Source organism: Schistocerca cancellata, chromosome 1 (genome assembly GCF_023864275.1).
Source record: "Schistocerca cancellata isolate TAMUIC-IGC-003103 chromosome 1, iqSchCanc2.1, whole genome shotgun sequence".
In the NCBI taxonomy this organism is placed as follows: domain Eukaryota; kingdom Metazoa; phylum Arthropoda; class Insecta; order Orthoptera; family Acrididae; genus Schistocerca; species Schistocerca cancellata.
The window spans coordinates 901582655-901709278 of NC_064626.1; the positions used below are offsets into that span (position 1 = coordinate 901582655).

The following is a 126624-nucleotide window of genomic DNA, read 5'->3' on the forward strand; positions in this document are numbered from 1 at the left end:
ATTAATGCATTGTTAGCACTGGACAAATACATTGATGCAATATGGATAAGGTCTGATAACTTGTATGCTTGAGCCCAAATTGCTGGTAATAGGAATCATACTGTTATGTTAATAATTTGAGTCCTTATCGAATTTAGTTCCATTAACAAGTTGAAGTTAATACTGAATCAGTTCATCCTCACTCAGATGCTTTTGTTGTACATGGATTCATGGCTGCTTTATTATTACACTTTTGGTGTTCAGGGCTGCCACATTCATGTATAACCTCGCTACTGTCGGAGCATTTGGCATTACTATTTGACAGTTGGAACTTGACAAATTGGGTGGATGTGTTTGCACATGTTGAACTTTACTATACAGTACAGTCGGTGAATGAAAATTATGAAAAAAATTTGTATAGTGGCAATTATTTTTTATGGTGGTAGGAGCATGTGCTGTGAACAATATACTAAAAATCCTGGCTTTGTGGGACAGCAGCATTGAACACCTTGCCACATGCTTAGTTATGGATGTTTCACCACCTGGCCAGGCATACAAGTATTAAGTGTCAAGCATGTTCTGCTGTGACCAGTTGTTAATGGTCACTTTTAATGTTTTTTCATTGACTTGAAAACAGCAGCTTCTAGCAAAAATGTTTGCCAGTATGGCATTAAACTACAATTTTTTACTATGAAGGTCCTGTTGATTTCTCTAGGATTTATAGTTTCCTCATTTGCATGGGATGGAAAATATCTTAGTTATGAAAAATGTTTTAATGGTATAAAATTGTTTATGGGTAAATAGTGGTTTAAAAAACAATCACATTAAGGGACAAATTGTGTGGAGGATGGGCAGAAGATAACCAGATTGTGGGCATGCACTTCCACCTTTCGTAGGTTTGCGAACAGGAGAGTCCCTATTCTGAGTTACTAACAATAACCATATGGACAGATTCCATGTAATCTGTGCACACTTGTACATTGTGATAGGGGAAATTGTTAGGCATCCTGTACAGCAGTTGTTCTTCAGGGAAAGGCTCAGTTTACAGGGAGTCTGTACCCCAGCATTTCTTCACCAAGTCTTGTTAAGTTAGCAGGCAAAATAACTTCACTGAGCTTATGTTTGTATAGTGGAGTTATTTCCTGTTTATTAGGTAAAACTTGCAGGGTTTCAATAAGCTTTGAAGTAAACAAGCTCAGCAGCTGTAGCTGTCAACGACACTGTAGAGCCTACTCCAGGTGTCATATGCTCTCAGTATGTATTTGACAATGTCAGTTTCATTGTCTGTACTATCAATGGATGAAACACTTCAGAGGCGTATCAAATGCATCAAAACAGCTGTAGTTTCTACCCTCTGAAGAGGCCAGAGGGCTTAAATTGGCTGCCTCTACAACAGAAGCAGGTCAGCTAGGTGTTATGGAACTACACATATTTTAAAATAAGTCAAAGCATTATAGCAGATTAAAATCCTAACACGATTATTCCCATTTCGTCACACACATTCACACCCTCCTTGCAAGATATAATGTGGACTTGGGGTAAGTGGCTCCATTCAAATGCAGCCCACTCTAGAAGTGCCATAGCAATTTCTTGAAGAGATTTATGCAGTCTACCAGAAACAATAAGTGCAGTAACTTTCTAGTCATTAATTAATTCACCACCAAGTGACTGCAACACAGCTACACATGTCTACAATACAGTCAACAGTAGAGGCAGCAAGGTACCACATTAATCCAAGCCACTTTCCCAACAATACTACATAGATCAGACATCACACTTAAAAATTAAACTCCCCTCAGCAATTACTTGTAGGAGTGTCTTTATGTAAGAGCTCAGTTAACAATATAACTTCACTATTGAACACAGTATCTGTGGAGTTATTGCCACATAAGAGAACTGGACAGGAACTGCTGGGGTTGTGCTGTCTGTGTGTAAACTGAAGAGTGAGCAGCGTGTGGGGCAAGGGAAGTTGCTGTTCCTAGAAGAATGCTACATGACTAAGATTAATTTCCCTCCAGCAGAGTAAAAAATGGAAGAAATTTACACAGAATATGCCCATACACTTATCTGGCATTATCATTATCATCTCACGTTCATTTCATTTACTTTTAACCACTTTATGGAAAACACACACACACACACACACACACACACACACACACACACACACACACACACACACACACACACACACACTCTGTGGAAGCATTGGTGTACCTTTGCAAAATGCCTTGTAATTGTAGAAATGTCTTTGGGGTAGAGCATGGGACTCACCTGCTCACTCTTCAGTTTGCAGACCTGTGAAGGGTGGCAGTACATGACCGCAATTTGGTGATCTTCCTTCCCTCGTGCTTCTATCCTCCACCCTCTTTACATACCCTAAAACAATTTATCCTTCTGTGTGATTCTAATGCCCTTAGATGTGGTACACACATTTAATAATTGTTCAACCACTTTCATTTTCGCCATTTAAGGACTACATTAATTTGCATCCGCTTCGTTTCTTCTGGTGTTTCTTCTCATCCAGTATTCTTTTTGCTCGTACTTTGCAACCTCCTCCACTCTTCTGTGCATGATTATTCTGTTTTGGGTCAATTGCTGCCCTCGACCTATGAAAGCTCAATTTTTGTCTTTAATCGCCCTGTTGTGTATCTCTTGGTTTGTGTGCTCTTATTTTTCCCCAATCTATTTTATAACTCTTGGATTCAATGTACCTTGGTCCCAGTGTTCATGAGAAACTGTATTACTTGTTGTAACCTCCTCTAGTACTCTTAAGAATGTGCTCATTTCGCTTATAGTGTCGGAAATTTTATCTTGATTCACTTGTCTTCTGAACTGACAATCTTATGTTCTTTGATGTCCTAATACCCTCCTGTTAACTAGTTCTCGCCTCTGAAGTACTTCTGTTCTTACTATACCTGGATCAGAATAACAAAGTGATTGACAGCGAAGCCCACTTGAGCGTGGAAGGGAACAATGCCGTCGCTTCGCCGGATGTGGTATGGCTGCAGCAGCAACAGCTTTGCGGTTCTTTGCTGCATTATTTTCTCATGTGCAAATATATTAGACACCATTATCAAAAATAGGAAACATAAAAACTAATGATGAATTAAGAAAAAGGATAAATGCCACTTAGTTCAGGATCACTTTCTTCCTCAACACTTGTTAACTGAACTCTTGTTCATGGACAGTCACTGGAATTGCCCAAAGATATATTACTTTCTACACTCACTTCACTTTTCCATGCTTCTGTAACAACCTATTCTTGTAGTGTACAAAATTACAGCACTTCTCTGGCATCATTTGTGCCACAGCTTCCTCTAACAGTCTTTGAATTTCTGTCACAGTGAAGCTTCTATTATTTATTGCCATGTAATGCATAATCTGTGCACAAATCAGTTACATGGTGTTGAAGTGGCAATGCCATGGTCGAAGCACAAGAAAGGCTATCTTCAGGATAGCACCATCAGCTGAAGTTGATGTTCTGGACACCAACAACAGCTGATGGTATCATTGTGAAGTTGGCCCAAGATTAGGCTGAAACTGGTTATTTTAAATAAAATAATCACTGCAATCTAGACTTTGTCAATTTTTATGGAAACTGTCCTGAATTTTCACATTGTGGCATTTCAACCATTAAACACTGTCAGCTTTTTTCATTGCCATCATTGGAGCTTTATCTCTAATAGCTGAATGATAGGGATCATTATCCATTACAATGACAGTTACCAATTCAGAATACTATTGTGGTTCATCTCCTCATAGTACTTACTTGTTTTCCTTGAGTTGTAAATAAGGAGACGCTAGGTAAGAAACCAGATGCTGTCTCAGCATGCAAGACAATTCTTGCACCCTTTTTATATGGGAACAGCAGAACTTCAGCTATCAGTTTTAAAGTTGGCTGTTATTTTCACTCAAGATTTCCTTATGTGGTGGCAAACAGCATCTTGTTGGAAAAGAGTGAAAGATTGTTACTTGTGGTTCTGTTCTCTTTTTACTGGTTGAGTAAAGTTTTGATGAACAAAGCTCTTCCCCTTCTGCACAGTATCTCTTACAAATTTTGACAAAAGCACTGGCAGGTCAATAGACGCACAAACATACACACACAAAATTCAAGCTTTCGCAACAAACAGTTGCTTCGTCAGGAAAGAGGGGGGAAAGACGAAAGGATGTGGGTTTTAAGGGAGAGGGTAAGGAGTCATTCCAATCCCGGGAGCGGAAAGACTTACCTTAGGGGGAAAAAAGGACAGGTATACACTCGCACGCCCACACACACACATCCATCTGCACAGACACAAGCAGACATTTGTGAAGGCAGTGTAATCTGGCTAGGGCGAAGGCATGTTTGCGGAGGGAATGTAAATAAAACTTAATGGGGTCGTTGTGGAGGTGTTGTGAGGGTGACATGGTATTAGAAGGTGGAAAGTGTAACATGAGGCTGAAATGAAAATAAAAATATATGGGGAGAGATAAAGGTGAACTAGAAAGCAACTGGAGATCTGGTGTGAAAAAAGGCGAAAAAGTGTTGGTTAGAGCTGGGCTATGTTGATCATGTGGTGAACTTGTGTATGTAGACAACGATGTGCATAAAGGTTGGTTGGTTGGTTGTGTTGCCGCCAAAACACGTTAAAGGGGGGAGAAATTTGGGAAAATTTCGGAAAAAACTACGTGTAAATGTATTAAAAGGAGTGGTTTTGTGGTGGCAGATTATGAAAATGAGGCTAACAATTGTCTGACGAAGAAATAATGACGTTAAAACCTGTGGGAAGCGGCTACAAATGATTGGTGATGTGAGAAAAACAGAAATGGAAATAAAGCAAAAGTTATTGGAACTAGCCGAAATGGTTGTTTAATAGGTGAAAGGAACTGTTTGTGAACTAGAAACGGTGGATTTTATAGCAGCGGTAGTGTTGAAAGTGGAAAAAAATAATTTTTTGGTTATGGTTTTGAAGTGGGTTACGTATTATTGCCTTTACAAATGTCTGCTTGTGTCTGTGTATGTGCTGATGGATATGTGTGTGTATACCTGTCCTTTTTTCCCCCTAAGGTCAGTCTTTCCACTCCCAGGATTGGAATGACTCCTTACCCTCTCCCTTAAAACCCACATCCTTTCATCTTTCCCTCTCCTTCCCTCTTTCCTGACGAAGCAACCAGGGGTTGCGAAAGCTCGAATTTTGTGTGTGTTTGTTTGTGTGTCTATCAACCTGCCAGCGCTTTTGTTTGGTAAGTCTCATCATCTTTGTTTTTTTTTTTAATATCATCTGCAGTTATTTCAACTACCTTTGTTAGAGGCAATAGAATTCGCATGTCTGACCCCACAAAATATGGGAAAATTGTTGAATTTTCCGTTTGGCAGCCATACTTTTTGCACACTTCAAAGTTTGACGTTCTTTGCTACACAGATAAACAAATCACACAAAAACAGGCTGTAACTGTTTACATTACTGACTGCAGGTGTTGGGTGCAAGTGGCTGCTACCTGCCGTACCAGAGAAAGTTGCTAAACCGAATGGGAGGCATGGGCAAGTGTGCCCTCCAATTTGGCTGTTGCTGTGGTATCAGTCTTGCAAACAGCTAGACATAAATCACTTTTGTGGTCTTGTGACTAGTGTTGCTGCCTGTGGATCGTGGGGTCCCGGTTTCGTTTCCCATCCGGGGACTGGGTGTTTGTGTTGTCCTCATCGTATCATCATTCGTGACAGTGACTTGATTAGACTGAGTAAAAATTGGAACTTTGTACGAATGCTGACGGTACAGTTGAGTGCCCCACAAAGTGACCATCATCATCAGTCACTTTGTTATTGTGATGTGGGGGTATAGGCCGAGTTTCTGCTGTGTGTAAGGCTTCAGGGCTGTCACTGACCGGTAATGTCTCAGTTTTGCTCTGATTAAAATATTCTTCTCATTGTAGATGTGCATAATTACAGCCAAGTCGTAACTAATACCCAAGATGAGGGCACAGTTTGTATGTTAAATTAATTTTGTGTATGAATGTTCCCATTGATTCCTGTTCTGTCAGCCTAGTTTCTATTCTTTTTCCATTTCAGTTAACAGTAAATATTAATTTTGTATCACTGTCATAGTCTGTGATTTTCTTCCCTCCCATGCATTGCGGAAAGTACTGGTGTCAAAGAAGAAATGAGTTGGACTTTTCTGTAGGAAATACAACAGTGTAATGTTGAACTAAGAAATGTTATCACTAGAAGCTGCATTTTTCAGATTGTTCAAGAACATTAAAAAGTTAAAAAAAAATTCGCAACTGCGCAAATTGTACTGCCCTATTTAACTTCGTCTTTGTTGAAAAAGTGTCCATGGCACCTTATCTGCTTGAACTTTCTTTGGATAATGTCTGTGTCATTCCATATATTGTTCTCTCAAACTCTCAGGTGGTGAGCTGTAAAGAGACCTTGTGCTGCTGCCTTATTGCAGAACACTTTAATCAAGGTAGCCAAAAGGCAGGAAGCCTCATGTGCCATCTGTTTGTGAATTGTGTAAACTTTGTTCTGCATCATATCACATTGCAAATGTTTGTGTATGGTATTCTCAAAGACAGAATTTATGGCCAGCCCAGCATTTACCTAAATGAATGAGGGGAACTGCCTAGAAGCCAGGCAGACTGATTGGTGTACAACCCAGAGTTTTTTAATCCACCATGAGAGTTCAATCAGGGCCTGGCTCGCACAGTGTGTGTTATGCTGTATGAGCAGGTTGTTATTTTGCCTCTATTTAAATAATTTAATCCATCAAATCATTTGTCTCGCAAGTGAATGAACAGCAAAATTGAATTGTTTAGGTTTAGTTTTTTTAATGATATGCATTAGTGCATGTTCATACTCAGCACACTGGTAGTAGCAAGAGGCCCAGCTTATGACCCTTAATTTACACATGTTTTCGAAGTAAATTGCAAAGTCTGAACAATCTGGGGTCCTTTCTCATATGACTGACACCCTCATCAACCAAAGTCTGAAAAGTCGTTATTATACAGGGTGTCCATAGTTAAAGTTCCTGTTTCAAAACATTAAATAAAGAAAATCACTGCTCAGAATGACAAGTTAGAACACATTACTGATGAGAGAAATGTCATAGAACAAAAAAGAATTTAACAAAATTTACTAACAGATGGTGCAGTAAGTATATTAATGTAAATGGGGTCAGCTACAAATGACAGATGAAATGCAATGTGACTGCTTTGGCTTGAATTGCACATTACACCATCTATACTGTTCAACGTGCATGACAGCACAAGTCTAGCAGCCAACAGGTGTCATGTTTGTAAGGTAAGCACATCCACTGTGGCAAGGCCTACCACATTGGATGGGAAAAATCAATTTTTAATTCTTGTGAGACTGGCATAAGATACGTTCAGTATGTTGTTGACCATTTTTGGCAACAAATTGAAATTGAGAAACAACATATTCCACTACAGAATCAGTGTTGCGGGGTCATGTTCATAAATGGAGCAGTGAACACATCTTTCAGTTAACCCCACATACAGATGGCCCACAGATTATGGCCAGGCTGTAGGGAAATGATGGCTGATAATTCCAGCATTTCCGAAATGCTTTCACATTAGCCATTTCACGGGTGTGAAAAATGCAGAGTAGTGCCATCTTAAAAATGATCCTGCTCAAACATCCTAGCTATTGAATGGTGAAAATGATGTTGCTGTGTAAGACTCACAGCATTTACCAGTGATGATACAGGTAACAAGACCTGAAGGCTTTCTTCTGAAAGAAATATGGGCCTACTGTAAATGTCAGCCTGCACCACAGTCAGTTTTTCAGAATGAAGTGGTGCTGGTTGATGTGCGTGCGAATTTTCCTTTGCCCGTATTCTGCATATTGACTTGTTCTTGGAAGTGGGCTTTGTGTACAGAATCTTCCATGGCCATTTATTGTCCTAAACGAACAAGAAATTCCTTAGCAAACAGTTGTCATGCTGGCAGATCATCAGGAAGCAATTCCAGAACGTGTGTAATTTTGTATGGATAGCAGTTCAGGACATTTTGTAGGATTTTATGCTGCATCCTCACAGGCATGTCCAGTGTTCGGGAAATTCCACGTGCACTGCATGTTCGTACATCACCGTTCAACCCCTCCTGCAGTACTGTGGTCACATCTTTGACAGATGTCAATCAACTGCTTTCCTTCCTCACACATTGCACTTTAAAAAGAAACTGTCTTTTCAGATTTTGTGATTTTCTGCAGACCCTTAGCAGACAATGGACTTTTTCATACTCTGGAGTGTCCAGAACAACTGCATGGCTGCTGGTGCATTCACCATTCTTGTAAAAGATCTTTACCAGCGACACACTATCCTTCATGGAGACAGACATGTTGGGCACTCGGATTGCAAACTGTAGAACAGCCATGTGCCATGCATCTTGTCATCAAATTTTCATTCATTTTCCTTTTGTTCCACATTTCCCCTTGTGTCAATTTGATGATCAAATTTGACATGCTGAGCATTTGAAGTGAACTAATTATGGACACCCTGTACATTTCTGCCTGTTCCTTGTGTCCTGTGACCTTTAAAGGATCCCCCCCAAAGGGGTCAGTCATCCTGCCAGGAACAGTATTATCTGTGGGTCAGGCTCCATGACATGCAATGTGATTGAAAAGAATTTTCAGTGAAATTTTTCTAGTGACTGTTTCCTGTTGAAAGTATGTCAGTGTTTGAAGAACTGAGAATGGCACTGAACACTTTGAATACAGTGTAATCCCTACAGTGGTTCATTTCAAGTTTAGCACCTACATTGGCAGAAGCATAACACACATAGGTGGTTATAATTAAAGTGCAGCTACTCAGAGGTCCAGGGTGGGCTGTAATTATCATATGGCTGCAAAATTTGACAGGTGCATTAATGCAGAAGTGATTTACACTGGGAAAAAATTAGTTCCAATTTTGCCACCAGGTGCAATCCTGGCACTGTGCAGCATCTCGTTGATGTCTCCGGTTCTCATATTGAACACAATTTGTTTGGTTTGTGGGGCGCTCAGAACACAATTTGTGTAAGAGGTGGTTAATTTAAAAAAAAATCAATATGCCTTTCTCACTGTTTGACCCCTTCTGCATATGCCCTGTTCCTACTCCATTACATAAATCTTTCTTGCATTCACAGTACCAGATTTGCACCTGGTAACCAAAATTGGAACCAATTCTTTTCCAGTGTACATCAGTTCTGCATTAACACATTAGAGTATCTATAGCAAGTTTCGCTGCAATATGATGATTACAATCCACACTGGATCTGAGTAGTTACACTTTAATTATAACCACCTGCTTGTGGTATCACAAAGCTACAACTACAGTAAGCACCAACAAACAACTCAACAAGATCCAAAGTATGGAGAATTACAATGGCAAATCATCATCCACTTAATAAGTTCATGCACTGTAGTGGCTGTACACACACTGTCTCTTCTGGCTTGTTGCAAAGTTTTTCCCTGTGTAGTTTAGAAGTAACATTTCAAAAAGGGGGAGAAATACATGAATTTATAGTTTGTATCACATATCTGTAATGAAAACTTAATTTACCAGTGGGAGAAAGAAGGAAATTGAATCTGATCATTTAATACTAAGCTGGCATTCTGTTTCATGTGTTTGTTTCCTGCAAGGTCATTCTTCTGCTTTTCTTAACAGAATGTAAAACTTCACATTCCACATATTAATGGTCTTCCGTTAAAAGATGATCAGAAAATGAATCTTTCTTCCTTAATCTCCAGCTTCTCAAATGTTCAGATGGCCTAATTTGTCACAGCTCTGCCTAAATTCCTAATATATAATTTTTCACACTGTTCGCATGTGATTTTACGCACGGCGCCAAGTGATGCAATTTTCCTTTGCGATTGAATTAAGAATTTTTTTTATGCTATTAGTATTGCAAAGTTTTGTGTCAAAACTTTTTTTTTTTGCCAAGATGTCTGAAATGTTGCCAATAAATGGGATTTTGCACCAGGCTTTGTAACTATTGACTGACTGCTGTTGGCCAGTGTACAGAAGTGGTGTGATTTTACTCAATTTCTTTGTCCTTAGTATATTATCAATCAGTGCAGAGCTATAGCAATAGCTGTATGTGATATGTTTGATGCTCTGTAGTTCTGTTTGAAGGCTGAGGCAATGCACCATCAAAGGGAAAGCTTCATATTTGTGGCTGTCCATTTGATGATGCAGACTCCATTTTCACTACTTAATAACTTAAAGCTTATGTGTTTCACAGTATAATAGGTAGCAGGTACTGTAATTTCTCACTTACAATGTACTAAACACTTATGGTTTCTAAGCATATGGTTCTTTATTTGTACAACTTTCTGATCGTGTGTGTTCGTAGCCTAAAACTTCGCAGATAGTAGGTATAAAACACAGTTAACAAACACAGGCAGTCCTAACTTACCACTTTTTTTGTGATACATTTCACTGTAAAGTCCCTTTGGAAAATGTTCTCTTTCCTAGATTCAGTTCTTCAATAAGTTCTACTCAAAGACCATTACTTTCATAGAATTTCCTTTAACTAGTTTAAACTTCTTTCAGTAGTTTCTCCCACAGTTATGGAACTCCCCTTTGGTTCTTTCTAAACCTTCTGTGGATTGAGTGTAACTGGTGGAAACATCAAATAACTTATGAACTTTCCATTCTGTTAACACTAACTTGTTCAAAGTTGCCAATTTAGATTCTGTCAAAGCAATTCCCTCTGTTTCTTTGATATTATCTAAAATATTTACCCTTGATTGTATTACTAAGAGTGGTTTGCGTACTTCACCATATTTATTTTCAACAGAATCTTTAATTTATTATGCATCACTATTTCTTGGAACTGCTCCTTAACTTTGTTCTGGACTAAATTGCACTTCTGTGTTGTATTCGTATGTAACTCCAAAGGCTATTGCATTTTGCAGCACCGAAATTTAGTTCTTTATCTTAGAATGGAAGTTCTATTTGATTAAACAGCTTTTCACCTTGGGCTTGCAGACTGGAAGTTATTTCTGTTGTTAACTAGTGTTGGATCTTAGGGTTACATTCAGTTTTTAATCCAGCTATAGCCTTCAACACTTTCATCTTGGCAATATCACCATGCAATGTTAACAGGACTAAATTGTACTGAATTGTAGTCGGCTACTACCATTGTGCAACTTTGTGTTTTATAAATTAAACAAGACACTTTGATCAATCAAATCACCTTCGATCCCACTGCAACATCCAACACTAACAAAAATGTGATTCTAATACAGCTCACCGAAGCTTAAAGGCAGCCCTTGTCATTGTCAGTGGACCAGGTTAACTGCAATGCTAGGTGGTCTTCTGACACTGGAATTGGATTCACTCTGACGCAACTGCAGCCAACCTCCAGAAAGTTGACTTGTTGCAAATGAGGTAATAACAGGTTACTGATGCCATGTCTGCAGATCTTTTGACTTGTGGATTTATTACTTGCTTCTTTAATGTAAAGAAACTTCATAATCTTTTTTGTCAACTACTCTTCTTAACTCAAGTTTTGTGGAAGGAAGGCAGTACAATTATTTAGTTGGTGTGCTGTGTATTAATGGAAGTTGTTGACCTAATTGTCATGAACAAGCTGTTCGTTTTAGAATCATTTACTGATGAAATTACTTAATTTCTTCCAAATGATAGATTACAGCAATCAGTTGTCCTTTGCTTGCAGGTTTTATTTGGCAAATCTAGATTGCAGCTAGTGCCTAGCCATTATCAATGCATGTACTAGTACATCAGCCCCCTTGTTCAGGCTTCTGTCACTGTTCATTAATTTCTTCCTAAGTAACACATATTGTATGCTCTTTAAACATAGTCGGGTTGCTGGCACAAAATTTTGTCATTCTCTGTCATTAATTGCCACATGAGAGTAGTTGCCTGCCTCTTTTTCTAGCTTTCAGGTTTCACAGTCTTTGGCACAGTTGCTATGAAAGAAGTGTTCCCTTAGTTCTGCGTTACCTAATTTGCAATTAGGTTGGGAATTTAAGCTGAGTACAGGAACAGTAGCATGATCGGTGGAAATCAGCTGTCAGTCTTGTAAAAATGTAGTGTCCAGTCCTCAGATTTACAAGCAGATACAAAAAAATTCTCTCACTATGTTCATATTTGTGTTTATTAACTACCTAATGAAATTTCTGCCTGCAGATCGATATCAATATTCATCAGCAAAAGATACATGCAGGAAGCTATCATTTTTGTGAAGTGATGATGGTGTGGGAACTCAAAAACTGGTTTGTGACCAAATAAGCATAATTTTTACAGAACATTAAGAAGTGTTTTCCTATTAATATTATTGTAGTCTGCCTAGCTTTGACAAAATTCACTTGATGACTATATGAAGAGTGTGATGGTTACATGTGCACATATTTCTGTTGGTGACTTGACCGTGTACTCACAACATTAGATAAGTATTTACTTAATTTACTGACTAATAATCATAGCTATTAGGAGCAGCAGGTTTTTAGGTTACTTAGTACCTTGAAGTACATGCAGCAATAGCAAAAATTTCTACACACACACACACACACACACACACACACACACACACACACACACACACACAGAGAGAGAGAGAGAGAGAGAGAGAGAGAGAGAGAGAGAGAGAGAGAGAGAGTGAGTGTGTTTCTGTTTGGAATATTGGTTGAGGTATTGCACATCATGCTTATGTTACTGGGTCGACTTGCCTGCTTCGCTGATGCAAGCTGCAACCCTGTGCCAGTAGATGGCTCTGAACTAGTGTTTTTCACACCAGTGTGTAATGTAACTGTTGATGTTTAAGAAACAGCATGCTGTAATTAAGTTTTGAATTCAGAATTCATCCACACATGGAGCATCCTTTGCTTCAGCATGACAATGCCAGACGACACATGAAGTCTGTGACACCTGCAACAACCTGAGATGTCCCAACTTGGTGCCATCAGATTTTTGTCTGATTCCAAAACTTAAAGAACACCTTTGAGGACTTAATTTGATAGTGATGAAGCAGTGCAGGCAGAGGTGAGGTTGTGGTTCCATTAACAAAGTCAAATTCTACAGTGACAGTATCAACTGGCCTTGTGCTGATAAAGACCTGTTCATTGCCAGGGTGCCTATGTTGAGAAATAAATATGTAGCTATCAACAATAAAGATGTAAAATGTTAATAATATTTGTTATGGAAAGAGCTTTAAGGATATTCACAAAAAGAATTCTGTGAACTATAAGAAAGTGTGCGGCACAGGGTATTTCACATTTTCCAGTCACACTTAGTGCAGGAAGAATGACTACTTAAATTCCTGCTGTAATTAATCTCATCTTCTGGTCCCTCCTTTGGGAGCACTGTGTAAGGGGCTGCACTTTTAATACTGCTTCTTGAAACTTTGTAAATAGGGTATTACAGGATAGCTGGTGTATGTTTCTGCATGTTGTGCAGCATAATTTCATATTTCTGAACATTGAAACAAGATGCCAGTTGTTGCACCACATTGAAATCTTATCAAGAATTAACTGGATATTTGTGTGGCTTTCTTCAGATAGTACTTAATTGTAGATAACAGGTTACTAACAATGACAAGTTACAAATATAAACATGAAAAGCAAGGCTTCCTATACAAGTTACTGTTGCACACCTTAATGTACTTTTCTGTTACTGACTCTTCAGCCAAGGTAACTTGCTGTGTCCTCCCTATTGATAAATCCTCAATTCAGTCTGCTAAAGCTGACTAACACTGCTAGCAAAATAAATTTGCCCTATGGTGCTTGTATTGCACAGAAATTAGCAGTCTCATGAATTTAAACTTGCTGCATGGGGCAAACATCACGACTGTGGTAATAAAGTTTTTTCAAAACCTTGAACTCTTACAGTTACTGGTGTTGTACACATTTGCGTCCATTTTCTGAAGTATTGTCTGTCTTAAGCTATTCTATCACATTTTAGATGTACTGAAACATTTAATTGTACATTCTTCATCATTTCTAAAACTGCAGCCTTAGATCTTAACCTTTTAGCAGCTCTTAAGTCCAACAGTACAAAGTGGGTGTTGGTTTTGTGATACTCCTTGACACTAAAGTCAGCACGACATTGGCAATGTGTGCTTTCATTACCTATTAAACTGAATCTAGCTACTCATTTCACTACCCAAGGATGTGTGCACCGGCAACTGTCACTCAGGAGAGCACTCCCAAGATAACCCAGGGAGCCCACAGCTGCTCCTCACTTTACTGTTGAAGGAGGTGATACAGCAAAGGAAGTGGGTTAAAAGAGATTGAAGCCAGGACAATTACAGGGTGCAAAGGATGTCTTGCAGGGACAACTCCCATTTGTGTGTGTCATAAAAACTTGTGCTGGATCCATATTGCAAAGTTATGAAGCAGCATGTTGTGCTCAGCAGTGTGTTGCACTACTGGATGGTTAACACACTTCTTGGCCACAGTTTAGTAGTGTCCTTTCATTCTGGTGGATTGCTGGTTGGTGGCCATTCCACATAATGGTACACAGAAATTGCAACAGAGATTGTATATGACTTGACTTCTTCCACAGGTGGCCCTGACTCTGATAGAAATGGATAGAGTAAACCTGTTACAGGACTAGTATAGATGTGCTGGTCCTTCATGATAGCCTAAGTACATGGCTCAGTTAATCTAGTCCAGATGAAATGGCAGTGATAGGGGGAAGGGGGAACTTCTTTGTAACTGGTTCTTCTGGGTGATGGGAGGATTAGGGGTGTGTTAGGATATGACATGGGAAATCTGTTTGCAGATTAAGTTCAGGGGTTAGTGCCTGCCTAAAGAACCTTCGTGAGATCTTCAGATACGTGACAAGGGAATCTTCCTCACTGCAGATACCCTAACCATGGATGGGTCACCAGGCTATATGGCAGTGACTGGTGTGGTAGGGATGATAGCTGTCAAAATGCATTACTGTTAATGGTTTCGCAGGTTCGAATCCTGCCTCGGGCATGGGTGTGTGTGATGTCCTTAGGTTAGTTAGGTTTAAGTAGTTCTAAGTTCTAGGGGACTTATGACCTAAGATGTTGAGTCCCATAGTGCTCAGAGCCATTTTTTGTTAATGGTTTGCAGGCTTGATGTGGACAGAGGTGTGGATGGAGCCAACAAAGAAGTGGTCAATGCCCAAGAAAGTGGCACATTGGGCTGAGGTGAAATGAAATGGGTGGGGGAGATGTTGAGGCTGTTTGAGGAATGGGGATAGGGTGTTTGGTGTTGGTTGCAGATCATGAAGATATAATGAACCATAACCAGACAAGAGATTGGGGGTTTTGGAAGGCTATGAAGGTTTCCTCTGAATGGCCCATAAGATAGGCATTGCTGGGTGCCCATGCCACAGATTTGTCAGGAGTGAGGTAGTGGGTTTGGAGTGGAAAGGTGTTAGGGCAGGTAGTGTTCAATAGCAGCAAGGTCATGGGCATGGAAGATGTCAGTGTGTAGGGAAGGGGCATCAACTGTGACTAGGAGGATCCAGTTGATAATTGGGTCCTTAATGAGAGGCTATGCTATGAGCAATTGGTTGGTGCCGGTCAACATGAAAGGATATTCTTTCAGTGAGAGTATAGTAATCAGTTACGATGGTGTGTCCATGACTGTTGGGTTCATGAATACTGAGTAGAATGTAGAAGGTGTTACGGGGAAAGAAGTATGTTATGTAGCTTTCAGTAGATGTAAGTTAACACCAGGAGACAACAGGTCTACATCCACCCTTCCATCATTCTTTACCTCTAAAGCTGAGAAACACTATTTAGGAAATTTAGAGAACTGGCATTTAAAGTTGACTAGAATGATGCTACTGCACCCAGCATGCATTTCACTCATCGACCTCGAAGATAAGATATGAGAAACTAGGGCTCATATGGAGGCACGCAGTTTTCCCGTGCTCTTTTTGCTAGTGGACCAGAAAAGGAAATGACAAATAGTGGTACAGGATACCATTCACCGTGGGTGGTACGGTGTATCTATGTAGATGTAGAAGTGCACAAGCTACTGTCTGGGCAAAATCATTTAATTTGTTACTATGATGGTTCAGAAGCAGGTAAATGTAATAACCTCAATTTGGAAATTACTCAGTTGTTTCCACCAGAAACATGTTTCACAACAGTTTTGTGTTCACCGAAGTCTGAATTAACAAAGTCAATATTTTAAAAGCATATGTAGTTTAAGATCTCTGTGTAGAAGTTTCTGTAGAGTTGCATGTTATCAAACTTCAGATCGACTTACATTTGATGCTACGAAGTTCAAATTGTAATAATAAATGTGTCTTACAGTAAAAAACATATGTAAGTTTGTTCAGCGTTCTCAGTTATTTTAAATTGTGGATTTTGGTTGAGGATATTGTATAAAGTGTAGCAGATTAGCTACTCATTAGAATTAAATGGCACCATGTACTACCATATTCTGGCAATGCAAGATAAAGATGTTCAGAATTACTTGGAAATTAATTCATTATTAAAGAGTGCGACAACAAAAAGTGTAGTTCATAGGACAAAATCTACTCAAAAGTCCTATTCGATATAGCATACAAACTGTATTTAGTGGAATAGATAATCAAGTTATACAGCACATTCTTTAAAAATTTATCTACTGTAGAAAAAAAGGAAGTGTGTGCCAATCCCAAATGGGAATGTTATTAGAAATTTTAAGTGGCAAGGAGGATCCTTTTCAAGCACGGAGTTGGGTGAATTAGTGGCCAAGAAGCAAGCATGTGTATTGTTTGCCACTCACACTGGACAGTATGTTGTAGTCAATCATGTAGTGTCATTCTGTTGGAGCAGTGCAGTGTATTCATTTGTAACAGTGGGTGCAACCTACTGTCACAAATGGCTATATGCAATGACTCTTTAACCTATCATGAGACGGATCATACTTGATCCAAATTGTGTAAAACTGAACTTTCATGTGAACATTAGACTATTATTGCCTGATGTGTTCAGATTTATCAAGTGTTTTTGTAACACTCAAATTCAAGAACCACAGGTCGAGTGGAGCATTAAACTTTCCACTTTTAATGTGACCTAAACTATCTTTGATACATCCAGCTGATGTTTAGTAGAGGCATAATTTGTGGGACAATTAATATGGTGCCTGTTGACTATGAACACAGTGAAAAATCATCTGTGAAAAGAGTGACCTGGATTGGCACAGAGCCTTATGATGAATCGTGGGTAAAAAGAGGCAAAATAGATGAAATAAACAGAGCAAAAAAGTAATAATGTATCCTGAGTGTGGTGCCTTGACAGTGGATGTCATCTTTAATGACCTGGAACACAAGTAGGAGGAGCTGCTATCAGTGCTGAGGCCTTTGGGACCTGGAGATGTGTGTCACTGTGGAATTGCAAGATGACAAGCACTAGCATAACTGCAGAAGGTGATACCAGCACCCTTTGAAGCTGCCATAGCAGCTACTGGTACACCATTCCAGCATCACACTTAGATACACAAATCATAATTTTAGTCAATATTACTTACATTATATGTTGACTGCTTCTAACCGCAACTGGAGTTTAGGGAGAGACACAGCCTGAAGTAGTACCAGATCGTAAAGGTGAGCAGTTTGATTGTTCAAGTCTACAAGCAAGTGCGATAATGCTAGAAACTGTGTTGTAAATGGATGAAATGCAAAGAAGATATGTGGGAGTGTCAGATTGCATCCAATAACTGTGTTCCAAAACTGTCTGGTAATGATGAATTAAAGTAACCCAGCCAGATAAATGCTATTTCCAGGATCTGGGGAGATGCACCACCCCTCAATTGTACCCACCCAGTGGATTGATGAATTGCTGGCTGTCTTGGATATGAGTTTTTGGCAGATTTCCCATAGCCAAGCAGGTAAATTTCAAGAATATTCTCACACTTTCCCATTGAATAACACTAAATGCAAACAGATGGGGATACCCAAATTCCATCTGGGGCAGGAAAAGCATCCGGCTACCCTCTGCCACTAAAACTGCCAAATCCAGGTAAACATGCTGACATGGGATAAGGTCAGGATATAGAAGAATGATGAAGTAAAATAAAAAAAAATGAGTAGCTTGAACTTCAAAATTGATACAGTAAAAAAAAAATTAAAATCTGAAATGAATAGTTTGAGTCAAGACATTGAAAGCTTGATTGCAGTAGAAATGGCATTGCTGAGTAACAAATACAAAGCCTAGAAAAAAGTTTAAAGTTTAGAACTAGTGAACTTCATAAAAAAGGACAATTAATTGTTAGAAAGAAGGTTAACGTATCACTCACATGAGGAATGGGAAGATAAGATTAGAATAATTATTGCTTGTGCATGCAGCACATATTCAAACAATCTTTCTTCCTACACTCCATACACATGGAACTGGAAGAAACCCTAATAACTGGTGCAATGAGACGTACTCTCTGCTAAGCACTTCACGGTGGTTTGCAGAGTATAGATGTAGGTATAGAAAGAAAGGATCACATGTCTGAATTTTTCTCTTATAGAAACACAATAGTAGGTAGTGAAGTCTTAATTTAATTTTGAACATTGAAGACAAAAAGATTTCTTGTGAAGCATACAGTAGAGAAAAGCTGGCTTCTGGTGATGCTGCTACTTCCATTGGATATTGGCAATTTTTACAGTTTGACCCAGACAAGTGCACACACCCACTGGAGTTCTGGAATGATTTTGGTGTGTGCGTGCTGAACATGGAGAATTTCATTTATTCGAGCTCATTTGTTAGGTGATGCATTTCAATGGAAACTGATGTGCTGTAAGTCACACTTCCAATTTACAGCATTATTTTAGAATGAGTTACTTGTGGAGCTCACATAAGAAGCAGCCAAAGTTCGCCTTAAAGTAAATCTATCATAGCTAATAATTTTGAACAGTTCAAATTTTTGGGTGCAATGATAGATGAACATAATCGAACACAAGTATAAGTGAAAATGAGACTTCAAAATACTAATAGTCTGTTACTCTGTACAAAGACTTCAGTGGTCTTAACTACTGACAAAGGATATTAAAATGGAGCTGTGTAACAACCATCAGACCAGTCCTAAACTATGGAGCAGAAATATGGAGTTCAACTAAATTGGAAGAACACTAGTATTTGAGAACAAAGTTTATATGAAAATCTTTGGTCCATATTGTAATAATGTATCTTAAAGTAGGAAGAGAAGCCACAATTCAGAAATCCACATGCTATCATGGCAAGCAACAATTCCAGACGACTTCAATGGGTGGAACATCTGATGAGAATTAAAGAGAATCAGTACGGAGAGTGGCTGCCAGTTAAGAGCAAAAGCATCATTACAAGTCTTATGATACAAGTATTGAGAATAAAGCAGATTGTGGTGGAAATGTAAATTTCAGAGTGCTGGATGTTACATTTTCAGGTGATAAAACAACAGTTCAATAGCCACTTGATTTCATAGATTTAACGAAGAAACGCAAATGAATTCTGTCCCTGTAAGATCAATAAGGGAGCAAAATGCTATATCAGAAACCAATTGCAATTGAGAATAGTGTACAATGGGAAGAAAACTAATTCTCATATATAAGAACACTGCCACTCACAAATAACTACTCATTGGCCACAACTAATTAGTAAAGATGCCCAGACAAAACATTTTGACTGCATGGTAATAAAATCTAGTAATACACAGATTTTGTTTGACCATAGTCATAAATTGACAGTTGTTGTTGTCGTCTTCAGTCGAGAGACTGGTTTGATGCAGCTCTCCATGCTACTATATCCTGTGGAAGCTTCATCTCCCAGTACCTACTGCAACCTAAATCCTTCTGAATCTGTTTAGTGTATTCATCTCTTGGTCTTCCACTATGATTTTTACCATCCACACTGCCCTCCAATACTAAATTGGTGATCCCTTGATGCCTCAGAATATGCCCTACCAACTGATCCCTTCTTCAAGTCAAGTTGTGCCACATATTCCTCTTCTTTCCAATTCTATTCAATACCTCCTCATTAGTTATGTGTTCTACCCATCTACCAATCTATACTCGATGTTAACAAATTTCTCTTCTTCAGAAACGCTTTCCTAGCTATTGCCAGTCTACATTTTAACTACATTCCACTATCCTCGTTTTGCTTTTGTTGATGTTCATCTTATATCCTCCTTTCAAGATACTGTCCATTCCGTTTCACTGCTCTTCCAGGTCCTTTGCTGTCTCCAACAGAATTACAATGTCATCAGCGAACCTCAAAGTTTTTATTTCTTCTCCATGGATTTTAATTCCAACTCCAAATTTTTCTTCCCTTTCACGTGTCCCTCGACTCATAACTGCCATCTGGTTTCTGTACAAATTGTAAATAGCCTTTCGCTCCATGTATTTTACCCCTGCCACCTTCAGAATTTGAAAGAGCGTATTCCAGTCAACATAGTCAAAAGCATTCTCTAAGCCTACAAATGCTAAAAACATAGGTTTGCCTTTCCTTTATCTATTTTCTAAGATAAGTCGTAGGGTCAGTATTGCCTCACATGTTCCAACATTTCTACAGAACCAAACTGATCTTCCCCGAGGTCGGCTTCTACCAGTTTTTCCATTCGTCTGTAAAGAATTCGTGTTAGTATTTTGCAGGCGTGGCTTATTAAACTGATAGTTCGATAATTTTCACATCTGTCAACACCTGCTTTCTTTGGGATTGTAATTATTATATTCTTCTTGAAGTCTGAGGGTATTCACCAGATGGTAGAGTTTTGTTAGGCTTGGCTCTACCAAGGCTGTCAGTAGTTCTAATGGAATGTTGTCTACTCCTGGGATCTTGTTTTCACTTAGGTCTTTCATTGCTCTGTCAAACTCCTCACGCAGTATTATATCTCCTGTTTCATCCTCATCTACATTCTCTTCCATTTCTATAATATTGTCCTCAAGAACATCACCCTTGTATAGACCCTCTATATACTCCTTCCACCTTTCTGCTTAGAACTGGGCTTCCACCTGAGCTCTTGCTATTCATGCAAGTGGTTCTCTTTCCTCCAAAGGTCTCTTTAATTTTCCTGTAGGCAGTATCTATTTTACCCCTAGTGATATATGCTCTACATCCTTACATTTGTCCTCTAGCCATCCCTGCTTAGCCGTTTTGCACTTCCTGTCAATCTCATTTTTGAGACGTTTGTATTCCTTTTTGCCTGCTTCATTTACTGCATTTTTATATTTTCTCCTGTCATCAGTTAAATTCAATATCTCTTCTGTTGCCCAAGGATTTCTATTAGCTCTCATTTACTTTTTAAATTTTCTAACCTACCTGCCCGATTAAGGGATCGGACATTCCACACTCCAATCCGTAGAACGCCAGTTTTCTTTCTCCTGATGACAACGTTGTCCTGAGTAGTCCCCGTCCGGAGATCCGAATGGGGGACTATTTTACTTACGGAATATTTTACACAAAAGGACGCCATCATCATTTAACCATACAGTAAAGCTGCATGCCCTCGGGAAAAATTACGGCTGTAGTTTCCCCTTGCTTTCAGCCGTTCGCAGTACCAGCACAGCAAGGCTGTTTTGGTTAGTGTTACCAGGCCAGATCATTCTATCGTCCAGATTGTTGCCCCTCTTCAGGAACCACACGTTTGTCTGGCCTCTCAACAGATACCCCTCCGTTGGGGTTGCACCTACGGTACGGCTATCTGTATCGATGAGGCACGCAAGCCTCCCCACCAACGGCAAGGTCTCATTGGGGGGGGATTGACAGTATAGTAGGCATTTTAGAAAAATGGGATAAACAAGAACATGAAAACATGGTGGAGAGTAAAAAAAAAAAAAAACACTGGTTGTGTTACCAATGATGTGAGATCTGCAGATGAAGTAAACTTGAGTGTTAACTTAAGCGCATTTTCAAGACTCTGTTAAAAATAAATTTAGCAAATGCTAGGTTGATGTGTTAATAGAACTGTCAATAAATTTGTTTAGTAATCCTCTGGCGATATTGAAACATGCTGGAAGCATAAAACTGGTACTGGATGCTTGTGGTTTAAATGAAATTGTAATGAGGAAAAGTAACTGCCCACACAGATAGAGACACGTTGTTGCAGATATTCAGGGGAGATACCTTTCCCATGTCAATGGATATTAACTTTTGATTACTGAAATTTGTTGTTGGTAAAATAATTGAGAAAATATGCACTTTTATTATATATGAGGGAATCTGCTGTCACTATCCGACAATGCCTTTGTAAGAGCTAGGGATTGGATACTGGGGAGGGAAGTATTAAAACGCGAGTTTATGTACAAAATTATCTGCTGGCAACGCCCACTTGGGAAGGAAAGTTTATTTTACTGGATAAAAAATGTTAGATGCTGTACAAAAAGGCAGTGTCAAATTGAAATTAGAGAAAGTGGAATGCAGATTTAAGTAACTTGTTTGCGACAGTTTTCAGGCTATCTAGCTCATAGACCCTTGTTTCATGGTGGACAATAAACATTAAGAAAAAAAAAGAAAACCTATAACCACTCAATCTGCCACAGCAGGTGTTTGGGAGAGGAGGTTGTTGAGCGGAGGAGGGAGATCAATTCAGGGGAAAGATTCTAGGATGGGCCTAATGAATTGAATAAGGATGGAGGTTACGGTGGAGTTATTCCTCAACCTATAAGTCCAACATACTCTCCAATCCCTACTCAAAGCCTTAGGCCCATCTTAAAATCATTTCCCTCTTCACTCCAACCCCAACCCCCAACACACACACACACACACACACACACACACACACACACGCTCTCTCTCTCTCTCTCTCTCTCTCTCTCTCTCTCTCTCTCTCTCTCTCTCTCTCTTTCCACAAACTCAACAATCTTGAATGCCTCATTGGAGCTAGTTACTGTGTTCCCACAGATAGAATTTATGATCTTGTCAAGCAACACCTCTAACCAATTGGTCATTGCATAGCCTCTCATATTAAAGATACAAACCACTTCCTTCATTGACTCAACCAGCCCCACCCCCTGGATGCCTACTTGTCACTGTTAATACAACTTCCCTTTACATCAACATCCCTCATTCCCATGGCGTTGCTGCCAATTCCCTCAACTTTTCTTCAGACTCCAAACTCACTACCTCATTCCTGTATACATCTAACTACATACATCCATTACATAATCACTTCATCATCGAGGGGAGTTACATAAACAAATCCAGAGTATGGCCATGTGCACTCACAGCACCCTTGTATGTTAATCTGTTTATGGGGCATCTATAGAAAACCTTACCAGCATGACAAAGCCCCAAACCCACTGCCTGATTCAGAACCACTGATGAAATTTTCTTCATCTGGAACCAGGGCCAAGACACCCTATCCTCATTCCTCTTCAATCTCAACACCACCTCTCTCATCTGCTTCACATGGTCCTTCTCAGCCCAATGTGCTGCTTTCTGTCTTGGACCTTGACCTTCACCTCTCAGATGGCTCTTTGATGCCTCCATCCAACCCCTGTCCATATCGAGCCCACTAACCATCAACAGTACCTATGTTTTGACCGCTGTCATCTCTTCCAAAACAAAAAATTACTGTCTGGCCGTCCATAGACAGTGTATCTGCAGTGATGATGATTCCATTGCTCAGTACTGAAGATCTCGGAGAGCTCTTCATAGACAGGCACTGCCCCCAAACCAAATCTGCAAACAATTTCCCACACTATATCCTCACACACCCCTAATCCTCCCACCACCCCCCCCCCCCACCCCAAGACAAAAATAAGCCATCAGAAATTAACAAAAATCCACAAAAATAAAGACACCTAAATTAACCACAGAATAATTTTTTCCCCCTGTCCTGCTCATGGCAGTACATTAGTTTCTTTACCTGTATCCAGCTTCATACTATGGGAATAGAGATATAACTAACTTCTGTGTGTCTCTGTCTAAAGACAAGAATGAACATGATCAAAATAGATTTTGGGAATAAACAAATATTTGAAGAAGTGACTGCTTGCAGTTTTCTGTAGTAGAATTTAATAGAGTCAGAGATGAGAGCGTTAAAATCTTAATAGTAAATTTCTTCCAGCATTCACAAGATTGCGAGTTTGAAGTGCGAGAAGCAGTGAAGCTCATGTAATACTAGATACAGTAAGCTGGTTGAAACCAGAGATTTTTAGGGAAATTTAATGAATATTGAAAGGATGGATATGTATTTGTTGTAATAGACAAAACACTCAAATCCACTTAGATAGAAATTGAAGCTGCATGTGAGATTGTTTGGGCAAGATTCAGTATTGGGTGGGCATAAAATAATTGGATCCTACTGCTGCCCACCAGACTCACCTCCTGATGTAAGCGAAAACTTCAGTTGAGATTTTAATCATATAACAATTAATTGGAAAAACCACAGTTTTGTTAGTGGTGGGTGTGATAAGACATCCTGTTGAACTCTACAAAATCCCATCTCTGAAAACTACCTAGAACATATAGTTAGGAACCCCACTAATGATAGAAATGTATTGGAGCTAATGGCAACAAATAGTCCTGACCTCGAAACTGGTCTCAGTGACCATGACGACGTTGTGGCAACCATTATTCCCAAAGTACAAAGGACAACTAAAACAAGCAGAAAGATAATGTTCAGTAAATCAGATTTTTAAAAAATCAGTAGTGTCATATCTCACTGAGGAACATGAAACATTCAGCACAGGGCAGGAGCATGTAGAGGAACTATGACTGAAGTTTCAAAGGGTAGTTGACCATGCCTCGGATAGATACATACCTAGTAGAACAGTTCATAATGGGAAGGAACCTCTGTGGTATAGTCACTGTAAAAAAACTAAAATTACTGCATAATTGATGTAAAACAAAGCATAGGTATATAGACATATGCTGAATGAAGCAGGTTTGGCTGTCGTGAGAGTGATGCATGAAGCCTTCAATGACTACTGTAGCAGAATGTTGTCAAGTGATCTTTCACAGAACCCTAAGAAATTCTGTGTAAAGGCTGTTAGTGGCAGCAAAGTGTGTCCAGTCCCTAGTGAATGAGACAGGAACTCACTGTAGCAAAACAAAAGCTGAAATGCTTAACTATATTTTCAAATGTTCCTTTACAAAGGGAAACCCAAGAGTATTGACCCAATTTAATCCTCGTACCACTGAAAAGATGACTGAAGTAAGTATTAGTATCAGTTGTGTTGAGAAAAGAGCTGAAATTGTTAAAGTGAACAAAGCTCCAGGGCCTAATGAAATCCCTGTCAGATTCTATACTGAATTTGCAGCTGAGTTAGCCCTCTTCTCTTGTAGGTATCTTGAACAGAATGACCTCACTGCCAACCAGTACCAATTTCAAAAGCATCGGATCAAGGCAGTCAGGTAGATGCAGTATTTCTTGATTTCTGAAAAGCATTTGACTTAGTATCAGATCAATACTTATTGTCAAAAGTACAATCATGTGGGGTATCAATCAAAATTTGTAATTGGATTGAGTTTTTTGGTAGGGAGGACACACCATGCTATCATGAATTGGAGTTATCCTCAGATGTAGAAGTAACATTGGGCGTGCCCCTGGGAAGTGTATTGGGACTGTTGCTGTTCATGTTGTATATTAATGATCTTGTAGTTATCGGTAATGAAGTACTATCTGAAAGAAATATGCAGTCAGATCTGGATAAGATTTCAATGTGGTGCAAGACTGGCAACTTGCTCTGAATGTACAGAAATATAAAATTTTGCATTTCACAAAATGAAAAAAAAAACAACATAGTATCCTATGATTATAATATCAATGAGTCACTGTTGGAACCAGCCAACTCATTCAATTACATGGGTGTAACAATTTGGAGGGATATGAAATAGAACAATCACAAAGGTTCAGTCAGGGGTAAAGCAGGTGGTAGACTTCAGTTTATTGGTAGAATACTGGGGAAGTGCAAAATCCACAAAGGACATTGCTTAAAAATCACTCGTGCGAGCAGTTCTACAATTTGAACTGAAATGGAAGACACTTGAAGATAGATGTAAACTATCGTGAGAAAGTGTTAAAGGTTCAAGAACCGGCTTTAAATGATTACTCCAGGAATATATTACAACCCCTATGTATCACTCACATAGAGATTGTGAGGATAATTAGTGCATGCACAGAAGCATTCAATCAATCATCCGTCCCGCACCTCACAGTGGTTTACAGAGTATAGATGTACATCCACAATGAATAAATTTAATCTGGTAATTGTCATATTTCCCAAAGCAAGTCTGACACTGTCTTAAATATTTCTGGAATGGGGCTTACACAGTTTATTGAAAAGAAAGTATTTATTAGCTAGCTCTTGTTCTGTAAGTAACTAGAAATGTTTACCTATTGAAAGTGTCATTACATATTCACAATATTTCTCTATTATTCCACTCTCTAACAGCACACACAAAAAAAAACTAACACCTATATCTTTCTGTGCAAGCTCTGAGTTTACGTAGGTCAGTGAGGAGAAAGTTGGCAATTGAAATTTCATGAGAAGATTCTGCCACAACAAAAAAATGTGTTTGTTTTAATGGTGCCCATTCCAAAACCTGTTTCACGTCCATGACACTAGCTCCTCTATTACGGCATTACAAAACATGCCATTCATTATGAACATTACAGTGCCAAAAAGAATATGAGATTAAAATGCATTTTTGCACAGATGAACTACATGAAAATGTACGATAAGCCCCATGTATTGCAACCACAGCCTTCCACGTAATTGTTGCACACTACATAATGCAAATGAGGGAGAGTCTGTTGCAAGAGATTTGTACTGTATTTGTCAATTTAAATGTATGTTGACATCTACCAGGACAACCAAAAGCTTTATTTTGCAGATGTCTTACTGAAATGAAGGTGAAAACTTGCATAAGTCACTGACTGCCGGTAGGTTACTAACTATTATATCAAGTTATCATTGTTGTGGATTACTTGCCTTCTCAATTTTTTTCCATTTGATAAGCTTACAGTCTTCAGAGGTCTTGTTACCTGTATTAGATTCTGAAAGAAACTTTATGGCAGAATAATGATCTTGTATGTTGGGAACAAAAGTGCCCCTTATGTGGAACAGCATTTACCAAACAATTACTCTTAACTTGTAGTTCTGCATGGATGATGGTTGGCCAATTGATTCAAAACAAATCATCTGTGTGCACACTTTTTTCCAACTAAAAGCTTGGAACCATATTTTTTGACACTTCAATTCATAGAGCAGCTTCACGTTAAGTAAGGAATGAAGTACATTGCAGTTGACATTTCTGTACCATAATACACGGTATGAGCACTGTTAGCACTGCAAAGAATAAGAGCCATTCAAGTGAATACAGGTGTGCCTAAACTCAATGTAGGTTCTTGTGAATGGGTTGGTAACACAACATGGTCACAAGAAGAATCAATGCAACTGAGAACATCTGAATGCCAGAAAGCAAAATTCGATGGCTTGCAGAAGCGGCTAATACAAGATGCAGGGCACCACACTGCAATTAATCTCAGTGGCAAATACCAGTACAAGGATACAGTGAAGATTCTTGTCAAAGGGCTAAATTTTGCACGCTCTCCAAAAATTTTACCAACAGCAGATTACATCAGGCCTGTGAAGCATATTATAGCTTCACTCCCCCTCCCCGGAAGCATCAAACAAGGTTCCCCGTGAAACCTCTAGAGCTCTTATCTAGGCACCAATGCTAAGATCCACCTCCAAGGGAGAATAGTTCTGCCAGCCAAAAATGGCAACACTACAGTCCTCATGTCACATGTTGCAGACACACAGATATCAATGCTAAAAATGTATACTCAATGAGTGTCTTAACATTAACAGCAGTGTCACCACAACTGTATGGCCTTGCTAAGCTACACAAGGGAGGAATTCCTGTAAGACCCATAGCTAGGAACATTAGTGCACCTACATACCAGCTAGCAAAACACTTAAAATACATTCTCCTTGAGAATGTTGGGAAGTGCAAATATCACTCTGTACACCACCTCAGTCAATTGCAGCTCACGATATGGATATTAGGGTCGGTGTCAATGTAGTCTCCCGCTTTACAAGAATTCCACTTTCCAATTCCTTAGAAGTAATCACAGAAAAGTTTACAGGTTGTTTCACCATTTAGGTATGTTCTAACATCAACTTGTTTCCTTTTCAGTGGAAAATATTATTAACAATCTTACGTGTAGAACTCTTTGAAGCAAAGACACTAGAATTCAGCAAATTAGACCCAACATCTTTCTATTTGTGCTTGGATGGTGTGTCCACATTGAGCAATAAATCGTCAAGACTTTCTTGAACATTTAAACTCTATATAATTCATGACGGAATTTGAAAAGAGGATCAACTACCTATCCTTAATGTGTTAGTCATAATGTTAACTGAAAATCTACTCACTCATCTCAATCTCCACTCCTTGAGCCATCACCATCTGTTGCAGAGAAATTCAGTGCTAAAGACTGGTCCATATAGCTCGAAAAGTTTCAGCCGAGGAAAGCCTCACTGAAGAATTACATCACCTGTGATAAGTATTCTGAAGGAATGGCTACTCAGATCACCAAACTGAGCTGGCAATGCACAATATAATCAAAATCAAGAACGCCTGAGAAAGAGAAGCCAAAAAAATGTTTATTTTATGCTGGCCCAATATCCGGGAAGACTTGTAGACTCATACAGAAACATGGACTCCAGTGTATTTTACTCCCTTCAAGTAAGATAAAATGTATTTTTTGTAATGTTAAAGAGGATCCAGATCTCTGAAAAAATGGGTGTGTATCACATTCCATGAGAATGTGGCATGCCTTACATGGAGCATACTATCACAACAGTTTAGGAGAGATGCAAGGAACATTAGCATCACACCTAACTAAAACAACCAAGCACATCAGCTGTAGCCGACCACCACCTCAAATGAAATACTAGAGCAGTATCATGGTGCAAACACAAAAGTCTCTGGGACAACATAATTGAGTCTATCAAAATAAAAGCATCATAAAAATGTAATAAACAGGGTTGGAGCTTTCAATTTCAGTAACAGCTGGGGTTCAGCACTCAGTTTATTAAAATCTCACCGACATATCGCATTCATGTGAGCAGAAAAATGCTGAGAGAATTTGCTGTTCATGGAATATCAGTGTGAGCTCTGAATAGCAAAGGAGCATCAAAGGGCATAGTGTGCATCGGGAATTGAAGTCCGCTATAAATAGCAGTATGAGACCAACACTTCAGTCTGGACTCCAGGCAACAAACTCGCAGAACCTGAAGGGAAGGGGAAGATTGGTTGTCAAAATATTGTGCATAAAATAGATACAACAACTCCGCAGAACAGCTGGAAGTACATTAATAATCACACCGAGAAAACCTGATTGATCATGTCAAAGTGTTTTTTTTTTTTTTCTGTCCAGTAAGCAGGAGCCATGAGTTCAAGCCCTGGCCATTGAACAGATTTTAATTCATTGCTTCAGCTTTTACTTTTATTGAAGATAAAGTTGACTGATTTCTCTGGAAAATATTATTCCATCAGATTAATAGATAACCTAGGCCTGGGCTACAGGCAGGATTTCCCCCATCGCATACAAAGCTGGCATGTTATTCCAATGTTGGAGAGCCACAGCAATTGTGACAATGGGAGGAGAAAATAGGCTGAAATTTTAATTGATGTTAGGGAGGGCACTGGACTGAGGTAGTCTGTGCAGCTGTGGTAGCCACAATCCTACAGCAGTGTAATGGCTGGCTCATCTCCCTAGTAAGCAGGAGATCCAGGTTCACATCTCGGCTATCGCAGAAAGTTTATTTCATTGTTTCTATCCTTATCAAAGATAAAGTTGAGACTCATATGGCTCAGGCAAAATGTTATTCCATCAAATGCCAAAGCTGTACAGAAGGGAACATCTGACATGGGAAGGATGGCAACTGCCAAAACGTCCAGAACTGTTTGTTTGAAGGTTTAATGCAAAAACTGTATACTGACCCTTGATGAGGATGTGGTCAAGGAAAGTAACATGGGATTTGGAATAGGATCATGTGAAATTTAATTGGGAGAATGCGCATTTATTGATTCAAAAATTTTAGACAATTGGCTTCACCGTAAGCCCATATGGCAAAGATGTCATCAATATATTTATACCAAACCTGGGGCTGACGGTTTTTGGCTTCCAGGAGAGCCCCCTCCAACAGTTTGCACAGAAATAAACCATCTGGGTTCCCATGACCAGAATCTGTTTGTATGTCTGCCACTTACAGATGAGGTACTAGTTTGTAAGTGTAAAGTCAATTAAGATGAGCAGGAAGGACGTCATAAGCTTGTAATGAGGTGGGTGCTGATAGAGGCAGTGTTCAGTACCAGACAAACCTTGTACATGGGGAATATTTGTAAAGAGGAAGATGGCAACAATGATGAGAAGCAAGGTGTGTTCTGGAAGTGGGACAGGCACAGATTTTAGACAGTCTAGGAATGGCTGGTGTCTTTAATATATGAGCTGATTCTTTGTACTATCTGTTCATCAACCAAGGGTGCATATACATTCAGCAGGTGCTTTGAAAGCAGAACTATGTGACGGGCAGGGTGCTTGGGTTTGAGTATCTTAAGAAGAAGGTAAAAGGTGGGAGTGCATGGTTTGGATGGGGTAAGAAGTTCTATGGACTGTATTAGTGCTGAGGGGCCTGAAGCTTTAAGTAGGAAAAGTACGTCAGTTTGTACAAGAGGGATGGGATCTTGATGGCATTTGTTGTACATAGAAGCATCAGAAAGGTGGCATAGACTCTCACTTACATACATTCTCCTGTCAGTGAAATACCACAGCAGTAGTGCCTTTGTCTGCCACAAGGATAATGATGGAGTCATCAGTTTTTACCCTACAAAGAGCCAGGAGTTCTGTGGAGGACAGGTTACGGTCATGCTGTAGGGACCTAACAAAGGGTTGCGAAGCAACACTGGATGTTACGGATTTTTGGAAAGCTTATACAGTGGTTTTGAGGTAGCAGTGGTGATATCAAGTTGGCATCGTGATCGGAATTGTTCACGATAAGGTTGAATATCAGGTTTGCATTGGAAAGGTTTGAGACTGGGTTGCAAAGTAATACTTCCAGTGGACATTTCATGTGAAAGAATGTCAACTGGAAGTATCACTTTGCAGCCCAATCTTGAAACATTCCAACAGCAAACCTGACATTGAATGCTGCCTTGATCTGTTCCAACCATGATCCCAACTTGATCCACCACCGCCACTTCACAATCACACTTTACAAGCCTTCCAAGAACTCCTGACATCCATTGTTGTTTTGCAACCCTTTCTCGCAAGGACTAACGCCTCAATCCATAAAACTTCTAACTCCACCTTTTACCTTCTTCATAAGATCCATTAAACACTATTACCCTGCCAATCCCACAGTTATTAGATTCAAAGCATCCAGTGAACATATATCTGCCTCGGTTCATCAATACCTGCAACCTATAGTACAAAGACTTCCCTTTTACATTAAAGACACAAACTTTTCCCAACAATGGTTCGTGTCTGTACTCCCACCACACATCTTGCATGTCACCATTGATGCCACCTTCCTCTATAGCTATATTCCCCATGTACATGGTCTGTCTGCTGCTGAACATTACTTAACCTGCAACCATCTGATTCCAAACCTATGTCATCCTTCCTACTCACCTTAATCAACTTATGAACAAGTACTTTTCCTGCGAGGGGCACACAAACAAACAGATCATGGGTATGACCACAGGAACAAGGTTGGCTCCTTCTTAAGCAAGTCTTTTCATGGGTCGCTTGAAATGGCTTCCCAGAGATCCATAAGCTTTCGGCCCCTGGTTAGGTTTAGATATATTTATGACATTTTTGCAATATGGACTCAAGGTGAGGCTGACCTGTTAAAATTTTCTGAATCAATAAATATACTACTGGCCATTAAAATTGCTACACCACGAAGATGACATGCTACAGATGCAAATTCTAACCTACAGGAAGAAGATGCTGTGATATGCAAATGATTAGCTTTTCAGAGCAAACACAAAAAAGGCTGGCACCGGAGGTGACACCTACAACGTTCTGACATGAGGAAAGTTTCCAAGCAATTTCTCATACACAAATAGCATTTAACCGGCGTTGCCTGATGAAACGTTGTGATGCCTCGTATAAGGAGGAGAAATGCGTACCATCATGTTTCCGACTTGGATAAAGGTCGGATTGTAGCCTATTGTGATTGCGGTTTATCGTATTGCCACATTGCTGCTCGCGTTGGTCGAGATCCAATAACTGTTAGCAGAATATGGAATCGGTGGGTTCAGGAAGGTAATACGTAAAGCCGTGCTGGATCCCAATGGCCTCGTGTCACTAGCAGTTGAGATGACAGGCATCTTATCCGCATGGCTGTAACGGATCGTGCAGCCATGTCTCGATCCCTATGTCAACAGATGGGGACATTTGGCAAGACAACAACCATCTGCACGAAAAGTTCGACGTCGTTTGCAGCAGCATGGACTATCAGCTTAGAGACTATGGCTGCGGTTACCCTTAACGCTGCATCACAGACAGGAGCACCTGCAATGGTGTACTCAATGACGAACCTGGGTGCACGAATGGCAAAATGTCATTTTCGGATGAATCCAGGTTCTGTTTACAGCGTCATGATGGTTGCATCCGTGTTTGGCGACATCGCGGTGAACGTACATTGGAAGCGTGTATTCATCATCGCCATACTGGTGTATCACCCAGTGTGATGGTATGGGGTGCCATTGGTTACACGTCTCGGTCACCTCTTGTTCACATTGACGGCACTTTGAACAGTGGATGTTACATTTCAGATGTTTTACGACCTATGACTTTACCCTTCATTCGATCCCTGCGACACCCTACATTTCAGCAGGATAATGCACGACTGCATGTTGCAGGTCCTGTATGGGCCTTTCTGGATACAGAATATGTTCGACTGCTGCCCTGGCCAGCACATCCCCCAGATCTCTCACCAATTGAAAACGTCTGATCAATGGTGGCCAAGCAACTGACTCGTCACAATACACCAGTCACTACTCTTGATGAGCTGTGTTATCATGTTGAAGCTGCATGAGCAGCTGTACCTGTACACGCCATCCAAGATCTGTTTGACTCAATGCCCAGGCGTATCAAGGCCATTATTACGGCCAGAGGTGGTTGTTCTGGGTAATGATTTCTCAGGATCTGTGCACCCAAATTGTGTGAAAATGTAATCACATGTCAGTTCTAGTATAATATATCTGTCCAATGAATACCAGTTTATCATCTGCATTTCTTCTTGGTGTAGCAATTTTAATGGTCAGTAGTGTACATTCTCCCAATTAAAATTCACATGGTCCTACTCCAAATTCCATGCCCCTTTCCTTGATGTTGACCCCCATCCTCACCCACGGTCGCTACACATTTCTTTTAATATTAAACCTACAAACAACACTACTTACATTTTGACCATTGCCATCCTTTCCACATCAGATGTGCCCTCGATTACAGCCTTGGCATTTATTGCAAATATATTTGTTCAGATACATAATTTTTACAGCAATACATGGTCCTGAATGTATATATCAGCTACTTCAACAAGACTATGACTTCCTAAAATCATGCCCTGAAATAACGTTCTTGCTGTCCAACATTTTGCCCACCTCACCTAGAATACCATTTTGTCGCCCTCTCAATCCCCACATCTTCGTCAGTCTGCACCCATCTCCCTATCCTATGGTTCCTACCCTGTGACTGTCCCTGCTGTAAGACTTGCTCTCTGCCTCCTCCTACCACCACCTATACCAGTCCTGTAACAGCAAAGCATATACTATCAAAGGGAGAGTCCCTTTAAAATGAGACACCTTGAACCAGCTGCTATGTAACCACTGTTTGGCTTCTACATTGTTATAATTACCAAAAAGTTGTCAGTTAGGACAAATAGTCATAAACAGAGGGTGTATACTGGCAGCACACAATATCCTGCTGCAGAGCATGCTCTACAACTTGACAGTCTTGACCTCTGTGCCTGTTCCGCCACACATGCCATCTGAATTCCTGACCCCCAGCACTAATTCCTCAGAACTCCGCATGTGGTAACTGGCTTTACAACATGTCCTTGGTTCTCACCAACCACCTGGACTAAATTTAAGTTAATTCTTTGGTCTACGCATCACTTTTCAGCAACTTGTGTTTTCTATATCTCTGGCTGCAAAGGTCAGAGTGTAGCAATGTGTGTGTGTGTGTGTGTGTGTGTGTGTGTGTGTGTGGTGGTATTCTGGCTGAAAGCTTTGTTCGACAGTCTTTTCGTTGTGCCTATCTGCTCTCAGCATTTCCTCTATATGGTAAGTGGCAACTAACCTTTTAATAATGTTGTCATTATTCCATCTTGGATTTTCAACTGTTTAAGTTTTCTATATCTCTTATTTTTTGACCTGTCTATCCCCTGCTCCTGTACACCCTCCCCCCCATCTCCTCACCACCCCACCTGACGTGTAATGTACTTAGCTGTCCACTTGGTCAGTAATCTCTGTCTTGCTTTTTACACTATCTTCCACCTATAAGTCCTCGGGTTTTCAAAACTCATCTGGTGTTGCAGTCACCAATAATGAGTCTTTCCATCTCATCCCGTCTGCTAAGTCTCCTATCACCCGGGGTTCTGGCTGATTTTTCTGGAACTCTCCCCATTTCATAAACCTTGCCAGTCCTTTTCCTGCATCCCTCTTCCTTTCTTTTCAACCACTCTTCCAGAAGTAGCCACTAGCTCAAAATGCTGCACTTTTCCATAACTTGTATATGCATTTCTCCTGCGGCCACTTGCTGAGCAGATTTATTAGCCATCCAATTTCATGATATCGTTATTTAGATTTGTTTACAGCATAAACTATGTTCTGTCCACTTTAACCCCTTGTGTCAAAATCATACGGTACAAAGTTGCAGCAGTTATGCAGAGACATAGATGTGCAGGATAGACTTGGCACTGACAGTGGCATCATATTTAGTCTTTGGACTGAAGACAAGAACATGCCAAATCAGCTGTATATGTAGCCATTGAAAACAATTTTTTTCCTCCTCTCCATCCCTAAAGTAAATGCTAGTACTTCATAAAGATTAACATAGCAAAAACAAAAAACCAGACTGTTTTCCTTAGAACAATTACTAGTTGTAACAGCTAAAAGCAATTTGGAATTTGCTCATGTGCCCAAAATCAACCACTTGTCTCAAGTAAGAGAAATTCCCATCGCTTTCAATATCCTACCACAAGCTTTGTATGAGGACTGTGACGTCCATGTTGGCAACCACCAATATCCCAGATGGCAGACATTCAGCTCAGGCTAACCAGTTTGTTTTAAAGGCACCTCTTACCTTTTTTTGCCAGTTATGACTGGGCACAGCATACTGAAATGGCATGCAGCGCTTCTTGATGTTAGGAGCAGTACCTTGGTTTTAGAAATTTTCCTGATGCAGCAGTTATTATTTGGATTAGCATTCAAAAATTGTACATGATTTCCTATGGCATTTAAAATTTTCTCCACATGTTGAGCGACAATGCAAACTCCCCCCTGTATCCACTTCTTGTATACAATCCACTTCTAGTCATTGCTTGCACACATGTGAGGAATGTATTTCATAGTGATCAGTGTGTCCCATTGAAACTCAGGCACATACTGTTTTCTTCGACACTGATGTAATATTATGGCACAAGTCTGCAATACATAACCATGTGCAAGATTTGATAAATTTTTTGAGCGCTGCTTAGAGGGTCCAGCATACTGACATTAATAGAGAGGTATATTTTTAATATGACAAGTGGTAAGTTCATGCAATGAATGAAAATATTTAAAAAATATCAAAATTTATAATTTTCCCTTCAGCATACATTTTCACAATTTCTCACCCAGTCAACATGTGACTGATTATGGTACCCAGTACACACCACACAGTAACTTGGAGAAGATTCACAGTAGTTGGAATTTCAAATCTAAGCAATTTTTGTACTGCTTCTGCCCATTTTTTCCTCATGTTTGAAAGTATCATTCTTATCTCTAGTGTAAAATTTGGTTTAGAAGTTATATCTTGAAGTGGCATGGCTCTGCCCTCGCTAACTCTACTGTAACATTGCAGGGTAATGGTAGATTTTTCCCTTGGAACTTGGAATTTCTGAACAGTTTAGTGACATGGCCACAATTTTGACTTAGTGGCTCCTGTATTTGTCAGGTTTTTCCCTACCACACCTAAGAGGGCAAAAACCTGAAGCTCTCAAAATCCACTTCCACTACAGACTATTGCAATAAATGACACTAAACGGCACCAATCTTTTGTGTCAAACACATAATTAGTTGATTGTTGTGTTCTAGTTAATTCCTGTAAGATGAGCCCTGGATTTGCATCTCAAGTGTATTAAGGTTCGAAATTGGCATTAAAACATGTTTACAATTTTAAGATAATCTGCACTAACAGTCTCTCAGGATGCATCCACATTTGGTAACTTTGGCTAATAGTCTGAAGAGAACATTAGCTCTTTTCCTTTTTTGTAAGAGCTATGATGGTGAACAATGTTAAACATTCCCAGGATGCTGGCCCATTTAAACAGTTAATGCTGCCACCTGAAATTAAGAAGAAATCGACAAATGTAAATTCATTTCAGTGTAAGTAAATTCAAAAGGACTTACAAAATCGTATACTTCTAGTGGACAATTTCCAGACTAAAGACAATGACAAGCATACAAAATCCCAATTACATGAAAGACAACAGCATCTCTTTGAAAACAGCAGCAGCACACAAACTGCGGTAACTTGGTAATGATAAAGGGCACTAATGAATATATGTATTGTTAATATACCAAGTTCTTAAAAATGGAATTGTTCTGAAAACATTATACCAATAAGTTGTGTTCCTCCAAGAAACTAAGCAGAATAAACCGAGTCTAGGCATACTGACTTAGAGGAACACAGTGACCATCTTGTGAAAACCATGTTTTCTTTATTATACATTTCATGAAAAAAGTATTATTCATTTTTAAATTATGTATAGCTGCAAACTGAGCACTACTTATTTCTGATTTCATTGATGAGTAGAATCATTTTACATATTATGGAGTTCTTTGAGAAGTTTGGTATTATATTCAGTGAGTCTCCTCAAAATTTAACCATTCCATCTAACAGTTTTCAAATGTTTCAATAAAAGCACTGGTACAACATTTTATCCTTGTCCTGTATCAACCGCAAAATTTCAACACTGTATGCAGATCATTTATGTACTCCACTGGTCATCAAAGTTCCAACAGAAGGGATAGAAAAATAGAAAACGAGAAAAATCTTTCTTACTGTGCTGTAACAGTACATTAGGAAGACACCACAATTAAAACTTTTCAGATGGTTTGGGAGTGTACAGGGTGAGAAATTTAGTACTTAGAGCTTCCACCTGTGGCAGCAACAGTAGCTCTAACCAAGCTGGGTATTCGGTCAAGTTAGCTTGGTTGACAGATACTGGTATGTCATCTACATCTACGTCCATACTCCGCAAGCCACCTGAAGGTGGGTGGCAGAGAGTACCTTGAGTACTTCTATCGGTTCTCCCTTCTATTCCAGTCTCATATTGTTCATGTAAAGAAAGATTGTCGGTATGCCTCTGTGTGGGCTCTAGTCCCTCTGATTTTATCCTCATGGTCTCTTCGCGAGATATACGTAGGAGGAAGCAATATACTGCTTGACTCCTTGGTGAAGGTATGTTCTTGAAACTTCAACAAAAGCCCGTACCGAGCTACTGAGCATCTCTATTGCAGAGTCTTCCACTGGAGTTTATCTATCATCTCCATAATGCTTTCACAATTACTAAATGATCCTGCAACGAAGCGCGCTGCTCTCCGTTGGATCTTCTCTTCTCTCTCCCTCCTGTCAACCCTATCTGGTATGGACCCCACACCGGTGAGCAGTATTCAAACGGTGGGCAAACAAGTGTACTGTAACCTACTTCCTTTGTTTTCAGACTGCATTTCCTTATGATTCTTCCAATGAATCTCAGTCTGGCATCTGCTTTACTGACGATTAATTTTATATGGTCATTGCATTTTAAATCACTCCTAATGCCTACTCCCAGATAATTAATGGAATTTACTGCTTCCAGTTGATGACCGGCTATATTGTAGCTAAATGATAAAGGATCTTTCTTTCTTTGTATTCACAGCACATTACACTTGTCTACATTGAGATTCAATTGCCATTCCCTGCACCACGCGTCAATTCGTTGCAAATCATCCTGCATTTCAGTACATTTTTCCATTGTTACAACCTCTCGATATACTACAGCATAATCCACAAAAAGCCTCAGTGAACTTCCGATGTTATACACAAGGTCATTTATATATACTGTGAATAGCAATGGTCCTACGACACTCCCCTGTGGCACACCAGAAATCACTCTTACTTTGGAAGACTTCTCTACATTGAGAATGACATGCTGCGTTCTGTTATCTAGGAACTCTTCAATCCAATCTCACAATTAGTCTGATAGTCCATATGCTCTTACTTTGTTCATTAAACGACTGTGGGGTACTGTATCATACGCCTTGCCGAAGTCAAGAAACACGGCATCTACCTGGGAACCCGTGTCTATGGCCCTCTGAGTCTCGTGGATGAATAGCGCGAGCTGAGTTTCACAGGATCATCTTTTTCGAAACCCATGCTGATTCCTACAGAGTAGATTTCTAGTCTCCAGAAAAGTCATTATAGTCGAACATAATACGTGTTCCAAAATTCTACAACTGATAGACCTACGGTACACCGCTGCAAGAAGGGGGGCAAGTTCCTTCGCGAACTCTGTGTAAAATCGAACTGGTATCCCATCACGTCCAGCTTTGGAAAAAGACGTTTAGTATTTTGGCCTTTAGTCTGTCATCCTCTGTTTCAGTAAAATTTTGGTCAGAGTGTATGGTCATTTTGTTTTGATCCACCTACCGCTTTGACATAAGACCAAAATTTCTTAGGATTTTCTGCCAAGTCAGTACATAGAATTTTACTTTTGAATTCATTGAGCGCCTCTCGCATAGCCCTTCCTCACACTGCATTTCGCTTCGTGTAATTTTTGTTTGTCTGCAAGGCTTTGGCTATGTTTATGTTTGCTGTGAAGTCCCCTTTGCTTCCAGAGCAGTTTTCTAACTCGGTTGTTGTACCACGGTGGCTTTTTTCTATCTCTTACAATGTTGCTTGGCACATACTCATCTAATGCATATTGTACGATGGTTTTGAAATTTGTCCACTGACCCTCAACACTATCTGTACTTGAGATAAAACTTTTTTGTTATCCTGCTACAGCTGAATCCTGACATGAGATTTCTGAATCACAGGTGACCTGTATAACCTAGAATATATCATATGCTAAAGAAATGCACAAAATGTAGATGGTGTCTCTCCCACCTACTTTGTGTGATTGTGCTGAAATGCTAGTCCCTTGCATAACCAAGCATGTAGTACACTTCATGCCAATTTGATATTTGTTGCTTGCCACTTTCATGGTGTTGCAATTTTGGTGGCCAGCGGTGTGTATCAGTAACAACAAAGTACCCAAGTCTACTTGCTCTTCATATTCTGAGTGCATACTGTTTGGGGTGGACATGATCCAATACCCACTGTTTGTTTAATGAAGGTAAGGTAAAAACCATGAAGCTGCTGTGTCTGCACAATGAAAATCCTTAAAAAAGTATCTGAATGTTCCCAATAGTGGCGATTTAGTGACTATAATGAATTTTCTGTCGAGATACAAAGTGTTTGCAAGTTTTCTTTTCAGTACTATGTGGTTATGAAGTATCAAATAATATAAGCGTAGGCTTCCGCGGCCGTTGTCATCTTCAATAAAATTCTTCAGGGTATCAGACCACATCGTCATAATTTAAAATGCGCCAACGTTTTGGCCAGCGTTGCAGCTAGCCTTCATCAGTGCAGTGCAGCTATTTAAGGAACCAAGTGAGTTTCATTTAGCACTTTAACGTAAGGCCCTGATGAAGGCTAGCTGCAACGCTGGCCGAAACGGTGGCGCATTTTAAATTATGACGATGCGGTCTGATACCCTGAAGAATTTTATATCAAATAATGTTCATGTTGGAAAACAGCCACATAATACACCGGCTGTAATCATTGCACAGCTTTTTATACTGGTACTCACCAGGGTAAATGGCCACCACAAAACTGGCCTAAAGCTAAGTGGTCCATCCTGTAACACAACATGCAACTGAACAAAACATGCTTGATTTTAACGCCTGCTTCACAACCTGGACCATATGGGCCTCAACCTACAGTAATCTACTGTCACCACACACCCCACACAAGTTTCCACCCCCTCTGTCCTACCACCACCTCCAAATTCTTGTCCCCTCATCCTCATTGTGCACTGCTCTTTGCCAATGCTCCCACCTGTCTTTTCCCTTTCACCTGTCTTTTCCCTTTCTCTATTCCTCACTTTTTCCTCTTCCCATCCCCCCGACACTACCGTATTTACTCGAATCTAAGCCGCACTTTTTTTTCCGGTTTCTGTAATCCAAAAAACCGCCTGCGGCTTAGAATCTAGTGCAAAGCAAGCGGAAGTTCTGAAAAATGTTGGTAGGTGCTGCCACAACTAACTTCTGCCGTCGAATATATGTAGCGCTACACAAGCATGCTTTGTGGGCACAAAGATAAATACTGGCGCCAAAACCTTTTTTTTTTTTCACCGCCCTGAGTGTCGACCACTGCATTTTCATACATTATCCAATGAAGTAAATACAAATTCCGTATTGTTCATCTTCGAATGTAGCAGAATTTCAATGTACTACGAAAATCCGACTGGCAAGACTGTTAGGGATGTTTGTCAATATGGCCAACTCTACGTTCCGAGTTTTTTCCTGTGAGGAGAGATGGTTGCTAATAGGAACCTGATGAAATGTGAATTACATGCAGTATTGTCTTCACCATAAGAATAATACGAATATAAACATTTTGCCATGTATTCTTTCGTGTTTGCTGCTATCTCATTTAAATCTTCATTTAAATGCATGACACAGTACAGTAATGCATTTTCAGCTTAGAATGACGTAAACACCTATAACAAAAAAAAATGGCACTTATCAGACAAAGCAAAATAAGCAATCGATTCAAACCAGACGAAGCACGTGAAAAAGGAAGGGTACCCGTATAAATACGGACGGAGTGCCTGACGCATATCAATGGCTACCTGGTAAACCTTAACTGCTAAGCTTACGACTCGAACCAAACTACTGTAGCTGTATCGTCTTTCATTCAACCTAAATTGTGTCTCATATTACAATGGACCAACTTTGTTTCGATTTGGAGGTGCGGCCTAAAACTTTTCTCTCCCCTTGAATTTCGAGTCTCGAATTTCAGGTGCGGCTTAGATTCGGGAAATATTTTTTTCCTTTATTTCGAGTCTCATTTTTCAGGTGCGGCTTAGATTCGAGTGTGGCTTAGATTCGAGTAAATACGGTAAGCCTGGCAGCTTCCTGCCCCCCCCCCCCCCCCCGCCCCCCCCCAGATAACCTGCTATCCCTAACCATCCCCAACCCTATCCAGACTGCTACTTTTGTTTAACATGACAGTTGCATCCTGGCTGCAGCGGCTTGAGATAGCGGTCATAAGAGTGTGAGTTGTGTTGCTTGTGTGTGTGTGTGTGTGTGTGTGTGTGTGTGTGTGTGTGTGTGTGTTTGTTTGTTTGTTTGTTGTTCTGAAGGAGGTTTTGGCCGAAAGCTCCTGTCTGCAATTCAAACATGGCATTTTCACAGTGAATAGCAATCTAATACTGATGTTTATAAAGTATGATGATTTCATTATTTTTAATACTGGCACTAATTCCTTACTACTGTTTTCTCTCCTTTTTGTGAAGTGGCTTTACAATCTTGTATGAAAGTTTGTTTATGATAATATCACTATGAAAAAATTTGTTACTTACGCTCTTATCACTTAGTATTTTTCAAAATGCAGTCATTAGTATCTGACAAAATGCAGTCAAACAACATTATTATTTTACTAGTGATTTTACCATAACCTCTTAACAGGATGGGCTCTCTGACCCTAGGTTCAGAATGACCTGCCACTCCTTTCTAACATACTCTCAACCTATTCTTTTCCTCCCTGAGGAAGGAACTAATAGTTCCAAAAGCTAGGGTTAGTGTCTTCTCTTTTAGATGTGTGTGGCAGTAGACAAATTTGGCCTCCTCTACAGTAGGAAGCTGAGAAGAATGCCTACAGAAGGTGACGTGGAGAGCAGTGAGAAAGTCTCTTCCTGCACTCCCTTCGACCCTGTGGCTGACTTCAGTATGCAATATTGGCTGTACAAAAAATATAGCTTTGCCATATAGACTTCACTTTCAGCCTTTTTGCATTCCATTGTTCACCTTGTATGGTTTCACTATTTCCTTGCTTTTTTATTTAAAGCACCATTGCCAAAGGGAGAAATTCTAGAAAAATATGCATGCAGACATCACATCCAACTTAAAAGGAATGAACAGGTGAAAAATGAATTGGCAATATTTTAACTGAATAATAACGTACATTTATTGGGACAAAAAACACATTTCTGTAATGGCATGCACAGTGGCAGTATTATTACTATGTACATACAATTGCAGAACTCGACAGATATTTCAAAAGTATCAGTGCACTGAAGGGAGGCTAGACAATGTATGTCATTTAATTTTTTTGAAGTCAGTCACAGTTATAATGCCGACATAACTGTATTAATGAAAATGTTTTAGAACAGCACATACTATTCTGTCTAGGCCATATCTTCCCATTCGCAGCCACATTTCTACTGTACACATTATTCTCAGCTGTGGACAAAAGGTAAGTATCAACTTGGTATCGACATCTGGACAAGGAAGTTTTACCAAATGTTAATTATAATTCTGTTCCAGCCATGGTTTCAATTCTTGACACTAACAATAACTGGTTATTTTTTCTCCCCACATTAAGTTCTGGAATCAAAGATTTATAGACGGAAAAATGGTCTGATCTACTGACAACTGGGACTAAAATGCTAAAATTTTAAAGAATAAAAATAGTTCACACAATCATTTAAATGCACACTTACAGTTTCAAAATTTTATCCTTGCCTCCACTGACTACTCTTAAGCCATCTGGAGACCAATCAACAGCAAACACCTCATCCGCGTGCCCTGGTAAATCAACCTGGAGTTTGCCTGACTTTAAGTTCCAGACTGTGAAGTAAAAGCAGTGCAAGTAAAAATTACAAGATCAGGGAAACATGCAAATTAAAATCAAAACACAATATTGAGAAAGAGTTGGCTGGAATTTTTAATGTAAATATGTCCTGCACGTGTTGCAGCCTTTAATGCTTATTTTTTAACTATAGGAACTACAACCAGTCACCATTCTTCACTACATTTACAAGCCTAAGGTTTTCCCTGAGCTAACTTTTACAGTTTATATGCTTCAGTTCCTCTCACAATAGCTCATCTCTTTTTGTACATGAAAGCAAATTCTCCGGGATGAAGGTCACCAGGGAGCAAGTTAAACATCAGAAAGTATCTATGTAGAGTTTCAAATGACAAGAGTGTGTGTCTAATGACAACCTGTGAAGAATGTAATAAAATGAAACTGCAAGCAGTCACAGCGTCTAATTCTTCTATTTCATTGCAAGCTGCCTTGATCAAGAACAAATGTCACAATAAGAAATTATGAGTTGCTATATCAGAGTGAAAATAAAGGTATAAAACACACACAGTATCAAAGTGGAACAGAGGACAAAAAACACCAAAAGAGTAACTCATATTCCAGTCACATTGTAATTGTGGAAACCAAAATACAGAGAAAATCCATCATTTCAACACAAAAATAATTCACGATAAATTTAATTCAAGTTTTAAATTTTCTTAATTGAATATTGCCAGTTTTTTTCCCCAATGATGCTTTCTCCATATTTTGTGCCTGACACATTATTTCGGATCACAGATTGCTTTAAAACATTGTTATTGGACAGAGGCAGAACAAGAAATGATGATTTGAAATCCTGAAGTGCAATCACAAGCTAGCCCAGTGCTTGAGAATGTGCAGGTATAATGAAGTTCTGGCATGTTTGTGCATTTATGGTTATAAACACACTGTCTATTCACATTAATACATCTGCAATAACCACTCACAGACTGTGGAGGGTATATAAAGCGTGCTGGAGAGATGCAGAAACAGAGTGATTTATCTGACGTCAAAAAGGGCATGATCACTGGCTTTCAGGTCAAGAGTGGAAACATTTTCAAAACAGCTAATGTCTGTAAACTGCTCACATACTGCAGTAGTTAAAGTATACTGTGCATGGCAACATGGTGTTATCCAAAATGGGGCTGAGGCGGATGTGGGGCGCACGGGCCATAGATGACAGGGTGAATGATGACTACAGAGATGTATATATCTGAAGAGACAGACAACTGTTGAGCAACTGACTGCCCAGATGAACCAAGGGGCTACCAACAGTGCCTCCTCAATGACCGTTAAGCAAACTTTGCTGCGCATGGACCTCTGCAGTAGGCACGTGGTTCATGCATCCAAATTATTGCTGTTCATCGGCAACAATATCTGGAATACTGCAACTGGAAATGGGCTGAGTGGCGACAGGTGGCCTTTTCAGATGTATCACATTTTATGCTCCATGAGACAGATGGCTGTTGGTGCGTATGGCATGAAACGTCTGAAAGCAAAAACCCTGCAACCAAAAGAGAGCATTATGGACTGCAGGATGTTTTTGTGGCATTCCCTAGGTCACTCGGGAAGACACAATGCATCAACACAAGTATGCATCTATCCTTGAGGACCATGCCCATCCCTACATCATCAGTTTGTTTTTCCTCAGCACAGTGGTCTCTACTACTAGGGCAATGCATCATGCCACACAGCTCACAGTGTATGTGGTTAAAAAGAGCACCAGGATGAGTTTACCACAATCCCCTGGCCACTAAACTTCCCATATTTAAACTCAATGCAACATGCCACAGCTCACAGTGTATGTGTTCGAAGAGCACCAGGATGAGTTTACTGCACTCCGCTGACCATCAAACTCCCGAGATTTAAACAATTGAGAATCTGCGAGACCACCTTGGTCACATTGTTTACTCCCTGGGTCTTCAACCAATACACCTAGCACAGCTTTCCATGGCACTGGAGTCAGCATGGCTCCACATCCCTGTTGGTGCCTTCCAGAACCTCGTCAACAACTCCAAGAAGTATGGTGTAAATATTTTGAAAGAAAAAACTTAATTAATCATGAAAAATTTCCAATTCTGAGCCTGTTAAAAACCTGCATAAAACCAAATTTTGAATCATTTTCTTAAAAGAAAGTACTTGATTGCACTATTTTTTTTTCTTTCTTTCGCTAAGAGCTAGAGGGGGGCGCCTGGCCCCAGATATGGGCACCCTTGCATGCATCATTGAAAATTATTCTCTCTCATTTTTCCAGATTTTGCTATGTAGTCGTAGATTACAAGACTGTTGCAAGTAAACAGTCCTGGCCCTAATTTGCTTTAATGTTTCTGAATACAGACATAAAGATACAGAAACAGTAATCCTCTGATACTTATCACTAGCATTGTCATATACGAATGTGTCACAGCATTCATCAACTGCACAAGTGACTTGTCTCTTTTTTGGTCGAAATCATAAAGTGCTGTTTGTACACATTTCTTGCACGAAACTGACTGACTGGCTTTATATGCACCATTTTAGGGGATAACAACAAGCTTCATCCTCAGGTCAGCTATAAATTTCTCTATATTATTACCTATTAATGACATTTCCTCTAAACTTTTGGTTGAGGTAAACTTAGTAATTTTGTGGTTTTCTTTTCCACATAATTTCTTGATTATGTTCATCTCACTTACCATTCAGAGCACCCAGTTTCTTAGATCTGACCTCAGTAATGGAGCACTGACTCTTACAAACAGCTCTAAATGTTTTGAACGATTAGGTGTTTCCTCCCTCCTTAAGATGGTTCAAATGGCTCTGAGCACAATGGAACTTAACATCTGAGGTCATCATTCCCCTAGAACTTAGAACTACTTAAACCTAACTAACCTAAGGACATCACACACATCCATGCCTGAGGCAGGATTCAAACCTGCGACCGTAGCAGTCGCGCAGTTCCCGACCGAAGTGCCTAGAACCGCTTGCCCACCATGGTCGGCTTCCTCCTCCTTCATTTAACCAAAAAGTTTAAAGCCTTTTCTTTACTGAAAACTGTCATTCCACATATTTTCTTTGGGCTTGGTAGCTACTCTATCTTTGTGTTGGACTTCAATTCATCTTCATCTACATCTATACCCTGCAAAACACTGTCAAGAGAATGGCATGGTGTACTTTTCAATGTACCAGTTATTAGGTTTTTTTTCCCTTTCAATTCATTTATGGAGCATGGGAAAAATGATTATTTAAATGCCTCTGTGTGTGCTATAATTAATCTAAGCTTATCCTCACAATCCCTATAGGAGCAATATGTAGAGGGTTGCAGTATATTCCTACAACCCTCATTTAAAGACAATTCTTGAAACTTTGTTAATAGACTTTCCCAGGATAGTTTTAGTTTATCTACAACAGTCTACCAGATCAGTTTCTTCAACATCTCAATGACAATCTCCTGCAGTCAAACAAATCTGTGACCGTTCATGCTGCCCTTCTCTTTAATATGTTCAATATTCCCTGCTAGCCCAGTTTTGTGCAGTTCTCACACACTTGACCAATATTCTAGGATGGGTCACATGAGTGATTTGTAAGCAGTCTCCTTTGTAAACTGATTGCATTTCCCTCGTATTCTATCAATAAACCAAAGTCTGCTACCTGCTTCACCTGTGACTGAGCCTATGTGATTGTTCTACTAAATGTTATATCCAAGTATTTGTTTGAGTTTACAGAGTGCGACTGTGTCTCACTAATATTATATTCATAAGATACTATGTTGTTTTTTTTTGTTAGGAAAGTACCCAATTTTATTTTTTTAAACATTTAAAGCAAGCTGCCAATCACTGCACCACTTAGAAATATTATCAAGGACTGACTGAACATTTGTACAGCTTCATTTAGGCTGTACTTTGTTGTAGATAACTGCATCATCTGTGAAACATCTGAGGTTACTATTAATACTGTCTGCAACATGGGCAGCAAAGGACCCAGCACACGTACCTGGGGTACACCTTAGGTTACTTCTACACCTGTTGTTGACTCACCATCCAAGGTAACACGCCATGTACACTCTACCAAGAAACCATCATTCCAGTCACATACTTCGTCTGGTTCCCCATATGATTGAACTTTTGATAATAAGGATAGGTGCGTACTGGATCAAATGCTCTTTGGAAATCTAGAAGTACTGCCTCTATCTGACTGCCTTGATCCACAGTTTTCAGAACGTAATGTGAGAAAACTGTGAGTAGAGTTTCACGCGATTGATGTTTTTGAGATACCTCATGATGTTTGAGCTCAGAATTTGCTCCAAGATTCTACAACAAATGGATGTCAAGGACAATGGACAGTAGTTTTGTGGATCACTTCTGCTACCCTTATTGTAGACAGGTGTAACTTGTGCTTTCTTCCAACTATTGGGCACAGCTTTTTGTTCAAGGGAACTATCACAGATAACTCAGCCACAAATTGGGTGTGGACTATGACAGAGATTTGATTGGGCCCTAGAGCTTTGTTCAATTTTAATGATTTCAGCTGGTTCTCACTGCCACTGATGCTAGTATCTATTTCATTCATCTTTTCAGTGGTACAAGAATTAAGCTGGGGCATACTCCTGTTTTTTACTTTGTAAAGGAACATTTGAGAATAGAGTTAAGCATTTCTACTTTCACTCTACTACTCTCAATTTCATTTCCAGACTTGTACATTAGTGACTAGGCACTAACCTTGTTGCCACTAAAAGCCTTTACACATGACCAGAATTTCTTTGGGTTTTATGAAAGATCATTTGACAATATTCTGCTACAGTAATCATTGAAGCCTTCACGTACTTGTCTCTTGGCTTCCAAATGCATTTCATTCAGCATATTTATACAGGGTGAGTCACTAACTATTGCCACTAAGAGTAACTCCGAAAGTATGATAGGCGCTGAAAAGTCAAACACCTTACTGTTGCACATCATTGGATTCGTCTCAATAGCCGCTATCAGAAAATAAGTCCAATTTACAGCATCCCATTTAAGAATTGCGGTAACATGCAGCAGAGCTGCCCCCCTCAAAAATTAGCAACAAGTATCAGGTGCTGCCCCATATAAATAACACATCTGAGCTAACATGGGATGCCTCATATGTTGGGCCAATAGCCCATTTTCCTGCTAAGTCTGCAGAAGCACAAAGGGTGAGTATGTTGTTCACTGGGAACTACAACGTTAGCTGGGGAACTGAGCTCTCGGGAAAATAGCATACAGATCGGAAAAGAAGGCTACTGTGTACTCAGTATGCTTGTTGGGAGATCTCACTCAGGAAGTGGTGGCAGCTCTACCACTGCCTATTTAATCCAATGCCAATCATAGCTCATGTCAGCATAGATGACTTGGCCACGTGGCTTCTGAGGCCATCCTCAGTCTCTTTGAATGGTTGGCTGAAGGGGTGAATTCAGGTACATTTATTAGAGAACTGACCCATTAAAGCAACATCTTAGACAGCCTTTTAACTTCCTGAACAAGTTAACATACCAGTTGGCATCAGTGATCATAAGATTTTTATAGCGTCAGTGACTAAAGTGTTACAAGGAATGTCACAAAAGGTAGGAAACTATTTTTGCTTAGCAAGTGTGACAGGAAAATAATTAGTGTAGAGTGTATCTGAGCATTCAACATGAAGCTCTGCAGATGAAGATGAGTACAAATTGATAAAGTTACAAAGGATTGTACATTGTGCTTTAGACCCATATGTGCCAAGCGAAGTTGATAGGAAAGACCCACCCGGGTTCAGTAAACAATGTTATAAAGTTAGTATGAAATCATAGGGGGAGGGGGGGGGGATATATTCATCATAGATTTAAGTGAAGTGCAAGCCTTGTGAGAAACAAAGCAAAAATATGTATAAGGAGGGCAATGAGAGAAGTGTTATGGGCAATCACAGAGAGAAGGCTGAATTACTGAATTCAGTTATCTGAATGGGCTTCTCTGCAAAAGATATACAGTTCCACCTTTTCATCATCACTTGAAAGCCAAAATGACAAATTTTCATATACGATATTGCAGCGCATGTGTTATTTTGACTTATGATACAAAGTTCATTTGGACATGCATGCACAACTTTGCATCGTAATTCAGAATAACACAGGCACTGCAATATCGTATTTATCCACCGACATGAGGCAAGTGAATTTTAAGTAAAACGTATCACCTGTACGGGGATATACATAATGGACGTACCAGTACAAGCTGGAGACACATGGTTGATGACATATCAAACTTTAGGTCTGGCCGTGAGGCACGCACAGATAGCCAAATGGTATGGCAACACTCACGATAAGTGGGAAATCTGGATTTGAGTACTGGTGTGACACAAATTTTCATTGTAGTTGTTTCCATTTTACAGCTGATGGTTATCCATATTTGCAATTGTAAAACATTTAATGATTTTCAGGTAAGTGGTCTTGGAACAGAAAATAAAGGAATCTGAACAGGATGAGGTAAGTGTGAAATTCTACAGAAATTAGGCGAAAGGTTGGTTGGTTGATTTGGGAAGGAGACCAAACAGTGAGGTCATTGGCCCATTATATTAGGGACAGATGGGGAAGGAAGTCAGCCATGCCCTTTCAAAGGAACCACCATGGCAGTTGCCTGAAAGTATTTAGGGAAATCATGGAAAACCTAAATCAGGATGGCCGGACACAGGTTTGAACCTTCGTCCTCCCGAATGAGAGCCCAGTGTGCTAAATTATGTGAAAAATATTCTCCCTTTCCAGCAGCAATTTATCACAGGTCACTGGTGCAATGAAGGGTACCAAGCAATTAGAAAAAAAGTGCACTTCATTCCTGTTTATAAGATGGGTGCTGAACAGATGCAAATGATCATTGGCCAGTATTGCTGATCCACTTTAGAAGTAGTAAGGGCAATTTTCAGTCTACAGTGTCCATGCAGACTTACAGTACCATTAGTATGACTCCAGATATTATTATTATTATTATTATTATTATTTATTATTATTATTATTATTATTAGCAAATTCTTCCAATAAATGGAAGATCTTAAGCAGATAACTCAATCAGATTTTCTTAAGGTTCTTATGTTCCAATAGGCTTTCATTCTTTCCCAGGAGACGGCTTGTTTATGTTCTTCTGACCACTTTGTTTGCACTGATATAACTTCCCATTTGTCTACTTTGTGTCTGAAGTTGCGTCTCTCTAAAATGTCAGTTGCTCTTATGTTTACGTTTTTGAGGCTCTTTCGTATTTCATTCAGCCAAGGTGTTGAGTTCTTGACTGATATTACATAGTCTATTATCTTTTTTGTCAATTGTTTTTCTGGTAGCCTGTTGAGTTGACCAAAGACTTTCATTTGCCTTTTCTTAAGGTTAATTTTGATTTTTGAAAACTTTTCTGTTTTGATTGAGTGTAGTCTGAACCATCTTGGGTATGTCTTTTTCCTAATTAATTATCTTTCTTCTTTTTTGATTTCTTCAAGTTCACATTTTCTGCTATGCGACTGTTGCCCCTGCGTTGATCACTTGGTTTCATGATTGTGATGTAGTGCCAAATTTGCTCTGTCTTGACATGGATTTTTTGTTATAGAGGTTTTGGATGAACTTTAACACTTTATCTTATTGTAACTGATTTTACTGTGAGATTTATCACAGGTCTGTCGGTCTGATTAATTCTCCGAGGTATTTAAAGTACAGGACCCTGTTGTTTTTACCATATTTTGCTTTCAAGCTTGCAACTCTGTCTTTGAACATAAGAATTCAGCTTTCTCAAATGAGATTTGTCACCCTACTTGTTCTGCACGTTCTTTAAGTATCTTGAGTTGTTTGATGCCAGTCTCTTCGTCCTCTGTAAGTGCTGCCATGTCATCCAAAAATGCAGCTTATGGTATGTAGAGGCTGTTTCTGGAAAAGCCCAGAAGAATTGGCTCCCAAAACACACATTTCTTGAGTTCTCTCTCTCTATTTGTTCCATTACCTTGTCTAAGGCAACACTGAACAGAATAAAAGAGTCCATCTCCTTGTCTCACACCTATTTGAATATCAAAGGGTTCTGAGATTTTCCCCATAAATTTTACTTTACATTTTGTGTCAGTTAGCATTTGTTTTATGAATTCTTGTGTCTTTGGAGCTAGGCCCCTCTCTTCTGAAATCTGGAATAGTTAGGATATGTCTATGAAGTCTTATGCCCTTTTGAAATCTACAAATGCGTGTACTGAAGGTTTTTGTCTGAGACCTTGCATTTGGTTTCAAGGTAAAAAATTTGTTATGAGTATGGCATGTTCAGTCTGAATCCTGCTTGATATTCTGCTGATTTGGGTTCTAACTGTGTTTGTGCTCTATTCGAGAGACAAGCTGGTATGGTTTTGTAGGTGACTGGTACCAGGGAAATCCCTCTATAGTTGTTTACATCTGATTTATTGCTTTTTTATGTAGTGGATGCATTAGAGCAATCTCTCAGTCATCCACATTTTTTCAGTTAGGCAAATGTTTTGAATTATTTGTTTAATTGCTTTGAGTAAATTTGCACCTAAATTTTTCAATATTTCAGCTGCAATTTCTTCCTCCCCTGATGTTTCGATATTTTTATGTTTCTTGATGTGTGAATAAAATATTGCTTGTGTCGGTGGTGATAAACTTTCTGGTGTGATTTCTGGAAATGTCTCTTTGGGTTCAGGACAGTTTAAATCTTGTGAAAAATTTTCTTTATTTATCAAGGGTAATTTACCATATTTTTTTCAAAAGAAGAGGTTCTGTGGTGTGTACCCTTTGATTTGGTTCGCAAAGGTTTTGTGGAAATTATTATAATTTTTGAAGTTGTCTTCAACTGACTCCAGTTGGTCATTGACATATTTTCATTTATTTTGCCTTAAACTCTTGGATGTTCATTTGTGAACTTTGAGGAATTTATTCTATGGTTCTTCCGATTATTGCAATTGTAATTTTAAAATGCCTCTAGTGGTTATTTGTAACGTGAGATCAGGTCTTTTGCTGTTTTGATGATATTCCTGTTGTTTTAAAGACACTGATTTTGTGTACATCAAATTTTGCAGTCACCAGTGTTTTTCTGTTGAATTTTTCTTTTGGTGCGAATTTAATTTTGATGCTGGTTAAATAATAATAATCTGGATCAATATTTGCACTTCTGCATGCTTGCACAGCATGAATTTCTTTTTGGTAGTCATACAATTCTGACACTTGATCAATCTAAAATTCTTCTACATGATGGATGGGTAATCGCCATGTTTTTTGTTTTTTGGGCTTTTTCTGAAGTGAAGCTGACATAATTTTTAGGTTGTTTTGTTGGCATAACACAACAAGTCACGTGCCATTCTTATAGGTGAACTTGTATGCAGGATAGTCTCCCACTGTCCTCTTGTATTTGTGTCCCATGCCAATTTGGGCATTATAATTACCAAGTAGAATTTTCCACTCATCTTTTGGAATTTTGTCACCTCTGTTTTTTTCGGGTTCCTTTTTACTATCACCATTTGTTGGCGCATGTACGTTAATAAATGTGTATTTTTTGTTTGTGTGTTTGATTATTGAGGTCATGAGTCAACTGTTGATAGTTGCTGCCTCCAAAACTTTTTTGTTGACAATGAAGGTCATGCAAATTAGTGCCGCTCCTTTGCTAATTTTATCGAATGTACCACTTTTGAAAATTCTGTAATTATTGCAGTCTATCGTTTCTGAATCTGTGATCTGTGGTTCTTGCAGAGTAAGGGTTGGGATTCTCTGCTTCGTAAGTTCTTCTGTGAGATAGCGAGTTTTCTTGCTCGAATGAGTGTCTGAACGTTGACACTGCCAATGTAAGTTGTGTTTTTCGTGGAAGTTTCCCAGAGCACTTTGACTTGCTCTCTCATACAAGTCTGACTCCGCAGAATCTGAATGCTAGGTTGCCACATTGGAATGGGTGGATCATCGACCTAGAGTAATTATGTCTTTACTTGCTTGAGTCATGTTTGCACATCATCAATATTCTAGCTTTTGCTGGTGGTGTAGAACCAGGGATTCTGAATTCCTGGAGCATGTTTACAACCACACCACTTCGTGAACAGATGCTGACCATGCTGCTGCTTGCTCCACTTGCTCCAAGTCAGATGCAGCATGGGTTTTTGTTACCATTTTTGTCTGCAGATTACTACTACTACTACTACTACTACTACTACTATTACTACTAAAACACTGCTGCTACGTGGAAAATAAGATATGAGAGTTCTCCAGTACTGAAATGAAATGGAGCTCCTGACCCACCAACAGTTCTGCATGGATAGAAGCACGTGTTCCTTTGTATGTGCAATAACCATCACATTAGGCATGGCACATCACTTTCTGGGAGAGACTCTGCAAGAGTACATCACCAGAATGATTGGTGTATGACCACTGTAAAATTGTATGCTATTCAATGCAGATCTATATGAAAGTAAATTCTAGTATGACTTGATTCATGAACTATTTTTCCAGATGTGGTATTTTACTTTTTGCATATATTCTTGAGCTGCTGAAAACAGTAATCACAAAAATGAAATTTAAAGAAAATGTATGCTTTAACATGAAAACATTGTCCTAAAGATCATTTGTAAAGATTTTTATTATTTTTCAAATTTATAACTTAAAAAAATCAGCTTTAAAATTAAAATACAACTTTCATTTTTTGCACAATTTTTAATTGAGCAGGTGAGAAAACAGTATAAATTTGGAAAATTTCATAAGTACTTTCAGCTACAATGAATTTTAATATTTTGATGTGCAGTAAATTTCAATCATACTCTGTTTGAGGTGAATGGCTATAATTCAGCACTTATTTTATATTTAAAAGATTTAAATAACATCCATCAATAAAACTGGAAATAAACAAATCACTTCTACTTGCTGACCTATTTCACTGCCACCAGTTTTGCCCTACAGCAGAGTACCAACTCATTTACTTGAGCAGAGCTTGTTAACTGTATCTCTGTTTAGTTCTCATAAGAGATCCTCCAGAGAGAAAGCCACACAAGACCTTACAAACCATATCTTGGCAGAGCTAAACTAGGAAAATAGTCCTGTTTGTACATATTTTTTAAACACTGCCAAAGTCTCTGTGTGAATTACAGAATTATACTTGTCAATCTAAAATGTTATGGGGTTAATAGCATACCTCTTGTATGGACAGTGTCTTACCTCCACTATAGTACTTTATTTATTTATTTATTTATTTATTTATTTATTTATTTACACATCAAGTTCTGTAGGACTAAATTGAAGAGCAAATCTCCAAGGTCATGGAATGTATCGGTACATGAAATTACAACATAATAATAACAGATAAAAATAAATGTTCATGAACCTGAAAAAAGTCAGTCCATAAGTTTAAGTAAACGCAATCAGCAATGCAATAAGGATCAGCTTAATTTTTCAAGGAACTCCTGGACAGAATAGAAGGAGTGACCCATGAGGAAACTCTTCAGTTTTGATTTGAAAGGACATGGATTACTGCTAAGATTTTTGAATTTGAGTGGCAGCTTATTGAAAATAGATGCAGGAGTATACTGCACACCTTTTTGCACAAGAGTCAAGGAAGTCTGATCCAAATGCAGGTTTGATTTCTGCTGAGTATTAACCGAGTGAAAGCTGCTTATTCTCGGGCATAAACTAACACTGGTAACAAGAAATGACAATAAGGAACATACATATTGAGAGGCCAATGTCAAAATACCCAGACTCATGAACAGAGATCGATAAGATGTTCGTGAACTCGCACCACTTATTGCCTGAACCGCCCGTTTCTGAGCCAAAAATATCCTTGCAGAATGGGAAGAGTTACCCCAAAATATAATACCACACGACATAAGTGAATGAAAATAAGCAAAGTAGACTAATTTTTGTGTTGAAGTATCACTCACTTTTGATACCGTTCGAATAGTAAAAATGGCAGTATTAAGTCTTTGAACAAGATCCTGAACGTGGGCTTTCCACGACAGCTTACTATCTATCAGAACACCTAGAAATTTGAACTGTTCAGTTTTACTAATCATATGCCCGTTCTGTGAAATTAAAACTTCAGGTTTTGTTGTATTGTGTGTTAGAAACTGTAAAAACTGTGTCTTACTGTGATTTAACCTTAGTTAATTTTCTACAAGCCATGAACTGAGCTCATGTACTGCACTATTTGAAACAGAGTCAATGTTGCACACAACATCCTTTACTACCAAGCTAGTGTCATCAGCAAACAGAAATATTTTAGAGTTACCCGTAATACCAGAGGGCATATCATTTATATAAATAAGGAACAGGAGCAGCCCCCAACACTGATCCCTGGGGCACCCCCCACTTGACAGTACCCCACTCAGATCCCACATCACAGCCGTTATCAACATTGTGAATAATGACCTTTGGCTGCCTGTTGCTAAAGTAAGAGGTGAACCAATTGTGAGCTACTCCCCGTATTCCGTAATGGTCCAACTTCTGGAGCAATATTTTGTGATCGACACAATCAAATGCCTTAGTTAAATCAAAAAATATGCCAAGTGTTCAAAACTTTTTGTTTAATCCATCCAGTACCTCACAGAGAAAAGAGAATATAGCAATTTCAGTTGTTAAATGACTTCTAAAGCCGAAATGAACATTTGATAGCAAATCGTATTAAATAAAATGCTCAGTTATCCTTACATACACAGCCTTTTCAATAACTTTTGCCAGCACTGATGGCAAAGAAATAGGTCTAAAATTATCTATATTATCCCTTTCTCCCTTTTTATAAAGCAGCTTTACTACTGAGTACTTTAATCACTCAGGAAACTGACCATTCCTAAAGGAAAAATTACAAATATGGCTAAATACAGGGCTAACATGAGCAGCACAGTACTTTAATATTCTGCCGGACACTCCATCATAACCAGGAGAGTCCTTAGTCTTCAGTGATGTAATTATTGACTCAATCTCCCTCTTGTCTGTATCACAGAGGAGTATTTCAGATATCAATCTCAGAAAGGAAAGGCATATATGATTTCCTGTAGAAACTAAATTTTTATTTAATTCACGAGCAATACTCAGAAAATGATTGTTAAATACTGTACATATATCTGATTTTTCAGTAACAGAAATATTTTTACTGCGAACTGACTTTATATCATTGACCTCGTGCTGCTAATGAGACACTTCCTTCACAACTGACCATATGGTTTTAATTTTATCCTGTGAATTAGCTATTCTATTTGCATACAACATACTCTTTGCCCTCCTAATAACATTTTAAGCACCTTACAATACCGTTTGTAATGGGCTACTGTAGCTTGATTGTGACTACTTCTAACATTTTGAAATAATTCCCACTTTGTTCTATATGATATCCTTATCCCACTAGTCAGCCACCCGGGCTGTCCATTACTGCTAGTACCCCATTTCGAATGTTCTAATGGAAGGCAACTCTCAAGGAGCATGAGAAATGTATTATGGAAAGCAGGTTTGAATCCTGCCTCGGGCATGGATGTGTGTGATGTCCTTAGGTTAGTTAGGTTTAAGTAGTTCTAAGTTCTAGGGGACTGATGACCTCAGCAATTAAGTCCCATAGTGCTCAGAGCCATTTTGAGCAATCTATATTATTGGCACTATAAACATCCTGCCACTCTTGTTCCTTAACAAGTTTTAAAAAACTCTCTATTGCTGTTGGATTAACTTTCCTACTTAGTTTGTAATTAAATATGACATTGGTTTGAGTACAAAAGTCTTTACTTTGAGTTAAAATTTGTGCATCATAGTCTGAAAGGCCATTCACACTTTTACGAACAGAATGCCCAACTAGTAATGAAGAATGAGTAAAAATATTGTTTATGACTGTGCTACTGTTCCCCTGCACCCTAGCTGGAAAAAACACAGTTTGCATCAGATCATATGAATTTAGGAGATCTACTAACATCCTTTTTCTTGCACAATCATATACAAAATTTATATTGAAGTCACCACATGTAACTACTTTCTGGTACTTTCTACAAAGTGAATCAAGAACCCTCTCTAGCTTGAGCAAAAATGCCCTGAAGTCGGAGTTAGGGGACCTACAAACAACAACAATTAGAAGTTTAGTTTTCCTAAATTCAACTAACGCTGCACAACTTTCAAATATCTGTTCAGTGCAGTTTGAAAGTCTGTCTCACAACTATGAAAATAACCTCAGAATGGAAGGATACAACATGTGAGGTTCCACAAGAGTTGCTATTGGGACCACATTTATTCTTAACCTGCAGAAATGATCACCCTGTGATTTTAAAGAAGAGTTCAAAAACTTATGCTTGCTGAAGACACACTCTCTCAACCTTAGTAAACACAGCTCAAATGATAGCTAAAACAGGCTTATGGATGGTTCACAGCAAACAATTTAAGTCTAATCTCATAAACACTTATACACTTGTAATGGATCTTTTTTTTTTTTTGTTCTTTTCTTTTCATACATGTAAGCCAAATATAAACAACAGTAAAGTAACAAGTCATTTTGTACCAGCGAAACTGTTGTGAAAAGAAGAAGAAGAAGAAGAAGAAGAAGAAGAGATGCTCTTCAACTGATTAATTTCTGTATATTGACCTTTTTGTTTCTATAAGTAGTAGCGGTCAGACGTATGCCTAGTTCCGCTGTGCCAGTATTGTTTAAAAATGTGTATTACAATTGCGTTCATTATTTCGCCTGCACCGAGAATCCTGCATAAAGAGGATCGAAGCAGACAAGAGAAGTTTGCGTGAGCAGCAGGGGGTCAAACATATATCAGCATTGTCATAAGCAACGCTATGCACAATGGAATTACCGTGAAGAAGTATGCAAATTTAAGTGACGAATATTGATATTAAAAGTATTGTGTTGAAGGTCTGTTGATATTAGTACCAGTTAAAGTTCACCCACGATATGTGTACCTTCCCATTCAAGCAGCAATTATTAATCACTTTCGTTATATTATTTTGCCCACCCCCCTATATGCCACTATTCACACACTAAGATAAAAAGAAATGGCAAATTATGAAGGAATTATCTGAATCCGATGGAAATCAGTAGATTTCATTTACGTGTACATGCACACAAACTAATGATTACAATTTCAGAAAAATTGGATGATTTATTCAAGAGACAGAGCTTCAGAAATTGACCAAGTCAATAATGAGTTGGCTCCCCTCTAACCCTTATGCAAGCAGTTATTCAGCTTGACACTGATAAGGTTGTTGGACGTCGTCCTGGGGAACACCATGCTAAATTCTGTCCAATTGATGTGTCAGATCATCAGAATCCTGAGCTGGTTGGAGGGCCCTGCCCATAATGCTCCAAACATTCTCTTTGGGGAGAGGACCAGTGACCTTGCCAAGGTAGGGTTTGGCAGTAGAAGCCCATGCAATGTGCGGGCAGACATTATCTTGCTGAAATGTAAGCCCAGCATGACTTGCCAGCAAGGGCAGCAAAACAGGGTGTAGAATATGTCATTGATGTACTGCTGTATTGTAAGGGTGTCGTGGATAACAACCAAAGGTGTCCTGCTATAAATGAAAGGAATCTCGAACTGCTGCCCCTGGCTGTCAGACTGTATGGCAGGCAACAGTCAGCTTGACATCCAACAGCTTTCTGGGGCATCTCCAGACAGGTCTCTGATGGTCATCGGGCTTCAATTTGAAGCGGAACTCATCACTGAAGATAATTCTACTAAATTCAATGAGACTCCAAACAAAATGTGCCGGAAAACACTGCAAACAGACTTGTTCGGGTACAGAGGTCAATGATAGATGGTGCAAGAGACACTGTGAGCTCAGGCCTCTTTCTGTGATCTACCTATTACGGGTCCTTGTGGTCACTGAAGCACCAGTTGCACATTGGATCAATCATAATGATGCAAGTGCCTATCTGCAAGGCAGAGTTCCTATCCAACTGAGTACACAGAAAGAAATCCGCAAAGACTTTATGCCCTAGTACTGACACGTCCCTGTTTACTGTCCTCACCAGCTGTAAAATGCTTAATAAATTATAAGACAGAATTGCTAATCAGTACCTGTGTTTCAGGAAGCAAAATACTTAGTACTGCTGATAGAAACACACAAAAGTAAAGTTTAACACTACCTTAGCTCTGAAAACTATAGTTCCTTCCTCTGGCAGGGGAGAGTGATTACAGACGTTTACAACGGCAGGGTAGATAACTCAAATCCCAGGAGGAGGTATTTACAGATCATCTTTTAAAAAAAAACACCAGTTTAATCAAGTAAATATTAGGCTACCAATAGCAGACAAAAAGCAGCTATTTGGCACAAATGAGGAGGTAGGAGCCTTTTTTTAAAGTAGCTGCTTTCTTTCATTATAATTGGATTGTACACAAATAGCATTCACAGTACAGTGAGTATATCTTGACCCATTCCACATCCATGAAGGTTTTCCTTTTTGATGGAGACTACAGAACATGATTAATTATGAATGAAACAGGCAGGAGTATTGTGTTTCTCTAATTTTCTGAGAAACAGCCCTCTGTCAGAAAAAATATACACACACACAGAACATATTTGTATGTTTTTATGAGGGTAATGATATATTTATCATCACCAAAATGAAACTACTGTAAAATATAGTCAAAGAAGTTCTAAATGCCAAATAAATAAAAATTCTATATTTTGGAACAAGAGGTTGCTTCATCTCTGAAAAAGAAGACTGTGAAAGGGAAGGAATAATTGAAGGGAATGAGATTACTCAGAGATAATAAAGATCACCACCTCAGGTCAAGGATGAAGCAGAATAAAACATGAAGACTGACAGTGAAAATAAAACAATGGAAAATCCAGGATGGAATGTAACAATATTATGAGAAGGAAGTTGCTACTCACCATATAGCGGAGATGCTGAGTCACAGATAGGCACAACAAAGAGACTTTCACAATTAAAGCTTTTGGCCATTGGCCTGCACACACACACAAAACTGAAACCAGTTGCCTGAGACTGCAGCCGTGTGTGTGTGTGTGTGTGTGTGTGTGTGTGTGTGTGTGTGTGTGTGTGCCCACACGCACGCATGCGCAAAGGCCAATGGCCAAAAGCTATAATTGTGAAAGCCTATCTGCGACTCAGCATCTCCTCTATATGGAAAGTAGCAACTTTCCTTCTCATGATGTTGTGACAGTGAAAATAAAAACACACTGCACAGAAATGAGCAGCTATGCAAGTGGGAGACAAGGCAACAGAAAAGTAGCAGCACGAAGAGAAATGGAAAACAAGCAACAAAATAATGAACTCCAAGCTTACAATTAATTTGATTCCTTTCTAAATTCCATGCCACCTTCCCCAATGTTTGCTTACACTACAGTGATGACAGAATTCTGCCTTTCGGAAATGAACAAACAAATATCACAGGTTGTATTAATAATACAAATGTGTGTTGTGAATTGACATGTTATGTTGCATATCCTTAAATGAGAGTGCTTGATACAATGCAATGGAGCTGCACTGTCATGGAGAACACAGCTATTGCTGACCGTTTTCCTGTTATGGGAGAAGACAGTCCTGTTCTCATCATGAAGAAAAAGGCTACATGAATACAATGTTGCCCTTACTGCTGCCTTTACTTTTCATAGATTATCAGTCTAACCCGTAAATACATTTCCTGCAGTATCTCAGTTTCTGATCCTTCTTGAAAACAGTAAATGACAGTTTTACCCTTTCATAAAATTCTCCAAACATTATTCAGAGTAGTTTTTGTGTCTTGGTCATTTGAATTTTTTTATATCAATATTTTTACACATTAGTGGCAGCTTCTCAATAATTTTAAGCCATTCATTATAACTGTGTTCACCACAAAGTTACTATGCCCAAGTATAATCTCAAATAATTATTAGAAGAACATTAGTCTGCGAATTGCACTAAGACTTTGAATATTATTTTAATATCAGACAAACAGCAGCTGTTTGGTATAACTGAGGAGGTAGGAGCCTTTTTTTAAAGTAGCTGCTTTCTTTCTAACTGATCAAAATTAGATGGCATCCGCATAAATAGCATTAAGCAGTATAGTCAGACAACAATCAAAAAGTTATTAAAAAGCCACAAACCTTTCAGAGTAGAATCAGCACTTCCACTGACCAACAGCCTCGAATCTGCTGCCCATGCCACCTGATAAACTGCCTGCACATGTCCTCTCAGAGATGTCAGATATCTGTAACAAAAATCATGCTTGAATGTAATAGATTGTATGGTTTGCTGGGTAGTGGGATTATTAAGTATCAAGAGTACTTTGACATACATGATTTGTGAATAAACAATTCTGTTATCTGAGATTTTGAAGTACACCAGTTAACTAACAGGAATGTGATCTAAGGTCAGTGAAAACTTCTGAAAATGTGCCAGTCAATAAAACTTAAGTTTCTACATGGACCACCAATACAGAAACGATCACTACTGAGGCAAGTGTTCACTTTTAAAATCTGACAATATCTCCAACTTCTGTGAGTAGAGATTTCACCTGCACAATGATAATAAATTTTTCCTCTTTTGACACAGAAATTTGATGTCATGAAGATCCTGCCTTTCCGTAGTCCAACCAGTTTCCCACACACTAATCTTTTCCCTGTGTATATTGCACACATTGATGTCAAAAGAACACACACAGCCTTGTGATTTCAAGACTGCTCCACACTATGGCCAGTAATCAATGTGCACAGTTATGATATCACAGTAAAGACAAACCACACTTTCCCAAAGTTACATGCTCTCACTGTTTGTGCACATTTCTGACATTCAGCTACTGGTCAACCATGATGACACAGTTCACAAAATAGCCCTACAGTCCAATATTTACTTTAAATGTAGCATCTAATCTAGACTACCAGTACACAAACAACATAATGTTTTTTTCTAATTTGTACTGTGCCTGGTTGTCAAAAACTACACTGCTTGATACTTAGTAAGGATCAATCAACTGCCACTTGCTACAGAACAATCAACAATTGCTGTGGACCAATCGACCAATTATAGTAAAAGGAAATGTAGAGGGTGAGATGTGTTAACTGCTTTGATGCCTGTGCACAAACGCTCTATATGCATTGGACAGTTCATGTAGTACAATGTTTGCCAAATATTGTAAAACTGATCAGCACAACACTCCAAATGGTATGGAAACGTGTCTGAAAGACATCACTTGCGTGGTTATGATTGTGGACAAGCAGTTGTATGGCTCAAAGCCATCACTAGTGTGGTCACAGTAACAGTTATGTCCAAAAGTGTCATCTCATGATTAAAAAATGCTGCTATAGGTGTAAATGCTATGCGAAAGCATGCTGGTGGTCACAGACATCTCATTCGTAGGCAGATCATTGCAAACCTTGTAACCACTACCAGTACATGCATGTCTACCAGAACCATTTTATGGTGATTAAATCAAGCTGGTCTGTATGCTTGGTAGTCCGTTACATGCATCATGCATCCCACTACAACCACGCCATCATCAAGACAGATCATTGGTGTAGGGAGCATTTTCAAAGAAAATGTTCAAATGTGTGTGAAATCTTATGGGACTTAACTGCTAAGGTCATCAGTCCCTAAGCTTACACACTACTTAATCTAAATTATCCTAAGGACAAACACACACACCCATGCCCAAGGGAGGACTCGAACCTCCGCCGGGACCAGCCGCACAGTCCATGACTGCAGCACCTCAGACCACTCAGCCAATCCCGCACGGCTAGGGAGCATTTTGGTTGTGGTCACCAACAGTGGTCCAGAGTGATGATCATGATCTATGATGAATCCTGCTTCACTGTAGCAAGTGATTCTGGCCACCAGTTAATATGGAGAGAGAGAGAGAGAGAGAGAACACTTTGCACATGACAGAATTTTCACGAGGATCATCAGTAAGACTAGGCATTATGGTGGGGGCAGGCATCATGCCCAATGGCCAAACACCACTGCATATCTTTGTGCGAGGTACCGTGACAGCACAGTCGCACTACAGAAAAAATTATTCTGGATCACGTTTGTCTGTTTAGGTGTGTGACAGGTCCCAAATTTCTGTTTATGGATGACAATGCCCACCCACACAGGACCGCTGTGCTGCCGAGGTCACTGGAAAGTGAAGATACTGAACATATGGAATGGCCTGAGTGCTCACTGGACCTAAACCCTATACAGAATGGTTGGGGTGCTCTGGGCAGAAATGTTTCCCAATGAAAACCCTCTCCCTGAACCACGCAAGAACTAAAAACCACCCTGAGAGAGGAGTGGGACAACATCCTCCGAGGATTTCTCAACAGTCTGGTGCCCAGCATGAGTAACAAATGTAAAACATGCATCAGTGCTGAAGGAGTGCATATTCCTTACTGAAAGTCCAATATTGACTTTTATGTTGGGAACCTGACCTGTGTCAAACTATAATGTTATTTGTGTCTTATTCTGCTTTCCCATGTGGTGAAATCTGTACAACCTTTTGTTGTAAATATACCACTCCACCTGTATTGCCTGGATTATTTCTGTCCAACAGAGTCTGTTCCTTAGCAATTGTCAAAAAGTTTAGTTATAAATACAAGAAACTTTCAAACCGATACAGTTTGTGAGTGAGTTTGTTACAACAGAGACCAATTTATTACATTGATGAACAATTTTATTACGAATGTTTCTGGGCTGGAAACATTTATAATTTGGAGTTATGGTGGTGTATTAATGCGGTAACAAAGAAAACATTTCATGGGGACAGGGTAAAACCCACAGGAGGGGTGAGGAGGGCGGAGGGTGTAGAGAGTTGTTGTCACAAAGGAGCGGAATAAGGGAGATAATAAACAGTAAAAACGTAAACCAATGATTACTCAGCATCAAAGAAGAGCAAAAGTACTCTATTAATACTAAACTAGGTGGCACCAGTTTGCCCTGGAAATTAAGCTTACTCTGCCACATAGCATTGTTTACCTGTTAATGACAATAAATGGGCTGGATATTCAGAGAACAGTGTTATTGATGAGTAAGGAAACCTGATGCAAGCCCTTTTACATGTCACTTTGTGATTTCTACCTCCAGTGTCTAAAATGTATCCGTGTAGTGTAAATGACTCAAGTGTATGTGGAATGGAGTGGAATGCTGCATTTATGTTGTTGACGGCAATGGGAGGGCAACAAGATAATGAATCCTAATGCTAGCAGATAGTCCACTCTACTTGAATGGCACTAAGGAGATCAAGGTTGACACACAAACTGCTATCAACAATGGCCCAAGTCCCCTCTTTACACTGTGGAGAGATTTGTCCTTTTTCCAGTACTTTGGCATCAAGTCTGTTTAACAAGAACCTCGCTGCAAAACTACTTCTCCATCTGCTTGATAAATATTGGTGTGAAAAATTCCTTCCACCAACAGGATCTTTACTGGCTACCACCGAATTTAGTGTGTCTCCACACGTGTTTGCTACCTTGCAGACAGATGCAGGTAGTAAAACATAAGCTGAAAAAGTAGAAAAGAAATGGTGTATGAGCCTTGAGAACAGCAACAAATAATCTTAAAGAGTAGATAAAAACTGTGAATGAAAGAAATAAAAATAGCTGAAGCATCAGAAATGGTTAGAGAAGACAATGCAGAAGCAGAAAGAAATGAAACAAATGTAAATGGACACCAGGCTGGCATTGTTATATGCTTAATAAGATGAATTAAAGTGAATAAAGTATTGTTTGATGAGTTTGATCTGAAGAGAACTGTGGCTATTGTATAGTTTTCGTGTGTGTGTGCGGGCATGCATGGTAGCGCGTGCGTTTGTAATTTTTTTAAGGATAAGACTTCCACATCATTCTCTGAAATTCCCACTTCCAAAATTATACAAAAATGTCTCAGACAAACTGTCAGAAATTTTACAGTAGACATGAACACTTATTCTCCAAAAGACCAATTTATCATCACACACGTTAATGGACAGTCCACCAATTCTGTGTTTTAACTGAATACCGAGCTTGCTTGCACCAATGCCATTCAGTCATTCACCTGAGAACTTTTCCTTCACAATATACGTTGGGAAAAACTGACAATTGGACTTCAGAATTTCTCAGTCCTCCGCAAATAACCTGCCATCTACCAAACCTCTATTCAATTCTCTATATCTGTTTCTGCATCCTGTCACTAATGCACACTGCAATATCATTAACAAAACATACAAAACAAAGGCAGGCGACATGTCACATTATGGCTGAATGAATTTTATACTGGCATTGCTCCCTCACTTTTTTTGTAATAATCTAGTCTGTGTTAGGAACCATGGTTTCTCATTTTCTGTCTGTCTATTGTGATTATCAGCAGTTTATAATTATTCAACTCTAATTTTAATCTTTGTTTTTAGCCTCATGTTGTTTGATATCTCTATGGAATTTCTCTCCTTTTACTGTAAGTCTGATGAAACTTTTTCTGCCTTCAAATATTTCACCTTCTTTATCCTGAGAACAGAATAGCTAAATGATAGATATACAATTCTTTTTAATTTGTGGATCTGTCAACCACATTATAGTTGTTTGCTTCAGCAGTCAATTAGTACACATTTCCACATCCAATATTGTTAAAACAATTTGAATTATAAGGAAAAGAGCACACAAACTTAACAGGGTGAAGTTTTGATTTCCCTCAGTTCTTAAACAATGATTAAGTTCCAAAATATCTCAACATTAGAGATCAGTGCACAAAATCTATGAAATGTAACTTGGAGTAACAGCAAAGATGATATACATACTTTCCGGTGAGCCCATCCCACAACTTTATTGATTTGTCAAAAGAAGCAGAAGCAATTATCCTTGCATCTGGTGAAAACTTCACATCATTAATAAGTTGTTGATGTCCTGTCATGCGAGCTGAAACAGAGTCCTTTTATCAAATAACTATTTTGTGGAATCACAGAATCACATGTCAGAAGTAAATACAGCTTATAAATTATATATTACCAACTGGCTTCTTGTTACTTTCTGGCTGCCACAAGAAAAGAGTGAAGTCATCTGAACCAGATACCAAACGTTCTCCTCCATTTGAGATAACAGATTCATACTTCTGCAGCGCCTGTTGTTGCATTTCAGTTTCTTTGAAAAAGTCAAAAATAACAAATCAACAAGTCTCTTAATATTTTTAAGGTCAAATACTTACAAAGAGTTACTTACTGTTATAAGTCACAGACGTATTGTTCACTGGATCAAAAGGTCCTGTGCGCAACACATAATCTGTGCTCAGAGCTAATGTATTGACCCAATGAGCGTGACCTTCAAGAGTACGACACAGAACACCCTGAAATTAGATATGCTCTGTTAATTTTATTTTATGATCTAGTATGAAGTATTTAGGTTCAAGTCATGACAAAAGTACCGAAAATATACCGATGGGATGGGTGGAGAGGGGTGACCAGTGGGGTGTGGGGGGGGGGGGGGCTGCATAAAAAAAAAAGTTACTTACATCTGTAGCTCTCCAGACTTTTATTGTACGGTCCTGTGAAGCACTGTAAATTAGCCCTGTTCCTCCCCATCTTAATGCTGTAACAGATTTCTGATGACTAGAAAGTGTGAGGACCACATGCCCCAACACAACATCCCATATTCTGATGTCACCATCTTTTGAACTGCTTGCTAAGTGACGACACTCACTGTTTCTGTAAACAGAAAAATAATGGATATGTACTAGAAAGACTTATAAATACATCTCAACATACTCGTCCATTCACCTCAGGGGTAAAGAAAACTAAAACATGCTGATGTGGTGGCATTGACCCAGAAGTAGGCAGATGGATTCCTGGTAGTGCAAGAAATTTCATCACCTGTATTTCGCTGGCAAAGTGAAGAGATACAGTAAAGATCTATATCACCAGACAATGTGTCAATATCCTGGGTTAAATTTCAAACATCTTCACACTGCAACACCGAGTGAGGGTACACAACACTACTGATTTGCATGTGCCTGTTGGATGAGGATGTTAAACCACTGCAGACCCCTAGTGCTGCTCAAGAACAGTAGTCCTATGTGCCAGCATTGTGATACATCCTATCCCTTCCTTCATTCCATGCTCACCCATAACACAAACACAATACTATAGTACACGGGAACTTAAAACAGCCACTCAGGTGTGATCAGCATGTGGCGTCGACAAGTACGAACAACATATCTCCGCCATCGCATGTTCTTCGACTTCGACCCACACCATCTTGCTTGTTCAGTTCACTGTATGATTTGTTATTATGTGGACGTCTGTATGAAATACACTGGGCCCTACAAAAATGTATGTGTTTTCTTGGGCTACAACCCAACCAAAATCCCTCAAACATTTTAACTCCTTGTAGGAAGCTAGCGCCAAATTGCTACCACTATCACCCTGCCCTTAGGCCAAGAACAAGGAATTTCAACAGGGTTCCGAATGTTTACTGACCTGGTATAGAACTGACTGAATTTTCAGTTTCCCTACTCAATTATTTCCACAGTGCTGTAAACTTAAAGATGCCAATATGATGTTACTTACTCCAAATATTTTATCAGATATTAATAAGCAAAGCACTGCTGTCATCAAAGTTCATTTAATTCACATCCCTATTTAAGGTTTAATATGCAATCAAAAAAGACTGCAAGGGACAGAAAGCTTGATAAAGTTTGATGACTGGGGGAAAAAAGTCCGTAGCGGCAGTGTTGACAAATATTCTGGTTTGTGCTTAAAGGATTTTGAGGCATCCATAACCAGACAAAATAAGAATGACAGACCAGTTCCAAGCCAAATTTGGTGTCTCTGGGTATATCATTTTGTAACCAAACAATACACATCAAATTTGAAAATTAAAGAGAAAAAATTGAGAAGTGAAAGCATTCATTTATACTGTGTGTGTGTGTGTGTGTGTGTGTGTGTGTGTGTGTGTGTGTGTGTGTGTGTGAGAGAGAGAGAGAGAGAGAGAGAGAGAGAGAGAGAGAGAGAGAGAGAGAGAGAGAGAGGTATGTTGGCTTCTGTTATCAAAGGATATCCCAGCTGGCAAAGTTGAGAATATGAAAAATTAAGAATATCCAGGAATTGAAGAGAAAAAGTGTTCAGCACTGCAAATCTATGGCAACACAGCAAGAAATGTCAATGGAAATCAACACAGAACACTGCGTTGCATATCAGATAAATTATTCCATCACTTAATTGCAAAAGTTGTTCTTTGTGCATAAATATACCTTTCCTTTCAAAGTGCGAGTGTTGTATATTTGCATTCTTCATTACTTACATTATCAGAAATTATTTCCAATATATCACAGTTCCAAAAGTAATTAACATTATCTGTTTCTCTCTCTCCCCTTTATTTCTGGAAAGCGTTTCACGAAACGTCGTCGTCAATGCGCTGTATAGGTACAATATTACTGCCAACATTTCGTGTGATGAGGTCTTCTAGTTATCAAAGAAAGTCCCATGATTTCATGCAACTATGGAAACCCCAAGTTGTAATATTAAAGATTAAAGGAGACCACTCACTGAAAAGCAGGATGCTGGAACGTGGACTAGACACACACAAAAGAAGGAAAAATTACTAGCTTTTGGAGTTATCCTTCGACAATGTAGAGGACACACACACACACACACACACACACACCTACCTATGCCCCAACATGGTGCCGCCTTCTTCTGCATGTGCCTATCGACAACTCAATACTTCTGCATTTCAGTGAGTGATCTCCTTTAATTCTAAAGTAATTACATTCTACAACAACTTTCCTACAATATATGGAAAAGAATAGATTGCTACTCACAGTAAAGATGAAATGTTGAATTGCAGACACACACAATGAAAAAACTGTTACACATTTAGCTTTAGCCAAAGCCTTCTTCAGCAAAGGAAGCACACATACATTCACTCAAACAAGCAAGCACACCTCACTAACACATGGCTGCCATCTCCGGCAGCTCGGGCAGGTTCAAGCTGCCAGCAATGGCAGTCATGGGTGTGTGAGTTGTGCTTGCTTGTGTGAATGTGTGTGCATTTTATTGTCTGAAGAAGGCTTTGGGCAAAAGCTACATATTGTCGATGAAGAAACAATACCGCGTAACTGACAAATTGCCGATTTTCCGTTTTTCAGTCAGATGACGTCTTGGACCGTACGCACATATGCTCTTAATACCATAATGCCAAATTTTTAATTATTTACCATGAAAAAATTAAATAGATGGCAATACTGCAGAACTGTAGAGAATTACATACTGCATATCTGCAATCTATGGATACTGTAAACAATACCGCGTGAATTATAAAGTGCACGCAGCCACAGCACATTGTTACTACTTTATTATGTATTTAACAGTGCTCGAAAGTGGTTCCATGCTTGTAGCTTCATTCGTAATAATGGACAGCGATATAGATGACAATCTTTTTACTGAAGAAGAAATTGTTTCTCAGCTGAAATCAGCTTATGAAAGTGGAGAATCGTTCCTGAGAGTGACTGACAGCGGTAAGAAAGTTGTTTTTATTATTAACCTTTGAATGTTAGTAGCACCGCAAGTGTCTTATTGTGATATAAATCTGAACGCCCCCCACTTCACTCGTTCTGTACTTTATTCATTTCTGCCAATGATATCCAGCCTGTCCGCTTTCTTGTATGATCTCCCGTAAATGCAGAACAAACAACAGGCGAAAATAGTCATAACGCTGAAGTTACATTTACCAATGAAGGATTAATTTCGTTTATGGGGTTCTCAGTTACTGTTCCTGCAACATCTGACACAGGTAAATTTTCTTGAGATTATTGTTAATAGTATAACTGATGCCATCATTCTCATAAATACATGAATTTGAGCTTCATCTTTGTCTGTTTAAATTAATTTATAAATATTTTTCCATTTATGAAATATTATTTTAAATTTTTTAAAGTTGATTTTATTTTTGCACCTTTTGTATCAGGGTTTATCAAAATTTTAGTATTTATATTACTTATCTCGATTTGGGCTGATTTATAAATAATTTATAGTTAATGTATCATAATTATTGTTAAATTATTTATAGAAATGAGATGTTAACCGTTTCCTAAGATATCTAGTTTCTTAAGAAAAAATTTAATTTTTTAAAGTTGATTGTTTTCATTTAATTTTTTCAGTATAAATATTAACTTATTTATTCTTTAAGGGATAAGTTTCAAAGTTGTTAACCTATAATTTGCTTTTTTTATATAATAGTAGGATTTAAACCAGCTATCTTTAAAATTATGTATTAATAATTATTTTATATTTTGATTTTATAATTATTTTAGGTTTTATATTAAGATTCTTGATGTCGCTGTATCCAACAATATTCAAAATGAAACCACAGTCACAGTTTCCACTAGAGACGACAGTACTTCACACTCATTGCTATGTGATGGTGCTCTCATTGTTTGCCAAACACTCTGGATAAATTATCGGAAGATCACGGGAGCAATAATGATGCTGACGGTGAAGGCCAAGAATTTTATGGTGACATAAGCAGTGACAGGAAAAGGAAGTCTAAACCACATCCTGAAGATTGGAAGAAAAATGCCAATTAAATTCTGAGACTGCGGGGACAGGCGTATATTGTATATAAAAGAAGTCGAATTGGTAAAATCACTCATGATACTCCAAGAGAGGCACAAAAATTAAGTCCAACATGTACTTCGAAGATGTGCCAAAAATCTGTTCAAAGGAAGTGTCATCAGTTTTCTGCTGATGATAGGCAGGCAGTATTTAACACATTTTGGGAAACAATGTCATAGGACCAGAGGAAGGTTTACGTTATCAACCAAGTGGATGTAATTTCAACCAAACATCCAGGGAAGAAAACTGGCGAATCCAGGAGAAAAGGGACGCTCATTTATCATTTGAAAAATGAGCTGGGGGAAACAAAGTAAGCAAAAAGATGTTTCTCAATACTCTTTGGATTAAAGAATGGACTGTCCAATATTAGCTTGGTAATTCCACATATGGAATGAGTCCTGATACAGAATCGTCACAACCTCGAATCAAACAGATGAAGGAGAAAGATGAGGGAACCTTCAAAAAAGAATTCCTGGACTCTCTTCCGAAACTTCCATCGCATTACTACAGGAAATCCTCCTCGAAGTTGTACCTTGAGCCTATTCTACAATCTAAACAACAGCTGTATGGACTATGTGGAAAAATGTCATGCAGAGAAGGTTTAACCATTAAGTTGGGCTACCTTTAACTTGATTTTAGAAGATGGTAATATTAGCTTACTTTCCCCCAAGAGAGACCAGTGCGACTTGTGTTGTAGTTACAGGCTTGGTAACTTGAGTGATGATGTGTGGAAGCAACACACAGAATGGAAAGGGCAAGCTAGGATGCAAAAAGATGCTGACAAGAAAGAAGCCCAACAGAAGCTCTGCTCAGTGTACTCCGTGGACTTGCAGGCCGTGAAAGTAGCTCCATTTTTAAGTGCAAGTGCAGTTCATAACTGTACAATGTATAATTTAGAAAGTCGTGATGCAGTTACTGGTTCAATGAAACGCAAGGTGATTTGGTTTCATTATGTTTTGCCTCATGCATTGTGGACACCCTATCCAGAATGATTAAGGAGTTCAAGTCATTCTATACTCTGATGGCTGCACATATCAGAACAGAAATGTGATGTTATCAACTGCTCTTTTAAGATTAGCAATTGATACTGGAGTATTGATTACACAAAAGTTTTTGGAGAAAGGCCATACTCAGATGGAATGTGACTCAGTTCACAGATCCAGTGAGTACAAGCTTAAAGGGCGTGAAGTTACACTTCCTAGCCAATGCGCTATGATATCTAAAGAAGCAAGAAAAAAAAAGCCACAGCCATACAAAGTCCATTACCTAGGTTATTCCTTTTTCATCAACTACACAGAGAAAAGTTTGTGGCTGTACGGTTCAATGAGACCTAGAAGAGCTGTAAAAAATGAGCCTACAGTTACCGATCTGACGGCGCTACAGTACCGCCCAAATGGTATTATTTACTACACGTGCTCTTTCAACGAGTTGTGGCAGGAATTACTGAGGCATCCGAGGAAAATTCTTGGAGATGTTTGCTTCCCGAAACTATACAAGGAAAGACTGAAAATCAAGAAATCCAAATGGGAGCATGTACAACAATTTAAATCTATTCTTCCTAAAGACTGTCATAGTTATTATGACAACATTCTTTATGAATGAAAATTATCACAGAGGTAACTGTGTGACGAGTATCAGTGCAGTGTAATTCCCTGTTGCTGCTTTGAGTGATGTTTAGGAGTTTTCTTGAAGAAACGTGCAGACATTATCGGAACTACGTAAACAGTATATTTATTTTAAATGTTTCTATGAAATCTTTCAATAAAAATGATTAATGCTCCAAACAAATACCGCATAAGTCACAGCTCATGGCATAAATACCAAGTCAATTCCATGTATGTGCCGTAATTAAGCTTTCTAAAGCGTATTTTTTTTGTTACACATTTTTATTTGATCCAATATTTCCTTGTAGTGCTACGATGCAAATTTAGCACCGCTGTGAAATGTATTAGGCATTTTAGACAGTTTTTTGTCTCTCATGTAAAATTCTTATTTTGCTACTTGTGCTGTATTGTTTCTTCACTGACAATATGTAACAGTCTTTTCATTGTGCCTGTATGCAACTCAATGTGTCATCTTTACAGTGAGTAGCAATTCATCCTTTCTTCTAGTATTGTTTATAAGCAGAAAGTAAATAGAGCTCATGGTCACAGATCTGAGAGAACTTAGCAGCATGCCCTTTGAGTCTTCCCAAATAATGATGCAATGCTGAAGAATCATCTTCCTTCTTCAGAAGGAAAACTGTGCTGCTACATATGCTACAGCACCTCTAATGGGTTCTCACATAAGATGCCAGAAATCTACATGTAGCTGCTAACCCACTGCAAGAATCAAACGCAAGAAGATACCTTGTGGATCTCAACATCTTCCAAAGACAAACCTCTGGTAGCACTCTATGGAATCAGCCAGCTGCACTTCCTGCGAGTACCAGAGTACCACTTAATAATCATACGGTATGTATTTCCAAATCTAACCGATATCACAAGGCAACAGGAAAAAATAGAAAAAATATTTTGAACAATCCAGGCGTGAGAAAAAACAACCCCTGAACTGGAAAAATGCTATTCAGCTTCATTGATACATGTGGTGAAAGGAATTGCAATTTTATCAAATAAAGACATGATTGGGGACCATGCCTGTTAAATAAAATAAACTGTTGACTACATTTTTTTCACATGCCTTAAATTAAAATGTGGCGTGCACAGAAAATTTGTTTTGTGGCTGAATAAAAGTGGTTTACAATGCACTGCAACATTTGTGACTGTGAAAATACAAACATCTTTGAGAATATATTTAATGGCAAGAAAACCGTTTCATGATGAATTGTGAAAAATTCGAAACCAGTAATGGTACTTTTTGAATAAAGTAACCTAAAATCAATTTGTGCTGGTTGCTGTACACCATCAACAATTTAGTTCATCTGGACCACTTGCAGCTAGACACTGCAGTCACTGTGACTGAAGTACTTCATAGAGTCCATGCTGCATTAATTCAGATAATGCACATTTTGCTGCCAATTTAAATTACAGCTGCAGGTTGCCATCAACAATGGGTACAGTGAACCCAATACAAATTACTGCCCATTCATAACCAAGCACCTAAACACTGTCCCTCTTTGTCTGAATTCAGAACACAAAACCTATAATTGGATGAAGATATAACAAGTGCTGTGGGAGAGTATTTGTGATCCAGAATGAGATTTTCACTCTGCAGCGGAGTGTGCGCTGATATGAAACTTCCTGGCAGATTAAAACTGTGTGCCCGACCGAGACTCGAACTCGGGACCTTTGCCTTTCGCGGGCAAGTGCTCTACCAACTGAGCTACCGAAGCACGACTCACGCCCGGTGCTCACAGCTTTACTTCTGCCAGTACCTCGTCTCTTACCTTCCAAACTTTACAGAAGCTCTCCTGCGAACCTTGCAGAACTAGCACTCCTGAAAGAAAGGATATTGCGGAGACATGGCTTAGCCACAGCCTGGGGGATGTTTCCAGAATGAGATTTTCACTCTGCAGCGGAGTGTGCGCTGATATGAAACTTCCTGGCAGATTAAAACTGTGTGCCCGACCGAGACTCGAACTCGGGACCTTTGCCTTTCGCGGGCAAGTGCTCTACCAACTGAGCTACCGAAGCACGACTCACGCCCGGTGCTCACAGCTTTACTTCTGCCAGTACCTCGTCTCCTACCTTCCAAACTTTACAGAAGCTCTCCTGCGAACCTTGCAGAACTAACACTCCTGAAAGAAAGGATATTGCGGAGACATGGCTTAGCCACAGCCTGCTTATTTAAGAACTGGAACACTACTGGAGTAAATGTGAGGAGCTGAAAGAAAAGTCTCCAGTGAGGAAAGAAACATTTGTCTGATAAGGTGAAAATATATTTATAAACCACAACTGACAAGAACAGAGTCCCTGAAATTATTCACTTTAAGAAACAGAAAAGGTGATGGCTACCTGGTATCACTGAACTATGGCTGTTTACACACCTAATGAAAGTTAAATGTTAGCTTACCTGTGGTATGGTTCCCAACTAAGTGCTGTGATCCACTGCTTATGTCCAATTAAACTTCGGCCGACCTGCATTCCTGTCTGTGGATCCCACAAACAGATGTGCCCATTTTTACATGCTGAGGCCAGACGTAGACCATCTGGAGACCAAGCAATGCAAAGAACCCAGTTTTTGTGTCCTGTAAATGCATGTAATAATCAGTTTTATTGTATGAAGTGACTGTAAAATGATTATAAAGTGTCTCTAATGCCAATAAAATTCAGAAAAGTAGGCTGTGACTAAGTAAATGGTAATGACACATGTTGACAAAACACACACAAATCACATGCAACTGTTCATGTCTGGTAAATTTAAATATACTGCTGGCCATTAAAAATGCAACACCAGCAAAAAAAGCAAACTATAAAATTTTACAATCTATGCGTATACAGAATGGTAGAAACAATATATGATTAAATCTGTAAGTCTTTGGAGTTATACAGGATACAGAATTTAGTTTACAGAGCTGCCAACCTTGGCAGCAATGACAGTTCTAATCCAGCTACGCATTAAGTCAAACTGAATTTGGATGATATACAGGTATGTCCTTCCATGCTGTTATGCCAGAGTTTACGGCTGGTGTGGGGTTATATGCCAGTCTTTCAGCAACCAATGGCCAGACAATTTTTACTGGTTAGAGATCTGAAGAACATGACAACTATGACAATGCATGCAATTTCACAACATTCTTTCTCCTCGGAGCCTCCATACATGGAAACATGTTTCACAATGTTGTACGCAGAAATGGGACTTTCCTGAAAAGATGACATTATGCCACCCCAGTCCAGTAATGCCGTTTGACCTGTCACTATCTGCACATATCTCTGTGTTGCCACGTCCAGGGACAATGCAACAATGGTCACTGGACTGACAGTCTGGTGTGCCAGACATCGTCTCACTGTCTATGTGGATACTTATCTTGCTGCACATGAGCCCATTTCCTGACTCAACTAACATGACGTGGCTGTATCGTCGTGCACTGTTGAGCAAAACTTGATCATCAGACACAAGGGACCACTGAAATCCTGCATGGCATCAAGTATTCCTCTGAACCCCTTGATTCCATATTTGCATGGTAGTAAATTATTCTGATCATGGCAATGATTGGTTTAAAGGGACTAAACATTGTGGTTACTAGTCCCTAATGCACTCTAAATTCACCTGAAATAATGTGGAACAAGAAAAAGAGAACTGTCAGCTCAACGGTCTGTAACCTTGTCATCATGATTGAATATCTATGTGACAGTAGCTTAAATCATATGGTTATCCATGTCTGTAAATGTACTGTTTCCATTCTACAACAGTTTCAATTCAGATGTACATCTCGTCCACTTCTGCTTGACACAGTACAATTATTAGGTAACAATTCGTAAGGAAACGTAATGAAACATTCATGTATCACTAAGAACAGTTGTTAGTTTTAACACTTACACATTACAAAATGAAAAGGAACCCAGCATACTGTATGTACAGAACACTACTGGTGCACTATAACAGCAGCTCAATGTGGCGACCACCAATGTTATTACAGGCATCGTACCTGCAAAGCATGTTCTGGTATACCACCTAGCGTCCCTTCAATTTCTAGTGCAGTGACCGGAACTTAAGCCAGCAATTCTTCCTCTGTCTCTACAGGAGTCTTGTAAATTAAACTTTGCACATGACTCCACAAGAAATAGTCCATAGTAGTTAAATACAGCAATTGTGGCGGCAACATGGTGGGACCAGCTCAATCTATCCATCTTTCACCAAGTCATCTGTTGAGATGTTTTTGACCTGCAAGTGAGAAGTGAAGTGGTGCACATCATGCTGAAACTACACTTCCCGAAGGACATTCTGTAGCACAGCTTCCAAGAACAGGTCCAATATGTTTTGTAGGAAGAGCAAATAAGCAGGAACAATTAGATTGAGAGTAGCTGAAATCCCTGAACATGCACAGGATAAAAGTTTTTGTCTGCCCAGACATGGCTGATTTGTAAATTTAGAACAGTTTCTAATGAACTTACATTCATCTGTGAACAGAACTCAATGCAGAAACAGTGATGTGTCGATATGGCAGTGCAGGAACCACAAGGAGTAGGCAACGCATTATGGAAAAATTGGCTGAACCCATAACATGCACCCTTTGTATGTGGTACAGATTTAATTGTTGCAAACACAGAATATCCAGATGATACTTTGATTAACACCCATTGCACACACAATGTACTTGTTAATGGGTTTTCTTCAACATGATGCAGTATATCATATTCAAATTCGGGCATGCAGCATTGCTGTGGAGCACCACAGTCCTGCCTCCTCACAGTGAGGGTACCTGTTTCTGGGAGTCAATTCGTAACTTGGGCAAAAAGTTTGGGTGATGGCATGCTATGATGCAGAAAATGTTTGGGTTACAGCCAACTAGCAACTCTTCCGTTGCCTTGAGCTTCACCATACACAAGAAGCGTGTCTCTGTATTCCAAAATGGGTACTGAAGCATGTTTACTGTATCAGACACATAAAGGCATTGAATAGGTCCCGCAGCAATGCATACATTAGGTGACATCAGGTGACTGACATCGTACACATCATCCTGTCTTATTGCATACCAGGACAAGCAACTCTGAAACTTCTCTCTTTCCCTCAGCAGATGTGGATGCATTACACATCTGAATTGAAGCCGTTGTTGAATGGAAACTGTGTTTCTGGATGTCGATTACTATTCAAAATTATATAGTCACTCCCCTCTAAGTCCTAGAAGCTTGTAATGGGATTGTTGGAGAATGACACAGGGTTATGGTGGAGCTAGGGAGAAGCAATACAGTAAACCTAGTGTGGGTCCCTGGCCACTCACTGATCGGTGGCAATGAACAAGCTGACAGATTGGCCACAATGGGGGCAAAGACTCCATTCATTAGACCAGAACCTGTCCTGACAATCACCAAGGCTATAGTCAAACTAGAACTACAGAACTGGCTCAGAAGGCAGCACATGGAGTACTGGACCAAGGTCTACAAACAAAAACATGGTAAGGTTTTAAAAGAAGCTCTGCAATACTGGGCTTGAACAGGGAAGAGACTAACCTCATGGTTGGACTGATGACCAGCCATGGGAATTTCAAAAAACACCTACATACACTGGGTACAATGAAGGAAACCCTAAATGTAGGATCTGTGATGAGAGTGAAGAAACTGCATCACACCTAATCTTCAAATGCACAGCACTGGAGAGCAAGAGAGAGAGAATTTTTGGGACAACTAGACCTGAAGAATTACGTCTAATGAAAAACTGGTAAAGGGACTCCTTGCACTATTTAAGGGCTTCATTAGGTATACAGGGAGCGATACCTCACAATAAACTCGGTTTCAGTGCAGGCAGTGGCAGGTTAGGCCAAAGCTGTTTTAGCTTCCCTGCCAAAATCAAATCAAGTCAATGTGAACTAAAACTGTGAACAAAAGAAGTGCATTCGACCAGCCAGTTGTGGGCAAGCAGTATTAAATAGGGGATTGGCGGTCATAGTGCATCAACGTAATTGCAGCACAAATCACAATGGAGCTATGAACTCAAAATCAAGTGTTCATGAAATGTTCCAGAATGTTTTGAACAACAGAAAAGTGTATACAAAGTTTGTCCCACTCAGTTTGACCCACTGACAAAAACAACAACACATAGACACCAGCAGCAACTTGACTGAAACGAAAACCAAGGATAGTTTTTTCAAGAACAACATCACAGGTGACAGGACTTGGTGTTATCTATATGAACATAACATAAAACGCAAAATTGCAGACTGGGTCTCTGATGGTTCTCCATGACCAAAGAAGATGCAAATGTGATGTTCAGGTTGAAGAACATCCCAAAGGAGTACTTTTCTCACAGTTTCACATGGATATATGAACACTGTGTGCAATGCACTACATAGAGCATCTGAGAAATAAAAACCATCATCTTAAATTCTCTTTGTGTTTTTATTAATCCAGTCTCTAAACTTTCTCGACTGAAGGAGTATTTTAAGATTTCAAGAAACACTTTGTTAATTTCTTTACCTTTCTGAGACTGCAATTAATGAATTTTTTTGTTTATTTCAACGTCTGTTGTCTTAAAATCTGTTGCAATATTTTCTTATGCATCCTGTTTTATAACCCTGTTCTTAAAATCCATATTTTCATGTCCCACAGTACAGGAAAGCACTCCAATTTCTAAATTAAGAATTATGTTATTTCACTGGTCGATAAGCATTTCTCACTTTTCAATGCTGACATTTTCATATCAGTACTGAACACACAAAAGAGTGAAGAGGAGGAGGAGGAGGAGGAGGAGGAGATAGGTTTTTAATGTCCTATCGACAATGAGGTCATTAGCGATGGAACACAAGCTCGGCGAAAGAAAGGGAAGGAAATCAGATATGCCCTTTCCAAGGAACCATCCCGACATTTGCTTGAAGTGATTTAGGGAAATCACTGAAAACGTAAATCAGGATGGCCGGTCGCAGGTTTGAATCATCATCCTCCTGAATGCAAGTCCAGTGTGCTAACCACTGCACCACCCCACTCGGTGAACACACAAAACTTCTGCAAGTGAGAGAAACACTTAGAGCAACTGACACGTGACTGCAGCAAGATGCACGAAACTGTTTCCATTAACTTGCAGAAACTAATTCTGGAAGTTGAGAGAACTTTCAGAAGTTGAATAATTATTGCTAGTAGTATTTCCACATCAATGGTTTAGCAGAAGCAGCTTCCAAAAGTGACTTGTGGAAGTTTAGCCTCTGTTGGCCACATGCCTCTAAGTAGTACTGAATTCCTCACAAATCTGACTGAATTAAGTTTTCCTTCGCTATCTTGGAACACAATGATAGCATACAAGCACCAGTTGTATAACAAAACACCGGAAACAGCTGCAATTTTACATGAGTAACCACAGACATCAAGGAAATGCTGCCAATTCTGTTACGATTACACAAACGCCCTTAATTTAAGCCATAACACAATATGTACTATGATGATTCAATCGTTTATAATACCTTTACATGTATAATGAGGTGTCTGAGTATGAATATCCCAAAAACGAACTGTTGTGTCTCCTGAACCACTTGCTAAGTACTTTCCATCTGGACTGAAGCTGGCTGATATCACTGCTTCTGCATGTCCTGGTAATGAACTGTAAAAAAAAAAAAAAACTTCAGTTACACAGAAGACAAAATTATAAAAAAATAAATTGTGCTGTGTAGCCTGTTATGTGCGCCGAATTATATTACCTTGTGCATCGTGTAACAGCCCGCACTCTGAAAATTGCTTGCTGTTGATAGACTATGTCTACCACATTCTCTGTAATCTGAATATCATCACTCAATGTATCCTGTAATGATGTTTTAACTTCCTTTTCATTAACAAAGAAAATGTATGGAGTATGTTCATCCTGCAAGAAAATGTCAAGATATGTTATTCTTAAATAATATTTATGTAGTATTTGCAACAGCTTTTTCCATCTTCCATTCAGTTCTTTAATCAGTAAACTGTTTAGTAATTATCTGTCATTCATACTATCAACTACATTATGTCTGTCATTTCCTTTTCTTTACATTCAAAAATAGTTCACAGAATAAAGAACAACTTTTACACTGTTATGTCCAAGAATACACATGATACATTTCTGAACCTATCAACTGCACAACAATCAGAAGTAAGAAATGAAATGTCTCAGCATCTGATATTACAGTGAAAGCATGGTAACAGTGACCCATGCACACTGGACCTTCAAAGGACTGTTCTCAAAAGCAGAAGTCTGATGCCCTGACTTCCTAAGCTAAATAACAATGGTTTAATACACGGAGTAATATTCTGACCCAGTAGGACTAATGAGAGGGAGCCTGTGACTGCCTGTACAGAAACCACAATCTACATCTAGTATGATGTTCAAGAAAAGCTGCCCTCCCTCTTCCCAATTGGTACCCAGATGACTGATATTTGGGGAGAGGGGGGAGGTAGCGACTTGGGAAGTTGAGGCTGGTGATTACACTTTTGGGGGAAGTTGTCAGGGACACACTGGTGATAGGCTACTGAGTGGGCTAACGTAATTACCCAAATTATCTTGCCACCTATGGAAGCTGTGCACGGGCTGGCGCTGGCAACTGCACAGGCCTTAATGCTGGGGCATGCACAGGCTTAACACTGAGGGCTGCACGGGCTTAATGTTGGTTGTGGTACATGGCTGGCAGTGACGGTTGTCTACCATGGTCGTATCTGAGATGAGTCATTCTTTAGTTGTTGTGGCCAGTGTTTATTTTTGTGCCGCAGATTGCTCATGCCTGGTAGCTACTTACATCATCTTACCCCCTCTATGAGCCATGTAAACCCCTTTGGCCCACCCCCATCCATGGCACCAGAACAATGAACCTATGTGGTAATACTTCCAGTTTTCTTTCATATATCCTTGAATTTTGCTTCCCATTCACAATACAACATTGGACTGTAAAAAATTGTTGTACTTTAGAGGATTCCTGTAGTTGAAGCACCTTTTGTCAAAGAGTCAACCTGTTCATTAAAATTTATTCACTTAAGAGTTGATACAAAAGTGTTTAAATTATTCCTTTGCAGTAATTTTCCAGTCTCTTGCATGATGTCCACAATAAAACAGTTCATTTTAGTTTCAACTCTGGATTTTCTGTTGACTTAGTACACCCTTGGAATCAGTAATGGGTAATATATTGAGAAATCCTATATTGCCTCCTCAAAATCAGTGCTTCTTTTGTACCGATAATCTCTACTGCAAATATGGGAGATTTATTCAGAAGTAATCCCAACTATGACATTGACAGCCATCTACACTAAGGAAAATTCAAGTGTATTCCTGCAATAACCGCACAGCTCAATTTAACATGCCTTCAATATCAACATATACTTTCTCTCGTGGATGATCAGGGTTGTGTCCTGGAGCTCACCAATGCATCCGAGCTTGCAAGTGGTTGGAAGGCTTGGACCACATGTTACATACCTGTGTCAATTCCTGAGTAATATAGAATATACCTCATCAACACCATCATATTTTTTATTTGCCTGTCTTTTGGGACTTTATGGCACACAATAGCTAAGGTCATCAGCATTTAAATCACGAATTACAGTGAAGTGTCTTCTAGGGAATGCCTTGAAGTTAACAGACACACAGGATGCCCAACTGTATCAGCAGGTGAGTAAAACTATAGTGCCTAGTAATAGTGAGTCTGGAACACTAGTTAACAAGCAACAAACATAGTGCCCACAACAGAAAATTAAATCTCCTTCACGCTGTTGCTATGGTGAGTTAGGTATCATGTCGCATTTTGAGTACTTTCATAAACAATCCTTAAGATAGAACTGTGCAACAAATTGGCACTACAGAATTTATCTTTGGCATGCTACTGTAGAAGTTGTCACCATAACAGCTGAGTACAAAATACATGCATTTCATGTTTGCATATTTTTTTAGTGGTGGGCCACATGTGACAAATTCTCTTCACATTTGAAGATTTTTGGCTTTATTCACATTATCTTTCACTGATTTTATCAAAAGTTGTGTGTGTCATGACAAAACATGTATTTGCAATTGTTTAAGAAAGCCACACAAAAACATAGTATATTTTCAGTTGCAAACTAAATTTGTGGTTTCTCCAATTTTTGCAACAGTATCTTCATTCACACACATGGTCCCCAATCCCAATTTATAATTATGAGATGAAAGATATATTTCTGATAATTTTCAGAAGCTTACAATTTTCATGCACACCAAACTGTAGTCACGTAGGAATGCACATGTTGCAAGGTCACCTCACCATTGTACTGAGCAGGACATAGCGACTGCTGGCTACTACATCTCCTCTATGCATCGTGCACTGTGCTCTGTGGGTCTGATGCCCACCAGCCTGAGCCAACCTCATATGAGTACAAGCCTACTAATATAAGGGGCAGTCAAACAAAAATTGAAAAAAGAAAAACTTTTTATTATTTCAAAAGCAACTGCCACAGCCCTTAATACATTTTTTGCCACTGTGAGACAAGACAGTCAATGACTTAATGGAAAAATGTTTGCAACTGTCTACAGAACCATGATTGCACCCAACCACAACTATCTGTCACAAAGAAATTTGTGTTAAATACTGGTCCAGAGAGCTTGAACACTTCTGGACAAGGATAGCCTCACCAAAGAATTACAGTACCAGTTAATAGTATTTTGAAGAAATGGGTACTTAAATCATCAAACTGAACAGCCACTGCAATAAAAATCAAGTATGTCTGAGAAAGGGATTGAGGCACAGACTGAGGAAGAGAAGCCAAAAATCTCTTATCTACCTTATGGTGGACCACTACCCGGGAAGATCAACTGCTACTGGAGTGAATTTCGCTCCCTTCAACTAAAATAAAAAGTATTCTTTGTAATGTTAAGGACGATCTAGGTCTCCGAAAGCTGGGTGTGTGTCATGTTCCAGCAAATGTGGCACATCTTATGTGGTGCATGCTATCAGAAACGTTGAGGTGAGATGAAAGGAAGATCAGTGACACATTCGACTAAAAGAACCAAGAAAATCAGCTTTTGCCAAGCCCTGCCTCAAATATAATCAGGATATAAAATACAATGAGAGCAGTAAGGACTTCATCAAAACAAAGACCTAATAAACCAGAATGAAGGTTACAATTTAAGCAACACTGTGTCTGGCACTGAATTTATTACAATCTTACTGGCCATCACATCTACCAGAGAAAGAAAACACTGACAAAGAAAGATACCCCAAGTGTCAAAAAACAATCTTGATGAAACTTGGCAGGTGTGCAGAGGGGACAAAACAATACAAAATCTGAAGTGTTTAACTCCATTTTAAATGCCTCCATTTAATTCTAATACCACTGAGAAGATGAGTGAAATATTTATTAATGTCAGTGGTGCTGAGAAACAGTTGAAATAGTTAAAACCTTGCTACCCTCTATTTCAGTTCACCAAAAACGTAATTTGGCATATTAGGTTTGGTGGGTATATCTTTGAAACTATAATACATAAAAAATGTTTCACATATAATCAGTTCTCTTTGAAAAGACTTACCAATGCAATGAAATATGCCTGATACAAACCACGATATTAAGACGATCACCCATGACAATCTGAATCCTGCTGGATTTTCTTTTATATAGTGTTCTCTGACATGTATATTATGTATAGAAATTTTGTTCATTTTATGTGCATAGTGCAAGAAAAGTTATGTTTTAAGCATTTGTTTAAGGATTATTTTATTGTAATGCTGTATCATAATAAAAAGTTAGTTATTTTCATTTAACATAATACAAATATGAGAGATGGTAAAAAGAGACAAAAATGAAAGTAAAACGTAAAATAACATAGTTAAAACACAAATCAAATATAAGTAAAATAAATATTCAGACTAATAATGAATGTTTCAATATTTTCATCAGGTACGTTGACAATACTCAGGCAGCACAATTTGTTCAGCTTATTTTCCAAAAACGGTATTTCAGAAACCAGGTTTATTATACATGGATGTATGTAGTGCATGTAGCTTGTATGATTCTTTCATTTGTGTTGTAACAAAAGTTTTCATTTTTCAAAATTAATTAATAAAAATGGGTTATACTGCAAAATTTCACATTATTACAAAATTCCACTACATTGGTTTCAAGAATGTTAATTATGTATCAAGATTTATACAGGGTGTTTGGAAATTTCTGTTACAAATTTCTAGGACTTGTAGAGGGGAGCGAGTGCATAATATTTCGAATAGGAACCCATGTCTGGAATTGTATCGTTTCCATTCTACGACAATTTCAATTCAGATGTTTAACTCATCCACTTCTACGTGAGCAACTGAATTAGGCTCATGCGGTACAAAAATTAGGTAACAATTCAAAAGAAAACGTAACAGAGCAACATTTTATCACTTGAGCACATTTGTTTGTATTAACACTTATATATTAAATGTTTACATTATTCCAAAGCAAAAAAAAGCCCAGCATACTGTAAGTTACAAGTCTGCCGCAGAGTGGCTAAAAGTGGGCAGTCCACCAAGAGGTGGACAACTGTCATATGGGAGCCACAGCAACATTGAGGTGGGTCCTTGCAATGGAGGAGGTAACCATGTGTGAGCCATGTATGGCCAATGCAGAGCTGACAAGGACAAATAGAGATTTAACACCCATAACCCCTTGTGGGGTAGCACCATGCGTATTCCACACATTCACAGTCTCCTTAATGACACACAGTTTGTTGTGCATACTGTTATGCCACTCCGTCTCCCACAGCCAAAAAACCCTGCAGTGTAAGATAGAACGCAAGTCAATTCCAGAGACGCCCATCTCCAGGAGTGGTTTCTGCATAGCCTGTTTGGCCAGCCAGTCAGCAAGGTCGTTACCCAGGATTCCGAGATGTCCTGGGGTCCACACAAACACCACTGAACAACTGGACCATACCAGGGCAGAGATGAACTCGTGGATATTCGCTACCAAAGCATGGCGAGGGTAGCACTGGTCCGATAGCCCGTAAGCTGCTCGGGGAGTCAGAATAGAGAAGAAACGATTCACCAGAACAGGAACGGATGTACTGAAGTGCACAAGATATGGCCAAAAGCTCTGCAGTGAATACACTGCAGCCGGTGGGCAAGGAAAGCTGTTCAATATGGCCTTTGTGGACACAGGCAAAGCCAACATTACCATCAACCATTGTAAACAACTTCAGAGCAACTTCAGAGCCGCAGAACACGTCAACAATCGAGAGGAAGTGACAGCGGAGAGCGGCGGGGTCAACGGTGCCCTTAGGGCCATGCAAATGTTTCAGACAAAGCTTCAGCTGTGGTGTACACCATAGAGGTATACTTGTATGGACCTCAAGTAGAGGTGGTAAAGGGAAGGGGCACCACGTGGGGTAGATTCAATGGTGACAGCAGAAGTGAAGGCTACCCAGTCTGCCTTGTTCAACGCCCATCTGGGTAGGCGTCCTTGGGCATGATGCCGTCGGAGTGATGCCAGGGGAGTGACAGGAAGATGGGGAAGTGGTCACTACCACACAGGTCATCCAGTGGATACATGGGAGGAGTACTAGGTTGCAAATTGATAAATCAATGGCCTAGTAAATACCATGAGCCACACTGAAATGTCTGGCGGCCCAGTATTCAAGAGGCAGAGGACGAGTTGGGACAGTAAATTTTTGACATCTCTGCCACAGCCAGTAAGCATGGTGCTACCCCACAAGGGGTTATGGGTGTTAAAAATCTCCCAAAAGTAGGAAAGGTTTAGGGAGCTGATCAATCAGTGCAGCCAATACATTCAGGGGTACCACACCATCTGGAGGGAGATATATTTTGCAGACAGTTATTTCCTGCATCATCCGTATCCTGACAGTCACAGCTTCAACAGGAGTTTGAAGGCATACAGGTTCACTACATACCGAGTTCAGGACATAAACGCAAACTCCACCTGACACACAATTATATTCGCTACGGTTCTTGTAATATCCCCTGTAGCCACAAAGGACAGGGGTCCACATTGCTGGGAACCAGGTTTCCTGGAGGGCAATGCAGAAAGCAGGTGTAAAGCTTAACAGCTGCCATAGCTCAGCCAGGTGGTGGTAAAAACCGCCACAATTCCACTGTAGGATGACATGATTATGAGACTGGGAAGGCATGAAACATTCAATGAGATAGTCTATGCCTCAGGGTCACCTGTTGCCACCGACTTAATTCCTGAGCAGGCTATATCCATTGTGTCTGAGTGTCTGGCAAGATCTAGATCCTCAGCAGATGCCAGAAACTTCAACTCATCCTCAGATGCAGAGTTTGTAGGCAGCAGTGGTGTGGGTGCCACTGCAATTCCCTTGGTCTTGGGGGTCTTCTTTCTGGATTTCTCTCACTGATCCTTGGGTTTCTCTGGCTGGGAGGGTTTAACTGATTCAGTCTCCGGGACTGAGGATAATCGTGAAGCCCTATGACCAGCTGCTTTTGGGCACTTCACAGCCATTGGCAGGTGTCATCTTTCCCACGAGCAAGAACCTGGGAAGCGAGTGACCCAAGGGTCCCCTTCCTAGCGAAAGGTGCTGAAGAAGCTGAAAAGTGGGGACTGGTGTCCCCGATGGTTGGGGGCACAGTGCTCCCGAGGCAGATGGTGCAGGAGCAACAGGGAGGGAAGAGCCTCCCACCATGAAATTGGGCAGGTGCAGTCTTCCAGCAATGAGAGCCAACTGGAACTTGCGGAACTGACGGGGCTACAACTGTTCTTGTAGCAGCAGCATAAGAGGAGGTCATAGCCACAGGATGTAGGCGCTCAAATTTCCTCTTGGCCTTTGTGTACATCAGTCGGTCCAGGGACTTGTATTCCATAATTTTCCTTTCTCGCTGTAAAACCTTGCAGTCAGTGAGCAAGGGGAATGATGCTCTCCGCAGGTGACACAGATGGGAGGCAAGGCACATGGAGTATTGGGATGGGATGGACGTCCACAGTCTCGACGGGAAGACATATGGCCGAACTTCCAACACTTCAAGCACCACATTGGGGGAGGGATATAGGGCTTGACATCATAGCGGCAGACCATCACCTTGACCTTCTCGGGTAATGTGTCACCCTTGAAGGCCAAGATGAAGGCACTGGTGGCAACCTGATTATTCCTCGGACCCCCATGGATGCGCCGACCGAAATGAACTCCTCGTCACTCTAAGTTGGCATGCAGCTCATCGTCAGACTGCAATAGAAGGTCCCTGTGGAATACAATACCCTAGACCACATTTAAGCTTTTATGAGGCGTGATGGAAACATCCCCCAGCTTGTCACAAGCGAGTAATGCCCATGACTAGGCAGACAATGCCATTTTTATCAAAACTGACCCTGACCGCATTTTGGACAAGCCCTCCACCTCCCCAAACTTGTATTCTAAATACTCTAGAAAAAACTGAAGCTTCAACGAGACGAAGGAGCCCCCACCGGCTCTTGTACATACAAGGTACCGGAGCAAATATGGTTTGCTGCCATCCTTAGCCTGGCATTCCTCCAATGGTGTGGCCAGGATAGGGAACGATTTAGGATCATACTTGCATTGTACTGAGACTTGGAACACTTGGAGACTGCTGGCGTTAGATCACCAGCAAGTGATGACGTGGTACACTTCATCGCGCGTCATCTACCCTGATGCCACCCACTCCGACCAGGGGGCCTCCCCATGGGCGTCACACAGCCACAGCAAAGGCCACCTGGCAGGATGGCCATTGCTGGGAGTCCCGATGCCCCAGGGTGACTGGCATCTATTCCTTGGTATACATGGGGAGTTAACGGCGCAGGCATCAGCAGAGCGATCCCTGTGTAGTCAGGATGCTACAACCAACAGGGTACATGGCGGCCCCACCACAACAGACTGGCTACCATGCTGGATAGGTGCAAAGAATTCCATGGTCCTCGTTGGTGCAGAAAATGACACTGCATAAGGTAAAGGAAAATGCACCCAGGAAGGTGTCCTCGCTCAAGAGATGGAGGATGAGCGGGACTGCAATGCCACGACAAGAAAATGGGCTAAGGATCTCAATGCATGATGGACACAATGCACCATGTAAGGCACTCTTCCCCAATTGGCTCGCTCTTTGGGAAAATTTTGAAAAATGGAGGTCAAACCCTACAGGGGACCATGACTTAAAGGCCAAAAGGTGTGAGACTCCTTTTAGACACCTGTTGTGACAGTCAGGAATACCTTGGGCCTATTCTAACCCCCTGGCCAGCAGGGGGGAAAGGGAGGGAAAGAAATGTATACATGCCTCTGTGCAAGTCCTAATTTCTCTTATCTTACTTTCATGGACCTTATGTGAACTATACATTGAAGGCAATAGAATCGTCTTGCAGTCAGTTTCAGAAGCCAGTTCTCTACATTTTCTCAAAAGTGTTTTGCGACAAGAACATTGTCTTCCCTCCAGGGATTCTTATTTGAGTTCACAAAGCATACCCATAATACTCACATGTTAACTGAACCTACCAGTAACAAATCTAGCAGCCTGTCTCTGAATTGCTTTGATGTTTTCCTTTAATAAAACCTGGTGAGGATCACAGACACCAGAGGAGTACTCGACAATGGGTTTCAACAGATGTACTACTACTAACCATAATTCTCTCAAAACACAGTCCACTTCCCTACTACCGTCCTTATGTGCTCACTCCATTTCATACTGCTTTACATCATCATGCCTAGATATTTAATCAACATGACTGTCATGAAGCACGCTACTAATGCTGTATTAGAAAATTATGATATTATTTTTTCTGCTCATCTATATTAATTAAGGAACAACCAGCTGTACTGCATGTTGCCTATGCCACTTTCTATGGACTCGTGGCTACACTGAGTAATACCTAGGCAAGTTTAGTACCATGGAGGGACCTAACAACATTGGACAGGAATTTCCTAGCATTACTTACTACCTCACACTTGCCAGAGTGTCAGGTCCAGCTAGTCACAGCTACAAAGCTGATAAATATGGCTTCGAGATCTGTTCCACACAGAGATACCCATATTATGAGTGTACTTGGGAAGAGATGGCAGGTAAATATGAATGCTTCCTAAGGGTAGGCTCACATTGGCTCTTGTTGGTAGCGGTCCTCGCAACCTTTATCTGCACAATCTATGACCGGGGACATTTATAAAAAGGCTATGGTTACAGCTACAAGTACAAATTCTAATAATCAACGACAGTCATTGCAGCACAACTGGTCCCTCTTTTTGCCAACCTGCCACCACTACAGGAACCACATCCAAGAATACCACCTATCCACTTCCTATCCATCAGACCTTCCTTTCAGACTCCTGCCTAACAACAGGCACTGTCTACTGCCGAATGAAGCAGAGAGTCACACAGATCCTGTCGCTACTCGCCTTCCACTTGGCAAGGCTAGACCATTAGTGTCAGCACCGGTGAGGAAGCAGCTGAGCTGTTGCATACGGAATCCTATGAATATCATGAGTCAGTGACTAAGATAATGTTTCTGAAATGAACTGTGAAAGTCAACTACTTTCAGGTGCAACTGCAGAAAGAATTCACACAGCCAAATTCTTCTGAGAGAGGAAGAGTACACTTTGGCATGTGTGACATTTGGAGCAGTCACTCAATGAACCCCCTGTGGCACATAAAAATACTGGCATCCGGCCAGACTGTGACCAAATCAATGAGTCATCGAGTCTGTGTCCAGTGTTCCACCACCACATGACCGTCATCCTGGCGGGACCATCTGTCAAGAGGAGGAGATTAGCGTTTAACATCCTGCTGACAACGAGGTCATTAAAGAAGAAACTGCCAAGTGGTCCAGGTGCAGCATCGATGGGCAGAAGGTCGAATTGAGGTTCTGCCATCTCACACTGAAGCCATCTACCAGTCAATCTCGTTCAGGGTTGAGTATGACTGGCACAACTCATCTCACAGCTGAGTCAGTGCCACCAGTCGTCTGAGAATGTACACGTCATAAGGTCACCTCACCACAGTGCTGACCTACATGTTGGGAGTGTTGGCTGCATCTCTTTTATGAATCATGCACTGTGGTCTGTGGGTTCAATGCCCACTACCCGCCTGATGAGGGCATTAGCCTACCATTATGAACTGTGAGAAGTAAATAAAAGGTTTCAGCATCATGAAGCTGCTTGTGACTTTCCCTGCCTGCCAACCTCCACCAGAGAACTCCTACACATTGACAGACCTATCTCTATGAGGATCTTCACACTGAAATGGGTACCCATGAGCATGAAACAGTTATAGCTATAATGAATGCTAAAGTGCGCAGGGCAACTAAAACAAGTATAAAGATTTGTATATTAAGTAAACCAGATAAAGAGACAATAGTGTTATTTCTCAAGAAGCAAAAAGAAACATTTAGTGGGCAGGAGCAAATAGGGAAACTCTGGATCAAGTTTAGAAGAATATTTTATTTCAAGCACAAGTTTTCTTCTGCACTATTTATTATTTTTTATTTATTTATCTATTATTTATTGGTAGCGACAAGTCACACAACAAGCTCATTTTAGCATTTTGTCACTATCAAGTGTACATCTTAGCTGATATGACACAGTCCATGCGGCATTATAGAGCGTAAATGTCAGTTGTCTTTTCTTATGATACAATCACATTATTTATATGTTTACTTTTTATTTGCGTGATCTTGTAAAGTTATTTTTTGACAGCTTCAGTGAAAAAACTACTTTTACAGGATCACGCAAATAAAAAGTAAACATACAAATAACAATACTGTATCATAACAAAAAGACAACCGACATTTACACTCCAAGATGCCGTACAGACCAGTCTTACCTGCTAAGACGTACACTCGATATTGACAAATCACCAAAATGAGCTTGTTGTGTGACTTATCACTATGAGTAAATAAACAAAGAGTGCAAAAAAAAACTTGTACTTAAAATAAAACAAGTCATTCTTCGAACGCATGCAAGCTGCCAGCACAATGGAAAGGCAATTTTAAAAGAATAACTGACCAAGGACTTGAGAGAACTACACCTAGTTGTGGGGCACATCATGTTATATGGTCTCTGGAAAGAAACAGCAACTACTGCACGGCAGGGCTATAAGGAGCTGCTAAATGAAACATGTTTATCCACAGAAGAACGACAACCACATCACAATCTTATCGAAATACCTCTCACTAAAACCTAATACATGTTACTGCTATGTAAAGGTTGTCTGGCACCAAAGTTAGTATCCAGATGCTTGTGGTACACATTTCCTATACTTCACATTTGGCAACTGCCTTATCTACCATACACCTGCTATGCAAGCCTCTACTATTTCTTTCTGTTGGATGCACTGAGGGTCCATTTGGAACTTATGTTCATACTAGCTGTCTTCTCCTGGATGTTACCTCACCACTTAATAGCTGGCCACACAGGAGCATATTTCTGGAACAGGACAGAACCATGGGCCATTTACATGGATATTTTTGACAGAACTGGCCTGCCGATCTAATCAGCAGGGACTATCTTTCGTATCTAGTCTCTTAAATCTGCCCAGGGGCCAGGTGTCTTCAAGTATGCTGTAAATCAAAGGATTTTCACGATTCATCCATGGACCTATGACTGTGGTGCCTCACCAAAGGTACATATTGTGGCATCGCCGACAATTTTTACACTATGTATTCATATATTTCTTGACAGAAAAATTGTACGAAATCGGTCAAAAAATGGATTTCCGAAAGACAATATTCCATATATATGGATCTGATTCGGAATTGTGGGCATTCCTCTGAGGACTGTGAAGCTTCAATGTGCTACAAACAGGGCATTCTTGATCCTTTCTAAAGTACAATAATAATAAAGGACATAACACAGTTATGGGTAATACAATAAATGAAAATCAATATTTTATTGGCACTCGCCATACAGTTATTTGATACAATTCATCCCCCCTCCCTTTCCACTTCCTGCATCTTTCTTAACTCTTTTCTGAAGTTCCTGAAGGCAGTTTAAATCTATCTTTCCATTAGAAGAAAATATGTATTTTGTCACCAAATGCGTTTCATTTGACTGAAATAAAACATCATCTCAGTCAAATGAAATGCTTCTGGTGACAAAATATGTATTTTCATCTAGTTGGAAAGATAGATTTAAACTGCTTCAGAAACTACAGAAAAGAGTTAAGAAACAATGTTGGTCTTATTTACTGCACTTAACAGTCAATTTTTTCTCATGTCAAGAAATGTCATCCGCTTGCACATTTTTAAGGTATTCCATCATTAGGCGGTACTGTTTTCCACTTAATCCCACACTCCTTTGCCAGAATTATACATTTCTTGATGTGAAACACAACATGCAATCAGACAGCATTTCCTCATGTGAACGAAAATCAGACATAAGATACCATAAGTAAAATGAGCATATTTTGTAATGAACTGTCTTTAGATCAAGAAAGTGAATACAAATGTAAACTGTTTCATTACAGGTCACTGATGATGTTTTCTTTCAATCAAATAAAACACGTTTGGTGACAAGATACACATTGTCTTGTAGTTGCAAAGATTTAAAATAACTTCAGTAATTATTAAGCAACTACAGACAATTTGGTCACACAAATGAAGAATTTCTTTTCTGAAATTTTATTTCAAACTTTGTACCTTAGATTTTATTATACTTTAGTCCACAGTTGGAATACCACATACAAAATATTCAATCACCTCTTTATATGACTGATTTTTTACATTTTTGTTTGTCTAAGTTAATATTCTATGTGTCAGTTTCCTAAAAGAAGGTATTCTACGGCACAGGTAGAAATCTTTCAATGCTATCATTGGTCCACTCCTTCACTATACTTGCTGTCACATGAAAATTCACGGAATTCTTTCATGTTGCCCACCAAAAAAATCTGCACTTGTGACAAGCTGGAGAGGCACGGTCTCTAGTTCTCAGAGCTGCATGTACAGGCCTGCAGGTCATGTCTCCACTGACACACAGTGTCTGGAAATTTTGCAGAACCCATCAGAAACATCTATGGCCTGCCCCTAAATACTGTTAATGTATGGCCAGCTAATTAGACACAGCAAAGCTAAAACATAAGCAATTGTGTTGGGATTCTTGTTGTTCATGCTGTATATTAACAACAAGACAATGCATTGATGGTAACATTTTCTGCAGCTTTGTGATCTATAACAAGAGTGCTACCTTAAGAATGCTGCACACATATTTTGTCAAATATCAATAAGATCTGTAAGTGGCAAAAAACTGTATGTCCAGTAACATAAAATTACATATTCAGAAAATTTACAAACATAGCATCCTACGCCAAAATACCAGCAAATAGTATTCAGGAGACTAAATTTCCACAGAAACTCAAAGACTGTTTGGTGCGAAGGAATTTGTCATGTTACAGAGTCACATATTACAGAGTGCCTATTAAATTAAACTTTAATATATTGTTCTGTATAGTCAATCTGAGCAACAGAGAGTGTAATAAAAATTGTTGCTTCTCTGCAAATAAGTTATACTTCTGAGAACCACAATCTCCTGATGCACCACACCAAATGGCCAGTAAGTAGCCACTAAACAATGGAGTTTGGCCAGGTGGTGATGGTAACCGTTACGGTTCCATTGACACAAATATCCGAGTGTAACACTTTGTAGGGATATGAAACAGAATGATCACATAGGTTCAGTCATGGGTAAAGCAGGTGGTAGACATTGGTTTCTTGGTAGAATACTGGGAAAGTGCAATCAGTCTACAAAGGAGACAGCTTAAAAATCAGTCACGCAATTGGTTCTAGAATATTGTTCAAGTGTGTGGGACCCATACCACACAGAACTAACAAGGGACATTGAATATACAGAGAGAAGGGCAGCATGAATGGGTACACGTTTGTTTAATACATGGGAGAATGTCACAGAGATACTGAAGAAACTGAACTAGAAGACTCTTGAAGATAGACATAAGGGGTGTGGCAAACCAGGGTATCTGCACCGGATGGCAAATTCAAAGGGTGCCAAATTCACATTCTTAACGAAAGAAACCTTGTTTCACAAAGTGCCTAGCCTCCAGTGAATGTTGGTCTATCAATTATTCACATGATTTTGAAATGTATCCCTGTTGTTTTTTGAACACATTCTAAGTTGATTTCTGAATGAATCATCAGTTGATTTTTTAATGCATGCATAGTGTCTCTGGGAGAGGAATCCCCATCGCATCAAGAAATAAAAAACTTTCCTGCACACAAAAGGGGACAGAGATATACGAGCTGAGCCAATAAACCTGAACGGATGAAGACCAATAGCTGTTTGTTTATGGAATCGATTGGGTGTGCAAATGACAAGCGTTGTTATACTTATTAGTGAAATCCATGGATTCAGACTACCTGGTGGAAATAAATGACTAACAAGAATAGCACGTATGAAAGATTACATATTATCTTCTGGGTGTATCGAAGAAAATGAAATTTTTTACACAGAAAATTTTTGCCAGATCGCTACACTACAAAGTGCCAGTCGTACAGTCCCTAGTCACCAGCCACATAAGTTCTATTCTCGGAGTAGGCATGGAAAACGCATTGCACGAACACACAACAACATCTAACCAGAGAATGAATGTGGGACAACTAAACCGGTGATTTTGGCAAGGTTCGTAACGTTAACTGCAGAATAAGTTTTGATAGCGGCAGCAATAGTTGCAGAATTAATAATGATAAGATTGATTGTTAGAACGAGGAAGAAGTCACTGATGACCGTGCCACTAAAGCACAGCTATCAAACACAGTTTTCAGAAACTCCTTCACCAAAGAAGAAGAACTAAATGTTTCTGAATCCCAATCAACAACAACTGCCAAGATGAGAAACATAGAAGTAGACATCCTCAGTGTAGCAAAGCATCTTAAATCAGTTAATAAAGGCAAGGCCTCCAGTCCAGATTGTATACCAGTCATGCTCCTTTCAAAGTATACTGATACAATAGCTCCATATTTATCAATTACATACAACTGCTCACTCACAGAAAGATCCATACCTAAAGACTGTAAAATTGCTCAAGTCACACCAACACCCAGAAAGGGAAATAGGAGTAATCTGCTGAATTTCAAGCCCATATCACTAACGTCGATTTGCAGTAGGGTTTTAGAACATGAATTACCTCCAAGAAAACGATTTACTGACACACTGTCAGCATGGATTCAGAAAATACAGTTCTTGTGAAATACAACTAGCTCTTTATACTCATGAAGTAATGAGTGCTATTGACAGGGGATTTTTAATTGATACCATATTTTTAGATTTCCAGAAGGCTTTCGACATTGTTCCTCACAAGTGTCTTCTAACCAAACTGTGTGCCTATGGAATATCGCCGCAGTTGTGCGACTGGATTCATGATTTCCTGTCAGAAAGGCCCGAGTTTGTAGTAATAGATGGAAAGTCAGAGTAAAACAGAAGTAATACCTGGCATCCAACATGGAAGTGTTATAGGCCCTCTATTGCTCCTGATCTATATTAACAGCATAGGAGACAATCTGAGTAGCCGTCTTAGATTGTTTGCAGATGATGCTGTCATTTACCGTCTTGTAAAGTCATCAGGTGATCAAAATGAATTGTAAAATGATTTAGATAAGATATGTGTATGGTGCGAAAAGTGGAAATTGACCCTGAATAAAGAAAAGTGCAAAGTTACTCACATGAGTACTAAAAGAAATCCACTAAAATTCAATTATGTGATAAGTCACACAAATCTGATGGCTTTAAATTCAACTAAATACTTAGGGATTATAATTACAAATAATCTAAATTGGAATGATCATATAGATAATGTTATGGGTAGAGCAAACTAAAGACTGTGATTCATAGGCAGAACACTTAGAAGGTGCAACAGATCTACTAAAGAGACTGCTTACACCATGTTTGTCCACCCTATTCTGGAGTATTGCTGTGCGATGTGGAATCCACATCGGGTGGGACTGACAGACAACATCGAAAAAGTCCAATGAAGGGCAGCTTGTGTTGTATTACCACGAAATAGGGAGCTAGTGCTATAGGCATGATACATGAATTGGAGTGGCAATCACTAAAACAAAGGTGTTTTTCATTGTGACGGATCTTCTCACGAAAATTCAATCACCAGTTTTCTCCTCTGATTGCAAAAACATTCTGTTGGCACCCACCTATATAGGGAGAAATGATCATCATGATAAAATAAGAGAAATTATGGCTCGCACACAAAAATTTAAGTGCTCACTTTTCCTGCACACTGTTTGAGAGTGGAATGGTAGAGAGACAGCTTGAAGGTGGTTGATTGAACTCTCTGCCAAGCACTTTATTGTGGATAGAGTAATCATGCAGATGTAGATGGGACGGAGACATCACACAAATTAAATAGAAGAATTTAACGATTCCAAATTTATATACAAATTTTGTGCTACTACCACCACCACCACCACCACCACCACCACCACCACTACTTTTCAATATCACACTTGAGAAACTGGAGAATATGAATGAAATGTGAAACTATTTCTTAACACAAAACATTTTGCTTGTAGTAGGGCTAATAGGTATTTGATACTGGTACTTCGTGAATTACACTTTGTCGTATTAGTTATGTAAGTGAGGCAGATAAAAATGACCATTTGTGCCAAAACAGTCTCACTTATTTGGCATGTGTTACAATTACTGCAATGTTAGAAAGGCCTATTTCATTTTATCTAGCAGTCAGTGACAAAATAGATGTAATCAAATCAAGAAACCACACCTATCTTGCGTACTATCCATATTAACAGCTTTTCAGTATTAGACAATGACATTTTGATTTTTCATGTAGCAAAACATTTTCATGAACTTCAATGAGGTAATAGAGTCCTTTGCAGAAAGGAAAGCACACCATGTAAAGTAGCAAGATGAAAAAGAAAAAATGCTAGGACCTAAGGACTGAAGAAATATGTACTGTCTTGCTTATCTCTTGTCTTTACTGGTTTTATGTCTCCTATATTTAATTTTACATCACAAAAAAGAGAAAGTTATTAGCTAATATGCAATGGAGAGTGCAAATTTTCTAAAGATTTCTTACTCTCCCGGTCACAAATAACCCCACCAAGTGTTAATGGTGAGGTTTTCTTTTTTTAAGGGGATAGGATGTCCAGCCAACTGGGAGAAGCATCACAAGATATTTTCATTTCCACTGTCCCGAATGTAGGTTTGATGGCTTCCATTACAAAACATACACATTTGAATTCCACAAAGTGAAATACAGTGACGTGTGATAGAAGAACGCTGTGTGAAGAGGCATGCCACCACACTTTGGCACACTTAAGACCAATAATAATGGGCGTATGGCATTGATGGCCGGGAGACCCCTCGTGGGGCGGTTCAGCCGCCGCTCTACAAGTTCTTTAACGCCACTACGGCGACTTACGAGTAAATGAGGATGGAATGATGATGAAAGACACACAACACCCAATCATCTCGAGGCAGAGAAAATCCCTGGCCCCGCCGGGAATCGAACCCGGGACCCCATGCACGGGAAGTGAGAACGCTACCGCAAGACCATGAGCCGCGGACACTTAAGACCAAATAACACGTCTGACATTTCCTTGAACATGTGTGTTTTATACATCAAACTCTTCAGAAAGATGTGAGCTACAAAATGAACATATTTTTGAAAAATGTATCTTTCTTTTTACTTTTTGACATCCTATCTCAAACGCTCACTTGGGAGGGGATACTATCAATTTTTTGCCCTGGCTCAGAAATAATGTAGATTGTGGGCTGCTAGGAATATACTACATCCCCCTACATATCTTTTGCATAGGGATCGTAAGGACAAGATTAGAATAATTACTGCATGCACAGAGGCATCCAAACAGTCATTCTTCCCATGCTCCATATGTGAATGAAACAGAAAGATACCCTCACAGTTGGTACAATGGGACGTACACTCTGCCATGCACCTCAGGATGGTTTGCAGAGTATAGATGTAGATGTGAATGTAGAAGGAACATCGATTAGGATCAGAGAAGGCACAAATTACTTTGCTGCTGAGTTGTGCTACAACTGAATGTGTGATTCTTCATCAGTTAATTGGCCAGATCTCAAGGGTGATGGGGGCCAGACTGACTTGAGCAGCAGAACTTAGTTAAACTTTCAAGTTTTCCTTCTTTTCCCTGCAAAGTTTCAGTTCTGTGCAGATTTTTCTATCTTGACTTTTGGAATAGAAGATGAAGTTCTCATCTATTGTCCACGGCCTGTTGTTCCCAGCCACCTGATGGCAGAATGCAGGTCTGTTTCATCTTGTGAGGGGGGCATCCCGGCAGGTATCCTCTTTCCTGGAGATGCCGAAGAGGATGAGATGCCTCCAGCTGCACCAATGAGATTCTTACCACCGATGCTGTGGATTTGGGGGCCGAAGGAACACATGTCCCCTCCTGCACTGACATCTGGCTAGGGCCAAGAGTTCCTGTTGGAGACAATGTCAAAGAGCCAAGTGTGGATATTGACACAATGTTTGCAGAATTTGAAGTCATATTGACTGGACGTAGCCAGTCAAACTTTTTCTTGATAAGACTTCATATTCTTGGATCTTCTTCTCCCACTTGAAAACTGAACATGTAGGTGAACAACAGGGGTGGTGTTCTGGACAGTTTATATGTGTAAGGAGTTGTTCATAAAGTTGTAGGGAGTTGTTCATAAAGTCTGCCCTCATGAGTAGCACCTTTGAACATCTCATAAGTAGCCTCATTAGTACAATGAGAGGATATGCATCCAAATCTATGGCACCTAAAATGTCCAATAGGAGGATGAAAATAGTGTTTGATATCACACCCATAAATCCTGCCCTTCAGTTTCTTAGGTAAAAAATTTCCAGCAAAGGCAAGAACAAAGGCTCCAGTTTCCACTCCATTATCCTTTGGTCCTATCTGGATGCGACAAACAAAATGTAACCCATGCTGCTCTAGGTTGGGGTGGGGGGCTCAAGTGACCCCTGACATAGCTCCTTTTTCAGAATACTGATGTTCTCATAATACCAAAGATACCTCTGTTTCATTTTGTTCTGGCCAACAACTGCTGCCTCAAATAATGATGTATGCAATTGTAATGTAACTTTTCCGTTGTATTCCATGTGCAGCTCTCATTACCTGCCACATCAGTGAGTGGATTTTCTTTGCCTTTAATAGGTGTCTTCAATTAATGTCACATCTGTGTAGTCTCATTAGAGAAAAGATTTTGCATTTCTGGAGGACTCAGATACTGAATCAGAAGTGGACTAGCAGATTCAGATGATGATTGTCTTGCAAATTTATAAATTATAGAGTGCAGCAATCAATCATCCTTTTTTTTTTTTTTTTTTTTTTTTTTTTTTTTTTTTTTTTTTTTTTGTAGGTTTTATTTGGCAAATTTTGGCTAGCGCCTAGCCATTATCAGTGTACTATTTTCTAGTCTCGATACATGTCAGTTCCCTGTTGTTCAGGCGTCAGTCACGCGCACTTACACACGCACACACAATGAATCCATACAGAACAGTTAATAATAAAATACATTTCTCAACTCTGGTAACAGCAATTGCATAACACAGGTATAGTCTATCTGTCACTGTGCTGACTATAGTTATATGAACACAAACTAAATAATTTCCTCTGAAAATTAATCTTCTGTCTTGACGTACCATTAGAAGAACAGTTCCAAACTAACAATACTTAGTTAAATCTGTATGCAGGCTGTCTCTGTCCATATACCATAATTCTATTTACCGTTCTGTTTCTACTGAAGACTAACACTGTCTGTCTATTTGTCAATCTTTCTATCTCACTTGATGACTTAAGAGACTCTGAATGTTCTGCATGAACTCCATAGTAAGACTCAGACTGGCTTACAACTTGCAATGGACCACTTCTGCTCGTACACATTTACTTAAGCGTGCATCTCTCTTCGTGGTGGCGTTGCCACTCCAGGAGACGTGATTCTTGTGGGCAGAGGGATCGAGTTGAGTGCATTGATGTTCCTGCTACAGACAGGTGTCCAGGGTACTTCTGGTATCAACTGTCATAAACTTTTCTTGTGGGATATCTCAGTACACCACAGGGGCAAAGACTAGTATCATGTACCACTAACAGCTTCTTTTGTTACAAGCATGTATTTGCTCGGCTGAGTTTTGGTTGCATTTTTGGAGGCTTAATTTTATCAGGGATAAAATGACAACAGAAATATGCAACAAATGTATCACACCCCTTTTGTATGATGAGAAGTCATCATGAACTCAATTCATTCCTGTTGATAAGTCTGTTCTCATTTCTGAATATGGTACAAGTTTGCACAAATCTATCTCCAGTTTTATATGCCTGGTAAAAACAACACAGCTGATATTCTACACAAAATTGACTAGTACAGATTCAAATTTTTGGCAGCTGCAGTCATGGATTCCAAATAATTTGCAATGTCTTTCCACACCTGAATCAGGAAAAACTCTACTCAAACAAACAGCCATTGGGAGAGTAAGTCGTTCCTTGCCTCACTGAAAACATTTCTAAACCAAGGTAGAAATGTGACAGCAAACAAACTCCTAGGCATCCCTTCAGCTCACCAAGAAACTTCAACAGAAGAAAACATTGTTGGTGGGGACAATGAACAAGATTCACTGGAATATCTTCAACTGCATCACAAAAAAGGGGAAAAAGTGAAGAAGATGGATGTTGTGGAATGCTCTTACTTTGTACCAAACTGCACACTGCATTCTGAAGTAGAAAGAAGAAACCTGGAATTGTTACCTTTTATAACACTACAAAGTATGGTGTGGACACTGTAGATCAAATGAATCATAAACACTCAACCTAAGTTGCTTGCAGCGGATGGCCAATGCATCTCTCTTATAACATCCTTGCCATCGCAGCAACAAAAAATGGATCACCTACATAACTGAAAAAAATCTGCAGGTAAAGCATTCGTTCCACAGTTGGTAAATGAACTAACAAATGGAGAACAACAAAGAGTGAGGCAGGAGCAAGGAAGCTAATCCAATGAAGAAGTTTCTATAGGACCTAACAAATTGTAAAAACAAAAAATGTCTCATACTGTATAAGCAAAGTGTCCAATGACATCCGAGAGAAATGCAAAAAGCTGTATGAAGAAAACATAGATGGAAAGTACCTATCTATGTCCAACATTAAACATGGAAGAAAAGCAACTATGCCCAACATTAAATTTCAGTGTTTCAAAACAATGAAATAAATGAATAACTGTTAGGAACTTCATAAATTGGTCACATTTAGCTGAATGGAAAATATATTGGTCCAACTTCATTCATGTTGTGGATCTATAATGCATAGCTGTCTCATTAGGGGTCAAAGGACCCCTTCCTAATATTTTAGGAGTTTTACCGTTTCCACTGATCTAATGTTAATCAAGATCAAATCAAATGTACTAAGTTTCAATATTGATGTAAACTACCGCATTTAATTAGCTATGGATGGTTCAAATGATTCTAAGCACTACGGGACTTAATATCTGAGGTCATCAGTCCCCTAGACTTGAACTACTTAAACCTAACTTACCTACAGACATCACACACATCCATGCCCGAGGCAAGATTCGAACCTGTGACCGTAGCAGCAGCGCGGTTCTGAACTGAAACGCCTAGAACTGCTCGACCACATCGGGCTGCCGAGCTATGGAACTTCAGATTTTTATTACCGTACAAAAACTTACAAGTTTACTAGTGTAGCCCACAACTTTTCTGTAATAGGTGACTTATTATAGAAGACAGGGTGCCAAACTGACCAATTACGCATGTAGGCCTACAAGAATTAGAGAGTCTGTGCTTCATTATGTTAAAAACTGGTGGAGTATACAAACTGAACATTAAAAGAATTTTTTCCGACATTAATTGCACACTATTTGTTGAATTTCTCACCCCATCCGCCACAATTAACAGTAATCTGACGCCCCCAATGAAACTGAACATGCTGTTACCATTCAACGATACAAAAACTTAAAGTGTTATAAATCTAGCAGAATGAAAATAGTCACAGCTAATCAATCGAGTCACTTTTCAGCGTTTGTCAACATCAGCTTACGTCTTTATCCACAGAGCAATTCGTTACATTATAAAGAATCACGAACAATACTTACTTGCTTCAGAAGAGCGTTGCAGATCAGCTGCAATTTATCTACTGTTATATCTATTGGAAGGTCCAACAGATTTCCCAGAACCTCTCCGGTTTCAGACTTAAATCTGGTTAAAATCATACGTGTCTCACTTTTTGGCTCCATTTGTATTTTAAAAAGTTTACAAATTACACTTACAATGTTACAAATCGGTCTGCAATGACAATGTCACAAATGAACTTATTTCTCAAACTTGTGAAACTATCCTGCCGACACAAGTTGCGTCAGAAGTGTCATCCCGCACCCATCTCCACATGCAAAACAAAGCGACACACGTGCTTCTATTGACAACACAATACCAAAGTACATAACTGCAAAGCTCTACTACCCAGCGAGGTTCAAACCTCATTGCAAGTACCACGCAACTCGGGGGACTACTGAAGAAGGGTGGTTCGTTTGAGCAGTTGCCAGCGGGTTCGTGCGCATGAGCAGAGCTGAATTCGCGTATGAGCAGCGCCTTCTCCCGCTTCTGGCTACTTGAAGCGTGGCTGTTTGCCGTATGAGCAGTAGCAGCAAGTAGCCAGACGCTACCCGGAAAAATTTTTTCGGCGCGCCCAAGCTGCCAGATTCGCGCATGCGCAGAGCAAGCTGAGCAATAGAGGGGGGGGTCCTTCTTCACGTGACCCATGTATGTGTTTCGTGATACTGCAGGTCTCTTCGTTTACAGCTCCCACATCAAATGAAAAAAGAAAAAAAAAAGAAAAACGATTTCTGTGGCCGGGAGCCATCAAGTGAATTGATATACATTCTCATAAGCATGAAAGGCCAAAATAAGTTAGTAGTTTCAATTTTCTGATTTTATATTATATCCACATTATTAGCAATCACCCATTAATGTCTTATTGAATTGAATTGAATGAAATTTTATTGTCATTTAGCTATTACAGCAACTGACAAAGCCAAGTTACATATATACAAGTTATATAGCATATATACATGGGTTGAAGATCAATATGTCACTACTGGTTTTCCATAAAATACAATATTTAAAATGAAATAATATGAAAACATTGTATCATAAATTATGCTGCACTCTCCAAACTGGTACCACTATGATATTTTACAGTCATAAAATTCCTGAAGTGGGTAGCAAGGATTTGCAGCTAACCAACTGAATAATTTGTCTTTAAATGGATCAAATGGATCTTCTACTCATTCTAGTGGCAGTTCGTTAAACATCTTCATACCCATCACTTCATAACTGTTCAGTGACTTGGATAATCTGTAGTAAGGCTTGTCAAGATCGCTACTATTTCTGGTTGCATGCGAGTGTACATCTCTTCTACGCTGGTATTCTGATAAGTTGCTCTTTATGTGCAGCAGGACAGTGTAAATATACATGTTTATAACAGTTAATATTTTTAAGTAGATAAACACTGGTTTGCAGTGGGCTAGTTTATCACTGTTTGTGATAATTCGAATTACTTTCTTCTGAAGTACCAAAACGTCCTGAAGGTGTGAGCTATTGGCCCATATTAAAAGCCCATAAGATATAATGCTTAGAAAGAAAGCAAAGTAGGCTGCAGATACATGGTTTTTTAAATTCCTTAACAAATACACCACTCTAGACAGCCTTCGATTAGTCCAATATGTGGCTCCCAAGTCAATTTACTATCTATAACAATACCTAAGAAATTAACACTATCCATTAAGTCTTCTACTGGCAAATCTCTTAAACTAATCACAATCTTTTGAGTTTTACTCTCATTGAGCAGTAGATCCATTAGCTCGAAACCAGACTGATGCCTGTGATATTTTGTCATTTGCCACAGTCTGGAGCATGCCCATGTCTGAGCTGATATTGGAAAACAGTGGTATCATCTGCATAGAGAATGGAGTGAGTATTTGTGTAAGATGGTAGATCGTTTGTCATTAGGATAAATAGCAGAGGTCCTAATACTGAGCCTTGTGCCACACTGGGCTTAACTTCAGTTAGCTGTGATCTCTGTTTACCAATACAAACAGTTTGTTTACAGCTGCTGAGGAAAGATTCGAAAATGTTCTCAACTTCACTGTTTGTGATTCCTTAATAAACTAGTTTGTTGAGGAGTTAAATATGCTCCACACAATCGAAGGCTTTGCTAAGATAACAAAAGGTACCCTGAGCAACAGTTTTTCCTTCATAAACATAAAGCACTTTTTTAATCAGGGAGTCAATGGCATGGACTGTGGATTTGCCCTTCCTAAAGCCAAATTGTACCACAGTAATAATGTTATTCCATGTCAGATACTCACACAACTGGGAGTTGATGATGGATTCCAAAACTTCAGATAAAATAGGTGTCAGAGATATTGGGCGATAGCTAGATAGGCAGTTTTTGTCTCCTTTCTTGTAAATGGGCACTACGCTGGATAATTTTAATACATCTGGGAATACTCCTTCAATTAGACATTTGTTTATACATTTAGTAAGAGAATATACTATGTGCCCAATTATCTTTTTAACATATTACAAGAAATACCATATATGTGTTCACTATCAGAGGATCTAAAATTATTTACAATAGTTAAAACAACATCTGGTGTGGCATCTGTTAAAATGTCAGGGTGTAGTCTACATTATGATATTTAATGAGATCAATTACAGTTTCTTGCGGCCTCCCGATGCTTTCCCTAATTTGGTTAACAGATTATACAGTAGTTATTAAATTCATCTCCTGAAATTTTTACCTCAGCTTTCTGCTTGCTGTTGGCCACTGAATTTATTATAGTCCATGCTTTTTTGCGTTTATTTTTTGATGACTCAATGTTGACTAGGTTATGTTGTTTTTTGACCTCATTTAAAGCATACTTATATTTCTTTTGTGCTCTTGAGTACCGTTGTTTAGCCGTATCAGGTTTCTGAAGTTTGTAAGAATCTCTATACAACAACAACCTCCTTTTCATATTGGCTAGTTGAGATTTATACCATAAATTCTTGTCCCAATGTCTATTACTGTTACTTTTAGGATCAACTTTACATTTGTATTGAGGGCAGTTGGTCTGGAATATATTTAAGAAAGAATGAAAAAATCTATTGAACAATGTATTGGCAGAGCTCTGAGCATTATTGTTAAACACATGTGATCAGTCATAATTACTGAGTGAGACCATGAAATTAGACAATTTTTCTTGCGTTATTGGTCTTGTGATGACTATTTTAGGCTCTTTAAACTCCTTATAGTCCATATTAGGCCTATCTGTACCTATTTTTACCCAAACTGAGTCATGGTCCGAGAAATCAAAGACAGCTACATCTGAAGACAGTAACCCTCTATTGACATTTGTAAGTATATTGTCGAGACAAGCGGATTGTCTTGTGGGTTTGCAGTTCGTAAAAATGAAGTTGAATTGTTGTAACAGGTTTTTAAATTCATTTACGGTGTGCACGTCTTTGTTTACATCAAATGCAGCATTGATGTCACCACCAATCACTATACCATATTTCTTCCACTAAGGACTAAGAAAGAAATATAGTAAAGTCTCAAGTTTTTCTAAAAATATTAGTGGACGTCTGTCTGGTGATCTATAAAGAGATACAATACCAATTTTTAAATGATCCAGATATAATACACCTGTGGCTACAAAATGTATCTCACTGCACAGAAAGCCTAGATCTAGTTCATTACTACAATTTATTAATCCTTTCTTAATGTAAATTGAAGCTATTTCCTACAGTCTTGTAGAGAAATTTGCTCCTATTAATTTTTTCCGCTGAGGCAGTTAGTTTATTTGGAACAAAACTATTGGCTACTTTCAACTGCGTTCAATTTTAAGTGCAAATTGCCTTTTTCTGGGATGAATGACATAATAAAGAACCAAACATGAGAATATACTACTGGACCTCCAAGAAAATTGGTATCACAAAAACCACATAGGAAAACTAAATATCAGGTACTTCAGAGTGCTGTTGGAGGAGTCTAGGTATTGAAGGTGAATGGAAGGAAATAGCCCAAGACAGGGACAGATGGCGAAAATGACCAGTGAGTGTGTGTGTGTGTGTGTGTGTGTGTGTGTGTGTGTGTGTGTGTGTGTCGGAGTAGTTTCTGATGTCCTGTTCCTTTTATGACTCTGTAAGATCTCTTAATGCTATATACATACAAATGTACATAAACATTGACTTGAAGCTTACTTAGTAGGCAAATTTGGTCAGTAGTTTGAAACTAAATATTTTGTTTCAAATATATTGACAGCTGTAGCAGAATTTTACAAATCTGCCTTCTGTGGAACAGTGTTTTTTGATCACAAGACACTTGTCTAGTACTTCCTCTAGGCCTGATGTTATTTCTTAATATGTGTTTACATCTTAAATTTATAGAATGCCATTCTATGCAAAATTGTAGACTGGCAGCATACCGCGTTTTATCGTTTTAACTCCTCACATGGCTTTATATTTATTCCTAGAGTAGAATATAAACTGTCAGTTGTACAGTTTCTTTGCCTCACAGACAACCTTGTTGATGTTTTACACATTTTGAAATAGTCATAAAATTTATTCTCATTTATTCTGGTGTAAGCTACAGAAGAAACTGATTTTTTTCAAGAAATTTGTATTCCATCTTATTAGCTTTTAGCAGTGCTGTGTAGATGTAAACCCGATTGGAAATGCTACATAACAATATTGCAGAGTAAAAAAAAAAAAAAAAAAACCTTTCAAAGTCACCACACAGCAAAATGGTACAATACTTTGAGCTGCGGAGTCTAGTTTTGAAATGAGTAATACGCCAAGAACTGCTTCCTTATTTGCATTCCTTATATGGGTAGAATTGATAAAACAATTGCTCCAGGTACAGCTCCCTGCAACTGACCATGAGTGAGAAATGTGGGAGCTGTTATAGGGTAGTGAGTAGAGAGATTTGTTGCCAATCTTGTAGGAAATATTTTCACTGGGGGGGGGGGGGGGGGGAGATACAGTGGGTAGAATTTTGGGAGTACAGAAGAGGCTCTCTCCTGGAACCGCAGAGTTTGCAGTAGGAATATTTTAATTGGGGAACAGGAAAGGAAAATCTGTGCCCTTCAGGCACAGTTGGAGGAAGCAAGGAAGGAAATGATAAGGCTCAACGGAGATAGGGGGGAGGAGGGTGGTTGGGAACTGGCAGTTCGTAGGAGGATAGGCAGAAAGAGAACGCAATCTGACAGTTTTATCATGAACACCAAAAACAGGTATCTACCACTACCAGAGTTAAGTGGAGAAGAGCCTCAGGTAAAACGAGGAGCAGGAAATGTGCAGCACACTTCAACCGAGGCCAAGAAGCCTAGGAATTTACAGAGTGTTAGGAAAAGGAAAGTGCTGCTGCTAGGTAGTAGCCATGGGCGAGGTGTAGGCTCTCAGTTACAGGAGAATTTAGGGGCAGCGTACCAGGCCACCAGTATCTTCAAGCCAAATGCAGGGCTATCTCATGTGATAGAGGACCTAGGGTCTTTATGTAAGGACTTTACAAAAGAGGACCATGTATTGATAGTGGGTGGGGCGGGATACAGTTTGGACAGGGATGGGGCATATGACATTGGTGGTGAACTGGACAAGATATTTTTCCTGACTCATGGCACCAACGTACACTTTGTTGAGCTGCTCTGGCGTCATGATTGACCACATCTTGGTGTAGCTGTGAGGCGAATCAATGTGAGGTTAGGGATAGCTCTGAGGACAGCCAACTTTGCTCTTGTTTCTCTGGTGCCCATCGGGACTATCAACAGATGGGGTTTCACTAGGCATGGCCTACACCTAAACAGGACACAGAAGGGAAGATTGGTACAGCTCTTTCATGAAAGTATAGGGGGTGGATCTCAGGCCACACATGGTCAAATACCTGTTGTCATAGGTAGGTCCAAACAGTTCAAATGGCTCTGAGCACTATGGGACTTAACATCTGAAGTCATCAGTCCCTAGAACTTAGAAATACTTAAACCTAACTAACCTAAGGATATCATACACATCCATGACCAAGGCAGGATTCGAACCTGTGACCATAGCTGTCGCGCGGTTCCAGACTGAAGCGCCTAGAACTGCTCGGCCACCCCGGCCAGCTCATAGGTAGGAAAGGTAGGTCTTTTTTAGGATAAATCCAGACAACAGGTCTGCCTAAAGAGTATCTCCGACCACAAAACCCTAAGTCACACGTTTTGGAATAAAAGTACCAAGTGTACGCCGCGCCATTTCCGGCAGTTGCAGTACATGTCCAAGATCATCCTGCGGACACTTATTTAAAGAGCTAGAGATCTTTACTGTAGCCTCACAATATATATATTTCATAAGTGAATATATATATATATATATATATATATATATATATATATTCACTTTTGAGATTTATTATTAACAATGCAAACGAATTCAAAAGTAATAGCAGTGTACATGGCTACAACACTAGGAGAAAGGATGATCTTCACTACTCAAGGTTAAATCTAACTTTGGCTCAGAAGGGGGTAAATTATGCTGCCACAAAAGTCTTCGGTCACTTACCTAATAGTATCAAAAGTCTGACAGATAGCCATATAGCATTTAAAACGAAATTAAAAGACTTTCTTAATGGCAACTCCTTCTACTCATTAGATGAATTTTTGGATATAGTAAGTGGGTAATTTCCCCAACCCCCACAAAAATTAAAAATATTGTCATGTAATATTTTGTGTAATGTAATAACTTGAATAGGCACCTTTTATTAACCTGACACATTCCACATCATTACGAAGTATCGTATTCATGATCTATGGAACAAGTACTAATCTAATCTAATCTCTAATCTAATCTAGTCGCTGTAGCAAAGGCTGAGTTCGAGACCATGCTGCATCAGGGCATTGTTCGTCCATCAGGCACCCTATAGTCCTCTTCTTTGCACTTAGTCCCCGAGAAAGACAATTTGTGGTGGCCACACAGAGAATATCGTGCCTTAAATACATGAATGGTGCCAGTCTGATATCGGTTCAGTGCCAACAGGATTTTAGCCATGCCTTTGTGGGCTCAATTATCCTTAGCAAAGTGAAAGTATTCATGCAGATTCCCCTAGTGCCTGGAAAAATACACAAAACAGCAATAATCACATCCATTGGGCTTTTCCACAACATATACATATCTTCCGTTACCTCGATGGCATCTTATCTACATCTACATCTACATCCATACTCCGCAAGCCACCTGACGGTGTGTGGCGGAGGGTACCTTCAGTACCTCTATCGGTTCTCCCTTCTATTCCAGTCTCGTATTGTTCGTGGAAAGAAGGATTGTCGGTATGCCTCTGTGTGGGCTCTAATCTCTCTGATTTTATATTCATGGTCTCTTCGCGAGATATACGTAGGAGGGAGCAATTTACTGCTTGACTCTTCGGTGAAGGTATGTTCTCGAAACTTTGACAAAAGCCCGTACCGAGCTACTGAGCGTCTCTCCTGCAGAGTCTTCCACTGGAGTTTATCTATCATCTCTGTAATGCTTTCGCGATTACTAAATGATCCTGTAACGAAGCGCGCTGCTCTCCGTTGGATCTTCTCTATGTCTTGTATCAACCCTATCTGGTACGGATCCCACACTGCTGAGCAGTATTCAAGCAGTGGGCGAACAAGGGTACTGTAACCTACTTCCTTTGTTTTCGGATTGCATTTCCTTAGGATTCTTCCAATGAATCCCAGTCTGGCATCTGCTTTACCGACAATCAACTTTATATGATCATTCCATTTTAAATCACTCCTAATGCGCACTCCCAGATAATTTATGGTATTAACTGCTTCCAGTTGCTGACCTGCTATTTTGTAGCTAAATGATAAAGGATCTATCTTTCTGTGTATTCGCAGCACATTACACTTGTCTACATTGAGATTCAATTTCCATTCCCTGCACCATGCGTCAATTCGCTGCAGATCCTCCTGCATTTCAATACAATTTTCCATTGTTACAACCTCTCGATACACCACAGCATCATCTGCAAAAAGCCTCAGTGAACTTCCGATGTCATCCACCAGGTCATTTATGTATATTGTGAATAGCAACGGTCCTATGACACTCCCCTGCGGCACACCTGAAATCACTCTTACTTCGGAAGACTTCTCTCCATTGAGAATAACATGCTGCGTCCTGTTATCTAGGAACTCTTCAATCCAATCACACAATTGGTCTGATAGTCCATATGCTCTTACTTTGTTCATTAAGCGACTGTGGGGAACTGTATCGAACGCCTTGCGGAAGTCAAGAAACACGGCATCTACCTGTGAACCCGTGTCTATGGCCCTGTGAGTCTCGTGGACGAATAGCGCGAGCTGGGTTTCACATGACCGTCTTTTTCGAAACCCATGCTGATTCCTACAGAGTAGATTTCTCGTCTCCAGAAAAGTCATTATACTCGAACACAATACGTGTTCCAAAATTCTACAACTGATCGACGTTAGAGATATAGGTCTATAGTTCTGCACATCTGTTCGACGTCCCTTCTTGAAAACGGGGATGACCTGTGCCCTTTTCCAATCCTTTGGAACGCTACGCTCTTCTAGAGACCTACGGTACACCGCTGCAAGAAGGGGGGCAAGTTCCTTCGCGTACTCTGTGTAAAATTGAACTGGTATCCCATCAGGTCCAGAGGCCTTTCCTCTTTTGAGCGATTTTAATTGTTTCTCTATCCCTCTCTCGTCTATTTCGATATCTACCATTTTGTCATTTGTGCGACAATCTAGAGAAGGAACTACAGTGCAATCTTCCTCTGTGAACAACTTTGGAAAAAGACATTTAGTATTTCGGCCTTTAGTCTGTCATCCTCTGTTTCAGTACCATTTTGGTCACAGAGTGTCTGGACATTTTGTTTTGCTCCACCTACCGCTTTGACATAAGACCAAACTTTCTTAGGATTTTCTGCCAAGGCTTACCATGGTGTTTCACGTACTTCAACGACATCCTAGCCTATTTGAATTCACCCGAACTCCATTGCTGCCACCTGACTACCATATTTTGGCGCCTGATCAAGAACATCGTCATTAACCTCTCGAAAAGTATATTCAGAATCGCAGAAACTGAGTTTCTACAGCATTTAATCACTACTGCACAAAGTACAGACGATCTTGAACATGCCACACCCAGAGACATGAAGAGACTTATGCCGCTATCTTGGCATGAAAAACTTTTATCACTGCCATCTGTGCAATGCTGCCACAGTACTAGAACCCCTAACTCCGGCGGTACACGGTCCTACCTCGAAGGGAACGACTCCTGTTAACTGGACGGACGCAATGAAGAGAAGCTTTATTGAGTCCAAACGAAGCCTTGCGACATTGCTCACTCGCCATGTGCGCGACGCTGTACTGGCTGTGGCCGTTGATACTAGCCAGACAGTTCAGTGCTTCAACAACGCATTGGCAGTAACTGGTAACCACTTAGTTGTTTCTCACGGAAGCTGAGAGAGTTGCACACACCTGAAGAGCGTATGATAGTGAATTCCCACCATCAGTAGAAGCCCACCTCTTTGCGATTTTCACCGACCACAAAACCCTAAGTCACACGTTTTGGAATAAAAGTACCAAGTGTACGCCGCGCCATTTCCGGCAGTTGCAGTACATGTCGCAGTTCCCCACAAACACCCGCCATACTACTGCTTGTCTCGCGCATGTGCCGTTATCTCTCCTCCTGTGAACTTTGGGGACGTTGCCCAAGAACAGGAGGATGACAAACAACTCCACAGTCTTCGCCACGACACTTCCAGCACCATACAACACAAGCTAGTGCCCATTCGTGCCTCGCCCATAAAATTTGATACGACGTTTCAACAGGCAAACACCGGCTGTTTCCTCTGGAGGAATTCTGGCGCAGTGCTTTCGACCATGTCCACAGACTGTCACATCCTGGCATCAGCACCACTGTGTCACTTGGGGCCATGCGTTTCGTCCTTCCAGGACTATGGGAACACTACCAACAATGGGCATGCATTGTATGCCAGCGTGCAAAACTCGGCAGGCACACTCATGCACCTGTCGGCGCCTTCCCAGACGCAACACGGTGTAAGACAATCTGGAACTCACCTTTGAAGAAGTTTCCAGGACCAGGTGGCGCGCCTACAGCATTTTATAAACCATACTGGAATGTAACGGGTGAAACGTTTACTCAGAAGTCGAATGAAATTATTCAAGGAAAATAAGTTCCAATTGAATTCAAAAAGAGTTCAATAGTACTAGTCCTGAAGAATAAAGCAAGCAGAAACTTAAATAATTTCACCCTATTTTCGTGCTTAATTCCGACTATAACGTAATCACAAGTATCATAAACAGCAGATTCTTGCATTTGGCTGAAAAGATTATAAGTCAGCATCAGTCATGTGCACCTGGCAGGACCATATTCCAAAGCATAGCATTCGTTTTCATAAAACTTTTGACTGGGTGTATCATAGGTTTCTTATTGAAACTATGAGATAAATTGACTTTTGCGAACGAGTTCTAAATGTAATTAAGAACGTTGCAATGGGTACAAGTGCTAATATATCAGAAAACTGTCGGAAAACGAAGCAGATAAAAGTTAATTGACAAGTTCCTCAAGGGAGCTCTCTCTCTAAACTCTTATTTTTTCTATACTTAGACCCATTTTTCCATAATGTTCATGCCAAACTAACAGGAATAGCATTATCATTGCACCAGACAGTCGTAAGAGCGAATGCCGATGATGTGGGGGTCATACTGAGAAATAATGATGATATTTCCAAAGTAGAGACAATTATTAAAAAAGTACTGTCTTGTGTCAGGGGCAAACACCAATGAAAATAAAAGTAAGCTTTTAAATCTATGGGGGCGTCCACCAAATTAACACAGGATGGGCAATGGCAATGTAAGGTGGCAGGATAATTTTTACCATCTAACATGAATTTTATACCAAGAAATCGATTCCACTCATCAAGCCGATGAATATGACACCTCACAAGCCATATTTTGCTTAGAAACACGTTATTTACATAGTATGGAGATTAATTAATTTGAGCATGGCTCACATGAACTCAATACTAACAAAATCCACATAATTTGCATGTTGATAGACAAGTAGCATTTCTATAGCAGTGGAATGAAGTTCAAGCGAGGCTTCCCAGCCGACCCGGTCGCAGTAACACGAAACTCAACTTAAGAAAGCCATAAACCAGCATACGTCGCCGTGTGGGGATCACTGAAGGACGCGACACGCGGGCGGCTCCTGGCAGTTTTCGGCGGAGACAACCGCATAACAACGGTCAGTCATCTCACGCACACCTGCACTGAAGTAAACATTTTAACGCAGTAAGGGATCCATTTTGCAGTGGTCTCAAAGGAGTACACAGCTCTTCGTTCACACTGAAAAGTAAGAACGTGAAACTGCTGCAGCAGCTTAAAAATAAACAAACTTCACGTGACACTCATATGCATAGGGTGTGAGACCCACACCTGCTCTGCGAAAGCCTTGTAACTTAGAAACCACGCAGGAATGCAGCTGGAGGCCATTTTTGAGATGCTGAATAGAGGACAACAGTGTGAGTCACCGGTATTTTTTGTAAACATTAGAAAATCACGTGATACTAGGGAGAGCGACGCTAATGTTCACGTGAACAGATCCTGTTTGGGCGGAGCTTATTACTAAATAGAAAAAAAGAACGGTTAACACTCATTGGACTGAAACCACGCAGGAATGAAGCGGGAGGCCATTTTTGAGATGCTGAATAGAGGACAACAGTGTGAGTCACCGGTATTTTTTGTAAACATTAGAAAATCACGTGATACTAGGGAGAGCGACGCATAATGTTCACGTGAAAAGATCCTGTTTGGACGGAGCTTATTACTAAATAGAAAAAAAGAACGGTTAACACTCATTGGACTGAAACCACGCAGGAATGCAGCGGGAGGCCATTTTTGAGATGCTGAATATAGGACAACAGTGTGATTCACCGGTATTTTTTGTAAACATTAGAAAATCACGTGATAATAGGGAGAGCGACGCATAATGTTCACGTGAACAGATCCTGTTTGGGCGGAGCTTATTACTAAATAGAAAAAAAGAACGGTTAACACTCATTGGACTGAAAAACTAGCGTGTGCCTCAGTTCTGCAATGCCATTGGGCAAAGAAACGACGACAGTTGTAGCAAAAGCACTCGTTGGCCGACACTAATTGAGGCTGGAGGCGAACCCACAATATGGTGGGGACAGCTGTCACAATATAGCAATTACGATTGAGTAATTAGGGGGCACTCTCTTCCCAAGAGGGGCTGTGCGATAGACGGACTGCATCCCACTCTGTCGTGGCACCGGAAGAGACATTTTGCTGTGAACATTTGTGTGTGTTCACGAGGTTTTCCAGATTGGAGATTACGAGCTACGAATGTTCTGTTAAGTTCTGCGGAACTTTTGAGGGCAGATTGGATATTATGAACTACGAATGTTCTGTTAAGTTCTGCGGACCATTTGAGGGCAACCATGTACACGTTGCTCAGCCTTAACAAGTGGAGATAGCCTGTTGCTTTGGTCAGGAAAAAACGTAGATTTTCGCCTGTCGAAAACCTGCAGTTTACGACTGTACATCCAGTCAAGGTCATAGTAGAACTGCCAGGTCTACAGGCTCGCAAGGCGTCAAGGTATCTGCTGCCGACACACGCCACAACAGACCACAGCCGCCTTTATCGCCGCAGTCTGCACACAGTAAATGCCACGTTGCTCAGGCAATGAGTTTCTAAGTCACTAGAGTGTGTTCACTTCAGATCTGCTTTCGATTGCAGCTGATTTGCATAGTCTTTCTCATTGCATCATGTCCATGTCAGCCAGATATTGCACGTGTGTTCTTGGGACTTAAATTCGAGTAAGGTATTCGGCAGCATGATTTTGTAACACTTTCAGTGTGATAATTTTGGGGTAATTTTCGTATGTTCAGTGTACTTGAAGTTGCGTTAGTATTTTTTTTTTCTTGAGATTACGCTAGTGTAAGAATTGTTTTCGTAAATTTTCATGTGTTTATCTTGTCTGAAGTTAGGTTCATTAATTTTTTCTTGTGTTTTCATCGACAAATACCCAACCTGAAACCGCTGTGTGTAGCGATTATTATATAAAAAAATATGTAATACTGGTAATAATAGTTCGTCTGTTTGATCTAAAGTAGAGGTTACCCCTACCTCATTGACATATGTTAGGTCATGTATAATAGCTATAATTCTGATGTCTAAGTATCACTGTGTCTGGGGTCTCCTTACAAGGGCAGGCCTGGGTTCACAGGCACTTTAAACTTGTCAGAGCTATCCATGTACGGCAAGAGGTAAGGACAGGTCATACCATGGGTGAGCACATCAGAGTAGTAAGTAAAAGTAAAGCTTTTGGAACCACTCTGAGCACTCGTAGAATGAAGATGATAGCTATTAATTGGAAAAATACGTTAGGATAAATTCAACGAGTCACAAGAGAGTATCTGTACATTAATACAAACCAAGTGCACAGAGTAAAATTAATTAACAACTGTATTCTATCGAAAGCTTACTACAAGATGCAGCTGTTTTCATTACCCAAAATCATAGCCAGGAAGATTATGTCAGCAACCAACAACTACCTGTGGGAAGGACAAGTATTCAGAGTAGACACAAGAACAGCCACACTAGATCTCAGAAATGAAGGTTGAGGATTAGTTGACGTAAAAAACAAGGCTTTTGCACTTTTTATAAGAAAAAAAGAGATCATATGGTACTGTTGGCCGGAAGGCCCCATCTGGGGAAGTTTGGGTGCCGTGTTGCAAGTCTGATTTCATGTGACGCCACATTGGGCAACTTGTGCATCGATGAGGATGAGACGATGATGAGGACAACAAAACACCCAGCGCACAGTCCGAGAAAACCTCCAACCTGGCCAGGAATCCACGTCACCACTCAGCTAAGCAGGATTATAAGAGGGATCACTGCTATTTTAAAAGAAGATGTAGGCACCGTTACATATAAATTATTTGAAATTCTCAAAAGTGTCCAAGCACAGGTAGATGCCCAAAAAATAAACCGAAGGGCGCCAGCATGTAACGACATATTTTGTGGAAATAAGTTATCTCAACATTGAGATCACTACTTTGCAACAGGTAATAGCCAGAGACGTTATACTTTACAGAAAGAAATGCGAAGGGAAAAACAAAATAGAAACGAAATACTCAAATGTAGAATGGAATGCAGTATAGAAAAGTATCAACATCGATTGACTTTCATATGAAATACATACAGTACGATATAAAACTGCAAATAATATAGTCACCATTAAAGAAAAGTTGAATGATTTGGGATTAGCCAAACAAACCTTGTCAGAAATGTAATCTTGTGGATACAGTAGACATAGATTTGCATGTGCAGGTAATATAAAAAACTGAAAATGGCTCAGAGATCAGCTAGTTTTTCTTACAGGATCTTCACCAGAACTTTTTCGCACCTACAATGCTCTACAGGCCATAAGCTCGATACTTACCCATTTTAAAAAACAATGCCTTTTATTGGTTAATGGGAAGTATGTGGGCTATATCATTAGTGATCTGGGAGATAACAATATAATTGAATTTGATGTGTATATGAAGTGCGAATTACACAAAATTATATAAGTACTCAGACCACAAAAAGAACTATGAAAATGTGCTTAATATTGTCTTTGAAAGAATGGCATAAGCTAATACAAACAACCTTTTTAAAATTCTCTTTCCTAATTTACATGTAAAAGTAGATCAAGCAGCACACCAATATAGGAGAGTGGATGTGTTCTGGAAAAATAAATTTCAAATCAGGTCATGCTGTGGATATAAATGTTTATCAACATTTCCCCTTATTTTATTGTTTTTTTTTTTCCATAATTAATTCTTTCATTAGTGCAACTGGTTTAAGAATGGTTTAATAATGATTAGGTATGTTTTAACTCTTGTATGACATTGTAATTCATTGTGTTTTAAAAAAGTTTAAAAAACAGTGCTATGGATGATGCTGTTTTTTATGAAGCTGAAGATCGTAAGTTTGCATATCACTAAATACTATACCAATTTTTTTCATCGTAGTGTTGTTGAAACTTTCTTATGGAAGAAATACAAGTATGTTCTGCCGTATTTGATGTTATTTAAGATTTCCGTCTGATTAGAGAATGTAAGATGAAATAAATATTTTGCTGTTTCTGTCTAAATATGTGGCAATTGCTGAGTGTGTGATTAGGCAGGAACCTAAGAGGCCAGCGTAAATTTCTGCAAATGAAACGAGCAGCACTAAAATCATATTCTTACTTGTTACAAATATTTTACTGTTTATTTCCAAATATATGGCGATTTCCAAGTGTGTAGTAGGGCAAGAACCTTATAGATTTGCCTGTTGTAAAAAATAGCAGAAATAATTTGCAGAGACTTAACAATGGAGAAGAGTTATCTGTGCTATCATAATTACAAATATTATTATCTGTGGTTTTTTTTTCTTTGAAGAAGGATGAGTGGGTTTTGTTTCATTGTCTTGTCGATTCTGCGGTCCTCACTGACAGACATTACATTCTAATGGACTGTAACTGATACAATTATTTGTAGTAGGAATATAATTTTGTTGAATACATATGAGATTAATAATTGTAGCGCGATTTTTGCGATTAGCTAGTACCTGTCCTGTATATGTTACAGTACATAATAATTAAATGTTGCCCCGGCCGTTTCTGTGTAGACTCATTGCTGTAGCGACGCCATTATTGACAAAAATTATATAAGTTCTTCCAACAGTCACATAATACTAAACGTATAAAAAGAATAATTTTAATAATCTGAAAACGGCCTCCTGTAATATTTTTCAGTTCATATTAGGCCAGAGGTACCAGTTTTATCAATAAGAATATCAATAAATGCTTACTGTGCCATTGCACATGGGCAGCTATCCTAGAACATCCAGCCCCTCAGAAAAAAAAACAATTAAGAATTGTTTAAATGTACTATTGCATAATAGTTAAAAAGGATTGTAATCCATTGTGAGTAGGATGGATGTCTTCACGTTGGGATATGTATGCTATTGTTGGTGATAGCACCTTGAGAAAAATCAGCTGTGGCTTTTAACATACATAAAAGAGAAAAGATCCATTATTTCTATTTTTCAAAACTATTTCATACAATAAGAATAACGGCACAGTTATCGTTGCATGAATTATTCAGTCAATCATTTATTATCATTTAAAATTACTCGATAACCTATGAGGGTCGTCCGTAAAATAAGATTCCCAGTTATTTTTCACAGAGAAAAACATGTTTAATGGCACTGAATAATATGCAGTATGTGTGGAAAGCTTAGACTTTTACCTTTTTTTTCGACATCATAATTACTGAGATCAGTTCATTTTTGCACACAGTGTATCTTCTTCTGTGTGCCTGTATCATAAACTCGCCCCCTGTACTAGGAGGGTCGCTTAAAACCTCTTCTTTCAGGTCCTCTCCAGTTGTGAAATGCGTTTCACCCAGATGTTTCTTCAATTGAGGGAGGAAATGAAGTCACTTGAGACTATGTCTGGCTGTTGGGCATGTGTGACAGTATCCCATACAAATTTGTTGGTGAGATTGGTTGTGGCATGGGTTATGTGAGGATGAGTGTTGTCCTGATGAAAATTTACGTCCTTCGTGAACATGCCTCTCCTTTTGCACAGCAAAGGTTCTTCAGTGTTTCACAGTGGCAGTCTGCACCGTTTATGATACGGCATGCAGGCATTCGCACAACAATAGCACCTTCCTGTTCCAAGAAACATACTCGCCATAACCTTCCCGGCAGACAGTGTTTGTTTAAACTTACAGAGCTTCGGCGACTCTGGATGTTTCCGCTATAAGAATTGTTGTTTCGTTTCTACAGTTGTGTAGTGGACCCCGGTTTTGTCCCTTGTGGAAACAGAGTCCAAGAATTCCTTGTCATCAGTTAGGTAAGCCTGAGAAACTTCGCTTGACACTTCCACATGTTTCCATTTATGATCTTCCGTAAGCATTCTCGCCCACCTTACACAAATCTTGGCAAAATGTTATCAATGCTGGTTTTGATGACATCAGGGATGATCTCGCAGAGATCTCGAATCGTTGGCCTTCGATCTTTCAGCATTGCTTCTTCCACTTTAGCAATCGTTTCGTCCGAAATCGATTGCCATCCAGGATGCTGTTCATCATAGACGTCTGTCTTTTAATTCCTTGCACCATTTTCGCATATGTCGTACGCTCATACACGTAGAATTCTAGCAGTTGGGAATGAGTATCCACTGGCGCATTCTTTTATATACAAAAAAAACGAATTGTAGAGCGTAATTCGAACCTGGTCTGAGACACTAGTGGGAGTTCCATCTTAATGAGTGCCAAGGCAAGACCTAACCTCGCACACAGTTCGGCATGTCGAGAAATAGGAGAGGGAGAACTAAGCTACACGCCAGTGTGGCCAGATTCCGCGCAACAACAATTCCTCACTACTTCAGATCCTTCTATTTTACGGACAACCCTCATAAGATGACAGCTTTAATTTGTGCAGATGAAACGAGCAGCACTAAAATTCATGTTCTTCTTTCTGACAGATATTGGCTCTTTATTTCCGAATATTTGGCGATTTCTGGGCGTGTGGTTGGGCAGGAACCTAAGAGGAGAGTTTATCTTGCTGCATGTGAAACGATGAGCGGCAATATTCACATTCTTCCTTGTCACAAATATTTCGCAGGTAACAATTATCTCACAACGCCTATCTTTTACCCAGGCGAGATAGGCCCACATCGAACACTAATGAATTTCAATAGCAGTTCCTGCTGTCATCGATATTGCGCGTGACGCCAAAATGACATCAAGTTTGCAGTAAGTGTTGTGAGATGAGTGTTACCCTCGAATGTTTGTCACCTATGACGTCACTGGAAACGAATATAAACATGTACAGGGGTGAAATATAGAGTTTCGATTAGCTTTCCAGTTCTGAATTTTCATTGGTTGCTTGGTAAGAGCTCAGACGGCGTGGTGGGGATGCAGCTAGACCCCCCCCTCCCCTTCGCCGCCCACTGTTGTTTCCGTTCTCACATAGAGAGGGTAGTGCGATCTGAGTTTTGTCCAAGGCATTTTCATGTATTTCTATTGGCTGATCAAATTTACGTAGATTTGCCTGCTGCATTCGTTATTTATGGTTGTCCTAAATACTGGCCCATACTAGGGCCTACCTACAGTGTTGTGTTAGGCAGCAAACCGAAGTGTGAAGTGTATAAAACCATCTTTTGAGAAACTTGAACATTTCAGAGTTTCAGAAGATGGCCAGATTTCAGGCTATTGTAATTCATCAGGGAAGGTAATAATTATATTTTATTTTATCCATTAAAACTGGCTGAGAAAAGCGTGCGACCGTAGAAACAATGGTTAACTCAAGAAAAAACTTCCTTCTGCTATCAATTGCGATATTATTTTTTTATATATCTATTGTACGACGATTTCTGGGATTTAATTGTACTTTTAAGCGCGTTTTTTGTGTATTACGCAGTTTATTCGGGTAATTTCCAAGTATGCTTACAAGTGTTCTTGGAAATTACCTTTATTCATTATTCTTTCGATGTGGGTTGCGACATTTTTCAGTTGTTAAGTTATCTTTACTATAACATATGCACAAGGAATATTGTAATCAATGAGTACGCTGCGGGTTTTTAGGTCGGAAAATGTGTATTTTACACGCCTACCTCAGTCAGGCTATATAAACCTATAAGTATGCCCTAAAACGTATTATGCACGAAAACTAAACATGATGTAAAATACAGCTTTAAATATGACCATATTATTATATTATACACTGAGAACTAGGAAAATGAAAATATGCACAGTTAACTTATCACAACAAATGTTGAAACTGATCTCAAACCTTTTTTGTTTTCTCAAGCTAAAAATACAGTATAAAACATATAGCCACATGCTGAAGTATGTGTAATACGTAACTTTTTAAATACGAGATAAACCAGTGGTTTTAATAATTCAGACACAGCTGGTTTCACAGTAAATAACTCAAACATTTCATAGGTTTTCCAGCGAAAAACTATGACGTTTGTCAATCAGTATTAATTTATATGCCAAGGAAGCACGTTATACATCGATTGTGATGGGAGCATACTTCACTTTCAGAACAGATTGAATAGTACTGCTACAGTGAGGGGAACTCATTTTCCACTAACAAGGGAACCTCCCCATCGCACCCCCCTCAGATTTAGTTATAAGTTGGCAGAATGGATACGCCTTGAAAAACTGAACACAGATCAATCGAGAAAACAGGAAGAAGTTGTGTGGGACTATGAAAAACATAAGCAAAATATACAAACTGGGTAGTCCATGTGCAAGATAGGCAACATCAAGGATAGAGTGAGCTCAGGAGCGCCGTGGTCCTGTGGTTAGCGTGAGCAGCGGCGGAGTGAGAGGTCCTTCGTTCAAGTCTTACCTCGAGTGAAAAGTTTAATCTTTTGTTTTCAGACAATTGTCAGTTTTAGACAAAATAGAATTATTATCTGTCCGTCCGTCCGTCCGATGCGAGGTAACTGTGACGTAGTATGGGGACGCTACACCTAAACAAACATCGAAACAAAACATATGTTTTGACTGAGAACAGGCAAAACTGTGCGACTGTGAAACTGCTGCATTCATTTGTTGCAGTTTATGTGACAAACTCTTATGTTTTCATCACTTTTTTGGGAGTGATTATCACATCCACGAGAAAACCTAAATCGGGCAAGGTAGAAGAATCTTTTTACCCATTCGCCAAGTGTACAAGTTAGGTAGGTCGACAACATATTCCTGTTATATGAAGCACATGCCGTCACCAGTGTCGTATAGAATATAGTAGACGTGTTTTCCTGTGGAGGAATCGGTTGACCTATGACCTTGCAATCAAATGTTTTCGGTTCCCATTGGAGAGGCACGTCCTTTCGTCTACCAATCGCACGCTTTTGCGGTACGGTCGCAAAACACAGACACTAAACCTATTACAGTGAACAGAGACGTCAATGAACGAACGGACAGATCATAACTTTGCGAAAATAAAGGAGGGAAGACTTGAACCAAGGACCTCTCGTTCCGCAGCTGCTCACGCTAACCACGGGACCACGGCGCTCCTGAGCTCGCAGTATCCTTGATGTTTCCTATCTTGTGCATGGACTGCTCAGTTTGTATATTTTGCTTATTTTTTTCATAGTCCCACACAACTTCTTCCTGTTTTCTCGATTGATCTGTGTTCAGTTTTTCAAGGCCTATCCACTGTGCCAACTTATGACTAAATCTGAGGGGGGTGCGATGGGGAGGTTTCCTTGTAAGTAATACTGCAGTGTACAAGTCCTTCAGACCGGTGATCTTCTGCAAAGTCTCTGGCTTATATGCCCATACTTTTCCCTCAGTTAATCTTGTGCTTCAGTATTTCTTTTTTTAACTTCATCCAGTAAACAAGTTTTCTTGTAGAGAGGTCTCCCTGAGCCTTCTAATTCAGAAATAATTATTTTCATAAATGTGTGGTTAGCTCAAGTATAAGCCAAGTATCGATAGATTGAGGGATCTTTAAATAATTGTTTTGCTGAAGTTACAGATTTCTGTTACCTTCTGGGTGGCTGGGAGATGATGCCTACTGTGGTATTTGGTTGCTGCTAACCATATGTCCCAGTGTGCAACAACAGTTTCAGGTGGTGGGGGACATCTGGAAATTACTCTTTGAATGTCTGGACCCTTGATGGTCCCTTAACAAAACATTTGTTTACCATAGAGATTTCTAGCCACACTTGCTCTGCTGTACAGTTGGTATCATGTGCTCCACAAGTTCCATAAAGTATCAAAGGGTAGAATACCTCAAGAAACTGAAACGCTGCAACCATAAATCCATTGGCTTTTGTGACAGCGAGAAGCATCTTGTTTTCATTCATATCAATTGGATATCGCGCCTTCAGCCTATTGTTGACAAAATGTGCAGTTGTTAACTGGTTAGTCTTTGGGAGTTGGTTTTAACAACTCATATACTCGTAAGCCCTGGACAGCAAACCTGTGTACATATTGCCATCAACCAGATTTGCAATATATTGGTCAAGACTGTCAGCATTTTCATCAATAGAAATCCATTTGCAAGACTTCCCAATATCTTCTGGGATTCTGTGTAATGCGTCAGTGTAAGCTGAATCCTCATAATTTTTGCGCATTGTTGACTCTGCAGGAACAGACTGATGACAGTACGTCTCAAGAAAACCTTTGAAAATAGGATTTTCTAGTTTTCTAAAAGGGATGTTTGCTGCCACAATAGCATTACACAAGTCATTGCAGAATAGCATTCATCAGATGTCTTTGTTAAAAGTGTTTGCTTAAATGTTGATTTTCGTTCAGCATTTTAAGTTACACAGGACTTACCACCCGAAAACTAATATAAGAAAGAAACGGGATACTATATGGTAGTGCATATAAAAAGTATTTGCTATTGTTACAAGTCACTGATACTTGATATTAGCGAAATAAAAACTAAAATAAAATACTGTTCTGTCAAACAACAGATTTTTGTAAAAACTCAAAACTTTAAATGAATCAAAACTTAGTGCATCAGTTTAGAAACATTTGTGCTTTGTCCAATAGATATTACAGTTACAGACGGCTTAATTTTCCTTTGAGTCAAAATTAAACTCAGCGATTTTAAATTACAGTAATAGACAGTTGAGTCCCGGTATCTTTTAATGGGATTTAATAGTGTAACTTTAAACAATATTTGAAATATAATGTGCTTCATAAATGCTCGGGTGAAGACAGGTGTGAGATGAAATTCGCAGTTTCTAAAGGACGATAAAAACTAAGAAACATTATTGCATCCTTAGCAGAATATTATTTTCCATCTGTCGTATAGTTTGGGATATCTGACAACCACAGTCTTACATGACTAGACTTTGAAGTAGCTGTTTTCGGCATTTTTTCTGTTGACCTGTTCGCGCACAGAAACAAGAATATATTTTAAAGAAAGAATATGTTGCACCTTACACGCTCATCAATAGACTAAGAAGTAGTTTGGTTTGGTGGGTGGATACAACGTTGCAAACCTTTCAGCATTACTGGATCGCACAACTGCATCGAAATTATCGTACATTTCGTTAATGGAACGTACATATCTACAGTCTGCAATATAAAATCCGTTTTAGAGTGTACGTTCTGAAATTTTTTGTTCATGTAGCCTATCTAACGGCTTCCAGGGGCAACAAAAAATTTATTTTCAGTATTTCGTGTAATTATTGACCGAATTTAAAAATTTAACATGTTACCGTAATCTACTCATTAAGAGTAAGTTGAGTTTAACACGACAAGTGTTACAATAAGAAAATAAGTATTTATCTTGAAGCTGATGGCGCTCAAATACTCCAACTTCGTTCATCCATTACTCAAAAATGATAGCACTTAGCGACTTCCAACAAACTCGCATATAACTTGAAACCTTTAAAAAACCCTTTCTCGCTGACAGCCCCCACCATATGGTGGAAGGAAAAAAAGTTTATCGTTTACTGCATTTTCGCTGTTCATGTGCTCCAACTTCAGCATCTGACAAGACGTTTTAATTTTTTACTTCTTTACTACTAATGCTATTTCGGAACACATTTTGGAGACAGTATCTGCATATATCACTAAATGCACCAACAAAATTAATCACTCTACGGCACATATTTCAGGGAGGGTATGACGTGACAGATACTTGGACGTGTCAAATACTATCTTCTGCTTACACTGGCTTACAGTAAAACTTCAACATCGGACGTGACGTTTTAATTTATCACCTCGTTAGTACTAATGCCATTCGCAACACAATGTGCATATAGTATCTACATATATCACTGAATGCACCTGCAACATATACATGCTTATCGTCAAGAGTAACGCAGTTAGAGCGCTAGTATGATTGTTACAGTGCATTGGGAAGAAGTCGTGGCCAGCTTCGACCAGGGCTTTATGCAGGTACCATATCAAAATTGGTGTGTCCGATTATTTCACGTTAACTACTCAAATTTTAATACAGTGATTTTTAATTCTTTTTTATTAGGAAGAAATTTATTAAAATTAGGCATGGTTCATAAGATTATCTAAAAAAGTTACTTCGTTATTTTCTTATGTTGTAAGAAGACCTAAAACATGGAATGCATCTTCATCATCATCGTCTGGATGGTCAGGAACAGAAAAGCTGTAAGTGGATGGCTGAGAATATAACCGTTTTTTCTTCATGCTACTGACATATTTTCAGTAGGAATTTTTATTTTATTTATTATTTTTTTTTTTTTTTGCATGATCCCCTGCTCATCACACAGTGTGGAAGTAACGAGCCTATTTCTATTTTTCACTTTTATATGATTCAACTTACTAAAAACTCTTTCGCAGTAGCCCGCATCTCGTGGTCGTGCGGTAGCGTTCTCGCTTCCCACGCCCGGGTTCCCGGGTTCGATTCCCGGCGGGGTCAGGGATTTTCTCTGCCTCGTGATGGCTGGGTGTTGTGTGCTGTCCTTAAGTTAGTTAGGTTTAAGTAGTTCTAAGTTCTAGGGGACTGATGACCATAGATGTTAAGTCCCATAGTGCTCAGAGCCATTTGAACCATTTTTTTCTTTCGCAGTCAGCAATTGAACATGGAAAGGATAAATATGAGAGTACAAATTCTGGTAAGTCTGAACAGTTCGTAACATTTTCGTCTATTTTACGGTAGGAATATTCCTACAGTCATCATAGATTTTTCGTAGTTACTTATCATCGTCTAGAGAGATTATTCCTGGCAATTTTGAGTGTGTAATAACTTTTTATTTTTTCTCGCAATACGAATGTTTTCTCTTCCTGATTAGTAATAAGAAATTGGTACATCGCCGCAGAAGACGGCAAAGATAGGCTTTTAAAATTCATTGTAATAAAAGAACCATGTCTGGAGAGTATTCCTTTGTTTCTATTTCGCTTGAAAGTACTTACGTATTAGATCTCACACAAAAAGGACGTGTAATTTACTCCTGCACCAACAATGAGTGTTGTGAATGCTATGTGTGATAAAGAATGAAAAAATATATGTATATTAAGAGATATCATAAACGCAAGAATATTTTCATTTATTACGCAAAGATTTACTCTCCAACCTTTCACCTGTAATCATAAGAAGAGGAAATAATTTCTTCCACATTGCAAGACATCTTAGAATATATATATTTACACTACTCATCAAGATTTAATGGATGTATTGTAGACTGGCAACCACAGAAAATCAGAGGTAAAGTCAGCGTAACTTAATAGTATGTATAAACAGTGCTTTTTTTCTAAAAAAAAAAAAAAGCTTGAGGGTACTCCGTCATTGGATATAACTGAAGCATGGGATGCCACCCGTCTGTTTTTAGTCATTTTGTCACCAGTCTGTCGAACTACAAAAAAAAAAAAAAAAAAATGGTATCGTACTCTTCAGTTGACTTTCCTATAATAGGAGAACAAGTAAAATAGTTTGTTATTTTCTGCTCATCTCTCACCTCCATCTTAACTTACAAGTTGCAACGAAAGACAGGACACACTGTAAAACTTCGCACAACCGACAAGAACGGAACAGCAAACACAAAGGAATAAAGAACAACAAAACAAATATGGCAATGAATCGCGAAGGATCACGGTAG

At 39.4% G+C, this 126624-nt stretch overlaps 1 protein-coding gene across 2 annotated transcripts; it reads right to left on the bottom strand.

The window, feature by feature from the left end:
- Positions 1 to 35658: 35658 nt before the first annotated feature.
- On the bottom strand, positions 35659 to 102491 carry LOC126190914 (notchless protein homolog 1). 2 transcript variants are annotated; one of them, XM_049931545.1, is made up of 11 exons: positions 102059 to 102486; positions 79737 to 79897; positions 79503 to 79639; positions 74465 to 74639; positions 66355 to 66547; positions 66066 to 66189; positions 65856 to 65987; positions 65648 to 65765; positions 61011 to 61114; positions 42897 to 43023; positions 35659 to 36426 (listed from the first exon to the last, which is right to left on the bottom strand). In XM_049931545.1, exons 1-11 carry the CDS (start codon positions 102197 to 102199, stop codon positions 36414 to 36416), a joined length of 1425 nt encoding a protein of 474 aa, XP_049787502.1. In that variant the 5' UTR covers positions 102200 to 102486; the 3' UTR covers positions 35659 to 36413. The 2 variants fall into 2 exon arrangements, with proteins under 2 accessions (XP_049787502.1, XP_049787511.1); XM_049931554.1 differs by lacking the exon at positions 42897 to 43023 and having other exon boundaries at positions 102059 to 102491.
- Positions 102492 to 126624: the final 24133 nt, after the last annotated feature.

Bases quoted from the DNA above. Each gene is read 5' to 3' on its own strand.
- LOC126190914 (XM_049931545.1), bottom strand. From the start codon at position 102,199: ATGGAGCCAAAAAGTGAGACACGTATGATTTTAACCAGATTTAAGTCT. The intron at 66,548-74,464 runs GTAAGCTAACAT...TTCTGTTTACAG, and splicing joins AGTTGGGAACCATACCACAG to AAACAGTGAGTGTCGTCACT. The intron at 65,988-66,065 runs GTAAGTAACTCT...ACTTTTTCAAAG, and splicing joins TACGTCTGTGACTTATAACA to AAACTGAAATGCAACAACAG.